The sequence below is a fragment of the Coptis chinensis genome, chromosome 2 (assembly GCF_015680905.1).
Source record: "Coptis chinensis isolate HL-2020 chromosome 2, ASM1568090v1, whole genome shotgun sequence".
Lineage (NCBI taxonomy): Eukaryota > Viridiplantae > Streptophyta > Magnoliopsida > Ranunculales > Ranunculaceae > Coptis > Coptis chinensis.
This window is the reverse complement of record NC_141457.1, coordinates 17,648,630-17,762,776: the sequence shown is the minus strand read 5'-3', so window position 1 is coordinate 17,762,776 and position 114,147 is coordinate 17,648,630. Positions and strand designations below refer to the sequence as shown.

At 36.5% G+C, this 114,147-nt stretch overlaps 1 protein-coding gene and 1 pseudogene across 1 annotated transcript; one reads left to right on the top strand and one right to left on the bottom strand.

Moving 5' to 3' along the window:
- Positions 1-49,506: 49,506 nt before the first annotated feature.
- LOC147515174 (uncharacterized) lies at positions 49,507-105,031 on the bottom strand (annotated as a pseudogene).
- A 123-nt stretch (positions 105,032-105,154) lies between these two features.
- Positions 105,155-106,378, top strand: LOC147515173 (uncharacterized). Its single transcript, XM_086592819.1, has one exon. The coding sequence runs from the start codon at positions 105,155-105,157 to the stop codon at positions 106,376-106,378; it is 1,224 nt and encodes a 407-aa protein (XP_086448945.1).
- The last annotated feature ends 7,769 nt before the right edge of the window (positions 106,379-114,147 follow it).

Sequence of the window (114,147 nt, the reverse complement as noted above, 5' to 3'; positions counted from 1 at the left end):
GTAAAAACGCCAAAATCGGTGCCGCCACTGGACACACCACTTGAATCCACTCTACGGGCCCAAAAGGCATGACGAGTCAGCATAGGCAGGTGGCAAGTGATGGTCACAATTTAGTGCCACCTTGCAATATGAGAAGACACGTACCAATTCAAAGCAGGTGGTTTGAATTGAATTTGGCTGAAGACAAAACATTAATAAGGAAAAGACAAAAGGCAAATTAAACCAGGTAAAGACAAAACTTTGTTATTCAAAGTTTTGAGCGTCTTAATTCAACAAAAGGGCGAAACCAATTTAAAGGCTTCACGAGGGTCTCCAGCCTATATATATGAGAGGGGGTCTTCAATATTCCTTCTTCAGCATTTTATGCTTTAGCTTCCGCTTATTAGTTAGTTAGCTTTAATTCCAGTACTTTACATTCCGTCATTTTCTCTTCAAGCAGCTTCAATACTGTAAGTCATTTCTTCTTAATAAAAGTCATTTCTTTCCAAGTTTAATTCCTATCCTGCATTTACTTATTTAATGTATACAACAAGTTTAATTATTCCTTCAATGACCATGAGTTAATCCCCTCCGTCAGGGGAAGGGTTATGCTGCTCGTGTGAGAATCTGGATTGACACTTTAATGTTCTAGAATCACTACTTAGGAATTAGGTGTAGATTATACATCCGGTCCCAAAATGATTGAGACTGTACAAATTTGGAGTGCTGATGCTCCAGAACAATCTCGAGAGAGACCCAAAATGTCTCGAGCGCGACTCTCTGGTTGCATACAGCTCTCTAATTTGTCCAGCTGATGTAGAATCGAACCAGGAGCTGAAATAATATTCCAGAGATGAAATATTACTTCAACTCCTTATACTAGTGCGATGTGACTCAGAGATGTGCGCGTTTCTCTAGGGATCGATACTCGACGTCGTCTCGAGTTTGTCTCTGAACTCGAGACGAATTAGAGCTGTAGTAATGTGGTAATATAAACTGTTGAAAAATGATTCTTGCATGAGTATGATTAACCTTCTCCCTGTTTCTCTATTTTTGTTTATTTACATCGAAATCATCGTTAGTAATTTACATTATTTGCATTACCGTTAATTTAATTAAACCAACTAAAAAACCTAAAATCCTACTCACCAAAAGTTGTAAATCCAGTTGTAACCCTTGACGAGCCCTAAGTTTTGGACGATCCCTTTCTTGACCTATCCTACCAAATCCACGTGAGTAAGGTAACTTGACTAAACGGACGACTATACGGACTTTGGATTTTGGACTTTGGTCTTCGGACTGTGGACCTCGGACTTAAGTATAAAACCAATAATGTGGATTTAACGTTTTATGAAATGGTGCCGCTGCACGTTGAAGGACTCTGGACATTTAACGTAATAACTGGAATACATCAAACATAAACCCCTTCCCCTACCCCCTCATCTTTTTGATTTCCATTTATTTTACGATACTAATGTATTACGTACCTGTTTGCCCCAACTTTTTCAACTAACAGATACCTGTGAACCAGATCTTGTTTATTTCTATTAGCACAGTCTAAGTATTATGTAGGAATTTAAAGTACTGAACTGATAAAAGAGTCTCGAACGAGAATAAATTAGTAGCGCGCGAGACTAACCTAGAGTATCAACACTCAGATTTTCAGGTACAGACCACTTTCCTTTTCAGTACTCTTTTAGACTTTCTAGTCCTGTTTATCCCCCATCCAGTAAGTTCACGAGCTCAGGAGTTAATTCGATCTTTGTACGAGGAATCGCGGGACGCCAGGTTTCAAATTCTTAAACTCCTCAAATGTAAATGTGGTTCGTCATTACATATTCACGTTAATACGATTAATATGATTCGAATATATTTGGATGTATGCGTAGTTTCAAATCACCTACTTAGAATAATTTTTTATGTGTATGTTACATCAATTCATGTACGCGGTATTCATTTGCATGAGTTCATTCTCGACATTCCCCTAGCTCACATATAGTTGCAGTTATCGATAGCTATAGATTATTGCATGCGTAGGACATAATTCTATTCACGTATAAGTAATATAGATTTGCATGTGTAGACTTCTTGTGTAAAACTAGCATGTGTTAATTGTATAATTAGTTTCTATTTTGGCATCTATTGATTTTAATTGCATATTTCATAATCACGTCTCCATAATACATTAATTACGTAAACTAAAAAAAAAAAAAAAAAAAACGTGACTGTTCCACTTCCTTCCCCGACCCTTCTCTCTTCCCCGACAACCAGCACCACTTGTGCTGCACCACTCCCCCATCGCCTCCACCAGCACCTACTACCACCGAAAAACTCATCTCCATCAATCCCATCAACCCAAAATTGGATTTTCAGAAAAAAAAAAAAAAACGTGACTGTTCCACTTCTCTTCCCTGACCCTTCTCTTTCCCGACCCTTCTCTCTTCCCCAACAGCCAGCACCACTCCCCCACCGCCTCCACCAGCACCCACTACCACCGGAAAACCCATCTCCATCAATCCCATCAACCCAAAAATAGATCTACAATCCACTACCCAGAAAACCCGACCTTCTGACGCTACAGCACCACTTGCGCTGCTACAACCGCCCACCACTATCTTTAAATACAATCCTCACATCGACCACTACCTCTCACCGCCTCCACCTACAACCCAGCTGCCTCCTCTTAGCTTATTCACCATCTCTCACCACCACCATTGCACACAATTGAACTGCCACAACCACCACCTGCCGCCACGAATCGCTACGTCCACCACCACCCTCTCCAGATAATTTGCTTATTCGCCATGCCTGGTTTCAATCCACCACCTCCTAAATAACGTCCTCCAGCCACCTTCTCCTCATCACCATCTCCTCATTCCCATCGCCTGTACCACCATCACAACCCAACCTCCACTACAAAATAGTTGTCACTACCAGCACCCTTACTACAACCCAATTTCTATTGCTTTCCCAATACCCAACCTCCATCACAACGGTGAACCCACCACTTCCTAGCCCGACTCTTTCTACCTTTTCAGCACTCTTGAAAGTATATATATTTTAATTCTCATCCTTACTATTATTATTATTCTTATTATTATTAATTGTTTAGGACCTTTGAATTTTGTGGTATGAGTTTTGGGATTTGTTGAACTGTCGACGGGATTTGGTTTTGCCGTTTTGGGGTTTGTTCTAAGGGAGTTGGGATTTGTTGATTTCGGGATTTGGGTTTTGTTCGACTGGATTTTTTGAGTTTTTGACGGGATTTGGCTATGAGAGGGAAGAAAAGTTTTGCCCTCTCGGTTGCTTCTTCTGGGTTTAGTGACCCAACACCTAAGAAGGGTGTTCACTGTCCTTTCCAGGGTCGTCATGGATGCACCAATGGAGTAAACAGTAATGGATTTACGGTTCCCTATATTTTCACGCATTTCGATAAACAACACATGGATTGTCAGTTGAGTATCGACAGGGTACGGGATGAACTTAAGGAGGATCGTGAACTTTTTTTGTCACTAGAGGATTCCTTAAAGTCATTAGACAAATGGATTTGTGGCATTTGTCTTTGCATCCACGCATTTGGTATACCATGTCGTCATCCAGATGATACCATACCACCACCTGTTTTGATGGAGAATGGGGAACCCGAATGTATCATTGTGGGTATACCACAACCACACCCTAAGCCCAACACTACAGATCTTACACCCACAACAGAGAGGGGTGACGATAATACCCCTAATCCGTTTGTTGTTGTGTCCTCTCTTGATGAGACGTTACTTGATAGGGCATTCAATATACCTTTTCGTACTGTGAAAAGTATACCACGTGCTTGTCGTTTGGCTTTCTCTGGTGCACTGAAATCTGCTCTTTGGGATATTTCGGTTGATCCTGGTTCAGTTATGCCTTGGGTTCGTCTCCTTCTTTCGCCCGCATTTGTACTCGCAAGTTTTTCAACCACAGAATCGTCAGGAATGTCGTTCTGGTACTAGAAAAAACCTTCAGCAGAAACAGGTTCTCCATGCTTTGACGACATGGAATGAGCCTGGTGGGATGTTTCGTCTCTTGTCTGTAATAGAGCCTCCTTCAATCCAGCCACCACAGAGATCTGTCCCCTCTCAGAATGTGCACCGATGCTTGTAGAAAGTTGCTGATGGACATTTTGCTGCAGCGGTAAAAGTGTTGTCATCATCAGGAGTTGCCTTTAATACTGCGGAGACTATATGTGCATTAGAGGAGAAGCACCCGATGCGACAACCACCTGTAAGACCATCTACTCCTTTTGCTGAGCCTCTTTTAGTGGTAGAGAGAGACACCCTAATGTCATGTATTAGGTCATTTCCGAAAGGTACTTCTTGTGGTCGTGATGGTCTTCGAGCTCAGCATTTGTTGGATGCCATGAGTGGTGCTGCAGCAGCTATATCGTCTGATCTGCTAGATGCATTGACCCCTGTGGTGAATCTTTGGTTACAGGGACGATGTCCACAGCCGTTAGCGGAATTCATTGCTAGTGCTCCGCTTACTCCACTTCTCAAGCCGGATAACAGTATTCGTCCTATAGCTGTGGGGATGGTTTGGCGTCGCTTGGTCTCCAAGATTACAGGATTTTCAGCATGGGGTTGGTGTTTTACGTGGAGCGTAGTTTATTTTGCACGCGTCAAACCGTATAGTTTATGCTAACGAGGGGACGGACTTCTCTTTCGATGCTACTTGTAGATTTTCAGAATGCTTTTAACATGGTTGATCGGACTACCATGTTAAGAGAGGTTCGTATCCATTGCTTGACTATTGCCCCTTGGGTCGAAAGTACTTGTATTGTCAACTGCGAGGTTATATTTAGGGGCGGCTACATATGGTGCAAGCATGGGGTCCAACAAAGGCGATCCTTTGGGTCCCCTTCTCTTTGCACTAGTGTTGCATCCCCGATTCTACGGATCGATCCCGCTTTGTCGGTTATTACTACAGGGCTTGGTACCTAGATGGCGGGACTCGATCGGAGATACGCAAGCAGTGGCGGCGACTTTGGGTATTATTCAGGAAGAAGGACCTTCTTACGGGTTGGTTCTTAATGTGGCTAAAACTGAGATATTTTGGCCATCACCGGATCCACGTCGCTTCACTCCTGGTCTCTTTCCTTCAGATTTGTCTCGGCCTCAGCAGGGGGTCAAGTTGCTTGGAGGTGCGGTCAGCACTGATTCATCCTTTGTCATGGGCCTTGCTCGCAAGCGTGTTGAAAAGGCTATGAGTTTGATGGACCGTTTAGCTATTTTGGAAGATCCACAGTGTGAGTTAGCGCTCTTACGAGCTTGTGCTGGGCTTTCTAAGTTGGTCTTTGCGATTCGTACTTGTCCACCAGCTCTTTTCAGAGAGGCAGCTAAGACTTTTGATCGGCATCTCCGCAGTGTTTTCCGTGGTATTGTGGTTTTCACTGGCGGCCGGCCCGGTGATTTTGCGGTGGCATCTATCGACACTCCCATTATGTCGGGTGGGTTAGGTATTTATTAGGCCATCGATGTCTCTACTTTTGCTTTTGTGGCCTCTCGTTGTCAGACTTCTGAGCTTCAGAACCACATTCTTAGGAGTTGTGGCACAGTGCCTGTGGATGAGATTCTTGATGTTGCTAGCAGTGCATTGAGTCTCTCTCTACCCGATTTTGATGTTAACTCTCTTGCTGTGAATGCTACCGTCCCCTCAAAACCACAAAAAGTTTTGGCGGAAGCGTTTTACGGTAAGATGGTTGCTGGTCTTGAGAGGGAGTTTGTGTTATCTACTCGTCAGAAAGCAGTTATTGGATGCTTGCAGTCAGAACATGCAAAGGATTTTCTACTGGCTATTCCGATGGAGGGACTTGGACAGATGTCGCCGGTGGAGTATCGTTCTATTCTTCGGTACCGTCTCATGATTCCTTTGTACTCTGATGGTGGTCTATGCCCTGTTTGCAAAAAGAGTAGACTAGATGCTTTCGGGGACCATGCAGCACATTGTAGGTATTTCCCAGGTTTCAAATACCGACATGATCATGTCAGAGATATTTTATGTGATGCATTTTGGAGGGCTGGGGTACAAGTGAAGAAGGAAGCTCCTGTAAATTTTCTCACTGATCCCAATGAGGGAAGATCGACACTTCGGCCTGCAGATGTATTGGTCTACAGTTGGTCTGAGGGAAGGCATGCGTGTGTTGATGTAACTGGAGCCTCTCCGTTGGTAGGGCTTGGGAATGGAGTCTTTGAGGTGGGAGAAGCAGCTAATAGAGCAGCGGCAGGGAAAATTGAGAAACACGAGGAGGCTTGTAGAGCTAACCAGCATTGTTTCATTCCTTTCAGTTTTGACACTTTTGGTTTCTTGGCCCAACAGTCTGTTGAGCTCCTTAAGAGATTGCAGAAAGTTATGGACTGCAATGTAATGACAGCTGGTTCCAACGAGTTTGTATTTAGGAGAATATGATTTGCCATCCGAAAAGGACTTTAGCGACTTGTTTGCACGCTTGTCCTAACTATTTGTAAAACTCGTTATCTTTATTAATAAAATTTCCACTTAAAAAAAAATAAAAAAAAATAAAAAAATCCTAATAATTTAAATTTCATCATAATCATCTTAATAATACCCCGCATAATACACCATCATAAATCATCATCCTATTCCATCAGTGCCTAGGAAACTTGAAAAATTGAGGTTGCCTAATTAAGGAACGTGCTAGCACGAACAACCTCCCTTAATTCTCTCAAGTGACCTGGCTGTTGGAATATTCACACGTTATCCTAGCTTACCTGCTCGAGTTAGTAATAGCTCAGGAAGACGTGCTTCACCTCCCTCTTTCCTTAATTCTAAAGCCTCCTGTCATAATTTGTTCCTTATGAGCCTAGAATTAAAACTTGTATTTGTATGAGACTACGGTCTGGTACTACTAAGGAATTAGAACTTACATATCCTCATTGGAAATACAATAAACAACTGCTTATGTTATCTCCTAGACATAGTTCCTCCTCCGTAAACCAACCTCGTCAAACATCTCCGTTGCCATTATCTCCCTTAATTATGGCCCAGGAAAATCCCACAGTCGAGAAACCCCTTTTAGATTTCTATATTGCCATACAGGAAGGACTTGCTTCTTGCATTAAACTCGATACGATTGTAGGTGATTTTCGCATTCCGCTAAACATTTTTGGTTTGTTACTTGTTTACCATGGTCTAGACCATGAAAAACCGTACAATCACCTTCGTCAGATGCAGCAAGTAGTCACCACTTTCCGCCATCCGACCGTTACTAATGAACAAGTTTTGCTTAGGTTGTTTCCCTTCACCTTAGCTGATAAAGCTTTAGCTTGGCTCGCAGGCGAAGCGCCGTAATCCCTTGACACATGGGCCAAGCTCGTACAAGCATTCATAATAAAGTTCTATACTCAAAAGAAAACTACAGAAATGCTTCAGAAGATTCAATTCTTTCGCCAGCACCCCCAGGAATCCTTTTCGGAAGCATGGAGCAGATTTACTGATCTATTTCTCGAATGTCCCCATCATCAACTTGACACCGCTGTCTTAGTCTGTTCATTCTTTAATGGTCTCTCTGACCATCAAAAGGAAACATTAGATGTCATGAATGGCGGTTGTTTCATGGACAAGGGCGTTACTGAAGCATACACTTTTCTCGAGAAATAGGTTTCACGAAGCACCCATTGGGGTAACACTGATTCTTCCAGATCTTCTAAAGACACTCCTACCAAAGTTACGTCTATGTTCGAGGTCAAACCCGATCAGGAATTAAAAACTCTGATCGAGTCCTTAAACAAAAAGGTCGATGCTCTTTCGGTTCAAGTAAATGATCAAAAACTCAAGTCAATCATGGCGGCCAACGCTTTCCCATGTCTTCTTTGCTTAAGTCCTGAGCACGTCGATTTTTATTGTCCTTTGGTATACGAGTGCCCTTCCCAACCTTCTGAAGAAACTTGTGCTTTCAACATCCCTAATGCACCTTGGTGACAACATCCGAATTTGGCTTGGGCACCTCCTGCCCAATAACAAGCTCCTCCGGGTGTCAACAATGCTCCTGTACGACCACCCGCGAACTACGATTCCTACCGTCAAGGAAATCCTCCACAATTGCAGCAAGGGCAAAGTAATTTTCCCAACAACGTAAATATATGGTACCAAAACAACCGCAACCTTGTTCCCGCTAATCAAAGATATGGCTACCAAAATCAACTCGTAAACAATAACCGTGAACTTGTTCCTAATGCTCCATTGGTACAATCCACTGTCGATAACATAGCTAAAACTTTTCTGACTTACATGAATCAACAAAATCAAATCTTAGCATCTATCAACAGTCTCTTCATCTGTTAGCACAGGATAAAAGTCAAAAGGGTGTGTTCCCTGGCCAAGCAGTTCTAAACTATAAGCCTACAAACACTGCCTTTGAACTCAACAATGCACCAGGATCTAGTAATCCCAGCTAGGGTGAGGTAAATGCCATCACCACTCTTCGTTCTGGGCAACCATTGACAATCACATACGTATGCTAGACGTCGAATCAACGAAAGCCACGGGTAACGTCCTTCCAACTCCTACCTCGCAACTTATAGCGGACGAAGTTGTTCCTTCCAAATCTACACCCATGTCCCTAGGGAAAGACGCCACTGATCCTTATGCGCGATTCCACCCAAAAGCTCCGTTCCCTGCCCGTTTGGCAAAGAACAAACTTGATGAACATTTCGATGAGATACGTGAAACCTTCAAAAATTTGACCATAAGCCTACCTTTTCTAGATGCCCTTAAGCATTTGCCCAAGCATGCCAAGTTTTTGAAGGACATGTGCACCACCAAACGACGTACGAATGTTCCTCAACAAGCATTTCTCACTGAGCAATTTCCCTCGATTACTACTACCAATGGTGTGGTAAAATACAAAGACCTTTGTCGACCAACTGTACCATACACGTTGGGCGACAAGTATACCGCTACCGTACTTTTAGACCTAGGAGCCAGTGTTAACCTACTTCCCTACTATTTATTTAAGCAGTTAGGTCTTCATGAATTAAAACCTACCAATATGACTCTACAACTCGCGGATTGCTCCATTAAGTACCCAAAGGGCATAGTAGAAAACGTCATAGTCAAGGTCCAAGACTTTTACTACCCCATTAATTTTGTCATTCTAGATACCGAAGTATCCTGTGACTCCATTCCTATCATTTTGGGACACCCATTTCTTGCAACTGCTAACGCTCTCATCAATTGTCGGGATGGTTCAATGACATTGTCTTTCGGGAACCTTTCTGTCGAAGTCAACGTGTTTAAATTAATGAAACAATTTCCCGATCCTATAATGGAGGGTGAGTGATAAGAGCCCAAAACTGTAGTTTTAACCCCTTAACAATAATACTTTTAGACCAATTATGCGAGTAATAAATAAGAGATAATACTAATTACGTGCTTTTATGTATTTCAGGCATTGAAGTAATTTATGTGCAGAAATGTGCCACTTTGGCGAGATCAAAGAGCAAGGGTTGGTTGCTAAGAAGTTCTATGATTAAAGGCCAAGATTCAATGAGAAAAAGCTTTTGTAAAGCCAGGTCAAAAGCTGAAAAGTCAAAGTCCACGCTGGCAGAAACATCACATAAAAGTCAGCAGAACTTCCAAAGACCGTATCTTTGGACTCAGGTCTCGGAATTAGGCCTACCTTATGTCAAAACGACCGGCTTGGAAAGAGTTTTCCAATGGTTCAAGCTTTGACCTAATCAGAGGAGCAAAAGTGGATGAAAAGTTTATTGACGTCAAAGCCAGCTGAAAAGGGCTCTGTGGACTGAAGGAATTGGGTTTTTGGCTCAATTTTCCAGCCCAAAACATGGCTCCTTAGCCCATGCACGAAAATGTGGATCTGGTCTTCTCCATTTAGACACACAAGACTTAGCTCTTAATCAATTAGGTTAGGTAGCAAGTAGCTATTAGAGAATAATCTAGATCTAGTTTTGAGAATCTATTAATTAGTTTATTAATTACTTTTTATTATCTTGTTTTAATTTAGTATTTGAATCAATTGTTATTTCTTCATTAGATTAATAAAGTTAATTAGTTCTTGATAGCCTAGTTTTATTTTCATTAAATCTTATAGTTCAATTCATAGATTTAGTTATTATCATTGTTAGTTTCAATCAATTATTGCATAATTAGATTTCCATTTGAATTGAAATAAGTAAATTTACAATCTTTTTATGATGTCTTGTTTAAATTCAATTGGAAATGATAGTTTAATGATTCTAGGCTAAACCTCCATTAGAGGGGATTAAAGAAGCCTTGATGAAAACTTGATTTCGATTAGCGTAGAATAATCGTAATTTCCATTCCATTCTAGAAAACAATTAGTTCACCATGAGAATGGATTTGATTGTTTCGCATGCTAGATGTTAGTTGGTAGAGATTACCATGAACAACTAGGGATTAGGAAGAACCAATTGTTATGCGGAAGCATTTCAATTCGGATTACGACGATTCTTCATTAGTAAATTAAGTTGAGTTAAGGTGGAATCAATCCCCCCTAATTTTTTTTATCTAGTATCAATTTAGTATTCCGTAGTCGTATAAATTCATATCTTGTTAGTATAATTTGCATCGTAGTATAAATTTCGTAAAACTCTCATTAACTTTGGATAGACCGATAGTCGTAGGAAACATTGAATGCTAAAGAACTAGGAGTGGAACGAATCTTTTACTCCAACTCTATTTCGATAGATTCGAGAGTAGAATAATCTTTGATAAAAAATAACATTCAAGTCTAGTTTTATTTTTACTTGCGTTTTATTTTTGTATCTTATTCGTAGGTAAAACTATTTAATTTTATGTTTTTCAGTGAGATTAGCTTGGTTGATAGTTTGGCATAGGATTATTTCACAAACTCTTTTCCCGAAGACGAGGTACACCAATTTCTTTCTTTTGATAATCCTGAGTTTGACGATGACTCGTACATTAAGGATGTCTACACATTATTAGAGTCAGTACCACTATTTGACCCTACTATTACGTTGCCATCTGATTCAGAAGAACTGGACTCGCTCTTTTCCATTGAAGAGACGGCCTTTCACGAATCCTTGATCCCCACTCCTTTAACTCCAGATTTAAAACATCTACCCTCTGATTTGAAATACATGCATCTCGATCCCGAGGGTAGTCACCCTATAACAATTTCTTCTCACTTGACTACCGACAAAGAAGCACGTTTGATTCGTGTCATTCGTGAACACCGCTCTGCTATCGGATAGCCCTTAGATGATATCAAAGGAATAGACCCTAGTGTATGCATGCATCGCATACATCTGGATGACGACTTAAAAGCATCGCGAGAACCGCAACGTCGCCTTAATCCCGCCATGAAAGAGGTGGTGAGAGAGGAAGTTTTACGTTTACTTGATGCGGGTATCATATACCATATCTCTGATAGTGACTGGGTTAGTCCTGTCCACGTTGTTCCTAAAAAGTCCGGCATTCAAGTTGTACAAAATGAAAATGGTGAATGCATCTCCACTCGCATTCCATTAAAATGCAGAATTTGCATTGACTATCGCAAACTTAATGCCAGAACACGTAAAGATCACTTCCCTCTCCCATTCATTAACCAGATGCTAGAACATTTAGCCGGTCATGCTTACTACTATTTTCTTGATGGATATTCCGGCTATTTCCAAATTGTCATCGATCCCGCTGATCAAGAAAAGACAACTTTCACATGCCCTTTTGGAACCTTTGCATACAGACGAATGCCTTTTGGTCTTTGCAATGCCCCAGGCACCTTCCAACGCTGCATGCTTCATATTTTCAGTGATATGGTGGAACGTTATATGAAATCCTTCATGGATGACTTTTCCATTTATGGAAATTCCTTTGACGACTGCCTATCCAACCTTTCTAAAGTGTTAATGCGTTGCGAAGAGAAAAATTTGGTACTTAATTGGGAGAAGTGCCATTTCATGGTTACCAAGGGACTTGTTCTAGGTCATATTGTTTCGAAAGACGGGATAGAGGTTGATAAAGCTAAAATTGTTAAAATTGCTTCGCTACCTTTCCCACGCACAGTTCGTGATATCCGTGCCTTTTTAGGACACGCTGGGTTTTACAGGAGATTCATTTAGGATTTTTCTAAAGTTACTCGACCCTTAACCAATCTCCTGCTTAAGGATGCGGTATTCGACTTTAATTAAAATTGCAAACAAGCTTTTGAAACTCTAAAAACCGCCCTGACTCTGCTCCTATCATTCAACCCCCTGATTGGTCTCAACCATTCGAACTGATGTGTGATGCTAGCGACTTTGCTATTGGCGCCGTACTAGGCCAATGACGTGATGACAAACCCATTGTCATTTACTACGCTAGTAAAACTCTTAATGATGCTTAACATAATTACACAACAATTGAGAAAGAGTTCCTAGTTGTTGTCTATGCTTTGGATAAGTTTCGCCCTTACCTAGTTGGATCATCCACCATCGTATATACTGACCATGCCGCACTTCGATACTTACTCGTGAAAAAGGACGCGAAACAACGATTGTTCCGTTGGATCCTTCTCTTGCAAGAATTCACCCTGGAAATCAAAGACAAGAAAGGAACCGAAAATGTCGTGGCCGACCATTTATCAAGGCTGGTTGGTGACATTGATAGTGATTCTGAAGCCATCTGTGATTCCTTCCCAGATGAATATTTGAACTCTATTTTCTCATCTCTATAGTACGCGGATATCGTTAACTACCTAGTTACTGAGGATGTCCCTTCCTTTTGGTCACGTCCTGATCGTAAAAAGTTCTTATCCACTGTAAAATATTATTTTTGGGATGACCCCTACCTCTTTAAGTATTATTCTGACCAACTCATTTGTCGCTGCATTCCCGAGTGGGAGCACACTGATGTATTATCTTTTTGCCATGAACAATCTTGCGGAGGTCATTTCAGCGGAAACAAAACTGCGGCCAAGGTGTTACAATGTGGTTTTTACTGGCCTACCCTTTTTTGTGATGCACACAAACATTGCATAACCTGCATTAGTTGTCAGCACCTAGGTCGAATTACAAAACGCAATATGATGCCCCTAAATCCTATCTTGATTGTGGAATTTTTTTTATGTTTGGGGCATTGATTTTATGGGACCCTTCATTATTTCTCAAGATTTTCTCTACATTCTAGTCGCTGTAGACAATGTGTCTAAATGGATTGAGGCACTCACATATCGCTCAAATGACCATAAGACTGTCGTGAAATTTGTAAAAGAAAACATTTTCTCTCGTTTTGGTGTCCCCAAAGCTATCATCAGTGATGGGGGTACAAATTTTTGTAATAAATTTTTTGGGTTTTTAATGAAGAAATATGGAGTTACTTATAAAGTTGCTACTCCATATCACCCACAAACGAGTGGCCAAGTGGAAGTCTCCAATAGAGAGATAAATTCCATTCTAGAGAAAAATCCATCAAGGAAGGACTGGTTTCTCCGCTTATCGGATGTCTTGTGGGCATACCGAATAGCATTTAAGACACCTATCGGGATGTCTCCTTACCACATTGTTTTTAGAAAGCCTTGTCATCTGCCAGTTGAACTTGAACATCGTGCCCTTTGGGCCATCAAAAGCCTCAATTACAATATCAATGAGGCAGGTGAGAAGCGAAAACTGCAATTAAATGAGCTTGAGGAGATTCGGAGTGATGCTTATGATCTCTCAAAATCCTACCAAGATAATATGAAAAGAGTGCACGACAAGCACATTTTGCGTAAGGATTTCAAAATTGGCCAAAAAGTTTTACGGTACAACTCCAGATTACACATTTTTCCTGGTAAATTGAAAGCACGATGGTCTGGTCCTTTCATCGTGTCAGCTGTGACCCATTATGGGGAAATCTCTTTGCTTAATCCACAAGATAATAGCGAATTTCAAGTCAATGGACAACGCCTCAAACATTACCACGAATTATGCTCCCCAGATGTTGAACAGACTCTTCTTCAGGATCTGGTCTACATAGACTAGATGTTTCATTTGGTATACTCAATCTTGTTTCTATAGAGGGTATGCCATTTTGGTAGCTAGGCCATCTTCTATTTTATGATCTCAAAAGTTCTTTGAAATGTGTGGTCGCAAGCGCCGGAACCTTAGTCCACGAAAACTCTATTTTAGAACTGAGTATAAATGTCTTCTGCAATATGAGCAAACGTGCCTGTCGGTAAATGATGGGTACCTAAAATTTCACCTCCTTTTTTCTCTTCCCTTTTCTACTCTCTACCTCGCGAACTTCAGCTAATAATTTGGTGTAAGTCTCACTCATCACGAATAGGGAATGGTCCTAGTACTTTTGCTCGTAAACGACGTGCACGAAGGATGGGGTGGTTTATGCATTTTCAAACACCCTTCTGTCCAGGTCTTGACTTCCTATCCGATACTTGCCAGTTTAAGGTATACTTTTGTCTAACACCAGCTGCGTAGGATAATCTTCATCACCGCGCCGTTTCTCCCACGGGTTGGGAATCGTCTTGAGAATCTGACGTTAAAAGACTCGCAAACGTCTTGAGAATCTGACATTAAAAGACTAAATTCGTCTTGAGGATCTGACGTTAAAAGACTCACCTTGTAGATATGTATATATTGTTGCCTTTTATAAAAAAATTCCACGTGCATTAAGTTGTGCACAGAGAGATTTGTGTTCAACCTCGGATGTTGCATACTTGGAACACCAATGGGCAATGGATTCCACCAGACCAACCCCTAGAATTGGTTACTTTGAGTTCCCTTTGGGGGTGTTTGAGGATAGTCGTATGTAATAAGGGCAATATTATTAGACCGTAGCGCGCACAGTCCAGGATGGTAGCATCCTGCCCCTAACCCTATAATACATAAAGGTAAAGCCATAGTCTGGCTGGATTGGGTTCACTCCAGAGCCGACATGACAGTTGCCTATGAATTTAGATGGTGACTCTTCTGGACATCCGGTGTTTTTCACATAAATCTCCCTTGTATATAAATAAATACTTTGTTTATAAATAAAATACCCTCCTTCTTTTCAAAAACTCTTGTGACCTTTCAGAATGACTCATATAATTGGATAGCATTTTTTGTGCCGATCATTTCAATAGCTCATTCATCCAATTCGGAGTCTGAACGAGTCGTGGGTGAATGTTTAGATTTTTTAGGCTTAAATTGGGCTTTAGGCTTGATTTGGGCTTGGGATCTTCCTCCTTTTCTGCTAGACATCCCCATTCAATACATGATAGAAAACAACTTTAATGACTATTCTTTGGAAAATTTTGCCGCCCGTTATGGTGATGGCCTTGCCCAGGTCATTGAACGTGCAGAAGTTGGCCGATGGCCAGACATCACTATTCCACTAGCTAGTATGACCATGAATGTTGGAACTGCCATGTTATTTATTCTTCTGAACATCATGGGGGATTGACATTTTTCCACTGCTTCAAAATCAGCTTGTAAGAAATTTCATGCACTGGCCCAGCAACATACCACCTTCGACATCACAGACCTAGTAATTGAGAACCTTAAGAGGGCTCGGTCCTTTCGATAACACTATATCACTTTGCCAGTTACAGCATGCAAGATAATGAGGACGTACTTCCCACAGTTTGCGACAACGTTTCAGGACTGGGTAAAGGTAGACTCTATGTGTCCAACAAACAAGATAATTCGTTCTTTGCAATTTCGGGTATGGCGTCGCCCTGCAAGGTATCTAAAGAAAGTTCGTTGCTTTCCTGATGATGATAAAATGATAGCTCACCTAGACACTTCAAGGAAAAAGAAGTGGAGTGAAGTCTGGAAAGCTATGATAGATTGGTGTGACGCAAAAGAATGGCATTTCTACAGAGACGAAGCAAGGATGGACCATCTCCCAGTTCGTAACTGGGGCAATGTGAGTTGATGTACATATTTGTTTTAATGTTTGATATGAAAAATAAATAACCTAACAGTGTGCTTTCACTTTTATGATGTATAATATATATAGCTTGTTACAATAAATTTCTGTGGAAGATGTCAACTATATTTTTGCTCAAAGCCTCTCAGGTATACTCTTTCTTCCTCTTAACACTTTGAGGACACATCGTTTGACTGTTTGGGGGTGGTGAGACCCTTTCTCAAAAATTAAGCATTCATAGTTGTATATAGCTTTATTTTATGCCTAAATAAACGTATTTAGTGACAAATTCTCGTTTCCTTTTCTGTGATGAAAAATATTTAGAAATCTCACCCTAGCATTTGAATTAGGACTTGTTCTTAGAAACTTGAGTTAATACGTATGCAATAGTTTTTACATCTTTTCATGAGCATTCATGCATTGACTATCATTAAGTGTACACAACAGTAAGTTTCTGAGACCCACGGTTAGACAGTTTAGTTTCCATATCTTGTAAGAATCTAAGCAAAAAGCTTCAAAATGTGTGATATGTGAGTAAAGACACAGAGGAGTAGTTTTTCCGGATAGAGAAGTTTACATGTCTACTTACTTGATCACTACCCAAATCCTAGGCAAGAATTTAGGACTTCTTTGGATCGATATAGCCAAAAATTCACACTTGTAGATATTTTTTATCGCTAGTCGCCCCATTGAACCTTTCATTAACCCTTTCTATTTCACCAATAATTTATTACCCATCTATTAACCACAAATAAATAAGCCTACCTAGATTATGAGTATGAGAAATAGGATGAAGTACGGAAAAATGAAGAGAAAAACTTGTCACAAATCAAAATCAGTTACCTGCTTCAGAAGAAAAGAAAAAGAAAAATAGAAATATGTTTCCAAAAATCAAAAAAATTATCAGAGTTAGAATTCCCCCAAAATCAAATCAAAAGGGAATACAAAAGCTTAAAAAAGCCAAGTAAGGAAACCCATGTTAGAAGCAAGAAAGAAAATAAGGATTTCTCTAGTATAAATATCTCGAAGACCTTATTATCTCATACTTATCATTTTTGAATTTTCCATTCTAATTTCTTCTACACTACCACCTAAGCTCCATAAAACCTAATAAAGACCTCTAGCTCAATTAGGAGTAGGATAGTGTGATAATAAGTAGTAGAGGTGAATTCTCGACCTCGGCTCCTCTGACTGTCATTGAGTAGGTGAGAAAACGTGTGCCCACTGCACACTGGAGTTAGCAAAACTTGAGTGGAAAAATAAGAGAAAAATTGTGTTTCGACACATACCTGTGAGAACCTACTTAAGGACGTTATCCAAAGGATCTAGAAACGGCCCTGCTCGTACATTTCATTGTAAAAGATCACTGCATGCATGCTCATATGTAGATGTTTTGATTATTGTATGTATATTAACTTGAATTTCGAAAGAATTAATTCTTGTTTCCCCTGCTAGTAAGATGTCTAGATATTTGAGATTAATTAAGAAAACAAGCCTTTGTTACTGAGTCGTTGTAGTATAAATGAAGTTTGTGAGTATCTTCTCTGAAAAACTCTCACGAGGCTATAACTCGTCCACTAGGGAATTCCTAGTAGTTCAAGGCCTTGTTGCATACGGTCAATGCAACCGTACTCTGCGAAATGTGACTTATCTTAGGACAACACAATTTTTGGCCACTTATCATTTTAATGTCTCTTCTTTGCTTGAGGACAAGCAAAGTGCTGTTTAGGGGTGGTGTGATAAGCACCTAAAACTGTAATATTAAACCCCGAGAGACATATCATTTTGGTCGATTATGTGTTTAATAATCATGTAATAATTATATTTTCATACTTTTACAGCTTTTCGCAGTTAACATGAATATAATGATAAAACATGCATCGAAGTATGGGAATACTGGAATATCTGAAGTCTTCCCACTCAGCCCAGTGAAGCCCAACAAAGCTTGACTAGAGCTGAAGTTTCCAAAGGAGCAAGACTAGTGTAGAACGGGTCCACATATAAAGAAGCAGTAAACTTCCGAAGCTCACATCTTATAAATCTGGATGCAGACGTTGGCTAGTGAACTACCAGAGCAACCAGGGCGACAAACTTTATGCAAAGACAGAAAGTTGTAAAAATGCCAAAATCGGTGCCGCCACTGGACAGACCACGTGGACCCACTCTGCTGGCCCAAAAGGCATGACGAGTCAGCATAGGTAGGTGGCAAATGATGGTCCCAATTTGGTGCCACCTTGTAATAGGAGAAGACACGTACCAATTCAAAATAGGTGGCTTGAATTGAATTTGGCTGAAGACAAAACATTAATAAGGAAAAGACAAAAGGCAAATTAAACCAGGTAAAGACAAAACTTTGTTATTCAAAGTTTTGAATGTCTCAATTCAACAAAAGGACGAAACCAATTTAAAGGCTTCACGAGGGCCTCCAGCCTATATATATGAGAGGGGGTCTTCAATATTCCTTCTTCAACATTTTATGCTTTAGCTTCTGCTTATTAGTTAGTTTTCTTTAATTCCAGTACTTTACATTCCGTCATTTTCTCTTCCAGCAGTTTCAATACTGTAAGTCATTTCTTCTTAATAAAAGTCATTTATTTCCAAGTTTAATTCCTGTCTTGCATTTACTTATTTAATGTATACAACAAGTTTAATTATTCCTTCAATGACCATGAGCTAATCCCCCCCCCCTCCCTCAGGAGGAGGGTTATGCTGCTCGTGTGAGAATCTGGATTAACACTTTAATCTTCTAGAATCACTGCTTAGGAATTAGGTGTAGATTATACATCCGGTCCCAAAATGACTGAGACTGTACAAATTTGGAGTGTTGATGCTCCAGAACAGTTTCGCGAGAGACCCAAAATATCTCGTGCGCGACTCTCTGGTGTCAGACAGCTCTCCAATTTGTCCAGCTGATGTAGAATCGAACCAGGAGCTGAAATGATATTCCAGAGATGAAATATTTGTTCAACTCCTTATGCTAGTGTGATGAGACTCAGAGATGTGTGCGTTTTGCTAAGGATCGATACTCGACGTCGTCTCGGGTTTGTCTATGAACTCGAGACGAAGTAAAGCTATAGTGATGTGGTAATATAAACTGTTGAAAAATGATTCTTGAATGAGTATGATTAACCCTCTCCCTGTTTCTCTATCTTTGTTTATTTACATCCAAATCACCGTTAGTAATTTACATTATTTGCATTACCGTTAATTTAATTAAACCAACTAAAAAACCTAAAATCCTACTCATCAAAAGTTGTAAATCCAGTTGTAACCCTTGTCGAGCCTAAGGTTTGGACAATCCCTTACTCGACCTATCATACTAAACCTACGTGAGTAAGGTAACTTGACTAAACGGACGACTATACGGACTTTGGACTTTGGACTTTGGTCTTTGGACTTCAGACTGTGGACCTCAGACTTAAGTATAAAACCAATAACGTGGATTTAACGTTTTATCAATCATCTAATTATTTTTCCCTCCTATTATTTAGAAAAGTCAAACTTATTGCATTCAAATCAATTGTCTATTTAAGACATAATTAATAATGTTTAATATTATCAAATAAACAATTTGGATATTAAATAATTATTAGGGTGTTATAGTGGGACGTCTCATAAATAAATAAGACGATAGTACTGCATGACGATGATGTGACTTGTTTTTGCCTTTGAACCTACTTCATGGGATCCCCAATCACATAGGTAAGGGTTGTCGACAGTGTCGCCCTATATATAGGCATAAGTCCCATCCCTTTCGACGTATAACCACTTGCCTCCAAATAAGTGGTGAGGTCAGGCATGTGGCCAAACTAAGTCCGACCTAACATAATCTCTAGCAGCTACTTGATTAAGTTATATCTCAAACTTATACGTATATTTTTCCCATTGCACATATTTCTTTATGTCTTAGCTATTGCAATGAGACAGTTGCAAAACATATACACATCAGGAGGCTATTTAGAGCCAATGGGAGATTTGCCAAGAGGTTGCTAACCCACTCGGCATCATCACATGCCTTTTCTAAGACGATTAGCTTGGATGGATATCCAAGACACTCAATTTTCACCAAAGGTAAACATATAAACACTACTGGATCCAGTTTATAACACATTACCCTTTCAACAATGATGGAAATTTGCTAAATATAAGTCCATAATTAATGGCTCCGCTATAGTACTTGGATAATCTGATAATATACATCCAATGTTCCTTATAAGGACAATGAATTATCAACTCAATATTCCATTAATTTTTGTTATGTATCAGAAAGGGAAGAAAAAATTTAGAAAATAAAGTAGAGACGCCTGTGAAGGCTTTACACCATTTGAGGGCGTGAAATCTCTTCTTATGATTGTTGTAAGAAAAGCCTTTACATACCTAAAAGGGAAGAAAAAATAACAAAACAAAAATTAGTATGCCTCTACCTTTTGTTATGTATCAGAAAGGGAAGAAAAAAATTCCTACTTTCATTTTCATTTTTGTTACTTCTCTTATTTAGTTTTGCCCGATTGCATTTAGTGGATGGTGGATGAAATACTAGAATCCATCCCATTAATTGTTATGAATCCTCTTTTTTGAGTCATCATCTTGCTCCTTCTTGATAAACTCCCTCTTGTATGTATGTATGTATGTATGTATGTATGTATGTATATATGTATGTATGTTTAAAGCACGCATATAAAAATACCACTCAGTAGCTTGTAATCTCCTATTCCCATTGTCTGTGATTAAACTTGAAAGTGTTCAATTGTCCTCTGTAGGTACTATGGGTGCGTTTGTTTACTCACTTAGTTAAGGAAACGAAAGGGAAGCTATAGAATGGTCACTTTGGAATATAATAGAAAAGAATGGAAGGAACGAAAACTAAATTTTGGTATTGTATGTTTGGTAACCGGGGAAAAGAAATGAAAACTAATGAATAGAATAAACCATGTTTGTTATGCAAATACTAAAGAAAGGAAAGGAAAATGGAAATGAAATGTGTTTATTGAAGTTTTTCCTTTTTCTCTTTCCTCTTTCCTATTCCTTTTCATGTTTGTTATTGAAAAACTAGAGAAAGGAAAGGAAAACAATCCTCTCAAATCTATGGGTTGACCCTTAAAATAAAAAAACCTTCCCATTCTATAGTTTTGTTTCCACATGGGAAAGGCCATTTTCCTTTCCATGGCAAACAAACACACCAAACTTATGGAAAATGTGGACCACATCATACTTTTCCTTTTCTTTCCATTACTTTTCGCTAAAACAAATGCAGCCTATATATCAGTGAATATGGTGGTTGTAGTACTTGCAATAGTAGTATTATCGGTGATGTAAAGTGGAAAAACAAGTTGAAAGATGGCTTTACTGGGAAAACGACTTTCAATTATTGAACCACAATATATGTGTACATGAACTTGTTGAATTTATCTCTGTTAGAGATAAAAAAAATACCAATCAATACTCATGAATAATAAGTTATCATATTAAAATTGGCCATGCGCTTTTCCAAAACAAAATAAACAACTTATTATGATTAGATGTTGCAAAACCTTCCACAACGACTATGGAAAAACATTAATGACTGAGTGGAGAAAAACAGGGATGGAGGAGAGAACATAAACTTGGAGGGGAAGTGGGAGAGATAGTTATTCCCGGATCATTTAATTTGGACATATTTTTTTTTAGTTAATTTTTCTAAAAAAGAAAATTTGGAGGAGATACACGTTGGCCACTAGGAGCACTGGTAGATTATACCAGCCAAAAGTGTTGGTGAACAAATTCGGACTCTTGGTTTTCGAGGAAATATGGATTGATTAAATGGAATAGTTAGAGAAGTTTTGTATGTAATATAGTTGTGTTTTTATGATAACTAGTGTGCCGTGACTAGTAGTCCCACGTACAAGGGGAGTTTAAAGTCTAGCCGATTAACATGTAAGTTTTAGGGTACATTCTACTCGCTGCCTACTTTATTTTGAGTTTGATGCTCTGAAATTTAAGAAGATTCGACAAATCTCAAATTTGCAACGTTTTGGGTTGGCTCTTAATATACCGATTTCTTTTTTAAAAACTTTCCATCTCTCTCTTTGGCAATGGGTATTACAAGCTTAGCATTGTGGATGTGAGGGAGTAGTATTCACATCAAATGAATACCAGGCACGTGTCCAGCACAAACATAGCTATCAACCAATCTCCATCAGTCACACCTCCAGATCGCTTGGTACGACCCACACCGTCAGATTGTATACCTACAAAGAGATCGTCCAATCAGTACGAACTGGTAGTGACCTCCATAAAGTCCATTCATGTGCATTCCACAATAGCTTGTAACGTATGTCTGAGCTGTTACATTCAAGATCGAGGCTTCAGTCGTGCATCTCATTAAGCCTCCATTACTTACCATCATGGCTAACTGGATGACCAAAATACCTAAACCTGACCTGACCTGGCTACGTCTGACTTGATTCAAAGGTACCCAAGAACTTGATACATAGGTAGTTTGCATCTATCACGAACTCAGTCAAAATCATACCAAAACACCGATCTCCTCCCAACAACCTAAGTCGTAAAGCTTATCCCAAATCAAACCTTTACATTGGCGCCATCTGTGGTCCGAATCTCTTGAGAAAAACCACTTTCTCCAAACAAGTTTCCCTCAAGCCCACGAAGCATGGAAAGCCTACAAGAACAGGTCAAAAATCTATTCAGCCAGATTGGAATGATGAACGATAGCATCACCCTTCTCCGGCAGGAAAACATTACGCTCAAGAATCAGGTTGCAACCTAGAACCCAAACGGTGTCACCATTGAGGATGTCATCGATGAAGTGAACCAGTAGATCAACGAGTTCTCCTAGAGAATCGATTAGAGTACTGTGAAGTGCGATGCCACTAAGATCATGCAAAAAATACTGAGGGCGTACCGAGCTTCCCCGTTCACAGTTGAGGTACTTAGTAAACCCTACCCTTAAGATTTCATCCAACCTAGGTTCTCAATATATGATGGTAGTATGTGTCCTGGTTAACATGTAGCTCGCTACATTCAAAGCCTCACACTCTATAGTGCCTAGGAGTGGGATCACCTGCAATGTCGCCTGTTCCCAACAAGCTTGAAAGACGGGGCCCTTGATTGGTTCTACACGCTAGAACTGAACTCGATAGAGAACTTTGAGAAACTCATAGACCAGTTTATGGGCCAGTACATTCACAATCACCACAAAAAGGCCGATCTCGACTCACTTTTCCAACTATCCCAAAAGAGTGATGAACCAATCCATTCCTTCTTAAGACGATCCAAGACAAAGCTATTATCTATGGAGAGCAGCCTCAAAGAATCATTCGCCACCTTGTTCTTCACCAACGCAATCTAAACGCACACATGGCTTTCCAGGTCGCTAATGAAAGAACGCCTTGAAAAACTGGAACACATGTACACACGGGTAGACAAATACATAAAGCTGCAGGAAGGGCTAAAGCGTGAAGGAGAAAAAGAAGAAGTCACAGTGATCTCAGATGCCGCTCCATCCTCTAAGAAGCAACCCAGACAGTAAGGACAGAAGTTTGACAACATAATGCACAACAAGCAAGAGTTCGCTGTGCTCACCCGATCTCCCAGTTACATACTGGAAAAGATAAAAAAAAAGCTTCCTATTTCAAACCTAAGGTAAATCAACAAAATGATACCCCATGCAAGCCATACTGCGCTTTTCATAAAGCCAAATGTCATGAGACCAACGAATGCTGGGGGGTGAAACACTATCTCCAAGACCTTGTTGAAGCTGGACACATCAAGCACTACACTGATATCGCAGATGGTGAACTTCGCCACAAGTTGATGGCTCACAAAGAGCAAAGTTGAAGCCCAACTTGCAGTAACACCCATCGAGGTTGTTTTTAGGCTCAAGGCCACACTAGGGAACGATTTCAACACGAACGCCGCCAACATTCATCTGACCGCGACAACAACCGAACCATGAACATGATCACCTTCTAGGATGATTATGTCACGTTGTCTAGGGTGAAAATGAGACTAGTAGGCGCTCTCCAGGAAGTCTATCAATTCTCCTCTCAAGCAGCCCCCATCGCACGCAAGACCGGCCGAAGTTCAGGGGACATAAAATTTACTGAGACCGACCTCAACAAGGTTTGCTTACCACATAATGATGCTATGGTCGTCCATGTTAAAATCAGTGACTGGACAGTCAAACGCATCCTGATAGATCCAGGTAGCTCATGCGACATCCTATTATACAAAAGCAATTAATGACGAGATCGAAAATCTAAAAAAATTTGGTTTCATTAGGAAGGTCGAATACCCCAAGTGGATTGCAAACATAGTTGTAGTCCCAAAAAAGAACATCACAGTTCTCATATGTGTAGACTTTACCAATCTTAATCAAGAAACTCCTAAAGATAGTTTCCCCCTGCCAAGAATTGACCGACTTGTCGACTAAACTAGTGGCCACGAACTCCTGTTATTCATGGATGCCTACAATGGTTATAACAAAATCCCATTAGCAGAAGAAGATCAAGAAAATATCTCATTTGTAACAGAACAAGGAATTTACTGTTACAACATCCTTCCATTCGGTTTGAAGAACGCTTGAGCGACCTACCAATGGTTAGTCACAGATATGTTCCAGGATATGTTAGGTGATACCATGGAGGTCTACATAGACGGCATAGTTGTTAAAAGCAAGAAAGCAACAGACCATCTAGATCACTTTGAGCAAGCGTTCTCCAGACTACGCCGAGCTCAGATGACATTGAACCCCAAGAAATGCCTTTTTAGAGCATCATTTGGGAAATTCTTGGGATATCAAGTCTCCCAACGTGGGATCGAAGTTAACCCAGATTAGATCCGAGCCTTCTTGGATATGCCTGACCCAAAAACAAAGAAGCAGATACAAAAGCTATTAGGAATGGTGGTAGCTCTAAACCGATTCATATCGAGAGCATCAGATAAATGTTGACCTTTCCTGCAAATTCTCAAAAAAGGCAAGTAGTTCTCATGGAACGAATAATGCCACCAAGCGTTCTCCACTCTTAAAGACTACCTATCAACCCCTCCCGTCCTGGCCAAACCAATAGATGGTGAAACACTGGGGCTGTACTTCGCGGTCTCAAATTTTGCCATCAGTTCAGTTCTATTCAAGGAAAAGAAGGGCATGGAGAGGCTAATCTATTTCATAAGTAAAACTCTTTTACCAGCTGAGAAAAACTACTCTCACCTAGAAAAAGCAGTACTATCATTATTATACTTAGCAAGAAAGTTCAGGCCATACTTCCAGGCACATCCAATCAAAGTTCTCACCGAACTCCCACTGAAGAAGCTCCTCTTGGAAGCCAACAAGACAACCTACATGACCATGTAGGCAGAAGAATTCGGTGAACATCACATTGAGTTCACCCTAATAACCTCTCAGAAAGGTCAGGTCGTTACAGATTTTCTTACAGACTTTCTTGTTGACGACCTAAACTGGGAACCATAGATCAATGCCCCATCCACTAATCCACAAGACACGTCAGTCTGGTCACTCTTTATGGATGGAACTAGCAATCCAAAAGGAAGTGGAGTCGGAATAGTCTTAGTGTCACTAGAGAGCACTATGGTTGAAAAATCAGTTCACATCGACTTCACAACCTGTAACAATGAAGCCAAGTATGAAGCCCTAATCATGGGGCTCCGTATGGCGTTACAACTCAACGTCTAAGAGATCAAGGTATTCAGCATCTCACAATTGGTAGTTCACCAAATCGACAAAGAGTACGCCACAAATGAAGGTAACCTCTCTAAATACCTTCAAATTGTGCATTAAATTCTCCCTTCTTTCGAGAAAGCCTCCATACACCATTTCCTGCGGGAAGAAAATCGTCATGCTGACAATTTAGCTTACCTCGCTACTAAAGTTGTATAGTGGTTGGTCTTCAAAAGATATTGAATGAGGTTCACCATAAATTGTTTAAAACTTGGATGAAAGGGATTTTTAGAATGATGGAAGGTAGACTTCTTTTGCTTTAGGACTTGTTTACTAGCTCTAGTTATATGAACATTAGAAAAAACTAGTTGATTGAAAGATTGATTGAAAGCACAAACATTGAAAGAAATACTTTGATTGAAATGAAAGCACAAACATTGAAAGAAATAACTTGATTGAATGAAGAACAAAAACTTGAAAGAAATAACTAGATTGAAAATGAAGAACAAAAACTTGAAGAAATAACTAGATTGAAAATGAAGAACAAAAAGTAAATGACTTGAATATAAAATGACTTGAAAATAAAATCCTACATGACACTAGAATAAGTCTAGGTGGCTTCTCTCATCCTACTTTTCAGTTCTTATACCCTTAATTTTATAAAAGACTGATTTGCCCCCTCCCATTATAATTGAGACACCTCACCAAGTTTGTTTTATGCTTTTGCTTTTTGCTTTTGCTTTTTGATTTCTTTTTCATCAAGATAGGTTTCAGAGAAAGCCTTCTTTTGTGTCAAGGACATATATTTTTGGTCTTTTGAGTTAAGGACTTGACTTTTAGCTTTCTGGTTTTGAGTATTTAACCTTTGACTTGAATTTGACTTTGACTTTTTTTAGCATTTTTTCATAGCAGCTTCGAGTCTTCTTAATAAGCATAAATAAGGCTCCTTTTGATGCTAAGACGCAACTTTTATGATAAGTGGTTTGAATTGCTTTGTAACCTGAAAAAAACAATAAAAGCTATGAGTTGTCTTTTCATTATGTGTAAGAAGGGTTGTAATGAAGTAATGTAAGGGTAATAAAATGCACATTTGGGAGCTGATCACCACCCTCAATTTGCATTTTGCTTGTCCTCAAGCAAAGATGAGAGAAAAACTAAGATCATAAATGAATGATTTATTATTAATTATACTAATCTCGTTTTGCAGAGTGCGAATGCATTGACCATATGCAACAAAGTCTTAAACGACTAGGAATTCCCTAGTGGATGACCTTTAAGCCTCGTGAGAGTTTTCCAGAGAATGTAATCACAAACTTCTTCTATCTAGTACAAAAGGTCTTGTCTTCTTATTTATTCTCAGAAGTTTATACATCTCATTAGCAGGGAATAAGGACAAGCTCCTTTGAACTTAAAATAACAAATGTACAGTAATTTAATCATCTAAAGATAAATGCACAAAACATGAGCAATAAAATGCAAAAGCAGAGCTGTTTCCGAGACTTTTGGAGAGCGTCCTTAAGGTGGGTTCTCATAGGGGTGTGTTGCAATCACAACTTTTTGATAGATTCACTCAAGTGCAGCGGGCACTTATATTCCTCATATACATGAATGGCATCCAAAGAAAACTGGGGTCAATTGATCACGCTTGCCATTTACTATCACACCAACCTATTCCTAATTGAGCTAGAGGTCTTTTATTAGGAGTTACAGAGCTAGGGTGATGGTTTAGAAAGAAAAAGGAAGGGAAAAACAAAAATCTGGTAAGTTGAGAAATTGGGTCTTCAAGATACTTGTAACTAGAGAAGAACCTCGTTTTGTTTTTTACTTCCGAATTGTGATTCATTCTTTAGCCCTTTAGCTTAATGACTCCATATGATTTTGAAATTTTGGGAGTTCTAACTTTTCTTTTGTTTCTTTTTACTTTTGTTTCTGATATCGTCTCCTTTTTTATTTTGAACTTTTGGGAGATTCAATTTTTGACTCCTTTGATTTTTTTGGAGTTTTGGTTTTTTTTATGGGCATTTCTTTTCTTTTCGAAGCAACTAACTGATCTGTTTTTGTACAATGTCTTCACTTCTCTTTTTCTGATATCCATCCAATTCTCAACTCGTCAGCTCGGTAAGCTTTTTATTATATGTTGTAACGGGTTAGGGATTTATGGTGAAGAATAAAAAGGCTTTTAGAAAATGGTAAATACTCAAGAGATTAGAGGAAAAACTATCTTTTTGGATTTTTAACGTTTATTTCGCTATATCGATCCAAAAAAGGCCTAAATTCTCTCTTAGGATATGGTATAGTGATCAAGCAAGTAGACGCGTGGTCTTTCTATCTAGACATCCTTTGTGTCATCACTCAATAATCATTCAGATGAGGCTTTTGGCTAGAGTCTCACAGGATATGGAACTTAATTGTTCTATCCTTGGTCTCAGAAACTCACTGCTATATTCAATCAAATGCTTATGCATGCCATTCATGAAAAGATGTAGAAATTATTGTACGTATATTAGTATAAGTTCAAAGAACAAATCCTTACTTTATTGCTATAATGAGACTTCTAAACCTTTTATTCATCATAGAAAAATGAAACAAGATTTTTTAATACTAAACAGAAAAATATTTTTGGTCTTTTTCAAATTTTTTTTTAGAAAGAAAGAAATATACTATTATATTTAATATAGAAAATACATAGTTTTTGCAAAATGTTACTATACTACCCCCAAATAGAATTATGCTTTGCCCTCAAAGTATGAAGAGATAATGAAAGAGATTACCATAGAAACATGAGCACAAACGGTGATATACCTGTATTATGTTCTTCATGATGAAAATACTCCACCCCCAAATAAGTTTGGGGCGTGGGTTGTTTGATATAGAACAAGAAATACATGATTTATTATACTAGGGATTTACGTAATTATTCTACTATGAATTTTTTTTTGGGTTTTTGTATTTATTTTTGAAAACATATGTAATGCAGAAGATCTAACAAGAATGTATGATTATTATTACAATAACAAGTGAAGAAATAAAAAGATGGGAAATGTAAGTATGTAAACAACTATCTATATGAAATGTGTGTGTGTGTGTATTTGTGTGGTTTTAGAGTAACTGTTTCTCTCAATGTCATTTTGGTTACTCTAGGACGTAAGATTTTCATTTTTATATCCTCAAGTTTTGAAAACTATGTAGAGATGTTATAAAGATACTTGTACTCAAAAGCAGTGATTGAAAACAAACCATAACATCTGATCTCAGGCAATTTTCGTTTCGGCTCTTTATTGAACCCAATCCAGTCAGATTGTGGCTTCAATTATATGTGTTAGGGGATTTACTACTCAAGATGTAATGGGAGGGTTTATCTGATTGGACACTAGTTGGTGGTGGAACTAGGTCTCTTTGGTGAATTTTGGTAGTTCTGGTTAAAATGGGATGAAACCAATGCTCCGTTCTGATTGTTGTAGGTACCTTATCTTTGTTGAATGTTTTGGTGGTTTAACGTGATTGGTGAACCCTAGACGTGGTTAGGTTTGTGAAATTTGGGTGTTGCCTCCATGGTGCATTTGATACATTGAAATCATAAACTTCTTCTGGTTGAGGTGATGATATGTTGGTGAGCAAGGGACAATTGGTATCTATGTGGTTTAAGATGAGATAGAAAGTGCATGGTGATATGGGCGACTCTTAGTAACATATAACTGATCCTCAAACCACCCTTAGAAGAATGGAGATTGCGTACTTCTTAGGGTTGGTCTATGTGGAATCCATTGCTCGTGTTTTTGGTTTTAGAAAATCACATCACTATTGATGTATCATGAATCTTTCATAATGAGAATGGAGAAAAACAATTATTTTGAAAAAGAAATGTAAAAGAAAGAAAAATAAAATAGTATAATTGCTTAATAGGGTCACACTTACTCAAACGACGAGAAAAAGTGTTTTACAAAGAAAATGTGAAATATACGTGTACTAAGGTTTCGGCACTTATAACCACACACTCTAAAAGGAGGGTTCGGTTACCTTAAGGATGCACTCTCATGGAATGCATCGAGAAAACATAACATGAATATTTTATAATAAGATATTCAAGACTATACATGCGGGGTAGTTTTAAGTCAGATTCCCCAAGACTATACATAAAATGGATGATATGTTGTTAACTATATATTGATAATCTAAACAATTGGAGATCTTTATACAAAACCATATGAAAGCATACACCCCCAAACAGAATGAAATGATGTATTTGGAGAGTAAGATGCAGAATGATAAGAGATTGCTTGTGTAACCCATCATTGAACTTATGCAATAACCTGTCATTTTTGAATTGTCCAAAAAAGTGAGAGGTTGGTAGTAGTTGTCCTTCATGAGGCTCAAATGATGGGGAATAGGACATACCAGGTTTCTCAACTATTACAATGATGGACTCTTGTGTTTGTATATTGGGCAAAGTCTATTTATTGGGATGGTTTAGAAAATTATGAATGATCTCAAAGGCAATTGGCTTAAGTGTGAATTTGAGGTTTCTTTGAAATGGTTTCGTGGTGCTGTCATAAAAAATTGGTAGATTTTTTATGAATGGAGGTCGGATTTCAAGATGTGTTAATTTGAGATGGTGATGGTTGGGTGGTGGTTCTTCACATGATCTTAAGGACTTAGAGAATTCTTCATCTAGTTTTGGCGTTTCCACAAGATTGTGGCTCATATCTGCAATACTAAGGATGTCACAAATTTGTTCTATTGATAAGTCTTTAACGACCAAACTAAATTGAAATCCACTTTCCACCATATATTTTATTCTCTCTTTTCCAAGCACTTTATTTTCTTTGTCCTCTCTGCCTAGATTTTCATAATTTTTCTCAATGCCATATTCCAAGTGTGTCGAGTCCATTACAAGCTCTTGAGTTTCTTCTGCCGTAGTTTTCTCATTTATGAGGGATGATGCATTAAGGCATGTGAGAAAAAACTGTGACTTCGGGCATATAGTCATTATCATAAGATTTAGAATTCTCACGATAGTAAGGTGGAGGTTGATGGATATTTAATTGGTCAGAAGTATTAGGATGGGCTTTAGCAATTGCTTTTGTTATAGTAACACCTTGTTTCTCTTGTTGGTTGGGTTCTGGACTGGTGGGAAGAATATTAGTCTCAGATGTGGCATCTTTTGAATCGGATTGGAGAAAACATAAGGTAGGTGCTATTTGCTGATTTAGTATTGTTTGCTTGGCCATTTCCTGGTAGAGTTGGTCTGTGATGGATGGTAGAGTGGAATACGAATTTGATATGGATGGTGATGTGAATGGTAATGGATTTTAGGTGAAACCGTACTCTGACTGACCATATGGATATATGAATGGTGGTTGACTATTTATGGTGGAATCCCATGAATTGTCGGCATGACTAGAAAACTCTTTAGTGTATTGGGTACTCGGGAAGTTTGAAAATTGAGGTTCGTAATCGTAAGGAATTCCCGTAGTAGACTCGAATTCGGTATATGAAGAACAATGAGATAACCAGTGATAAGGACTACTGCAAAAATAACAAGGTTCTGGGTTTGCATTGTAATTCCATGATGGTTGCGATACATATTGATAAGACATAAATGCTCAATCAATGATGATGCACAAATAATATAAATTCATTTTTTTGGATTTTTGAAATTATTTGTTGGTTTATAGATTACTATGCTCTGTTTAAATGAACAATTGGGCTCGAGACTAGGATGGATCTACTACACGACTGAAAAGAGTAAGCAATCACTTCACCAAGTGGTGTGCTACCAAGAATCTCACTCATGATGAATTTGGGGGAAGGGAGTGAGGTAGGTAGTTGGCCCACTTGAATTTGGTAACTGATTACTCTAAATCCTCGTGGCTATATTTTTGTCATTTTCTGGAGGAGCGTGACTACTTTAGGCTCTAGTTGATATATTTTAATTTATTTGTTTAGTCTAGGGCTTCAAGAATCAAGCAACGTCCGATTTATCTACATTAGGGAATGACTTCCCAATGGCTGTTATGTGGCTCGAGTTCATCCTTATACGTGAATGTAAATTGCAGTGCGGAAATTAAAATTCAAACAATCACGTAAGCATGCTTGAACACACAAGGTATCCTCTTACATGGGCTTGAAGGAGGTTTAGAATTTACCTCTCAAGCCGTGCTTGCACGTTGCTTGAGGAGAAGGCGACGTTGGTTAGCGCGTGATCTGAGAATCAGGTACAACCATTCAAGCATTCCTTGTTTTAGGTTACAAAAAAGGAAAAAAGGTCCACTTAAAAAGCCTACAATATGGGTTTTTAATAATTAAAAAACTTTTCCTTCAAGGGCACAAAACATAAAAGTAAACTAACACTAAGACTAATACTAATACAAATAGATTAACTAAATTATATAGATTACCTAGATTAACTAGAGCTAAACATAGTTATAATGTTGATTACCATGTTGATTCAAAGTGCGCGAGCGTATGATTAACGACTCGCCTCACACACTTGAAATTCCCAAGGCAATCAAAACTCTGACTCTTGGTAAGTTGCACAACTTCAAGCAAGTTATCCACTTACATCAATCTAAATAACTAATCAAAAAATCATTTTTTTCTATTTTTTTTTCTTTTTATCTCTATCTATAACAACAAATTCCACTGATTTATACTACTCTATTATAAAATCCGAGTTTCACAGTACAACTACACACTAAAAATGAATGAACTGTGAAAAAACGAGCTATCACTGTGTGGAAGTGGCTAGGTGGTCGTGCTCAGGGTGCTATCGCGCGCAGTCGCCCGGTCGATTCTGGCCAAGTTGCTCCGTCCTCCAGCTGGAGCATCAACTCCTCTTCAGCATGCGGATCTCGAACATGGATTTGCAAAACAGTAGATCAGTAATGAAAAATAATGAAATATATCAACGAAAATTAGAAAAACAAAAAATAAAAGGGTGAGAGTGATGCTTCCCTCCTTAGATGCTCAACCAAACATCCTTGTTCTTTTAATCCATGACAGCGGTGCCATTTGAAGTTGTAGTATAGTGGTAAGTATTCAAAAGATATTGAATGAGGTTCACCATAAATTGTTTAAAACTTGGATGAAAGGGAGTTTTAGAAGGATGGAAGGTAGACTTCTTTTGATTTAGGACTTGTTTACTAACTCTAGTTGTATGAACATTAGAAAAGACTAGTTGATTGAAAGATTGATTGAAAACACAAACATTGAAAGAAATACTTTGATTGTAATGAAAACACAAACATTAAAAGAAATAACTTGATTGAATGAAGAATAAAAACTTGAAATAAATAACTAGATTCAAAATGAAGAACAAAACTTGAAGAAATAACTAGATTGAAAATGAAGAACAAAAAGTAAATGACTTGAAAATAAAATCCTATATGACACTAGAATAAGTCTAGGTGCCTTCTCTCATCCTACTTTTGTGTTCTTATACCTCTACTTTTACAAAAGATTGATTTGCCTCTCCCATTACATTTGAGACACGTCACCAAGTTTGGTTTATGCTTTTGCTTTTTGATTTCTTCTTGATCAAGATAGGTTTTAGAGAAAGGCTTCTTTTGTGTCAAGGACATCTATCTTTGGTCTTCTGAGTTAATGACTTGACTTTCAGCTCTCTGGTTTTTAGTCCTTGACCTTTGACTTTGACTTTTTTAGCACTTTTTCATAGCAGCTTCGAGTCTTCATAATAAGTGTAAATAAGGCTCCTTTTGATGCTAAGACGCAGTTTTTATGATAAGTGGTCTGAATTGCTCTGTAACCTAAAAAAGGCAATAAAAGCTATGAGTTGTCTTTTCATTATGTGTAAGAAGGACTGTAATGCAGTAATGTAAGGGTAATAAAACACACATTTGGGAGCTGATAAGATACCCAAACACCGAACTCCAACCCTAGGCAATTACTTATCGAAGTAATTGATCGTCTTGCTTACCAAACATAGCACGTCCTAGAAATCAACGACCTATGCCCACTCTACAAAAGCCAGATCAACCAAACATGGATGCAACCTATCATAGGTTACATCTAGCAAGGAAAGACACCAGCAGATAGCAACAAGGCCAGACAAGTCTAATACCAAGTAGGTTGTTATTACCTGGTCAGCAACAAACTATTCAGAAAATCCGTTGGTGGACCTCATCTGAGATGCATAAGCCCTGAACAAGGTCAGATGTTTCTCGCAGAGATCCATGAGGGAGAATGCAAAAATCATGCATGAGGTCGCTCTTTGGCACACAAAGCAATATCACAAGGATACTTTTGGCCACGAATGCAGATCGATGCCAAGAAGTACATACTGAAATGCATTAAATGCCAAACATTTGGCCACAACATTATCCAGCCAGCTCGCGAACTAATCAACATCTCTAGCCTATGGCCATTTTATATGTGGGGACTAGATATCATGGGCCCATTCATTCCATAGAAAAGCACAGGCTTTCGGTTCATCCTGGCTGCAATTGATTACTTCACCAAATGGGTGGAAGCGATCCCCTTAGTGATATCAAAGAAGTCAATGTCAGAAACTTTATCTGGACAAACATAATCACCAGGTTTGTCCTACCTCGCACACTGGTAATGGACAATGGCTGTCAGATCAGAGGAAAGACAGTCTAGGAGTTCTTGGCAAAATGGAAGATCGTCCAAGCATTCTCCACCCCCGAATATGCTCAAAGCAATGGTCAAGTAGAAGCAAGCAACAAAACAATTTTGGAGAACCTAAAGAAAAAGCTTGAAAAGAGCAAAAACCAATGACCCATGCAATTGGAAAACATCTTATGGGCTTACAGAACAATAGCTCGCTCAAGCACAGGAGAGTCACCATTCTCGCTATGATATGGCACTGAGGCCGTCATTCCATCCGAGATGACCATTACAATGACTCGATCAGAGATCATTGGATCAGGACAGAACGATTCAGCCCAAGCTAGAGAAATCGATCTGCTCGAGGAACGTCACGACATAGCAACAATTCGAGTGGCCTCCTACCATTAGACTCTAAAAAGGTCATACAACAAGAGAGTGAATCCTCAAAGCTTTCAACCTAGTGAACTAGTCCTGAAAAAGACCAATGAGGACTTGAAATTGGCTCCAACATGGGAAGGTCCTTACATAGTTGAGTGAGTTGTTAGTAATGGAGCATATTGGATCAGAACTCAGGATGGCCAGACGCTATCGCGTCCTTAGAACACCTACTTGTTAAAAAATGTTTTATCAATAGATGTTCTTACTTACTTAAGTTCCCACTTTTATCATTATTACTATGCGTACTCTCCTTACTTTTCTCAATACACACCGGTCTCTAAAGTTCAAAAGCAGACGTCTAACTACCACGAATAGAGAATGCTCACATGAGCCCCAAGGCTTCCTAGAGCTACAACTCGCTCACTAGAGCAGCACGCTCACTTGAGCTACAACACTCATTAGAGTAAAATGCTCTCATGAGCTCTAAGGCTCTTTAGAGCTACAACTTTCTCACTAGTTGAGGACCTACACTTCTAGGATCAACTCAGTGCAGATCGCTCACTAGAGTAACACGCTCGCTTGAGCTACAAAACTCACCAGAGTAAAATGCTCACATTAGCTCTAAGGTTCTCTATAGCTACAACTTTTTCACTAGTTGAAGACCTACACTTCTAGAATCAACTCAGTGCAGATCGCTCACTAGAGCAACACACTCACTCAAAGCTACAACACTCACTGGAGTAAAACGCTCACATGAGCTCCAAGGCTCTCTAAAGCTATAACTTTCTCACTAGTTGAGGACCTACACTTCTAGGATCAACTCAGTGCAGACCGCTCACTAGAGCAACACGCTCACTCGAGCTATAACGCTCACTTGAGCTCAAATACTACATAGCTCCAATTCCTCTCACTGGTTGGGGACCTATACTTATAGGATCAACTTAGTACAGAACGCTCACTAGAGTAACCTACTCACAAGCACAACATGCTCACTCAAGCTTCAATGCTCCCTAGAGCGACTGTAGGAACTGTTATTTTAGAATGAATATTTCTACAAACCATGAAAACCACGCGCAGCGGAATTAATGGTTCTCACAATTTTGGATTGGAAAACATACCTGTAAATCCGGTTGAGATAACTCTGAGAATCCAATAGCTATGAAATCCGAAATCGACCTCTTGATCTTCTGTTGTATTCCTTTCAATAGATTGGATGTTGTGTGGGCAACGATCTACCAACCCCTTTTTTTCTCACAAAGCTAGAACCGATTTTGGATCTATCTTTTCTTGCCTCTCTTTTCAATCCAGATGAATAGTGAATTCGGCTAGGAGAGAAGGGTTTCTATTTATAGGTTACAACAGGGACCATGAAGAGAAATTAGGGTTGGGCCTCCTGATGGGCTTGGGCTTCCCATGTTCGCCCAAAACACACGGCCCAAGTCTGTCAACAAATGGCTTATTCCACTAAAGGCCATTATAGCACTACCACCCTAATCCCAAATTACGTGTTACGTTTATGGGCTCCATATTATATGCTCGTTGATCTCCCTGTGTTTAAGATATAGAATGCCCGTTGATTAAGTCAAGTTACTGACAACTACATTAATCAACTTCTTATATCCTTGAGTAGTACCACTCAACCTCACTGTCATGTCAGATCAAATCCACCTGCAGGGTTTACATGACAATCCTTATGAGCTCCTCAAAGGGACATGATCAGCCCGACTTCTTGCGGGACACAGATTCCTTCTATAATCAACATCACACCTTACATACAATGTCATTACCCAATCCATCGAGTTTGTTAATTCACAAATGAATCTCACTCATTGATGATTTAAAGCAATGTACAATGCACATAAGTGCCCGTTATTATATCTGGATTAAGAGGACAAGCATCCATAATAACAAAGGTGTTTGTTCTCTTATATAGTCAGTATAAAGAGAAACAACCTCACTTGGTCTTGTTCAATACACACAAAGTGTACTAGTGTAATCCTATAGTGAAGATAGACTAATACTAGATTATACTACAACCGTACCAATGGTTTGTCCAAATCCATCTAGGTTGTGAATGATTACTTATACTTTATAAGATACTGATGATATGATCTTTTGTGTGTTCATACCATATCATCTACAACATAAAGTATTAGACACATGCATATAACTAATAATATATATAATATGCATAACATTTGCCCATATGATTCTCATTCAAAATATAAAGAATTAGAGTTAATACAAAAGTAATGTTTTTTGTATATAACCCTATCAGCGACAACATCACACAAGTTGAGAACCTAAGATTCCAACTAGTACAAAACACTCACACAAGCTTCGAAACTCCCTAGAGCCACAGTCTTTTACAAATCTACGACCCACACTCTAAGTGCCAACTCAATCCAACTCGCTCACTAGAATAGAACATTCACACAAACTATAACGCTCCTTAGAGCTACAATAACCACAGTGAATAAAAGGAAAGGAACAGTATAAGACGAACATACATTTTATAAATGAAAATTGTGAACTGCCTAAACAAACTTAGGAAGCCAATTTATAAATTAACCGAGCTGTTAGGACATTCTAGAAAACCAACTCTGTTAAAATACAACCATAGTTCAAATCAAATAGTCTGGACCAACACAGGAAACCAGTTCTCTAAAAGGTACTGAACTGCCACATACATATGTGGAAACCAGCTCACAAATCAAAATAAACGAACTTTTTGGATAATCCCAGGAAACCAGCTCTAATGTATACTACTCAATGTATCAAGGAAAACAACCTCACAACACTCATATAGCAAAGATTACACAACATTGCCTAAAGTTTCAGTTTGAAGAGGTTCCAAATCTTCAGGGGCAATAACTTCAGCACCAGCATCAACAGGAAGAGTGGCAGCAGTCGGCTCCAGAATATCGTATGCGTTTTAGTTCACTCAAAAGGGACAATACTGGTAGACAGAGCATTACTTGCATCTCCAGGTACGTCAAACTTATTTGTACCTAGAGCCCCACTTTCATGCTCTTCCTTCAAATGAATTGAAGATACGTCTGTTCCAATTCGTCATAGTCTTTACATATGGCATCATATGCCTGTTGCGCTTATGGGCAACCGCCTTGCAAGTCTTGGTGTATTCAGTCACAGTAGTCATCTTCCCTTTAATCTCTGCAAGAGAGTTGCCCATTGCCAATGATAAGAGTAAACTTGACGTTACTCTAACTCACACTTATATCAAGTACCTTACTCTCGATTCATGTTAAAATTTAGTTCAAGTAAGGGAGTCATCCCATGCCTAAGAACCAAAGCACATGTTCACAACTTTGCTAGACTACTCAAGAGAGACCTTAAATGAGAGAAGGATTTAGTTGGAAATTTTACACTACACTTACTTTAATTTCACACACATATACAAATTTACAATTTAATTCTAAATTATGAGAAAAGATATTGGAGAGAAATATGTAGAGGATTAACTCCACTTATGCAAGGATAACTACCATTTTTAATCAATTCATTACAAAAACTATAATCATTCTTGGGTTCATAGACAAACCCAAGAATAAGACTAAGTTTGATCCCTAGTGGATTTATCTTATCTCTAAGACAATCTACTAGCATGAGGACTTGTTATGATACTCTTTCTCTAGAATACCCTAACAAGTCTTAGCTTGTTATCAACATCAACTATTTTGGAGTTATGTTGATAACAAGCTTGTGAAAAATTGAAGTAATGAAAGACTCAATTAATGGAGCTTCTCCTTATATGAGCATCATTAACCCACCACAAGGGAGGGTTTTAGCTCATGATCCTAGGAGAAATAAACTACAAAGAAAAAGAAGAATAAATAAGATAAGAAGAAGAAGTATAAGAAAAAGAGATTGTATTTTCTTAGAGAGAGTATGGAAAGGACACCATTAGAGACTTACAAGCTCTCAAAACTAAAAACTAAAAATAAAACATGAAATGAATAATTTTTCTTTGCTTTTTACATTTATCTCATGGAATAGAATGATTATCAAACATGAGTGCTCACTCCAATTCCCTTAAACAAATGGATAAGTGTTCCACTTTGTCTTCCTCTTGCCTTTTTCTCCATCATTCTTATTATCTCCACTCATCTTGTCTCCAATTAGTGCTCAAATGATGGAGCACCCACTAAGTGATGGACCCACGTGCTTTGACCTATGGTGGGTCCATGTGGGCCACGTTGACTTTTACAATTTCACATCTTCGTGTAGAGCTCGTGGCACTGATCCTTTTGATAGTTCTCATGCCGAATTCGGAACCCAGAATCAGGAGATATGATTTTCGAAAGTTCCACGACTTTTCTGCACCGTTGTCTTCATTTGAACTGAAAATGGTCGATGTTGAATCCACGGGCCAGGCTTTAGTTTGGCCTTTTTGAGCTTTAAATGGGCAAAGAGAGAAGGTTTCACGTTCAAACACTTTTTCATGCTAAAACACAAATTTGGCTACAAATTTATTGTCAACTGCCGAGACCTGCGAAATCACAAAAATATAATTAATATACATTTATTAAACATATAATCAACCAATATGTAGTGTCTTTACGGGGTTTATAATATAGTTTTGGGTGCTTATCAACCACCCCCAAACAACACTTTGTTTGTCCTCAAGCAAAGAAAAGACACTAAACAGATAAGTGGCCAAAATGTGTAGTCTAAGCTAATTCTCGTTTCACAGAGTGCGATTGCATTAACCATATGCAACAAGGAATTAAACCATTAGGAATTCCCTAGTGGACGAGTTATAGTCTCGTGAGAGTTTTCCACAGAAGATACTCACAAACTTTATTTCTATTCCAACGACTCAGTAACAAAGACTTGTTCCCTTAGTTAATCTCAGATATCTATACATCTCATTAGCGGGGAGCAAGAACTAATTCCATTGAAACTTAAGTTAATAAATTCACAATAATTACAACATCTACATATGATCATGCATGTAGTGAATTTTTACAATGAACTATACAAGCAGGGCTGTTTCTGGATCCTTTGGAGAGCATCCTTAAGTAGGTTCTCACAGGTATGTGTCGAAACACAAATGCTCCCATATATTTTTTTCACTCAAGTTTTTCTAACTCCAGTGTGCAGTGGGCACACATTTCCTCACATACTCAATGACATTCAGAAGAGTCGAGATCGATCTATCATAACTACTACTTAATATCATACTACCCTACTCTGGCGTAGGTGGTAGTGTAGAAGAAAATGGAATAGGAAATCAAAAATATGATAAGTATGAGAAAACAGGGTCATCAAAAATTTTAACACTACAAAAATCCTTTGTTTGCTGCTTCTAAAATATATTTTCCATGTTTAGCCTTTTTTGGCTTATTGACTCTTTTTTAATTGATTTTTAGGAGTTCTAACTATGACTTTTTTTTTTTTTTTACTTGGAAATTTATTTCTATTTTCCTTTCCTTTTCTTTTTGAAGAAAATAACCAATTCAGGCCAGTCTTTCTCTTTACTTTTCTTCATTCATCCTATTTCTCATACGCATCAAATAGGTGGGTTTATTTTATTTTAGGGTTTAATATATGGGTAAGGAATGTAGGTGAAAAATGAAAATGGCTAATGAGAGGTTCAATGGGGTGACAAACGTTAAAAGTTGTATAGGTATGTATTTATGACTATATCGATAAAAAAAAAGCCTAAATTCTTTACTAGCATTCGGATGGTGATCAAGTAAGTAGATGTGTGATTTCTCTATTCAGAATAACTACTCTTCTTTGTCATTACTCATAAATAACTCCTGTCGAGGCTTTTAGGCTAGATTCTCACTGGTTTTTGGAAATTAAGTAGTCTAACCATGAGTCCCATAAATTTACTACTAAGTACAGTCAATGATACTCATTGCATGAATATTCATGGAAAAATGTAAAAACTATTGCCTATGTATTAACCTAAGTTTCAAGGAACAAATTCTCATTCTAGTGCTAAGTTGAGATTTCTAGACAATTTGCATCACAGAAAAGGAAACAAGACTTTGTCACAAAATACACTTTCTTAGAAAGAAAATATAGATATATACAACCTAAAAGTGTCAAATTTTTGCAAAATGATTCTAACCGCCCCCAAACAGAAAGACATTTTGTCCCCAAAGTGTAAAAGAGAGAGAAAGAAGATACCTTATAAACTTGAGCAAAAATTCAGCTTAACACACTGTAACAAAATGTTATTCGAACAACGTAGATAACATATAAAAAGAAAATTGAAAATAGCACACTAATGCAAAGAAAACAAACAACATACGTATAAACAATCAAATAACACACAATGAGGAGGGAAGAACACGCCAAATATATATGTATCCAATCTAGGATCATCACGTGTGAAATGCCACTCTTTAGCATCACTCTAGTTAATAATGGCATGTCGTAGTTCGCTCCATTTTGTAGCTCCGAACCAGTCCAAGTGTCGCATCATTTTATTGTCGTTCGGGTAGCAAGAGCCGTTCTTCAGGTACCTTGAAACACGCTCATGCCAGACCCGAAACTGTAAAGAACGAATTATTTTATTTGCAGGACACATGGAATCTACTGTAACCCAGTCAGTAACACCGGTCGAAAATTGTGGGAAGAAAACCTTCATTAAATGCCTGGCAGTGACGGGTCAAAGTAAATAGCAGTGTCGAAAGTCCCGAGCTCATTTCAAATTTTGAACTACATAGTGTGTGATGTTAAAAAATGGATGTTGTTGAGCAAGTGCATTGAAGACCGTGCAAGAAGAATCATTGGCAGTAGAAAAATGTCAATCACCCATGATGTTTAGAAGGATAAATAACATTGCATTCCCTACATTCATCGTCATGCTCGCAAGGGAAATGTTTTGGTCAGGCCAGTGTCCAGGTGCAGCTTCGTTCTTCCTGCAGAGACCAGCACCATATGAGTAGCGAAAGATAGGCCAAAAGCAGGAATTGTAAGTGTTATGAGAGATGTAGGGCAGAGTGGCGGTAAGCTCGTGATAAAGGAGGTCTAAAGCCATAGCTATCAGAGGTTCAGGAAAAACATGGTGTGTATCGCCTAGTCGGACTGTGAAGCCATCAACGAAGAAACCATGCGCGCGGTTGAAAGCAGTTGTGTTTTCCATATGAGCGTAAAAGTATGTAGCCAAACTTGGAGAATAAGTTTGCTCGGGTTGAAGAACGAGGGAAGACTAACCAATATCGACAATGAAGTCACGAAAATGAAGTCCATAAGAGGGAGAGTCCATCATGGCTTAGAAAGATTGTTCTGGAATGATGTGTGGAGAAGCCATGCTGATAGAGGAGAGGCCAATCATAAGAGAAGGAGATGGAGAACAAGTATGGAACATAAATGGAGTGAAGAAAGATATGGAAGGTGAGGGTCTAAGAGGTGTGACTTATAGCAATTAAGCTCGACAGACTAGTATCAGTTTGATTAAAAGTAAAAAAGGTAGTTACCTTGGCTTAAGCACCGAATAGTCCACTCTTTAAAACACGCGATTATGTTCTCCACTTAAGAGTAAACATATATTATCCTTGACGCACATAGTAGCTAGAATAGGGAAAGCAAGAAAAATTGGAATCCAAGAATTGCATTAATGATGAAAGAAGATGGATGATAGCGATATCATACTCCCAATCAAAATTATAAACAAAGGGAGTAAAATGGGTTGTAGGAACGGAATATTATTATAAAATTAATATAATTAATTACAACCTAAAAAACACACCAAATTGATCTAGTACTTAAAAACACTCAAAATAACACACAAAAGTAAAAGACATGGTCCTAGAAAGAAAAAAGAAACAACCTCGGAACAAAGTCTAGTGGCGAGCACAATGAGAAGAGGGAGGCTCGTGTTGATGGGGAGGAAAAGGAGGAGGTGGAACTAAACTTGTCACAAGATGGAGTTCATCAACTTGTGTGAGGAAGTGTTGCTGAAGATTGCCCTAGTTCTCGAAAATCTTAGTCTGATTCTCCAAGTTGAAGGCATGATTTCCTAAAAACTGGGTGTGGGCTTGCATGAACTCGGTTTGCTCCTCATTGTGCACCGTCTGACATGCTTGTAGTTCTAGCAATTTCCCAATGAGGATGGTTTGATGGTTATGGAGGGCCCTCAGGCCTTGGTGAAGAAATCGAATACCTTCCATAAATTAACTATGATGGCAAGGGCATCCACAGCGAAGACATTTTGAGAAGAGAGAAAGTTGTTAGCTTGGTCATTGTCCTAGTGCATTGCAACAGATGGTGTCCAAAAACCATCCAGGCAGTTTGAGTGAATTGTTATATTGCCATCCATTTTAAGAGGGATCAAAGGATATTCCACATCGAAATCCTACCTCAACACGATTCGTGTGACTATGGTAGGTAAAGGGGCTGACCTACTTCTGGCATGTGAAATCGAATGCCAGAGATACCAAATTATGCAAAAAAACCGTTCTGTTTATTCTGTAGCACCCAGAGTAGGTGGAGAAGAGGTTTGGTTACTTCAGATGTTTTGGAGTTGCCAACGACATTGTGTGCCAACCAATGGACCAAAGCGAGTTGATTTTTTTGTAAGGACCTTTGACGAACAACATTAAGTTTGTCGTGGAATTCACCATACCGAACAGTTGCAAGCATTAGTTGTCTCACGGTATCAAAAGTGATTTCTTGAAGATGTACCTCAGGATCTATCATGGGAATTTGAACGACCTCAGAAATGAGTTCCCGAGTCAATCCATGCTGCCTTCCATTCCGTAGGAAAAGGAATTTACCATTATGGAAGTTGCTATGTTCGTAGAACATCATAACCAACTCACGGGAAAACGTGGTTTCTGAATGATGTAAAAGAGGTAACCAACCTCGACGTGTGATTTTAGTGTTGAAAAAGGGATGAAATAGGCCTTCATAAAAATTTCATTGAAAATCTTGCTCGGGCACTATTTCTGGCCTATTAGCCATGGAAAGTAGGAAAAGATAGAAGGATGGATATGATGGAGTGAAAGGGAGGTGGCTGCAAGGAAGAGTCATGCAATCAAGATATAAGTAGACGTGGATGAGAATGGGAATGATTGGTGAGATCCGGATTATGTGGGGAAGGTCAAAACTAAAAGCAAAGGATACATGTGCTTTTGTCAGAACACTCGTACGTGGCATGCACATGAAAGTGAGTAGTTTTCAAAGTGGGTCTTTTAATATCAGATTCCCAAGATAAGGAACAAGTTGTGCAACAATATTAGAAGATACAGAGGAAGGTGTCACAATGAAGTTAAACCAACACGTATGTTCTACATTGGATCTAAGAAAATATGTAGTTTAACATCAGATCCCTAATGAGGTAGAACATATGGAGGAAGGTTTCACAGGATAGTTAGACCAACACACATATTCTGAAAAGATATAGCAAACCCCGAAAGTGAAAGTTATGGAGAGCAAAAAAGGCAGCACACGCTACTGAAATAGTGGTGCGCACGACTTAAGTTGAGGAACATTGTAGATTTTTTTATGGGTTTTTGAGTTTTTTATTTTATGATTTTTAATGAGGTTATTTGATTTTTTTTGGTTAATGATTAGAGAAAAATACAACTAATACACACAAGAATATATACATTAATAATGCCTCAAAGTAATTCGTACCTCGTACAAATTATTAAGGAATTATTACGCACATCACACATATGTACAACAAGAGAAAAAGAAAGAAAATTACATGGATCTAGAGGTCATTAACTAGAACGTGACGCAAGAGTAACAACATGACACAAGTAAATAGTGTCAACATGAGGGTCATTTTTGCATCTTCAACATCTTGTTTATACATCCGCTCCAATGGATCCATGAAATCTAACTGGTAATGTGAATGGAGATGAGGAGGAAGAATTGATGGTGGAAAATCCAAATTTATAGGAGGGAAGAGAGAGACGTTGGGGTGTCCGTTATCAGATCAGTAGCTGATGGCCGTTGGGACGATCGTTAACGTTAATGTTAACTTTTTTTCTTTTATTTATTTATTTATTTTAAGTGGGAATTTTATTGATAATGATAATGAGTTTGACAAATGATTAGGAAAAACGTGCAACAAATGATAATAACTTCTTATTCTTTTTTTAAATTTTTTTCAGTTATTTACTTGTTATTTATTTTTTGTTTTTTTAAGGGTTGGTCGGAAAAGAATGTACAACGTGAAGGGGGTGAGTCTCGCTGAAGCAGGACTATTTTTTTTTTTACTGTACGTGGGAAGATGAACATGTTACCATCACTGTTACGACTATTGAACTCCTTTTCAATCGAGATGATCCTAGGCAACTTTCGTGTCGGCTCATAAATGAACCCAATCCAGCCATACAGTGGCTTCACCTTTATGTTTTGGGAGCCTAATGGTCAGGACAATACCATCCTGGTCCTTGCGAGGAGCGTGTTAGACTAATATTACCCTTATTACATATGGATATACCCTCAAACTGCCCCATCAAGGGTTGGTCTGGGTGGAATCTATCGCTCGTGTCCCTAGTAGGTAACATATGATGGCCTACATGAAATCTTTTTGTGTGCATCAATAGCGGAAAGGTGAATTGTAAAAGACACAAGTATATACATTTTGAGTCTTTTAACGTCAGATCCTCAAGACAAATCCCATCCTGTGGGATGAACGGCGCGGCAGCAAAGTTGATCCCGCTCCGCTGGTGTGAGGCAAGTGTACAACTTGTACTGGCTAGCATCTCTCAGCAGTTGAAGACTAGGGCAGGAAAGCGTTTGATAACGTGATAAAACTAAAAAGAAAAGTTTCTTACCCTATGAATAATGATTTATTCTAGGAATAAGAAAGCTAGTTGATTTACTCTAGTTGTTATCAAAGTTCTACTCTCAATTATTTTATAATAACGTGGAGTCAGAATTCGTTCCACTCCTAGTTGCTTAGATGTAATAATTTTTCTAAATTAAACAATCTTACAATATCAATGAGAGCATAGGTTTAATAAAACTAATACAGTAAAATTAACTAATTAAGATATGTTAACTTCTACTATGGCAATTTGATGAGAAAATGTGAATAAGAAGAAGAGATTAGGGGGATTTGATTCCATCTTGATTAATTCTTAATAGGCTAACATAGATTTGTTGTAATCCTAATCTTTGTGTTTTCACATAAAGGTTAGGTCTTTTTAATCCATAATTATTCATGACAATCTCTACCAACTAATAATTAGCATGTGAGGCAATTTAAACCCATTCTTATGGTGAATTAACTACCTTCTAGAGTGGAATATTTTACTATAACTATTCTACACTAACACATCAAGTCTTCATCAAAGCTTCAGTCAAACCCCTCCAATGGAGGTTTAGCTATAATTCATTAGACTATCATAATTAAAAGAATAAAAATAAGACAAAATGAAGAACTACTTTATTAAAGATAACTTGAATTGAATTAATGGTGGCTAGGCTAATAAAATAATAACAAGGGTTTAAAACTAAAGAAAACTAATGAGAGAAAGCTTAATTAACTAAGGGGTTCTTATTCTAAGTAATAGGGAGGAGAGTGCTAGAGTTTTGCCTTAGTCCTCTTTATATGGGAGTGGGCTAGGTTTATAATTTCGTACATGAGCTATGGAGCTATATTTTGGGCCATTAAATCAAGCCCAAAACCTAATTACTTTAGTCTAAAAAGGGTTTCTTTATTAGAAATTATTGCAACAGAATTTTCATCCACTTTTGCTCCTCTGATTGGCTCAGGTCATAGACCATTAGAAAGCACATTCCGAGCCGGTCGTTTTGACATATAGTAGGCCCAATTCTGAGGTTTGAGTCCAAAGATACAACTTGCTAAAGTTCTGTTGACTTTTATGCTCTATTTCTGCCTGTGTTGACTTTGACTTTTCAGCTTTGACTGGGCTTTAAAAAGGCTTTTTCTCCTTGAAACTTGGGCTTTAATCATAGAACTTTTTAACAACCAACCTTTGCTCATTTCTCTTGCAAAAGTGACATATTTCTTCACATAGTTGACTCCAATACTTGAAATACACAAAAATACGTAAACAGTACTAACTCTTATTTATTATACATATAATTGGTCTAAATGTAATATTATTAAGGGTTTAAAACTACAATTTTGAGCCACAGCCAATTGGTTTCTTCTCAGAGACGTCTGACGAACACAATGCGAGTTAGCATTGTACTGTCCTTCCAATACAGTCTCCATCATCAAGGGACCGATTCCACCAAACTGAGATTCCTGCTTTGTGATTACGATGGGTCTTTTGTCAATACCAGTAATCTCAGACAATACTGTTGTAGTTAATTCCCTCCGACTACCATTCACCTTCACAAAAATCCGACGACCATCAATCTCCCTCTTCTTGTAAAAATCACACACTAAATTAGTGTGATAAAAATCCTCCGTAGAATACCACAACCCTTCCCACTTCCTAATACGCATTTCGTGACCAAAAAAGGGTGAAAATTGTTGAAAAGTAAAAACTTGTTCCGGAAGAATCTTTGGGGTTTGAGGAGCCATTGAGTTTTGGAATTCGAAATTGGGGTGAATGTAAGGTAGGGGAGAGTGAATTAAACACTCAATCGAAATTTGGATAGGGGTTGTGTGGAGGTTAGGGCACGGGCGCACTCAAGTTTAGGTTGGAGACGAGGGTGTGCGCACTCAAGGTTTTCTGGGTTCAGGCTTGTTCGTGAGTTTTGGAGGCGGTGAGAAAAGAAAACAAAAACTCACATTTGGTTTTTAAAAGGGGGTCACGTGCGAGTCACGTGACCGCATAGGGTTAAATCGTTTGGGCCCAAGCCCAAAACAATACTGTAATGCCCATCCTATCCTATGCCTCGTAAAATTTTAAAACTAAATTTCCCGATTCGTTAACGATCCGATTTTGGCGAATGAACTATGAAAACGATCAGCAGAGAAAGTACAATCCAATGATCTATAAAAAAAAACTCAAATCTAACTATAGTTGACATATAAGAAGATGAAAATCGCCTTGAAACACGTGAATAACATAAGTTATGAAATCAAAAGAAATCTAAATTCATAGATAGTGTCAACCTGAATCAAAATACGACTAAACGATATAAACAACAAGATTAGGAAGTTGAGCATTTAAGAAAGGAAAGACCAAACACCACACCCCCAAACAAATTTTTGAAAATAGGGTTTAAAAAAATTGTTTAAAAGCGTGGGTCTTTTAAAGTCAAATTCCTGAGACTTGATAGATTATTGTTTATAGGATTTTTATATATATATATATATATATATATATATATATATATATATATATATATATATATATATATATATATATATATATATATATATATATATATATATATATTTTTTTTTTTGAATAAGGCTTAAAATAAAGGAAAACAATAAAGCAATAAAGACATAAATCACTCCATAGAGAAACACGACTCAAAAACCGAGAAAACATGCAGGAGTGGAAAACATGAATTATGTTAAACGTCGACTTAGGATCTGGTACTTATAGCCACACACTCCAAAGGGAGGGCCCGGTTACCTTAATGCACTTACCAATATATGGAAATGAAAGGAAGTACACCAAACATCAAAGGTCAGTCCTCATAGAAAGGGTCCTATAAAAGGACATCCTCCACATCTAGGGACATTAACTCGTGAAAATGTTTTAAACCTTGGCCATTAACTTGAAAGGTACTGTTGTCCTTGGAATTTACCAAGGTGATTGCCCCGTAAGGGGTGACTTCAGTAACCAAAAAAGGACTAGACCAATGGGTTTTTAATTTTCCTGGGAAAATATGCAAACGGGAGTTGTAAAGCAAAACCTTTTGACCAACCACATACTCATTATGCAAAATCTATTTATCATGAACACGTTTCATGTTAACTTTATAATCTTTTGCGAGATCACAAGAATCGCTAAGGATTTCTTCAAGCTCATTTAATTGTAATTTACGCTTGACACCTGCCTCATCAGTATTGAAGTTCAGGCTTTTTATAGCCCACATAGCATAGTGCTCCAATTCAACGGGCAACTGACAAGGCTTTCCAAATACAAGTATAAATGGAGACATTCCTATAGGAGTTTTAAAAGCTGTCCGATACGCCCAAGGCATCTGTTAGACGCTTAGACCAATCTTTCTGATCAGGATTAACTGTTGTTTCTAATATTTTTTTTAATTTCCCTATTAGAGACTTCTACTTGGCCACTAGTCTGTGGATAATAAAGAGTAGCCACCTTATGGGTAACTCCGTACTTCTTAACTAAAAAAGCAACAACTATATTGCAAAAATGTGTTCTGCCATCACTGATGATGGCTTTAGGGATGCCAAAATGACAGAAAATGTATTCCTTAACAAAAAACACAACTGTCTTATGGTCATTACTACGACAAGCCATGACCTCTATCCATTTAGAAACATAGTCCATGGCAACAAGAATATAAATAAAACCGTGGAATACCCCATATATCAAAATTTCTACTACCATAATAGGATTTAAAGGCATCATATTACGTTTAGTGATACGCCCAAGTTGTTGGCAACGAACACACATCTTGCAATGAACTTAGGCATCTTTAAAAAGGGAAGACCAATAAAAACCACATTGAAGAACTTTAGCTGCCATTTTCATACTATTAAAATGGCCACCACACTCTTTGTCATGGCAGAAAGATAAAACCTCATTATATTTCCACTGGGGAATACATCAACGAATAGTCTAATCTGCACAATACTTAAAAAGGTAGGGCTCATCCCAGTAGTATAGCTTAACTCTGGCAAAAACTTTCTTACATTCATTTCTTAACCAAACATCAGGAATAATATCAAAAGCTAAAATATTCGCAAAGTCGGCATAGCAAGGTGCAAAAAAAATAGAATAAAGATGTTCATCAGGAAAAAAATCAGGTATGGACTCGGAATCACTATCACCGTCATTTGTTAGTCTAGATAAGTGATCGTCAACTACATTTTTGACCCCTAGTTTATCTTTAATTTCTAGGATAAACTCTTGCAGGAGAAGAATCCATCGAATCAATCACAGTTTGACATCTTTTTTGTCGAGAAGGTACCTAAGAGCTGCATGGTCAGTGTAGACTAAGGTCTTTGAACAAACCAAATAAGGACGGAACTTATCTAAAGCATAAGCCACAGCTAAAAATTCCTTTTTCATAGTAGTGCAATTTCATTGAGCATCATTTAAAATCTTATTAGCATAATAAATAACAATGGACTTATCATCTAGTTTATATCCTAACACGGCACTAACAGCATAATCGCTAGCGTCACACATAAGCTCGAAAGGTTTAGACCAATCGGGAGGCTGTATAATCGGTGCAGATGTTAAAGCGGCTCTTAGAGTTTCAAAAGCCTGTTTGCAATTTAAAGATGGCATCTTTTAAAAGCAGATTAGTTAAAGGCCTAGCTAATTTTGAAAAATCCTTGATAAAACGTCTATAAATCCATGCATGGCCTAAAAAGGCTATAATGTCACGGATGGTCCGTGGTATAGGTAGAGTCGCTATTTTATCTAATTTGGCCTTATCTACTTCTATGCCGTCACTAGATACAATATGACCTAGCACTATTCCTCTTTTTATCATAAAATCACATTTTTCCCAATTTAAAGCCAAATTCTTTTCCTCACACCGTGTCAATACCTTGGAAAGGTTAGATAGGCATTCACTGAAAGAGTCTCCATATATAGAAAAATCATCCGTGAAAACTTCCATGAAGTGCTCCATCATGTCACTAAAGATATGAAGCATACAACACTGGAAGGTACCAAGAGCATTACAAAGGCCAAAAGGCATTCGTTTATAGGCATATGTTCCAAAAGAACATGTGAAGGTAGTCTTGTCTTGGTCGTCAGGATCGATAATGATTTGAAAATAGCCAGAGTAGCCATCTAAAAAACAATAATAAGTATGACCAGCTAGACGTTCGAGCATCTTATCTATAAAAGGTAAAGGAAAGTGATCTTTCTGTGTCATGGCGTTTAAGCATCTGTAGTCAATACAGATCTTCTATTTCATAGGAACTCAGGTGGAAACATATTCACCCGCAGCATTACGCATAATGGTAACCCCCCAATTTTTTAGGAACTACGTGAATAGGGCCTACCCATTCACTATTGGAGATGGTATATATGATACCCGCATCGAGTAACCGTAAGACCTCTTCCCTGACCACCTCTTTCATAGAAGGCTTCAAGCGACGCTGAAGTTTGCGTGAAGTCTTCGCATTATCCTCCAAATGTATGAGATGCGTGCATACACTAGGATAAATCCCCTTAATGTCGTCTAGGGACCAACCGATCGCGGAATGATGTTCCCTAATCACCCTAATCAAACGTGCCTCTTCATCAGCAGATAACTAAGAAGATATGATCACCGGATGACTACCATCCGGATCAAGCTGGATATATTTCAACTCAGCAGGAAGAGGTTTAAGCACAGGGGTGGGAGGAATGGGTAAAAAGGCTTTCGGAGGGTCCTCGTCTTGAGTAGTGAATACTTGTTTAGGTAAGAGCTCTTCAAACTCAGAAGATGGAGTTACAGAAGGATCTAAGATAGGAGTAGACTCGAAAAGGGCGTTGACTTCCTCTAAGTAGGAGTCATCGTCGAAGTCGAAACTTTCGAAGGAAAGGAATTGGTGCATCTGATTCTTTGGAAACGTGTTGTTGAAATAATCTTGAGCTAAGCTCTTGATCATGCTAACTTCTCCATCGATAGTCGCATCGGGTAACTGTTGCATCATTTTGAAAACATTTATCTCGACAGAAAGATGGCCAAAGGACATGGACATCAAACCATCGCAGCAGTTTATAAGTGCGTTGGATGTTGCCAAGAAAGGGCGTCCTAAGATGATAGGAACCAAGTCGTTAGTGACTTCTGTGTCTAAGATAACGAAGTTTGCTAGGTAGTAAAAATCTTGAACTTTAACCAGCACGTTTTCAACCACACCCTTAGGATACTTAATAGAACGATCAGCTAATTACAACATCATTTTAGTTGGTTGCATCTCTTATAGACCTAATTGTTTAAATAGATAATAAGGGAGTAATTTAACACTTGCCCCCATGTCTTATAGAGCAATTGTGGTGTGGGTATCCCCTAAGGTGCATTATACAGTTGGACGACTAGGGTTCTTGTACTAAACGATTCCATTATGTTCAGATAGAGTTGGAAACTATTTAGTTAAAAAGGTGTCTTTTGGAATGTTCGTTTTCCGCCTAGTAGTACACAACTCTTTCAGAAACTTAGCATGTTGTGGTAATTTTTTAATAGCTTCAAGAAAAAGTAGGTTTATCGTTAGATTTTTAATAACTTCCCTAATCTCACCAAAATTTATATCCTTGTTTAACATGGCTAGTCTCTGGGGAAACGGTGGTTTCTCTTTATATTTAGCATATAGATCAATAGGAGTTTTAACCTTGGCCGCTTCCCTCTTGGGTTGTGGTTTAACTGGTACGTCTACAGGAGTAGGATCTTCAATTTCTATATCGGTATCTAGTAATTTTTCATTTTCAACGACCACTGGTGGTGTATTAATGGGCGTAGTTACGACGTTATCAACCACTTTGCCAGAATGAAGAGTGGTGATGGCATTTAACTCACTTACGTTTAAGTTTTCATTACTAGTATTACTGGCCACTTCAAAGGCTGTGTTTGGCGTTTTAAGATTAGGTATAGCTTGACCTAGAAACACACCTTTTGGTTGGGCTTTCTCTGGGGTTAACTGTTGTATGGAATGATTAATAGATTGTAAAATCTGTTGGTTAGCTTGCATGTAACCGGTATTATTAATGAGTGGGTTGTGATAGTTATTATTAACCGGTATGATACCTCTATTTTTATTATTATAATTGTTGTAATTATTATAATTCTCTTGTCCTTGTCTTAGTGGAGCTTGGTTGTAATTGGTTGCTGGGTTGTAGTTGTTTGTTGGCCTAACATTTTGATTATTAAACCCCATAGGTGTAACTTGTTGATTATTTTTCCAACCGAAGTTAGGGTTTTGTATCCAAGGTGCTTTAGGTTTGCTATTAATAGAGCAAACATTATCTGGCTATGATAGTGGTTGTGATAGTTGTTCATAAACAAGAGGACAATAGGAGTCGGTATGCTCAAGGTTGTAACAGAAATTACATGGAAGAGAGTTGATGTTCATGACAGGAGTAGGCTTATGTTGAATAGAAATGGCTTCTACTTTTTTTGTGAGGGATTTGATTAGAGTTCTAAGCTCGAGATTAAATTTCACCTCAAACATATTGGCAACCTTAACTGTAGAAGAAGAATTAGCGGAGCAGGGGATGTCATTAACCCCCAAGTTATTATTACGCTTAGATTGATCTTCTAAAAACCTATAAGCCTCTGAGGCTCCTTTACTTAGGAAACTACCCCCAGTCATTATAGCAAGGACCTCTTTATGATAATGTAAAAGCCCTTTGGAAAAGGCACGATCAAGCTTGTCTTTCGCAAGGTTATGATGTGGACACTCGATGAGAAGATCAGTGAAACGATTCCAAGCCTCTGAAAAGGATTCATGAAGATTCTGGCGGAAGAAATGAATCTTTTGAAGCATTTCATTTGTCTTCAGTGGTGGGTAATAAAACTATTCCATGAACAATTGAACAAGTTTGGTCCATAAGTCCACATAATTAGGCATTTGGGTAGTTAACTAAGATGCCGCCTTATCAGCTAGGGTGAAAGGAAACACCCTTAGTTTAATTTGTTCCGAACCTACGGTAGGATGATAAAATGTGGTAAGAACTTGTTCTATCCTACGCATATGTTGATAAGGTTTCTAGTGGTCTAACCTAGGAAAAATTGGTAACAAATTAAATATATTCGGGGGAATTTGAAAATCCCCCACTGGGTCTGCAAGAACGATGCATGACTTAGGGCTATCGTTTAGGGCTTTGTAAAAGTCAGAGAGAGGAGTCTCTATTTCTTCAGCCATTGATGCATGTGTAATGTGTGATATTCTAGATAGGCATCTGCGTTGATGTTTACGATAGATAACGTTAGATGGTTTGCTCTAACTGGACCTTAATCTCATGCAAGGCTAAGGCCAATATGAATAAAAAACAACTAGCAACAGTCAAATAACAACCTGATATACTAGAATTAAACTCCTCTGATAGTAGAGACGAGGAGTGAAAGGAGTACCTGAATGCCTCCTTGATACGCGATCTCAGTGTATTGAAGAAGTTCAAAACACTGAATAGTAAAAATAACTTGAACAAAATGAGAGCCTGTGACTTACTTGTGAAAATCGAGCTTTTCTTCAGAGGGGTGCGGGCGCGGTCAAGGTACTGTTCGAAAAAAAAAAATTCCAGTAACAAAGGGGCGGGCGCGCTCAAATATATGGTACACAAAGGCGTGGGAGCACTCAAGGTACTATTCGAATTTTTTTTTTTGAAAAAACAACAACCACAACTAAAACCAAACAATCGGGTGGGTGGGTGAAATGAGATATTGGTAGAATTGCAAACACAAATGGAAACTAATCTAAACACAACTAAGATGGCAGCGACGCCATTTGATAAAAGTAAAAAGAAAAGTTTCTTACCCTATGAATAATGATTTATGCTAGGAATAAGAAAGCTAGTGGATTTACTCTAGTTGTTATCAAAGTTCTACTCTCGATTATCTTATAATAACGTGGAGTCAGAATTCGTTCCACTCCTAGTTGCTTAGAAGTAATAATTTCTCTAAATTAAACAATCCTACAATATCAATGAGACCAATGGTTTAATAAAACTAATATGGTGAAATTAACTAATTAAGATATGCTAACTAATACTATAGCAATTTGATGAGAAGATGTGAATAAGAAGAAAAGATTAGGGGGATTTGATTCCACCTTGATTAATTCTTAATAGGCTAGCATAGATTTGTTGTAATCCTAATCTTTGTGTTTTCACATAAAGGTTAGGTTTTTTTAATCCCTAATTATTCATGGCAATCTCTACCAACTAATAATTAGCATGTGAGACAATTTAAACCCATTCTCATTATGAATTAACTACCTTCTAAAGTGGAATATTTTACAACAACTATTCGACACTAACACATCAAGTCTTCATCAAAGCTTCAATCAAACCCCTCTAATGGAGGTTTAGCTATGATTTATTAGACTATCATAATTAAAAGAAGAAGAATAAGACAAAATGAATAACTACTTTATTAAAGATAATTTGAATTGAATTAATAGTGGTTAGGCTAATAAAACAATAACTAGGGTTTAAAACTAAAGAAAACTAATTATAGAGAGCTTCATTAACTAAGGGGTTATTATTCTAAGTAATAGGGAGGAGAGAGCTAGAGTTTTGCCTTAGTCCTCTTTTTATAGGAGAGGGATAGGTTTACAATTTCATGCATGGGCTATGGAGTTGTGTTTTGGGCCATTAAATCAAGCCTAAAACCTAATTACTTAAGTCTAAAAAGGGTTTATGTATTGGAAATTACTACAATAGACTTTTCATCCATTTTTACTCTTCTGATTGGGTCAAGGCATGAACCATTAGAAACCTCTTTCCGAGCCAGTCGTTTTTACATGTAGTAGGCCCAATTCTGAGGTTTGAATCCAAAGATAGGGCTTCCTGAATTTCTATTAACTTTTATGCTCTATTTCTGCCCGCATTGACTTTGACTTTTCAGCTTTGATTGGGCTTTAAATAGGCTTTTTCTCCTTGAAACTTGGGATTTAATGATATAACTTCTTAGCAACCAACCTTTGCTCCTCTCTCTTGCAAAAGTGACATATTTCTTCACATAGTTGACTCCAATACTTGAAATACACAAAAGCACGTAAACAGTACTAACTGTTATTTATTATATACATAATTGGTCTAAATGTAATATTATTAAGGGGTTAAAACTATAGTTTTAGGCTCTTATCATAACGCATACACCACCCCATTTTTCGCACACGTCGTTTACAACTGAGATTTGCACCTAATGATGAGTTGAATGTCGGTTAGAAGATAGTAAAGAAGGAAGGAGGGGAATTTTTGGGCACCCATCTTGTGCCAGAAATATGGCTTGTTCTATTATCAGAAGACATTTATACTCAGTTTTAAAATAGAGTTGTTGTGGACTAATGTGGACTAAGGCTCTAGCTCTTGCAACCACACACTCCAAGATAATAGTGAGGAAAGAAAATAAAGGAGGGCCTAGGTACCAGAATGGTGCACTCTCTTTAAATAAGAGTGGAATGGAGTACACCTAGTGAAATGTCTAGTCTTCATAAACAGGATCCTGAATAAGTGTCTTTTCTACAGTTGGATAGCGTAACTCGTGGAAATGTTTAAGGCGTTGACCATCGACTTGAAATTCGCTATCATCTCTTGGATTTAGCAAGGATATTGCCTTGTAAGGGGTGATAGCGGTGACAATGAAAGGACCAGACGATCGTGTTTTAAGTTTTCCAAGAAAAAGATGTAACCGTGAGTTATAAAGCAAGACCTTTTGACCAATTTGAAAATCTTTCCGTAATATATGCTTGTCATGCATTATTTTCATGTTTGCTTTATAGGTTTTTGAAAGATCATAAGCATCACTCCAAATTTTCTCAAGCTCATTTAATTGCAATTTGCACTTTTCGCCTGCCACGTTGATGTTATAATTGAGGTTTTTGATAGCCAATAATTGAGGTTTTTGATCCATATAAGACTCTTAAAAATTGTTTTGTATGCCCACAAGGCCTCAAAAAGTCTAAGAGACTAGTCTTTCCTAGATGGATTAACTATTTTCTCTAAAATGGATTTAATATCTCAATTAGAGACTTCCACTTCTCCACTAGTCTGAGGATGATATGGAGTGGCTACCTTGTGGGTAACTCCATTTTTTTTACCAAGGATTCAAAATTTTGATTGCAAAAATGTTTGCCCCCATCACTGATGATAGCTTTGGGGATGCCAAACCCTGAAAAAAAAAATTTCCTTTACAAAAAACACGACAGTCCTGTGATCATTTGTTCAACAAGCCATTGCCTCAATCCATTTAGACACGTAGTCAACAACTACCAGAATGTAGAGAAAACCATAAGAGATCGGAAAAGGACTCATGAAATCGATGCCCCAAACATCCAAAATTTTGATAATGAGAATGAGTTTAAGGGCATCATTTTTCGTTGAGTAATGCGGCCAAGCTGTTGGCATCGTACGCATGCTTTGTAATGGTCATGCGCATCACGAAAGAAAGAGGGCTAGTAAAAACAACACTGGAAAACTTTGGTTGCTGTTTTCTTACCACTGAATGACCACCACAAGATTGCTCATAGCAAAAAAAAAGAACCTCGTGATGTTCCCATTCGGGAATGCAACGACATATAAGTTTATCAACACAATATTTGAAAATGTAGGGGCCATCCCATAAGTAATATTTCACTGTGCACAAGAACTTTTTTCGAGCAATGTGTGGCCAAGAAGAAAGTTCTTCAGTCACCAGATAACTGACTATGTCAGCATACCAAGGAGAGGATAAGATGGAGTATAAATGCTCATCAGGAAAAGAATTTGAGATCGACTTGAAATTACTATCACAATCATGGTCTAGCTTTGAAAGATGGTCTGCTACCACATTGTCTAACCCTTTTTTATCTTTTATTTCTAAGGTAAATTCTTGCAGGAAGGATCCAACGAATCAATCTCTACTTAACATCCTTCTTCGCGAGAAGGTACCTAAAGGTTACATGTTATGTGTACACAATGGTTATAGAACCAACAAGATAAGGGCAAAAAATTTCAAGGGCATAGACTACGGCCAGAAATTCTTTTTCAGTGGGGGTGTAATTCCATTGTGCCTCATTTAAAGTCTTGTTGGCATAGTATAGGACAATGGGCTTATCTTCTCGTCTTTGGCCTAACACGACACCAACGGCAGAGTGACTAGCATCGCACATAAGCTCAAAAGGTTTCGACCAGTCAGGAGGTTGAATGATTGGTGCTGAGGTCAAAGCGGCCTTTAGCATGTCAAAGGGCGTCTTGCAATCAAAGTTGAAATCAAATATGGCATCTTAAGCAGTAAGTTGGTAAGAGGCGTAGCAATCTTTGAAAAATCCTGAATGAATCTCCTATAAAACCCGACGTGTCCTAAGAAGGCACAAATATCACGGACAGCCTGTGGAATGGGTAGAGTTTCTATTTTAACTACCTTGGCTGTATCTACCTCTATACTAGCTTTTGACATAATGTGACCTAAAACTATTCCTTTTTGGACCATGAAGTGACATTTTTTCCAATTCAGAACCAGATTCTTCTCTTGACAACACTTAAATACTTTGGAAAGATGAGAAAGACAGTTGTCAAAAGAATTTCCATATATAGAGAAATCGTCCATGAAAACTTCTATAAAAAGTTCAGCCATGTCACTGAAAATATGAAGCACACAACGCTGGAGGCTCCATATGCACTACAAAGACCGAATGGCATACGTTTATATGCAAATGTTTGGAAACGACAAGTGAAAATGGTTTTCTCTTGGTCTGTTGGATCGATCACAATTTGAAAGTAGTCGAAATATCCGTCAAGGAAACAATAATAAGAATTCCTGGCTAATCGTTCTAGCATCTGGTGAACGAATGGAAAAGGGAAGTGATCTTTACGAGTTACAACATTAGGTTTATGGTAATCGGTGCAAATTCTCCATTTGACGGGCATCCAAGTGGAGATGCATTCATTATTTTTATCACGCACAACTGTACTGCTTGACTTTTTCAGAACAACGTGAACAGGACTTACCCAAACACTATCCGAGATGGGGTAAATGATACCAGCATAAAGCAAGCGTAAAACTTCTTCCCGCACCACTTCCTTCATGGTGGGGTTTAGATGACGTTGAGGTTCACGTGATGTCTTTACTCATTCCTCGAGATGTATGCGATGAGTGCACACATGAAGTTGAGATAGTTGAGAGGAAGGTTTCAAAGAGTATTGAATAAGTTCACCATAGATTGTTTGGAAGATGGATTGGTGGGGGTTCTGAAGAATATAAGGTAGTATTCTTAGCTTTAGGACTTGTTTTTAAATGACTCAAACTTGTATTGAATGAACAACTCAAATGAAACAACTTGATTGATGTAAAGAAAAACTTTGATTGAAGATTGAAACATAAAATTAAAAAGAAACAACTTTGATTGAAGATTGAAACATAAACATGAAAAGAAACAATTTTGATTGAAGATTGAAACATCAACATGAGAAGAAAAAGATTGAATTGAAAAACAAAAAATAAAAACAAAACTTGAATGTAAATTACTTGAAAATGAATCCTACTCTACTCATACATAACACTAGAATAAGTCTAGGTGCATTCTCTCCTCCTACTTTTAGGTTCTTATACCCTTACTTTTACAAAATATTGATTTGCCTTCTCCCTCTACAATTAAGACACCTCACCATGTTGCTTTATGTTTTTCCTTTTTGCTTTTTCATATCTTCTTGATCAAGCTAGGTTTTGAGCAAGTATTCTTTGGCATCAAGGACATCCATCTCTAGTATTCTTAGTTAAGGACGTGACTTTCAGCTTACTGGTGTTGAGTCCTTGACCTTTGACCTTTGATTTTGACTTTGACTTTGACTTTTTCGGCACTTTTTCATAGCAGCTTTAAGTTTTCATAATAAGGGTTAATAAGGCTCTTTTTTGTGCTAATATGCATTTTTTATGATAAGTGGTCTGAAATGCTCTGTAACCTGAAAAGGGCAATAAAAGCTATGAGTTGTCTTTTTATTATGTGTAAGAAGGGTTGTAATGCAGTAATGTAAGGGTAATAAAATGCACATTTGGGAGCTGGTCACCACCCCCAAATAGCATTTTGCTTGTCCTCAAGCAAGGATGAGAGAAAAAACCAAGATCACAAATAAATGATTATATTATTTATTACACTAATCTCGTTTCGTAAAGTGCAATTACATTGACCATATGCAACAAGGCCTTAAACCTCTAGGAATTCCCTAATGGATGAGCTTAAGCCTCGTGAGAGTTTTCTAGTGAGGGTACTCACAAACCTCTTCTATCTAGTACAAATGGTCTTCCTCCTTATTTATTCTCAGAAGTCTATACATCTCATTATCGGGGAATAAAGACAAGCTTCTTTGAACTTAGAATAACATATGCACAGTCATTTAATCATCTAAAGATAAATGCGCAAACATGAGCAATGAAATGCAAAAGCAAAGTCGTTTCCGAAACTTTTGGAGAGCGTCCTTAAGGTGGGTTCTCACAGGAATGTGTTAAAACACAAACTCTCTAACATATTCACTCAAGTTTCATTCTATCAAATGTAGCAAGCATTTATATTCCTCACATACACGAATGACGTCCAAAGAAAACTGGGGTCGATTGATCACACTTGCCACTTACTATCACACCATCCTATTCCTAATAGAGCTAGAGGTCTTTTATTAGGAGTTACGGGGCTAGGGTAATGGTTTAGAAAGAAAAAGGAAAGGAAAAACAAAATCTGATAAGTTGAGAAATTTGGTCTTCAAGATACTTGTAACTAGAGAAGAACATCGTTTTGTTCTTTGCTTCCGAATTATGATTAATTTTTTAGCCCTTTGGCTTTGTGACTCCATTTGATTTTTGAAATTTTGGGAGTTCTAACCTTGCTTTTGTTTCTGATATCATCCTTTTTTTATTATGAACTTTTGGGAGATTCGATTTGAGACTCCTTTGATTTTTTTAAAGTTTTGATTTTTGATAGGTCTTTCTCTTCTTTTCTTTTCGAAGCAACTAACTGATATGTTTTTGTACAAGGTGACAAGATAAGAAAAGTAGATGTGAAAACTGTGTTTAAACATGCTAATTCATTCTAATCAATCTATATTAATACTCTCTAAAACAGTTGTTATATGGGAGTAATTGTTTTCGATCCACTCTTGCATGCACCTACTTGAAATGAATCTAGACTAAACAAACTATTCACTAATGACAGTAATCTTAGGCTATGAAAACAGTAAATTATAATACTAAAATAGTGATTAAAAGTGAGGAGAGAAGGATATAGAGAGGGGTAATCCACCATACGATTCGATTGGTTATTAGTTTAGTCATTTAATCGAATTCCTTGATCCCTAGTGAATACCAAGTCATTTCTGATCATGGCTTCACTAGCATGAGAGTTTAGCTCCACCACAAATCTCTTTGATGGTGGCTCTAAACTCTAGTTCAACTCTTATGATTTTTATCTCTAAAAAATCATAAGAATCAAACATGAAATGATATTTACAAAATAATAACTATTCTAATGACTTCATCCTCACGTGGCTTTATACCCCCTCTAATGGAGGTTTTAGCCTTGTGTCATTAGATGTTCTATAATAGAACAATAACATAAAGACATTAAAGTAAAAAGAAGAATTAAATTTAACTAAATCTTCTATTGAATAGTTTTAATGGCGGCTACACTACAAAACTTAACCCTAAACTACACTAACCTACTCTACACTAAAGAAAGGGGAGCTAGAAGAGGCGTGTTAAGTTTAGCTTTAACCATCTTTATATAGGAGAGGGTTAGGGTTGCATTTTCATGCATATGCCAAAAAGGGGGACTTTGAGACTCTAATGTGAGCCCAAAGTCCATTAGGTTAAGTCTAAAGAGGCCACAACTACTGGAACTTACTTCCATGCTCTTTTCGTCCACCTTTATATCTCTGATTGGGGCAAGGCTACGTCCATTCGAAAGCTGGTTCCGAGTCGGTTGTTTTGACATACATTATACCTAATTCCGAGGTCTGAGTCCAAAGATACACCCATTTCAAGTTCTAATGGCTTTTCAACCTTTTTCGGCCCGAATTGACTTTGACTGGACCTGAGAAGGCTTTTTCTTCTTGATTCTGGGGCTTTAAACTTAGAACTCTCTCAACAATCATCTTGACTCATTTTCCATGCAAAATGGCATCTTTAAGCACATAGTCAGCTTTGATAAGAGCCCAAAACTGTAGTTTTAATCCCTTAATAATATTACATTTTGACCAATTATGTGTATAATAAATAATAGTTAGTAATGTTTACGTGTTTTTGTGTATTTAAGGTATTGGAGTCAAATATATGAAGAAATATGTCACTTTTGCAAGAGAAAAGAGCAAAGGTTGGTTGCTAAGAAGTTCTATGATTAAAAGCCAAGTTTTAAGGAAAAAAGCCTTTTTAAAGCCCAATAAAAGCTGAAAAGTCAAAGTCAACGCGAGCATAAATAGAGCATAAAAGTCAACAGAACTTCCGCAGGTCGTATTTTTGGACTTAAACCTCGGAATTAGGCCTATTATATGTCAAAATGACCGTCCCGGAAAGAGCTTTCTAATGGTCTAATTCTTGACACAATCAGAGTAGTAAAAGTGGATGAAAAAGGTGTTAAAGTAAATTTATGCAAAGAAACTCTTGTTGGACTTAAGTAATTAGGTTTTGGGCTTAATTTAGTGGCCTAAAACACAGCTCCAAAGCCCATGCACGAAATTGTAAACCTAACCCTCTCCTATATTAAGAGGGTTAAGGCTAAACTAAACTTAGCTACTCCCCTCTTTAGTTTAGTTGTAAATTAGGGTTCTCTCTCTCTCTCTATCTCTCCCATTAGCTAGAATAATTTAGTTTCTCTTTAGTTTTAACCTAGTTTATGTTCTAAACTCTAGCCTCCATTAATAAAACCAAGTTATTGTTATTATCTTCATTCTATCTTATTATTCTTCTATTAATGATATTCTAATGAATCTTAGCTAAACCTCCATTAGAGGGGTTTGATAAAGCTTTGATGAAGACTTGATGTGTTAGTTAGAATTATTGCCTTTTCAAGAGTTTCAATCAAGAAGTTAGTTTATTCACCATGACAATGGGTTAAACTTCCTCTCATGCTAATTATTATTTGGTTAGAGATGCCATGAATAGTTAGGGATTAAATACTTAATCTTTATTGGTTAGGGTTGTAATAATCTACACTAGCATATTAGGAATTTATCTAGGTGAATATCAAATCTCCCTAATTCTTTCTCTATATTTTATTCAAGTCATATTCAATTACTTTAATTAAATTAGTATAAGTTAAATTCATATATTTAGTTTCATATTATAAATTCACATCTATAAATATTGCTCTCACCATTGTTTCCTTGTGTTTGATTAATTGGATTCTATTTAGTCTTGATAGATTAAGAGTGGAACGATTCCGTACACTATATATTGCATGAATATATATGTGAGAGTAGGAAATATATAATTGATAATGTAAGATCAAGTTAGAGAAATCTAGTAGAGTTTTTACGGTTTATCAAATGGCGTCACTGCCATCTTAAACTCATTCAGGACAAGAATTCAATTGGTTGAATCCAAAGGGCAATCCCCCGTTCTCTACCTACCCACCCTTTTAATTTTTCATTATTGTTTCTCATATTTTCATTACTATTCAAGCTTGAAATTCATTGTTATAAACTGAGAGCGCGCCCACCCTCCCTTTTGCCTTGCACAAAGTGCGCCCACTCTCCCTTAAGATTGCGGACTCACAGTGAAGAATACTGCGGTAAAGTGTGTTTCTGCAATTTTGCAACCTTTAATTTCTAGAACAACAGTCGAAACGAAGGGTGACTTACTAGACGTCTTAGCAAACTACTGTAAAAATTTTAAATTTTTTAGAGCGCGCCCGCGCCCCTCTGATGATAGCTCGATTTTAACACAGGTTAGTTATATACTCTCTTTTTGTTCAAATTATTTTATATTCAGTGTTCCGAATTCTTCAATAAACTGAGATTGCGCATCAAAGACGCTATTCATATGCATAGCAAGAAGGCATTCAGGTACTCCTTCTTCCACTCCTCGCCTTTTCTGTCTTAGGAGTTTAATTCTAGTATAATCAGGCTTGTTTATCATAAACATCAACGCACATGCCTATCTAGAAATTTATAGTTAGAGTTTTGTTTGCATATTAATTGTCCTAGAATATTTTTTTAAAACCAATATGGCATATCAATATGGAGACCAACAATCATGTGGTTATTATACAAACCCTTCACCATGTTCATGTTGTGGTAGTCCTTACTATTGGGTTTCTCAAATCCCATCATACAAAGAGTTTGGACCTACTATAGGATATAATAATAATTATGAGCCTCAATTTTCAAATTTTCATAGTAACCAATACAATCAAGAGTTTTCTAGTCATCCAAACTATACATGGAGTCAACTAGTGTCGTCTACTTCTAGTTCCGTGATGAGTGTGTACAACAAACCAAACACTTTTCTGTGCACAATTTGTTTAGATCTAGACCACACCGTCCATTCATGTCCCATATTTATTCAGCCTCAACCTAATCCAGCACTGTACGAAATCAACCAGAGTCACTCAAATGCCAATAACTATGACTATCAAACACAATACCAACCAAACCCACACCACCAAGCTTCCCTTCCGCTAACGATATTTGACAAAATAATGGCCCAAAACAAAATAATCCTTTAGGACCTAGAATGGACAAGATTAATGCTAACCTCACCTAACACAGAACTTTCAACCTTGCCAGAGATTGACACACAAGTAGAACAACCTATTCCCATAACCACACCATTCGACCTAGTTAAGACCTACCCTAAATTTCATGAACCATTACCTTCCCATGACCTTCCCATTAACCATTATATTAACTCCACACACTACCTGGATAAGGAAATTCTTGAAGACTACTCTTTAGGACTTGTTTTGGATGACCACTCAAATTTGAGAGATGCCTCCGAGGAACCTCCCACAGATCCATCTAAAGATGATTATAATGATGACACATTAGAAGATATTTATAAAGATGTGACGGAGGAAGAATTTGATAACTATTGACATTCTCTTAATATGGACCCTCCTATTGCCCATGTCCAGGCCTTTGTGTTTGCTAACCGCACTTGGCTGGATGATTCCTCGACACATTTGAATGATGCCATTGATGATACTTATGGTGTTTTAGAGGAAGAAGGTGAGGAAATAGAGATTAACAATTCTAATCTAAGGCATGAACAAGTTAATGTGCAAGAAGAAAAGGAAGTAACATCTTTAGAGTGATATGAATCTTAATTTAGTTTGGCAGCTGAGGATCCACCAACTGATTAACCACCAACTGACCACCATCTACCTGAGTTACCACCTCCTAAAATCCAACCATCTACCACAACAAAGCCATCCATTCACCCACCATTTCAGAGGAACCTCGAATTTGCACTTGAGCCAATTGCCTCAGAGACCCTCTATAATTTTAAATCTCATGGTGAAGAGTTTTTGCATAGCACACAATCCCAAGAGTACACCATTCTTGTAGTTGAGAGCTAAGCTTTAACAGAGTGTAGTGAGAAACCTAGTTTGTCTTATTTTTCCTCATCTTAGCCTCATAAAAGATATCAGGATCCATACTTCATTCCTTTCTCACCTAAAATATCACTAATTCATCTTTTGGGTCATTCTAACTCTTTAAAACAGCTACAACATGATGGTTTGCATATGTTCTTTGATGGGTTGCGTAAGTTTTCTTTCATTCTTCTACGTGATTGTTTCCAATTATACAACTTTATTCTGTTTGGGGGTGCATTTAATATCATGTGTTTATGGCTAGACCCCCAACTCTTTCGACTATTAGTTTATAGTTGACCACGCATCATTCATTTTTGTGCCACCCCAGTTTCTTGCTTGTTTGGGGGTGTACACAGTCTAGGAGAATCTAACTTAAAACGACCTCACATTAAGTCTAGGGGAATCTGAGTTTAAATGACCCATATAATTTTTTGTAAAATACCACCTTAATGGAGTATAGGCCAAAAAAACATTTCAAACATAAAAAAAGTTTTCAAATTTTGTTTGGGGGTGGCATATTTTGGTATATAATTTCAAATCTTTTTGCCACCCTATGTCTGTCATGTTTACTCCAGTCGAATTTGTGTTAGTTAGTACATAACAGTTTAATTGTGCTTCATGTTATCATATTATCTTTACAATATTTCTGTTACAGGTACCGCCAATTTTTGCCACGCTTTTATGGTAAATTCTTTTTTTATCTTTTTATACTTTGAGGAGAAAGAGTTCGATTGTTTAGGGGTGGGATAAAAACATTTGCAAAAATTAGACACTTTTGGAATGTAAATTACGCACTTTTCTTTATAAAATATTAAAAATCATAAATATTGTTTATACTAGGCACTTATTGATAATGGTATTGTTCCCTTCTCCATGATGATATTAGTCTAGAAATCTCACATAGTACTTGAATTGGGATTTAATTTTTGAAAATTAGATTACTATGTAGGTAATAGTCATTGCATCTTTTCATGAATATCATGCATGAGCATCTATGATTGTACTTGGTAGTAAGTTTCTGAAATCTAGGCTAGAATACTTATTTTACAAATCCTGTGAGAATATAGCCTAAAAGCCTTATATGAGTGAAATATTTGAGTAATGACACAAGGGAGAAGTAAATTCCAAATAGAGAAATCACACGTCTACTTGCTTGATCACTATATCATATCCTAAGCGAAAATTTAGGCCTTTTTTTTTATCGATATAGCTAGAAATTCAAACCTATATGAAATTATTTTCCGCTAGTCACCCCTCTGAGCCTTTCTTTAGCTTTTCCATAAACCACAAATCCTTTACCATTTTATAAGAAACAAAACAAAATAAAAATCAGCCTACCCATTTTTGAATAAGTCTGAGAATAAAGATTAAATGAAGAAAAGAAAAGAGAAAGACCTGTGGAAAACCAAGAATTTGTTAGTTGCTTCAAATAATAAAAGAAAAGAAAGTTTTCATCCAAAGAAAAGAAAAAATAAATAAATAAATAAAATAAAAAGTTAGAACTCCAAAAACATAATCAAAGGAGTCAAAAGCCAAAAGAAAAAGAAAAAAATGGCTAAGGATGGAAACAAAGTGTAGAAGCAAAGTAAGAATAAGGTTTTCTCTAGTTATATATTTTGAAAACTCTATTATCTTAGATTTATCCTTTTGAATATCCATTTCCTTCAATCTTAAACAATCACCTAATCCCCGTAACACCTAATAAAGACATCTAGCTCAATTAAAAATAGGTTAGTGTGATTGTAAGTGGCAGATGTATTTGATCGACTTCGGCTTCCTTGTACGTCATTGAGATTGTAAGGTAAAGTATACCCACTGCTCACTGGAGTGAGCGAAACTTGAGTGGAAAAATCATAGTGTTTTTGTTTTGACATATTTTATTCAAGTCATATTCAATTGCTTTAATTAAATTAGTATAAGTTAAATTCATATATTTAGTTTCATAGTATAAATTCACATCTATAAATATTGCTCTCACCATTGTATCCTTGTGTTTGATTAGTTGAATTCGTTTAAGTCTAGAGAGTTATGAGTGGAACGATTCCGTACCCTATATATTATATGAATATATATGTGAGAGTTAGAAATAAATAATTGATAACGTAAGAATAGGTTAGAGAAGTCTAATTGTGTTTTTATGGTTATCAAGCTTCAAGACCTGAAATACACAAAAACACATAAACAGTACTAACTCTTATCTATTATAAACATAATTTGCCTAAATATAATACTATTAAGGGTTCAAAACTACAGTTTTTGGTGCTTATCATACCCCAAACAACATTTTGCTTTTCCTAAAGCAAAAATGAGAAATAAAAACAGATAAGTGGATAAAAATGTGGTCCTAACTAATCTCGTTTCGCAAAGTGTGATTGCATTGACCATATGCAATAAGGCCTTAAACCACTAGGAATTCCCTAGTGGATAAGTTATAGCCTCATGAGAATTTTCCAGAGAAGATACTCACAAACTTCATTTATCTAAGAAATAAAAGTAATGTCCCCTAATTTTATCTTAGAATCTATACATCTCACTAGCATTTAAACAAGGATCATCAATCTAACTTCTAAATTAATACATGCATAATAATCAAATCATCTTAAGATAAACAACTATACAGTGAACTATGTTATGAAATGCAATGGCAGGTCTTTTTCTGAAACTTTTGGGTAGCATGCCTAAGTAGGTTTGTACAAGGAATGTGTCAAGACACATAACACTCTGATTTCTTCACTCAAGTTTGCTAACACCAGTGTGTAGTGGGCACATGTTTTCTCACAATCTCAATGACAATCCAAGAAAGCCGAGGTCGATCAAACACATCTACCATTTACTATCACACCAACCTATTTCTAATTGAGTTAGAGGTCTTTATTAGGTGATAAGAGGCGTAAGTGTTGGTTAAAGAAGGAAGGAAATGGATAATCAAAAAGACAAGTCTGAGATAATAGGGTCTTCAAAATATGTAGCTAGAGAAAACCTTATTCTTACTTTGCTTCTACACTTTATTTCCATCCTCAACTTTTTTGTTTTGGCTTTTGACTCCTTGGATTCTGTTTTTTGGAGTTATAACTTTTTATTTTATTTCTATTTTATTTTTCTTTTCTTTGGATAGAGACTTTCTTTTCTTTCCTTTTTCTATTTCTTTCTTTTGAAGCAACTAACTAATTTTTGTTTACACAGGTTTTCTTTTCTCTTTTCTTCACTTATCCTACTTCTTAGACTTATCTAAACAGGTAGGCTGATTTTATTTTTTATTTTATTTTATTGGGTAAAGGATTTGTGGTTTGTGAAAAGGATAATGAAAAGGCTCAGTGGGGCGACTAGCGGAAAATATACTTAAGTTATAATTTCTGGCTAAATCGTTCCAAAGAGGGCCTAAATTCTCGCTTAGGATATAGTATGGTGATCAAACAAGTGGATGTGTGATTTCTCTACTCAGATTTACTTCTCCCTTGTGTCATTACTCATATATTTCACTCTTATTAGGCTTTAGGCTAGATGCTTACAGGATATATATTAAGTACTCTAACTTAGGTCTCAGAAAAATACTACAAAATACAATCATAGATGCTCATGCAAGATGTTCATGAAAAGATGCAATGACTATTACCTACATATTAATCTAAGCTTCAAAAATTAAATTCTAATTCAAGTATTAAGTGAGATTTCTAAACTAATATCATCATGGAGAAGTGAACAATACAATTCACACTGAGTGCATAGTATAAACTATTTTTATGATTTTTTTACTTTTCTTATTTTTATACGACAATTAATACGTAATATAAAACATAATATGTGCTTAAACATTTATAACGTATTTCTATACCACCCCCAAACAGAATCATATTTTGTCCACAAAATATGGAATAAAAATAAATGATAGAGAGTACTATAGAAACGTGCTTGTAAATGGGAGCACCTGAAACAGAAGGTTAATCTATACTAATATAAAGAAATAAAAATATACGCAACTCCTATATGAGTTCCTCCCGTTATGGGGATAACATGAAATAATAAATAAGGCTTGGGACATAAGCGAACTCTAACATAAATAAAATAATACCATGCCATAAGTTCACAAACCAAGCATGCGCATTTTGTGGCTCCTATACGATTAGCTTCTGAAATTCCGCGAAATAGTGCAATTTTATGAAATTAAGGTATCTATTGAACATACAATGTGCTAAAATTAAATATACCACCCCCAAACAATTTGGGAGAAGGGGGTTCATGAAATAATTCAATAGCACAATTAAATTACGTAACTAACTAACGTAGAATTCAATAACATAATTTAATATACTCGAATGGAGTAAACATGAAAGGCAAAAGGGTGGCAAAAAGTTTTGAAATGAAAGACCAAAATACGCCACCCCCAAACAAATTTGAAAACTCTTTGTAAGTTTGAAAATTTGTGTGGCCTACACTACAGAAAGGTGGTATGTTACAAAAAATTATATATGGGTCTTTTAAACTCAGATTCTCTAGGTTTAAGTCAGATTCCCCAGACTGTGTGTTAAAATATAAACTAACTTTTCTATCCAATGAATAATTATTTATGCTAGGAATAAAAAAGCTAGAATTTCATTCTTTTGATCAAAGTTTCTACTCTCAATTATCATGCAATAAGGGGAGTAAAGATTTGTTCCATTCCTAGTTGCTTAGACGTAATAATTATCCATAACTTTAACAATTCTACAATATCAATGAGAGTAATAATTTAATTATACTAATATGGTGAAAATAACTAATTAAGGTATTCTAAATTATACTATGGTAATTTAATGAAAAGATGTGAATGAGAAGAAGAGTAGTAGGGAGATTTGATTCCACCTTGATAAATACTTAATATGCTAGTGTAGATTTGTTGTAATCCTAATCTTTATGTTTTCACATAAAGGTTAGGTCTTTTTAATCCCTAATTATTCATGGCATCTCTACCAACTAATAATTAGCATGTGAGGCAATTTAAACCCATTCTCATGTTGAATTAACTACCTTCTAGAGTGGAATATCTTACTACAACTTATTCTATACTAACATATCAAGTCTTTATCAAAGCTTTAATAAAACCCCTCTAATGGAGGTTTAGCTATGATTCATTAGACTATCATGATTAAAAGAATAAGAATAAAACATAATGAAGAACTACTTTATTAAAGATAACTTGAATTAAATTAATGGTGGCTAGGCTAATAAAACAATAACTAGGGTTTAAAACTAAAGAAGAAAACTAATTATCAAATTTGAGAGAGATAATTAACTAAAGGGTAAGCAGAGTTAGAGTTTTTCCTTAGTCCTCTTTATATAAGAGAGGGCTAGGTTTACAATTTCAAGCATGGGCTTTGGAGCTATGTTTTGGGTAACTAAATCAAGCCCAAACCTAATTATTTAAGTCTAAAAAGGGTTTCTCTGCTGGAAATTACTGCAACAGCCTTTTCGTCCACTTTTACTCCTCTAATTGGATCAAGGCCTAGACCATTAAAAAGCCTTTTTCGAGTCAATCGTTTTAAAAATAGTAGGCCCAATTCCAAGGTCTGAGTCCAAAGATACGACCTACAAAAGTTCTGTTGACTTTTATGTTCTATTTCTGCCCGCGTTAACTTTGACTTTTCAGCTTTTACTGGGCTTTAAAACGACTTTTTATCCTTGAAACTTGGGCTTTAATCATAGAACTTCTTAGCGACCAACCTTTGCTCCTTTCTCTTACAAAAGTGACATATTTCTTCACATATTTGACTATAATACTTGAAATACACAAAAGCACATAAACAGTACTAACTCTTATGTATTATAAGCATAATTGGTCTAAATATAATATTATTAAGGGGTTAAAACTACAGATTTCGGCTCTTATCAAACCACCCCTAAAAAACATTTTGCTTGTCCTCAAGCAAATAAGAGAAATTAAAATAAGTGACTAAAAATGGAGTTCTCACTAATCTCATTTCGCCAAGTGTGATTGCATTAACCATATGCAATAAGGCCTTAAACCACTAGGAATTCCCTAGTGGACGAGTTATAGCCTCGTGAGAGTTTTCCAGAGAAGGTACTCACAAACTTCATCTATACTACAATGACTAAGAAATAAAAATTATTGTTTCCTTATTTATTCTCAGATATCTATACATCTCACTAGCAATAAAGACATAATAATCAATTAGAAACCTAAGCTAATACGTGCATAATAATCAATTATCTATGGATAAACATATATATAATGAGCTATGCTATGAAATGCAATAACAGGTCTGTTTATGAAACTTTGGAATAGCGTCCTTAAGTAGGTCCTCACAAATATGTCAAGACAAAAACACTCTGATTTTTTCACTCAAGTTTTGCTCACTCCAGTACGCAGTGGGCACACTTTACCTTACAAACTCAATGACATACAAGGAAGCCGAAGTCAATCAAACACATCTGCTACTTAATATCACACTAACCTATTCCTAATTGTGTTAGAGGTCTTTATTAGGTGTTACGGGGATTAGGTAATGGTTTAAGAATGAAGAAAATAGATATTCAAAAGGATAAGTATGAGATAATAGAATCTTCAAAATATGTAACTAGAGAAAACCTTGTTCTTACTTTGCTTCTACACTCGGTTTCCATCCTTAGCCTTTTTTTTTCTTTTTCTTTGGCTTTTTACTCCTTTGATTATGTTTTTAGAGTTCTAACTTTTATTTTTTTATTTTATTTTTTGGATGGAAACTTTCTTTTCTTTTCTTGTTTGAAGCAACTAACAAATTCTTGGTTTTCCACAGGTCTTTCTCTTTTCTTTTCTTTATTTCATCTCTATTCTCAGACTCATTCAAAAGTGGGTAGGCTGATTTATTTTTATTTTGTTTTTGTAAAAATGTAAAGGATTTATGGTTTATGAAAAGGCTATAGAAAGGCTCAGAAGGGTGACTAGCAAAAAATAATTTCATATAGGTTTGAATTTCTGGCTATATCGATCCAAAAAAAGCCTAAATTCTCGCTTAGAATATGGTGTAGTGATCAAACAAGTGGACGTGTGATTTCTCTATTCAGAATTTACTTCTCTCTTATGTCATTACTCATATATTTCACTAATATAAGGCTTTTAGGCTATATTGTCACAGGATTTGTAGAATAAGTACTCTAGCTTAGATTTCAGAAACTTACTGCCAATACAAACATAGATGCTCATGCAATATATTTATGAAAAGATGCAATGACTATTACCTACATATTAACCTAAATTTCTAAAAACTATTCTAATTTAAGAACTAACGTGAAACTTCTAAGCTACTATCATCACAGAAAAAGAAACAATACAAATATTCCTAAGTACATAGTATAAATACTTATTATTTTTTTTTTTTTTTTGCTAGAAGCAAGTGCATTTTATGCATATATATATCCTAATAGGTGCCTTAAATTATGCGTGCTTCTATGCTACCCCCAAACAAAAACATATTTTGTCTTCAAAGTATAGAAATAAGAAGGATAGGAAATGCCATGGAAACGCGTAAAAATTGTAAAACACCTGCAAAACAAGTTTAGAACATACTAATATAGGTAAAGAAAAATAGACATAACTCTATATGAGTTTCACCCGTTATGGGAATAACAAAAAATTAAATTGCTTGGGACATAAGCAGACACTAGCAAAAAAATAAAACTTACCTCATATCCATCATTTAAGCGTTGTCATCTTCTTCTATAAAGAAGTGAGGTTCCTTTACGTTCAGCCAAGCCATGATAATTTGCCAGGCCTCACGCCATTTATCATCAACCCGTGCTAACATGTTAAGCTTTACTCGGTCTGATGGGGTGTAAGGGGCAACCCAATGAGGTTGTAGCCTCCACCCCAGCCAAGTAATAGCACGAAAATATCGTATAATGCAATTTGTGGGTCGTATAATGTCAACCCTAACCCAATCCGTATTGCGGAATGCGAAATTAGGAAAGAAACATACCATGATGCGGCAAACCAAGACTGACATAAGAAGGTACTTATGCTTTATACTATGGGCTAGTGCCAAACTGGACACTAAGCTCTGGGGAATGTCATATAGCATACGTCCCTCAGCTAAAGCAAGAAAGACGTCACCAGCGGCATTATTTACAGAAGAAAACCGCCATTCCCCTAAGATATTCAGCATGATAAAGAACATGATAGTACCTACGTTAAGGGACATATTACCAAAGGCTACGTTATCTTGTCCTTGGTCCTCTACATGAAAAATCCCCGCCCCATAAGTCTCTTAGAAATACTCATAGTTATAGAGGTATATATTATCAGTCATATAGCCCCATGAGTTTCGAGACACAGGCATAGCCATCCTAACCTCAAAGGCTACAAAAATCTTGCTTAAATCCATTGTTTTACCATCAATGTCGACAAAGAACACTTGTTCCCCATCTGGCCGATAAAAGAACTTACAATGATCGTAGAAATAAGTAGTAACTTCAGGAGAATAAGTGTCATCAGCACTTACCAGTAGAGTCTGCCATCGTGACTGCACAATCCTGTCATGGAACCAGTATCCATAGGTGTCACTCTCGAGCAATTCTTCAAAAGACTGCTCCAGTATGATTTGAAGAGATTTCATAGCAACCAAATACACTACTAAACTCCTCGAAGTGAGTGTGGAAAATCCCAGAAAATAGAACTGGAGGTGTGTTAAGGTCAGGGCATGGGCGCGCTCAGCATAGCCTATGGAAGGGGCACGGGCGATCTCAATTCTAACTCTACGTTCTAGGTCCTTGGACGTAGGCGTGCTCTGTTATAAGGCAACAGAGAGGTTGTGTGCACTCCGAGTGTTGTATGTGGAATTAAGTGAGAGGTGAATTTGAGAGATGTTGGGTAAAGTTTAGAGCATCCCATGTATTTATATAACCCAAGTTTATTAATCTAAGGTCCTCAAGGTTCCCTAATTGATACGGAAAAATATGGTATAAAAAAAATCTTCTAAAACCAAAATAGAAACAGAGCAATCATCCAAATTTCTAATCCTTGAGATTGCACAAACCAAGAGTAGCTAATTCTAGCTACTCCATACTAGCAACATGCTCACACAAACCATATTCTCAAAACCTTGCAATATTAAATTTCAAATACTGGTGGATAGGGTAAAATACAATGCTAAACAAATAATACCACCCCCAAACAAGTCGAGAAGGTAGAATTCATGAAAAATAGATAGCATGCTTGGACAAAAATTAAACTAACTTGAAATTTAAATAACAACCAAATACATAATCCAATATTAACTACTTAAACAAAACAACTGGAATTCAAATTCTACTAAAAAAACGGGAAATTTCCTAAAACAACAATATTACAATCAATGAACTAGACACGAGATGAGGATAGCCCAGAGTCATCCGTCCTACATCAACGACGCTCATGCCTTCTAGAGTCCGTAGAAGAAGAACCGTCATGAGGTGGAAGGTGTCGTAAAACTTCTACTTGAAATGTACGTTATTGCTCCATAAAGACATCCATGGCTTCCCAACGCTCCGTATGAGTACGAGCTAGAGTCTCCATGTTAGCTTGGAGATCCTCGTGACTATTACCGAGCAACTCAATATTAGACTGAAGCTTATCTTGGTTACGGAGAATGGTACCTTGCCTAGTCTGGATAGCCTCACAAAGGTCACTAAGAGAACGTTAGCTTGTACGAATCGTCTCATACTCGTTATGCAGAGTTCGCAAGCCACGATAAAGTAATGAGACGCGGTCTATATCTGTAGTAGCTCTTTCCAAAGCATCTGCATCAAAACATGTCGTGTCGTCCTCATCTTCCTTATCCGATACCATCTCAACACCCTAACCTCAGGCAAATGCCAATCCCTTTGAATACATTCCCGATAAATACGTGCATTTTCATGCAACTTCAAATTAATATTACCAGTCTTCATAACACATCCCCAGTACAACATAACCTTCGTAATCAATGTAGGGAAGGCTGCAGTCAATTTACCAATTGCCCTAATCTCATTTAACAAAAATTTAAGGATGCAAAACCCATACCTCCTGTTCTGAAAGGTCTAGAGAATGTGCAGACAACTCAAATTGATGTCACTGGCTTTCGTGGTGGCAATAACATTCCTACCAACCCACTGAGCTACAGCCAGCTGGTTTCGTCTTAGAAACGTCTGATGAACACAATGCGAGCTAGCATTGTATTGTCCTTCCAATACAATCTCTGTCATCAAAGTACCGATTCCACCAAACTGAGATTCCTGCATTGTGACTATGATTGGTCTTTGGTTAATGCCAGTAATCTCAGACAACACAGCTGTAGTCAATTCCTTTCGACTACCATCCACCTTCACAAAAATCCGATAACCATCAATCTCCCTCTTCTTGTAAAAATCACTTACCAAATCAGTGTGATAAAAATCATCTGTACAATACTACAACCCTTCCCACTTCCTAATACACATTTTGTTACTTAAAAAGGGTCAAAATTGTTGAGAAGTAAAAACTTATTCCAGAAGAATCTTTGGGGTTTGAGGAGCCATTGAGTTTTGGATTTTGAAATTGGTGTGAATGCAAGGTGGAGGATAGTGAGCAAAGCACTCGATCAAAATTTCATTAGGTGTTTGTGTGGAGGAGGTTAGCTGGGCCAAGTTTAAATTTGGAGGCGAGCGCGGCGGCTCAAGGTTTTCTGGGTTCATGCTTGTTCTAGAGTTTTGGAGGGGGAGAGAAAAGAAACCAAAACTCGTATTTGGTTTTTAAAAGGGTGTCACATGACCGCGTAGGGTTTAATTGGTTTGGGCCCAAGCCCAAAACAAATCCTGTAATGCCCATACTGTCTTATTCCTCGTAAAATTTTAAAACTAAAATTCCCGATTCGTTAACGGCCCGATTTTTGTGAATGAACTATGAAAATGATCAGCAGAGAAGGTACAATCCAATGATCTATAAAAAAAAAACTCAAATCTAACCGTGGTTGACATATAAGAAGATGGAAAATGCCTCAAAATGTGTGAATGGCATAAGTTATGTGATCCAAAGAAATCTAAATTCATAGATAGTGTCAACCCAAATCAAAATATGACTAAACGGCATAAACAAGAATCTGAAGTTGAGCGATCAAGAATGGAAAGACCAAACGCCCTCCCCCCAAACAAAATTTTGAAAATAGGGTTTAGAAAATTTGTTTTAAAACGTGAGTCTTTTAAATTCAGATTCCCGAGACTTGCTAGATTACTGTTTATAGGGTTTTAATATTTTAATATTTTTTATGAATAAGGTTTAATATAATGGAAAACAATAAAACAATAAAGACATAAATCACTCCATAGAGGAACATGACTCAAAAACTGAGAAAACATGTAAGAGTGGAAAGCGTGAATTACGTTAAACGTGGACTTAGGATCCTTTACTTACAGCCACACACTCCAAAGGGAGGGCCCGATTATCTTAATAGTGCACTTACCAATATATGGAAATAAAAAGAAGTACACCAAACATCAAAGGTCAGTCCTCATAGACAAGGTCCTGTAAAAGGACATCCTCCACATCTGAGGACATTATCTCATGAAAATGTTTTAAGCATTGGCCATTAACTTGAAAGGTATTGTTGTCTTTGGGATTTACCAAGGTGATTGCCCCGTAAGGGGTGACTTCAGTAACCAGAAAAGGACCAGACCAACGGGTTTTTAATTTTCCTGGAAAAATATGCAAACGGGCCAGGAGTTGTAAAGCAAAACCTTTTGACCAACCACAAACTCTTTACGCAAAATTTGTTTATCATGAACACGTTTCATATTAGCTTTATAATCCTTCGTGAGATCATAAGAATCACTATGGATTTCTTCAAGATCATTTAATTGCAATTTGTGCTTGACACATGCCTCATCAATATTAAAGTTCAAGCTTTTTATAGCCCACATAGCACGATACTCCAATTCAACGAGCAAGTGACAAGGTTTTCCAAACACAAGTCTAAAGGAAGACATTCCTGTAAGAGTTTTAAAAGTTGTCCGATACGCCCATAAGACATCTGTTAGACGTTTAGACCAATCTTTTCGATTAGGATTGACTATTGTTTCTAATATTTCTTTTAATTTCCCTATTAGAGACTTCTACTTGGCCACTAGTTTGTGGATGATAAAGAGTAGACACCTTATGGGTAACTTCGTACTTCTTAACTAAATAAGCAACAACTCTATTGCAAAAATGTGTTCTGCCATCACTGATGATGGCTCTAGGGATGCCAAAATGGCAGAAAATGTATTCCTTAACAAAAAAACATAACTGTCTTATGGTCATTATTACGGCAAGCCATGGCCTCTATCTATTTGGAAATGTATAGTCCACGGCAACAAGATTATAAATAAAATCGTGGGAAACAGGAAAGGGACCCATGAAATCAATGCCCCATACATCAAAATTTCCTACTACCATAATAGGATTTAAATGCATCATATTATGTTTAGTGATATGCCCAAGTTGTTGGCAACGAACACACATCTTGTAGTGAACTAAGGCTTTGAAAAGGATAGGCCAATAAAAACCATATTGAAGAACTTTAGTTGCCGTTTTCATACCACTAAAATAGCCACCACACTTTTTGTCATGGCATAAAGATAAAACCTCTTTAAATTCCCAATGGGGAATACAACGATGAATAATCTGATCTGCACAATACTTAAAAAGGTAGGGCTCATCCCAGTATTATAGCTTAACTCTGACAAAAAAAAATTTACGTTCATTTCTTGACCAAACATCTAGAATAATATCAGAAGCTAAAAAATTCACAATGTCAGTATACCAAGGTGCAGAAAAAAAATAGAATAAATATGCTCATCAGGAAAAGAATCAGGTATGGACTCAGAATCACTATCACTGTAATTGGTTAGTTTAGATAAGTGATCTGCAACTATATTTTTGTTTATCCTTAATTTCTAAGGTAAATTCTTGCAGGAGAAGAATCCATCGGATCAATCTCTGTTTAGCATCCTTCTTGGCGATAAGGTACCTAAGAGCTGCATGGTTAGTGTAGACTAAGGTCTTTGAACCAACCAAATAAGGAAGGAACTTATCTAAAGCATAAACCACAACTAAAAATTCTTTTTCCATAGTAGTATAATTTCTTTGAGCATCATTTAAAGTCTTACTAGCATAATAAGTAACAGAGGACTTATCATCTAATTTCTGGCCTAACACAGCACCAACAACATAATAGTTTCATGAAAAGGTAGGTTTATCGTTAGATTTTTAAAAACTTCCCTAATCTTGCCAAAATTTGTATCCTTGTTTAACATGGCTAGTCTTTGGGGAAACGGTGGTTTCTCTCTATATTTAGCGTATGGATCAATAGAAATTTTAACCTTTGTCGCTTTCCTCTTGGGTTGTGGTTTAACTGGTACCTCTACAGGAGTAGGAACTTTAGTTTCTGTATCGATATCTAATAATTTTTCATTTTCAATAACCACTAGTGGTGTATTAATGGGCATAGTTACGGCGTTATCAACTACTTTGCCAGAACGCAGAATGGTGATGGCATTTAACTCACCTACGTTTAGATTTTCATTACTAGTATTACCAGTTACTTCAAAGGCTGTGTTTGGCGTTTTAAGATTAGATATAGCTTGACCTAGAAACACACCTTTTGGTTGGGCTTTCTCTTGGTTTAAATGTTGTATAGAATCATTAATGGATTGTAAAATCTATTGGTTAGCTTACATGTAGGCTTTGAAACGATCCGGTTGTGAAGGTGTAGTGGCCACAAGTGGTGTGACTGGAACTATTTCACGTTGATTATTAACGGGTGGGTTATGATAGCTATTATTAACCGGTATGATACCTCTATTGTTATTATTATAATTATTGTAATTATTATAATTCCCTTGTCCTTGTACTTGTCTTGGTGGAGCTTGGTTGTAATTATTTGCTGGCCTAATATTTTGATTATTAAACCCCGGAGGTGTAACTTGTTGATTATTTTGCCAACCGAAGTTGGTGGTTTTGTCTCCAATGTGCGTTAGGTTGGCTATTAACGGAGAAAACATTATCCGACTATGATGGTGGTTGTGATAGTTGTTCATAGACAAGAGGACAATAGAAGTCAGTATGCTTAAGGCTGTAACAGAAATTACATGGAAGAGAGTTGATGTTCATGACAGGAGTAAGCTTATGTTGAATAGAAATGACTTCTACCTTTTTTGTGAGAGATTCGATTAGAGTTCTAAGTTCGGGATCAGTTTTATCCTTAAACATACTGGCAGCCTTGGTTGTGGAAGAAGAATTAGCGGAGCGGGGGATGTCATTACCCCCCTCCCCAGTTATTATTACGCTTAGATTGATCTTCTAAAAACCTATAAGCCTTTGAGGCTCCTTTATTAAGGAAACTACCCCCAGTCATTATATCAAGAACCTCTTTATAATGATGTAAAATCCCTTTGAAAAAGGCACAAACAAGCCTGTCTTTCACAAGGTTATGATGTGAACATTCAATGAGAAGATCAGTGAAACGATTCCAGGCCTCTGAAAAGGATTCATGAGGATTCTGGCAGAAGAAATGAATCTTTTGAAGCATTTCATCGGTCTTCAGCGGTGGGTAAAACTGTTCTATGAACAATTGAACAAGTTTGACCCATGAGTCCACAGAATTAGGTGTTTGGGCAGTTAACCATCGGCTAAGGTGAAAGGAAACACCCTTAGTTTAATTTGTTCTGAACCTATGGTAGGATGATGAAATGTGGTAAGATCTTGTTCTATCCTACGCATATGCTGATAAGGTTTCTCGTGGTCTAACCCATAAAAAACCGATAACAAATTAAATATATTCGGGGGAATTCGAAAATCCCCCACTAGGTCTGCAAGAACGATGCAAGACTTAGGGCTATCGTTTAGGGCTTTGTAAAAATCAGAGAGAGGATTCTCTGTTTCTTTAGCCATTGTTGCAGGTGTAGTGTGTGATATTCTAGATAGGCGTGTGCGTTGATGTTTACGATAGATAACGTTAGATGGTTTACTCTTACCGGATCTTAATCTCATGCAAGGTTAAGGACAATATAATAATAATAAAAAATAAAAAAAAAACCCCCCAGTAGCAGCAGTCAAACAACAACCTGATATACTAGAATTAAAACTCCTCTAACAAAAGAGACGAGGAGTGAAAGAAGGAGTACCTGAATGCCTCCTTGCTATGCGTATGAATAACAGCTTTGATAAGTGATCTCAGTGTATTGAAGAAGTTCGGAACACTGAATAATAAAAATAACTTGAACAAAACGAGAGCTTGTGACTAAACTGTGAATCGGGTTTTTTTTAGAAGGGGCTCGGGCGCGCTCAAGGTATTGTTTCGAAAAAAAATTCCAAGAGCAAAAATCTCATTTTTGCTGAAAAAAATAAACACAATGATAACACAAACAATCAAGTGGGTGGGTGAAGTGGGATTTGATAAAATTGAAAACATGAATGGAAACTAATCTAAACACAACTAAGATGTGAATGAGAAGAAGAGTATTAGGGAGATTTGATTCCACCTTGATAAATACTTAATATGCTAGTGTAGATTTGTTGTAATCCTAATCTTTATGTTTTCACGTAAAGGTTATCTTTTTAATCCCTAATTATTCATTGCATCTCTACCAACTAATAATTAGCATGTGAGGCAATTTAAACCCATTCTCATGGTGAATTAACTACCTTTTAGAGTGGAATATCTAACTACAACTTATTCTACACTAACACATCAAGTCTTCATCAAAGCTTTAATCAAACCCCTCTAATGGAGATTTAGCTATGATTCATTAGACTATCATGATTAAAAGAATAAGACTAAGACATAATGAAGAACTACTTTATTAAAGATAACTTGAAATGAATTAATGGTGGCTAGGCTAATAAAACAATAACTAGGGTTTAAAACTAAAGAAGAAAACTAATTATCAAATTTGAGAGAGCTAATTAACTAAAGGGAGAGCAGAGTTAGAGTTTTGCCTTAGTTCTCTTTATATAGGAAAGGGCTAGGTTTATAATTTCATGCATGGGCTTTGGAGCTATGTTTTGGGCCACTAAATCAAGCCCAAAACCTAATTACTTAAGTCCAAAAAGGGGTTCTCTGTTAGAAATTATTTCAACAACCGTTTCATCCATTTTTACTCCTTTGATTGGATAAAGACCTAGACCATTAAAAATCTCTTTCCAAGCCGGTCGTTTTAACATATAGTAGGTCCAATTCCGAGGTCTTAATCCAAAGATACGGCCTACGGAAGTTCTATTGGGTTTTATGCTCTATTTCTGCCCGCGTTGACTTTGACTTTTCAGCTTTGACTGAGCTTTAAAATGGTTTTTTCTCCTTGAAACTTGGGCTTTAATCATAGAACTTCTTAGCAACCAACCTTTGCCCCTTTCTCTTGCAAAAGTGACATATTTCTTCACATATTTGACTACAATACCTAAAATACACAAAAGCACGTAAACAGTACTAACTCTTATTTATAATAAGCATAATTGGTCTAAATGTAATATTATTAAGGGGTAAAAACTACAATTTTGGGCTCTAATCACTGTGTGCACCCCCAAACAAAGAAGAAACTGGGGTGGCACAAGATGGATGATGCATGGTCAACTATAAACTAATAGTCAAAAGAGTTTGGGGTCTAGCCATAAAAAATATGATACTAATTGCACCCCTAAACAGAATGAAGCGATATAATTGGAAGTAATCATGTAGAATATTCAATGAAAACTTATGCAACCTATTGATAAGCACCCAAAACTGTATTATAAAACCCCATAGAGACATAACATTTCGATTAATTATGTGCTTAATAATCATGAAATAATCGTATTTTCGAGTTTGCGCAACCAACGTAAATATAATGATAAAGTCAGTATTTAAGCACGGAATAGTGAGTATACATAAAGCTTTCCAATTAAGCCCATGTGAAGCAAACAAAGCCGGACTAAAGCCCAAAAACTCAAACAAGACAAAATCAAGTCAGAAGCGGAATTACGTGCACAGAAGCATCAAACTTCCGAAGCTCATATCTCTTGAACCAGGACTCCGAATTTGGCAAGTGAGCTGCTCAGACGATCAGTGCGATGAACTCTACGCAAAGGTGGGAAGTTGGAAAAATGCCAAAAGACCAGCCTGCCACTGGACCCAGCATGTGGGCCCATAAGATTTGATGAGTCATCTTGTCCCAAGTCAAGCTCACAAGTCAAACAAATAATTGGCACCACATGACACCTTGCATCTCATTAATTAGCAATACTTGACTTTAGATTCTTATAATAGTGAGGATTTTGTCTTGATTTAGTTTAGATAGGATGCAATTTAATATGGGAGGTGGCATCACGTGGGATGGAAGGGAGAAAGCTCTCATATGTATTGAAGGGGGACTGATTTTAACATTAACTCCCTTGACTCCTTTTCATTCCTTGTCTTTCATTTTTATCTTATGCTTGTTTAATGTTAAGTTCTTGTAATAGTTTTAATGGTGGTAACATTTGTGTTCTTCTAAGAAAAATCAACATTTCCTTAAGATTAAATCAAGTTTCTTCTATTCTTCTTTTTCTTTAACTTTTATAATAACATAGAACATATTATATGATCATTGTAATCCTATGATCATGAGCTAAAACCTTCCTTTGTGGAGGGTTAAAAATGATCATGTGAGGAACAACTTTTGTTCTTGATTTTCTAGTTAGTTGTTTAGGACAATAAGCTAGACTTTATATCCTACCCCAAAATGGTAGTTGGTGTAGAGTCTAGTTAGGAATTGAGGCTATTTCTTAGAGATAAGTCATTGTTTTTGTTTCTCATGCTAGCAATATGATCTTAGAGATGAGTTATATTGTTAGAGATCAAAACTCTAATCTTTATTAAGATTTGTCTATGAATTCTAAGAAATATTAAAGATGCAACAAACTAGATTCAAGCAATAGAGGTTTGTCTTCACATGAGTGGATTTAACTCTCCACACCTTTCTATCTATCCAATTCTCTTTTTAGTGGTGCATGTTTACGTAACCTTAATTTAGAAATCTAAAAGTAAGCTAAATAGTTTTAGTATAACTCAATCATCAAAAATCCTTCTTAGTAGTTTTTCTTGAACAATATCTAATTGTAATGCTATCCTAGACTTTAGGTTGGAATGAATCCCTACTCTAACTAAAAAATCGAAAAACAATAAGTAAAGAAGTTGAGTAGTACCAAAACAGATAAAGAAACTTAAATTATTTACCCCGCAAAAGTGCTATCATCAAATGGCGTCACTGCCATCCTAAAGACCAAAGGACCTTCCATTACAAGCTGGAATTGCTCCAAGGGGAAACCCCCCAATCTCCTACCCTTCTTTTATTTCATTTTCTTTTGTTTTTTCTTCGTTTTTTGAATTTTCCCGTGTTTCGCTACTGATCCATCTCCTGTTTTTTTGTTGCACTTACAGGTTCAAAAGACTAGGACCTAGAAACTAGTCTACAACATAATCTAAGACTCCTATAAAAATTTTAATTGATTGTGCACGTTTTGTATCGCGTGCGCAAGTTGAAGATCGCATGCGCTAGTGCTACCTCGCGTGCGCTGGTGATTTGTCTCTGTTTTTTATCATTTTTAAACACAAGCACCTCCTGTTTTATCTCATTCCAGTACTAGGCCTAATTCTCGTAAAAGCAACTTCAAATATCTTCTAGAGTTCAGGACGTTCACAAGTTGAAACAATGGTTTCCTTTATTTGGTAGAATTGTAGGACGCTTGCAGGTTCCAAATTTTTATTATACTTTTGCATGATTCACATGTATCTAGTTATTATGTCGTAGGTAATGGACTATTATTTGCGTATTAGGTTAGAAATATATATGAATCATGTGAATATGTTTGTTAATATATATATACGGTTGAGTGATTATGAATTGCATCTTAATATATATATACATGCCCGTGATTATGTTTTGCATGGTTATATATATATAGTGGTTGTTGTTGCATGTTTAGTATCTATCTACTTATGAGTATACTATCTTGTTTAATAAGTTGATTTTGTCATAAAATAGGTGAACATTCCAACGAGGGTTAAAATCTGAGTTAAGTAAGTTGTTTCTAAACCCTGCAGGGTGAAACTACTCTCTATATGACATTCACAATCTCACTGAGTATTAACGAAATCGACTTATTATCCAAAACACGACTAGTATATTAGTCTATATATAATACGTTGTCTGCTTAGTTTTTACTTATATATTATGTCTTTGCATATCATTATATATACGCGTATGTATATTATCTTTGTATGCTACCATATCTAGATACGTATGAATAGTTACAATTTGCCTATTAGTGTAGATATATGAATACGTAATATATATATTTGTCTATTAGCCTCCATATACGTATTACTGATGTGTATTTGCCTATTCATATAGAAATACTTATAGATGATACATCTTTGCATATTAGTATTTATATACGTCTAAGTAGAATATCTTCACACACTACAATCTTTAGCTACATCTGAGTATCTTATCTATGTTTGATTAGACTTTATATGCCTATTTAGTAATTTTAAATAATTAATATATATATATATATATATATATATATATATATATATATAAGGACTTTGCATAAATTTTAACAATAATATTAATATTTTGCGGCTTTATCCTATGCATAAATTTTGAAGATTATATATAAATAAATAAATAAACGGTTGAATTCTATTTCCACAGGACTCAACCCCCTACAAAAAAAAAGTTTGAATGTGCACTTGCTATATCGGATGGCATTTTTAATGCCGATCATTTTGGCAGCTCATTCGTTTCATTTGGAGTTGAAACGAATCGAGATTTCACGTTTGAAGTTTTCAAACCAGTTTTGGACATAATGAGAAATTATTTATGTTATTAAATTATTGTCTTCCTACTATAAATATATTAGTTTGTTCATTTATGCATTGGGCCTAGTCTTTAAGTCCAACGGACTAATTCGAATATTAAGTCCATCGAACTTATCCAAACAAGGCTCAACGGTCAGATACCCCACTAGGCCCAACGGCTTAATTAGGCACGATAATCCACAAACGGTCAAATTTTCACCTATAAAATCTGACACTCCTAATCAAACTTCACTCATCCCATTCTCTCACTCTCCACAACTTAATCTTCACAAACTCTCATCTTCTTCAACATAATGGATCCGATCAAGAAATTCAAAAATCAGCAACGTGATGCTGCATTCAAAGTCTTCCTGATAACAGTATTTATCGTTGTGATACTGTTAATCATGCATAACATCCTCTATAATATCTAGATCTATGTAACCTATATCTCTCTTTCCCTTTGTCACTTTGTATATTAGTGTGGTGTGTTAAATAATTCTTAAACATTTGTATGGTTTACATATTAAATGGAGAAGTCCCCTATTTAATATTTGTGTGTATTAGTTGTATTTTTACCTTATCATAAACATAAAAAAATCATAAAAAATATAAAAAATAAACAAAATCAAGAACTTACAAAAATAAGTCAATCTCGACTCATTGTGTTCATAGAAAGTCGTGCACGCTACACGGTAGGCCTAACACATGTCGTGCACGTAGCTCGATTATTCTATCCATCTGTCATTATTGAGGTTTGCTACATTAATTCAAAATTTACGTGTAGGTATATCTATATTGTGGCTACTTCACCTACATATGTTCTATCTTTTTACATACCTCAGTAACAGTCTTAGGGACGTTATTTTCAATACCCTATTTGACAACTCAAGATAGAAAATATGTGTTGGTCTAACTGCCATGTGAAACCTTCCTATATATTTTTTAACATTGTGAACCCCTCAGTAATTGTCTTGGGAATCTGACATGAAAAGACCTACTATGGATACCCATAGTTGTTGTTACATAATTATGTGTAACAACAACACATGTTTCACTTCTGTTTTCCACATATTAATTCTGGATCTAACTACACTTGCCATCCTGATTTGTATAGGCTCATATATTGGCTATAAATCTCTTCTTTTTATCCATCTTCATTTCACGCATTCTTCACTATTCTTCCTTCACTCATACTTTCAAATGGATCAACCAAGAAAAATAGTGCCTGAGAAAAATTATTTGAATTTTTTTGATGAAAGCCTGTTTTCTCCATATTTTAACACAGAAATTGTACGTCAAGGATGGATGCCTCTTCTACATCATTCGGAAGCTGCTTATTCCAGAGAATTGGTTTTGATGTTCTACCAATTTAGTGAACATGAACATGGTAAATTCTATTTCCATGCCCATGGACAACAATTTTTATTGACTAGGGAAATTATCTCCAACATACTTCAAATTCCAATGAATAACCCAAAGTTCCATATTCAAGAGTCACCATTTGATACCGTCAAACAAATACTACATGCCACAATATCTCATGGCAAAATTGGAAATAGACATCACGTTGTTCTTCAATGCTCCTTGAAACAGAATCAATGAGCTGTGTTCCACTGGTTAAGACACAATGTGGCAGGTACATCACAATCATTTGAAGTGACAAAACCTCAACTCCACCTACTTTGGATTATGCAGAATCAAAGGGATGACTTTTGCATAATTCAATATCTCTGGAACTCGATCACCAGGCATAAAAAATGGTTAGCACATTTGCCTACTCTAGTCACAAAAATTATGTTGCTTTAGTTGTTTATCCAGAAATACCTCTTCAAAGAGCGGGCCTTACTGTAATTCACATAGAATGCACCGCTGGTTTTTGGACTCCAGATACTCTGACAAATAAACAACAAGACCAAAGCTCATACTCTGAACATTTCTTTGATGAAAATGCCATGCAGAACATTTTAATCCTATGGAAGGCATTCATTTTCTTCACCAAGGTATGCGGGAACTACACGCACGCCAAGAAATCATCATCAAAAGTCTTCTGGAATTCCAAGAATGTCAAGCAATGCACGACATTGAACAGGAGGAAATCTTGGAAAATCACTCCCAGTCCTTGGAAAATCATGCTCTCCTAATGGAGAATCAAACTACGCTTTTTGCTAACCAGGGGGCCATTCAGCTTCAGCTCAGCCAACAAATTGATGAACTAAACAATCTTATGCACAATCTGCATTCCCATAACTACCATCATCGTCATCCTGGTCCATGATCTTCTTCTAAATAAAAATAAAAATAAAATAAATAAATAAATTATTAATTAAGTTTTTCATCGTGTACTCTAATAATAAAAAATTTGTTGTTATCTTTGTGTCTTATTTTGTAAGCAATGTTTAACGAGTACACCTACTAGGATTGTCATAATTCAAGTTGTTATTAATAGACAATAATCAAATTTTAACCTGTTATTTTAAATTTGATTACAGTAGGGGTCTATCTTCTTCCATACTCTTTCATCCATCCAATCAGACTTTATTGAACATTTTTCTTCATATATATCCTTATCCATCATGCGTGGGAGACATACTTGATTTCCTTCTGGTAGGACCCTCACGTTGCTTTACGCAACGTGGCTACTTCATTTTGGATGTTTCCTCACACTGATTGATAGTCTGCCATGATTCTCTACCTTATCCATCTCTCTGCTCCTACTGAATTTTCTTCATCAAGCATGGATGCAGTTAAAATCAGTCCTGAGAAATCCTTCCAGGCTATGATGGATTCCAATGCTTATGGCCTCATTTTCGTGATTACATCACTAACATCGGGTGGTCTTCCCTTGTTCTTCGACCTGACCAAACTTATTCTCCAAGTTTGGCTACATACTTTTATGCCAATATGAGAGGCATACCAGCATTCAACCATGCACACGGCTTCTTCTTAGACGGGTTCACAATCCAAGTTGGTGGCACACAACATATCTTTTCTGAACCAACATTTGCTCTAACTTTGGGTCTTCCCTATCACGAGCCGACAGCAACATGGCCATACATTATCTAGAACTCTACCCATTCCTTTTCATGGCCTGCTTTTTGTGCAACATACGGTGATGGTCTTGCAATTAAAGAAGAAGGAGCTACACCTAGCAGATGGCCAGACATCACCATTCCCTTAGCAAGCATGACCATGAACGTGGGGAATGCGATGTTGTTTATCCTTCTAAACATCATGGGAGATTGGCATTTTTCTACTACTAATGATGCTGCCTGTGTAGTATTCAATGCGCTTGCTCAAGGTCATACATTCTTTGGTATCTTAAATTATGTTATCTCTAATATGAAAAGAGCTCGCACTATTAGGCATCAGTATCTACTTTTACCTGTAACCACTTGCCGAACTATGAGGACGCATTTCCCACAGTTTTCAGCTACTTTTCCTGACTGGGTTAAAGTAGATTCTATGTGCTCAGCGAACAGAATAATTCGTTCATTAAGGTTTTGGCAATTGCGGCATCCTTCACGATACCTGAGGCATGTTCATTGTTACACGAACGATGACAAAATGTTGGCACATTTGAACAAATCCGGAGAACAAAAATAGAGCACCATTTGGCAAACCATTATCTTTTGGCACAATGCTAAGGAAATGCATTTCACTCGAGATGATGCCAGAACATCAGGACCTACTGGATGGTAAATTTAAGTAGGTCATTGTGTATATACATCTAACTGTATATAGTTGTGTTTAGTGTGCTATTGTTTTTCTTTGTTTATTTCTGTATAATATATTATGTTATAATAACTTTCTATTCCAGCAATCCAGTCCTAATTTTGCTCACAGTTCTCAGGTAATTTCTTTATTTATCTATTGATACTTTGAGGACTAAGCATCATTCAGTTTGGAGATGCTTTAAACCTGTAGCAAAAATTATGCAATTTGTAGGCTATATATAGTTTATAGTTTCTTGTTAGTGAATATATTTAGTGACAAAGTCTTGTTTCCTTTTCGATGAAGAAAATCGTCTAGAAATCTCATATTATCATTCGAATTAGGATTTGTTTTTAAGAAACTTAAGATAATACGTACGCAATAGTTTTTACATCTTTTCATGAGTATTCATGTACTGAGTATCATCGATTGTACATAGCAGTAAGTTTCTGGAATCCACGGTTAGTCTACTTAAATTATCAATCATACAAGAATCTAACCAGAAAGCCTCGATATGTGTGATATGTGAGTAATGACACAGAGGAGTAGTTTTTCTGAATAGAGAAAATCACGCGTCTACTTACTTGATCACCATCCGAACCTTGGGCGGGAATTTAGGCCGTCTTTGGATCGATATAGCCAAAAATTCATACCTATTACAAATTTTACCGCTAGTCACTCCACAGAACCTTTCATCAACCCTTTCACTTTCACCAAAAATTCCTTACCCATCCATTAACCCGCAATAAAATAAACCTACCTACATGATGAGTATGAGAAATAGGATGAAATGTAGAAAAATAAAGAGAAAGACTTGAACACCTTATTCTCTCATACTTGTCATTTTTTATTTTCCATTTCCATTTTCTTTTACACCATCACCTAAGCCCCACAATACCTAATAAAGACCTTTAGCTCAATTAGGAGTAGGATAGTGTGATAATAAGTAGTAGATGTGATTGATCGACCTCGGCTTCTTTGTTTGTCATTAAGATGTGAGGAAACGTGTGCCACTGCATACTGGAGTTAGCAAAACCTGAGTTGAAAAATTAAGAGTAAATTTGTATTTTGACACATACCTGTGAGAACCTATTTAGGGATGCTCTCCAAGGGATCCAGAAACGGCCCTGCTTGTACAGTTCAATGTAAGGTTCACTGTATGCATGTTTATATGTAGATGATTTAATTATTGTATGCATATTAACTTGAGCTTTAAAGGAATTAATCCTCGTTTCCCCCACTAGAGAGATGTATAGATATCTGAAATAAATTTAGGAAACAAGCTTTTGTTACTAAATCATTGTAGTATAGATGAAGTTTGTGAGTATCTTCTTTGAAAAACTCTCACGAGGCTATAACTCGTCCACTAGGGATTTCCTAGTGGTTTAAGGCCTTGTTGCATACGGTCAATGCAACCGTACTCTGGAAAATGAGAATTAGCTTAGGACTGCACGTTTTTGGCCACTTATCTGTATATATGTCTCTTCTTTGCTTGATGATAAGCAAAGTGTTATTTGGGGGTGGTGTGATAAGCACCCAAAATTGTATTATAAAACCCCGTAAAGGCGTAACATTTCGGTTAATTATGTACTTAATAATCATGAAATAATCTTATTTTCATGCTTTTGCAGGTTTGCGCAACCAACGTAAAAATGATGATAAAGCCAGTATTTAAGCACAAAATAGTGAGTATACGTAAAGCTTTATAATTAAGCCCAACAAAGCCAGACTAAAGCCCAAAGACTCAAATAGGACAGAATCAAGTCAGAAATGGGATTACGTGCACAGAAGCATCAAACTTTCGTAGCTCATATCTCTTGAACTAGGACTCCAAATTCGGCAAGTGAGCTGCTCAAACAATCAGTGCGACGAACGCTACATAAAGGCGGGAAGTTGGAAAAATGCCAAAAGACCAGCCCGCCACTGGACATAGCACGACGACCCATTTTGCAGGCCCAGAAGATTGGATGAGTCATCATGTCCCAAGTCAAACAAATAATTGGCACAACATGACACCTTGTATCTTATTAATTAGCATAACTTGACTTTGGATTCTTGTAATAGTGATTATTTTGTCTTGATTTAGTTTAGATAGGATGGAATTTAATATGGGAGGTGGCTTCATGTGGGATGGAAGGGAGAAAGCTCTCATATGTATTGAAGGGGGACTGATTTTAGCATTAACTCCCTTGACTCCTTTTCATTCCTTGTCTTTCATTTTTATCTTATGCTTGTTTAATGTTAAGTTCTTGTAATAGTTTTAATGGTGGTAACACTTGTGTTCTTCTAAGAAAAATCAACATTTCCTTAAGATTAAATCAAGTTTCTTCTATTCTTCTTTTTCTTTAACTTTTATAATAACATAGAACATATAATATAATCATTGTAATCCCATGATCATGAGCTAAAACGTTATTTTGTGGAGGGTTAAAAATGATCATGTAAGGAACAACTTTTGTTCTTGATTTTCTAGTTAGTTGTTTAGGACAGTAAGCTAGACTTTATATCCTACCCCAAAATGGTAGTTGGTGTAGAGTCTAGTTAGGAATTGAGGTTCTTTCTTAGAGATAAGTCATTGCTTTTGTTTCTCATGCTAGCAATATGATCTTAGGGATGATTTATATTGTTAGAGATCAAAACTCTAATCTTTATTAAGATTTGTCTATGAATTGTAAGAAAGATTAAAGATGCAATAAACTAGATTCAAGCAATAGAGGTTTGTCTTCACATGAGTGGATTTAACTCTCCACACCTTTCTATCTATCCAATTCTCTTTTTGGTGGTGCATGTTTACGTAACCTTAATTTAGAAATCTAAAAGTAAGCTAAGTAGTTTTAGTATAACTCAATCATCAAAAATCATTCTCACTAGTTTTCCTAGAACAAACTCTAGTTGTAATGCCATCTTTTTCTTAAGTTGGAACGAACCCTTACTTTAACAATACACATGATAGAACGTGAGTAAGGAACTTGAGTTAGTACCAAAACAGATAAAGAAACTACAATTCTTTACACCGCAAAGTGCTATCATCATGCCTGGGTTCTGAAATCGAGATGGGCGAGGGCTACTGCTGCGCTCACCTACTATAGGATATCGCATGCCTGGAGGGAAGCCAACTTCAGCGCGGATGCGGTGGCAAAGCATGGAGCCACTTTAGACTAGGATGATTTTGTATGGAGCGTGGATAGACCTCCTTTTGTCACTAGTTTGGAAAACTAGGACCAGTTATACTTTAGATTTTCTTAGAGTGTAGCAAGATGCCCTTTTGTTCTTTATATAGTAAGAAACTCTAATATGTAACCTTTTATTTATCTTTATAATATATTCATATTTTCTTGCAAAAAAAAGTGCTATCATCACCCATCAAAGAACATATGCAAACCATCATGTTGTAGCTATTTTAACAAGTTAGAATGACCCAAAAGATGAACTAGTGATACTTTAAATGAGGAAAGGAATGAAGTATGGATCATGATGTCTTTTATGAGGCTCAGATGATAAAAAAAATAAGACAAACTCGGTTTCTCACAACAATCGGTCAAAGCTTGGCTCTCAACTACAGGAATGGTGTACTCATGGGATTGTGTGCTAGGCAAAAACTCTTCACCGTGAGGGTTGAAAAAATTATAGAGGATCTCTGAGGCAAAAGGCTCAAGTGGAAATTGAGGTTCCTTTGAAATGGTGGATGAATGGATGGGTTAGTTATGGTAGATGGTTGGATTTCAGGAGGTTGTAACTCAGGTGGATGGTCATTAGTTGGTAGTGGATCCTCACACACTCTTGAGAACTCTACTTCTAGCTTGGCTTAATCCACAAGGTTGTGGTCATTTGCTTCATCCTTAAGAAAGTCATCTATAGCTTCCATTGTTACATTTTCAGCGGCCAAACGAAATTGAGATTCACGTTGTGCTAAAGAAGTTACTTCTGTTAATTCTTGCACATTAACTTGTTCGTGCCTTAGATTAGAATTGTTGATTTCTATTTCCTCACTCTCGTCCTCTAAAACAATATTAGGTTCCTTAATGGCATAGTTCGAATTTATTTAGTAGTCATCCAAAACAAGTCCTAAAGAGTCATCTTCAAGAATTTCCTCATCCAGGTAGGGTGTGGAGTCAATACAATGGTTAATAGGAGGGTCATGGGAAGGTAATGGTTCATTAAATTTAGGGTAGGTCTCAACTAGGTCGAATGGTTTGGTTATGGGAATAGGTTGTTCTACTGGTGTGTCGATCTCTAGCAAGGTTGAAAGTTCTATGTTAGGTGAGGGAATCATGGAAATCATATGTGCTATGTTTTTAAGCATAGTTTGGGAGTTGGCATTTTGTTCCCTAAACATTTTTTTTGAGTCGGCCATTTGTTCCCTAAATATTTGTGTTGAGTTAGTCATTTGTTCCCTAAATGTTGTTGTTAAGTCGGTTACTAGTTGGGAAATTTGGTCTGGGAAGGTAATTGTTATAGTGGGGTGTTGGGTGTGTTGTTCATCTTAGATCATTTGTTAAGAGGAAAGGGTTTGATGGTTGGAAAATCTCTTTCTAAACTTTCTAATCTTTCTTTAACTTGTTCTTGATGTTTCAATGGTGGAAATCACTAGTTCTTGTCTTGAATGGTTAAAACATAAATAAAAGTATTGATATAATAAAGAAAACATGTATGGAAATGGTTTAGTTGGGATAGGTTGCTCACAAAGTTATACTCAATTGAACATGTCAAATGAGTATGACTAGTGTTTTGGGGTTTTGATGCAAAAAATTAGAAAAAGTAATGAGGTAGAAGACAAAGTTGAAAACTTTGTATTGAAAACAATAAGAACTTGATTCATCAACTAAAGCTTGAAAAACATGAAAATTAAAAACAAGTAAATAACAAATTAAACTATTAATTAAAACATATTAACCTACTCCAAATGACTAAAGATTAATTCTAGGGTATGAAAATAAAGTTACAAACCAAATGGTTTGGACCCTAAAAATATTGGATACATATCTCTCTCCAGCTCTTTGGCTTATATACTATACCAATTACATATTACAACTTTGCCCTCATTCTTTAGAAATAAGACACCTCATTAGGGTTTTGGTATCTTCTTGAACAAGCTTGCTAATGATGCTAAATTTTGAGTTTAGGACATAATATTTGGTCTTGTAGGTTAAGGACATAATCTTCTATCTTTTGGTTTTGAGTCCCTAACCATTGACTGTTGATTTTTGACTTTGACTTTTTAGCATTTTTTCTCCAAAGCTGGAATCTTCCTAAGTAGCGTCGATAGCACTCATTTTTGTGCTAAAATGCATGTATTAGGAGTATATATCCTAAATGGCCTGTATATAAGTTGTACGTTCATTAAGCACAAGAAGGGCATATTTGAAGCATTGTAAAGGTAATAAAACGCATATTTGGAGACTGATCAACTACCCCCAAACAACATTTTGCTTGTCCTCAAGCAAATTAAGATGAGAGAGAAAAAACTAAGATCACAAATGTGTGATTTATTATACTAGTCTCGTTTCGCGGAGTGCGATTGCATTGACCATATGCAACAAGTCCTAAAATCACTAGGAATTCTATAGTGGACAAGCTTAAGCCTCGTGAGAGTTTTCCATAGAAGGTACTCACAAACTTCCTCTATCTAGTACAAAGGGTCTTGTTTCCTTGTTTATTATCAGAAGTTTATACATCTCATTAGCGGGGAATAAAGAAAAGCTCATTTGAACTCAGAATAAAATATACACAGTAATTTAATCATCTAAAGATAAACATGCAAAACATGAGCAGTGAAATGCAAAAGCAAAGTCGTTTCCAAAACTTTTGGAGAGCGTCCTTAAGGTGGGTTCTCACAGGGGTGTGTTACAATCATAACTCTCTGATAGATTCACTCAAGTTTCATTTTCTCAAGTGCAGAGGGCACTTATATTCCTCACATACACGAATGACATCCAAAGAAACCAAGGTTGATTGGTCACAATATCCACTTACTACCACACTATCCTATTCCTAGTTGAGCTAGAAGTCTTTTATTTATGAATTACGGGGCTAAGGTAGTGGTTTAGAAATAAAAAAGGAAGGGAAAAGCAAACTCTGATAAGTTGAGAAATTGGGTCTTAAGGATATTTGTAACTAGAGAAGAACCTTGTTTTGTTTTTTTTTGCTTCGGAAATTGTGATTCATTTTTTTAGCCCCTTGGCTTTGTGACTCCATATAATTTTGATTTTTGGGAGTTCTAACTTTTCTTTTTCTTCTTTTGAAATCGACTTCTTTTGATTTTGACATTTTAGGAGATTTCAATTTTTGAATATTTTTTTTTTCGAAGCTTTTAACTATTCTATTTTTGTACAAGGCCTTCTCTTCTCTTCTAGCTGTTCTTCCAATTCTCAACTCGTTAGCTGGGATATTTTTTATTGTGTTTAGTAACGGTTAAGGGATTGATGGCGAAGAAATAAAAAGGTTTTTAGAAATTGGTGAAGGCTCAAATGGGGTAACTAGAGAAAAACTATCTTTTGGGGTTTTTAATGTTTAATTCGCTATATCGATCCAAAAATGGCCTAAATTCTCTCCTAGAATATGGCGTGGTGATCGAGCAAGTGGACGTGTTATCTTTCTATCCGGACATCTTTTGTGTCATCACTTAATAATCATTCAAATGAGGTTTTTGTCTAAATTCTCACAGGATATGGAACTTAATTGTTCTAACCTCAGCTTCGAAAACTTACTGCTATATACAATCAATGATGCTGATGCATGTCATTCATGAAAAGATGCAGAAGCTATTGTATGTATATTAGTCTGAGTTCGAAGAACGAATCTTTACTCTATTGTTATAATGAGACTTCTAAACCATTTGTTCATCATAGAAAAAGGAAAACAAGACTTTCAGTACTAAACAAAAAAATATTTTTGGTCTTTTCAAAAAAAAATTATAGAAAGAAAGAAATATAGAAATATAATTAATATATCTAATATAATAAATGCCTAGTTTTTGCAGAATGTTACTATACCACCCCCAAACAGAAATATGATTTGTCCTCAAAGTATCAAGAATTAAGGAAAGAATTATCATAGGAATATAAGCAAAAATGGCAGTAACATGTACTCTGTTCTTTGTAATGAGAATACCACCCCAAACAAGTTTGGAGTGTGGGTTGATAGTTATAGAACGAGAAATATATGGTTTATTGTACTTGGGATTTACGTAATTATCCTACTATGAAATAGTTAACATGCATGCAGAATTATACTTAGAAGTTCAGAAATAAGAAGATAGGAAATGTAAGTATGTAAAAAACTATCTATATGAAATGTGTGTGTGTGTGTGTGTGTAGAATAATTGTTTTTCTCAAAATTAAAAGTATATCTAACCATATAAAGGTTTTGACAAGAAGATAAAATTATACGTTGATCTGGTGTCATTTTGGTTACTCCGGGGCCTATAATTTTCATTTTTATATCCTCAGGTTTTGAAAGCTATTTAGAGATGATATAAAGATACTCATACTCAAAAACAATGATTCTTTAACTATAAATTTTGAAAACAACCATAACCGGTGATCTTAGGCAATTTTCGTGTCACCTCTTTATTGAACCCAATCCAGTCAGACTGTGGCTTCATTTATGTGTGTGTTGGGTGATTTACTGTGCACGATGTAATAGAAGGGTTTAGTTGATTGAACACTAGTGGGTAGTGCAACTAGGTCTCTTTGGTAGATTTTGGTAGTTCTGGTTAAAATGGGATGGAACCAATGCTCTATTCTGATTGTTGTAGGCACCTTCTCCTTATCTGAATGTATTTGGTGGTTTGATGTGCTTGGTGAACGAACCCTGGAGGTGGTTGGGTTTGTGGATTAGTAGTTCATGTATAATTTTGGTGGATTAATTCTTCTGTTAGAAGTGATGATATGTTGTTGAGTAAGGGACAATTGGTATCTTTGTTGTTTAAGCTGAGACAGAAAGTGCATGGTGATATGGGCGACCCTTAGTAACATATAACTGATCCTCAAACCGCCCTTAGAAGAATGGAGATTGTGTACTTCTAAGGGTTGGTTTATGTGGAATCCATTGCCCGTTTTTTTTTTTTTTTTTGTTTTATAAAATCACATAACTTTTGGTGTATCAAGAATCTTTCATTATGAGAACGGAGAAAAACAACTATTTTTAAAAAGAAATGTAAAAAAAAGAAATGGAAAATAATATAATCGCTTCATAGAGTAACACTACTCAAACTATAAGAAAAAAGTGCTTGATATAATAGAATGCGCGAGACTATATGTGGACTAAGGTTCCAACGCTTACAACCACACACTCCAAGAGGAGGGGCCTGGTTACCTTAAGGATGCACTCCCATGGAATGCATCGATAAAACATAATATGAATCTTTTATAGTCAGATATTCAAGACTATAGTTGAGGTCATTGTAAGTCAGATTTCCCAAGACTATCCATAAGATGGATGATATGCTGTTAACTATATACTAATAGTCTAAACAGTTGGGGATCTTTATAGAAAAATATATGAAAACATTTACCCCCAAACATAATGAAATGATGCATGCGAAGTGTAAGATGTAGAATGATAAGAGAAAGCTTATGTAACGCATCATGGAATTTATGCATTAACCTGTCATGTTTGAATTGTCCAAGGGAGTGTGAGTGTATTAGTAGTTGTTCTTCATGAGTCTTAGATGATGCGACATATGGCAAACTGGGTTTTTCAACCACTTGAATAAAGGGATCATCATATGCTCTGAAGAACTCATCTTCCACCTTAGATTATATTTCCTTTTTTTTTGGCACTTCAATCAATGCGGGGCTCTTCTCAATTGGAATGATAGTCTCGGGAGTTTGTATGTTGGGAAAAGTCTCTTTACTGGGAAGGTTTAGAAAATTATGAAGGATTTAAAAGGCAATTGGCTCAAGTGCGAGCTTAAGGTTTCTTTGAAATGGCTTAGTGGTGCAGTCCTCAGAATTTGGTGGCTTTTTTATGAATGGAGGTTGGCTTTCGAGACTTATTAACTTAGGGGAATGATGGTCAGGGTGGTGGTTCTTCATATGATCTCGAGGACTCAGGAAACTCTTCATCTAGCTTTGGCGTTTCCACAAATTTGTGGTTCATATTGGCAATATTAAGAATGTTACAAATTTGTTTCATCGATAAGTCTTTAACGGCCAAACTAAAATTAGATCCACTTTCCACTATAGATTTAATATCCTCTTCTTCATCCACTTGATTTTCTTTGTCCTCTTTGTCATTGTCCAAGTGTGTCAAGTCATTTTCCAACACATGTTCTAGATTTTCTTCTGCCAAAGTGTTCTCATCCATGGGTGTACTAAGACAAATGGGAGAAACTGTAACTTTAGGCATGTAATCATCATAAGAACTAGAATTCACATGATAGTCAAGTGGATGGTGATGGGTTTTAATTGGTCATAAATATCAAGATGGGCTTTACCAATTTGTTTTGTTATAACAACACCTTGTTTCTCTTGTTGGTTGGTTTTTGGACTGGTGGGAAAAACATTAGTCTCAGACGTGGTATTGATTGAAATGGATTGGAGAGAACAAAAGGTTTTTGCTATTTGTTGTATTTGAATTGTTTTCTCTGTCATTGCTTGGCAAAGTTAGTCTGTGATAGATAGTGGGGTAGGATATGAATTAGATATGGATGATGATGTGAATGGTAATGGGCTTTGGGTGAAACTACACTCTGACTGACCATATAGATACATGAATGGTGGCTGACTATCTGTGATGGAACTTCATGAATTGTTTGCATGATTAGAAAACTTTGGGGTGTATTTGGTACTATGAAAATTTGAAAATTAAGGTTCGTAATCGTAAGAATATTTCATAGGAGGCTCGAACTCGATATATGATGTGCATTGAGACGCCCAATGATACGAACTACCACAACAAGAACAAGGTTCTGGGTTTGCATTGTAATTTCATGACAGTTGTTCTACATATTGATAAGCCATGTATGATCAAACAAGAATGATGCACGATCTGCAGAAATTCATTTGTAATCTTGAAGTTTTTGAAATGTTTGCATGCAATGTCTGTAAATTAGATACTATGCCCTATTCGAATCGAACAGTGGGCACAAATCTAGGAATTTGGCTCTACATGTGTCAAGGGAGAAGATTGCTACTTCACCAGATGGTGTGCCACCGAGAATCTCACTCACGGTGAATCTGAGGGAGGGGAGTGAGTAAGGTGGTTGGTCCACTGGAATCAGGTAGCTCTCTACTCTCTTTGTTTATGCTAAATGTTTGTCTTGATAGACATGACTAGATTGGCTCTACTTGATTGATTTTATCTTTTTATTTTGGTCTATATAACAAACAGTTCACGCAACGTCCATTCTAAAGTGGGGCTTAATCCCACTTTTTGTTCTTTTAGGGCTCGGGATTAATTAGCCTTAGCGTTAATGTAAGGACGAGACTGAAATATAAATCACACAATCATGCACGCATGCTTAATAACATACAAGTATCCTCTTACACTTTGTAGCAAGGAGGTTTAGAAATTACCGCCCAAGGTGTGCAGACACGACCCTTGGGGTGAAGGCAATGTGGTGGGGTTGACGCAGTGTTTGGTGTCTTACTTGTCAACCCATCATTCAAGCGTTTCCTTACAGTTACAAGTTTAATCTATCTAAGACCCACAAGTCGGATCGAAATATGGTAAAGCCAATAAGATATAATTGGTTACCTTCGTGGGCCTAAAACAAAGTTGCCTTCGTTGGCTTAAAACTATGAAAGCATTAAACATGAAAAGTAACTATGTTTAGCTAATTAACTATTCACTAATGATTAATAAAACAAAATATGTAAAAGCCTAGAAAGTGTCCGTCAAAGATTGGAACTTTAACCCCCAAGTTGGGTTGAGATGCACGAGCGTGATATTACACTACTTGCCTAGCACATCCAACCGGTCCAAGTTGGTTGAATTCCCAACTCTTGGCAAATAAATAACTTAAACCAAAAGACTAAACTTTCAAACTTAAACTATTTTGTATTTATCCTAATTAATTTTTTTTTTATGTTAACTTGACTATATGATATTATCCTAACTAACATGCATAAACAACAATTAATAGAAAATAAACCTTAAACATGCTTCTAAATTAATCTTAATGTTTAACTTTATTGATGGATTACTGATAATAATGGATTGTGATACGATTTTTGATGCACAGTATAATTATGAGATGTTTGAACAGTAAATTATGATGGAAAACAGTAGATAAAACTTATCAAAATCATGTAATAAAGAGGAGAGTAGTCGTGTTCGCCAAACTCTAGTTGTACACTACTTGGATACAAATCTAGATTGCAAATATGATTCACTAATGATAGTCAAAGCAGTAGATATGAGGTGAAAACAGTGAATTTAAATGATGAATAAAGGTATTAGAAGGGGTTTAATCCGCCACGCGATTCGATTGACTATTAGTTAGTATTGAATCGTTTGTATTGATCCTTAGTGAAGACCAAGTCCTCTCGGATCGAGGTTTCACTAGCATGAGAATGTAGCCCCACCACAAATCTCTTTGGTAGTGGCTCTATACTCTAGTTCTCCATTATGAGCTCTATCAAAAGTTACTCATAACGAAGAACTTGAAGTTCTTTTATGCAAAACAATAAAGGGTGAACTAGTATTACCCCACTAGATGGGAAATTAGGGTCTCCCCCCTAAATACACACAAAAAAAATTCGGTCAACCCACTTTGACTTTTTTTTTGTGTGTATTTAGGGGGGAGACCCTAATTTCTCATCTAGTGGGGGGGAAATCCTAATTGGCTCATCTAGTGGGGGGGTAATACTAGTTAACCCAACAATAAATACTAATGGTGAATCATCCTCACATGGCTTCATAAACCTCCTCTAATAGAGGTTTAACCTAGTGTCATTGTAATCATTATACTAAAGCAATAATAAGGAGACATTATAAAGTAAAGAAGAATTGAATAAACAAGCTTTTATTGAAAGGTTTATAATGGTGGCTGCAAACTAATTAAATTATTCTAACCCTAAAGAAATTAAAACTAATTAAAACTAAACTAAACTAATTATTAACTAAAGAGGGGAAGGAGAGAAAGTGTTTAACCTTAACCCTCTTTATATAAGAGAGAGTTAGGGTTACATTTTCGTGCATGAGCCAAAAAAGGGAACTTTGGGCCTCTAAAGTGAGCCCAAAGTCCATTAGGTCAAGTCTAAAAGGGCTAATTCTACTATAAATTACTTAAGTGTCTTTTTCATCTATTTTTACAGCTCTGATTTGGATAAGACTAAGTTTATTGGAAAGCTGATTCCGAGCCGGTCGTTTTGACATAAAGTGGGCCCAATTCCGAGGCCCGGGTCTAAAGATACGGCGTATTGAAGTTCTATTGATGTTTCTGTCCTTTTTCTATCCGGATTGACTTTGACTTCCCAGCTTTGACTGGCCTTGAAAAAAGCTTTTCTCTATGATTCTTCGGCTTTAAATGTATAACTTCCTTGGTAATCATCTTGACTAGTTTTCCATGCAAAAGTGGTGTCTTTAGTCACCTAATCAATTTCAAGTCCTGAAATGGCGCAAAAACACGTAAACAATACTAACTCTTATTTATTATAAACATAATTGGCCTAAGTATAGTACTATTAATAGGTTTAAACTACACTTTTGGGTGCTTATCACACAACCCCCAAACAGGATTTTGTTTGTCCGCAAGCAAAAATGAGAAAAAAAAACAAATAAGTTGCCAAAAATGTGGGCCTAACTAATCTCATTTCGCAGAGTGCGATTGTATTGACCATATGCAATAAGGCCTTAAACCACTAGGAATTCTCTAGCGAACGAGTTATAGCCTCGTGAAAGTTTTCCAGATAAGGTACTCACAAACTTCATTTATACTACAATGACTAAGATATAAAAATAAAATTTCCTAATTAATCTCAGATATTTATATATCTCAATAACAATATAATAAAAACAATGCTTTTGAAACCTAAGCTAATACACGCATAATAATCAAATCATCTAAAGATACACATGCATGCTATGAACTATGTTATGAAATACAATGGCAGGTCTATTTCTGAAACTTTTGGGAATACCGTCCTTAAGTAGGTCCTCACAATTTGTCAAGATAAAAATACTCTGATTTTTTTCACTCAAGTTAGCTCACTCTAGTGTGGAGTGGGCACACGTTTCCTCACAATCTCAATGAAGTCCAAAGGAGCCGAGGTTGATCAATCACATCTACTACTTACTATCACACCAAATTAATCATAATTGAGCTAGAGGCCTTTATTAGGTGATACGGGGTTGAGGTGATGGTTTAAAAAGAAATGGAATGGATATTCAAATAGACAAGTCTGAGATAATGGGGTCTTCAATTACATGTAACTAGAGAAAACATTGTTCTTACTTTGCTTCTACACTTGGTTTCTATCATTAGCCTTTTTATTTTGGCTTTTTGACTCCTTTTATTCTATTTTTAGAGTTTTTGTTTTATTTCTATTTCTATTTTTTATTTTTTATTTTTTATTTTTTTCTTTTATTTTCTTTTCTTTGGATGGAAACTTCTTTTTTTTTTTTTCTTTTATGAAGTAACTAACTAATTTTGGTTTTCCACAAGTCTCTCTTTATTCTCTTTACTCATACTATTCTCAAAGTCATTCAAAGATGGGTAGGCTTATTTTTATTTTTATTGGTTTAAAGATGGGTAAAGGATTTGTGGTTGCGAAAAGGCTAATTGAAATGCTCAGAGGTGCGACTAGCGGATAATTATTTATAGGTATGAATTTTTAGTTATATCAATCCAAAGAGGGCCTAAATTCTCGCTTAGGATATAGTCACTACAACAAAGGGGCCCTTTTGTAACGCACCCTTTTGCCACGCCAAAAATTTTTTGCTAAAACACATATATTGCAACGCCATCTAGCGTTGCTACATGTTTCTCGTTCCATGAGAGCCCACTTTACTTGTATTCACATATTGCGATGCCTAGACCGTGGCAACTGCTTGTTTTTATGATATTTTAGAAACAATAATAAATATTTTTTTGAGGGATTTTAACATTGGCAACGTAGATGGTGCTACTACTGTACATGGAATTATTTGCAACGTTGTATTCATTGCAATAAGTTTTTATCGATTTAATATTTAACTTTCTCAATATTTGGTATACATTTGTTGCGGTGAGGTTGGCATCACAATTGGGCTTTTTCACAGCCTAAATTTTTTCGCGGGCTTCTTTTTTGCTTTGGCTCTAACAAAATAACAAAATAGAAACGATATATTTAGCAAAAAAAAAAAAAAAAAAAAAAAAAAAACCCTAAAAGCACTTCTTCTCTCCAACCGCTCCCTCTTACTTTTTTCAATATAAAAATTGTTATAGCTAGGTAGCTTCAATCTCCCACCCTTAAATTAAGGTTAGTCTTCTTCCACCAAAATAGATAATTTAGATAAGCTTTTCGGATTTCTCACGATCTCTTTTTTTCTCATATTGCATATTAAAGTTCCAAGCTTTGAATTCGGTTTTAGGTTGCGGATTGGGGTTTTGATTGTAAGGTAATCGCCTACCACATAATAGTGTTGATTTTGAGTTTGGGTTTGTTGAAATTTGTGTTTTTTTTTCGATAAAAAATTCTGTGATTATTGTAGTAATGGTTTCTCTCGTGTTTGAATGATTTATGGACATGGATTTCAACTTTACTAATTAATCTTTTGTTTGACATCAGTTTAGACTTGGAACTTTGTTTGTTTATATTTTAGTCTACGAGTGCTCTACTTCTGAGAACTAATCTTCTTTATGTATGTTCGCATGCAAGTTTGTGTAGGTGAATACAGGTACATGACCACCTTGCTATCTCTTTTATCGGTATATTATAACTTTCTTTTGTGGTTGCATATTCTCTTTTGCTATGCTTCTTGTCAAGGATGTCTTTGTAGATTTTAGCGGCTGGAATTTGGCTTAATTTGTTTTTGATTTGCATACGACTATTTATTTCTTGCATTGCATCAAGTGTGTTTTTTTAAGTTGTATTCATGAAGGGTATGATAATCTTCATTTCAAAACATATTTTTTTCTTTTGTGGATTGAATTCATATATTTGGCCTTTCGAAATTGGGTGCTTTTGGCTTGAATGGTTGTTGCTAAGATACTACCATTTTTTTTTATGGCATTGGTGTTGTTGGGTTGAACTATTGTTACGTAATTTTTTCTTATAAGAATCATTTTATAGGAAAATTTTATGTTTATAAGATGAAAATCCGCTAAATATATAAGGAGCACTTGTCTAACTTTTTCCACCCTCTTAAGCCCCTTAAAAATGCAATTGTGGATGACTCAATTATGTCTAATATATTTTCTAGCTCGCTCTATCATTTCATTCAAACAAGAATTTGTATGGTTTTTTTGTGGTTGTATGTGCTTCAATTGCTTAATTGTATATCAAGTAATATTGGGATGTGAAAATTTGTTAGATTACTACCGATATGTTCTTCAAAAGAGGTTCAACAGATTTTGTTAAAAGGCTGATTTCATACATGGTAATGGGTGATTTAGTAGTGACCCTGATGTCTACAATCTCTAACATTGTGCTTCTTAATTCAATGTTAAGTGTGCTCTCTCTTCAGAAAAAGGTTGCGAATTGATAGGAATGGTTGGGGTGTTTAGTATTAGCTCTTCCCAAAAAATTTGTGTCATATCTTTGATTCTTTACTAAGTGTTGGTAGAATATTTTAACTTTGATGTTTGATTAAATACTCTTAAAATTGAAACATCTTTTGATAGCCTGATCTTGAACCAAGTTGCATATTTCAAATGCTTAAGCACATCATTAACAATGGAAAACACAAATGAACTTTAATATATGTGTTCTCTTTGTAGTTACAGTCTACATGACCTGGTTTACTTTTATTTTAATTTCGTAACATGGATCTTAAAGTTGGTTCAACATCCTATAAGGCCCTACACATGAGTAGGTACTCAAACATTTAAACTATTGTACATTACCTTATATATGACCAGGTAGTCTCCAACCACGAAAAGTTATGTGATCCCCTTGCTTCTTCAAAACTTGCTTTAGTTGTGGTTTTAGTAGGTTGTTTATTTGTTTTCTTCATAGTTTACTTCTCTTGCTAGCACTATAAAAGCATTGATATTATATATAGAATGTTATTAGTGTTTGAAGCTTCACGATACATTCACATGCTATATAGATAAGTACAAATTCTGTTTTTGGTGTGGTGATAATTATTAATACAAATTCAACATATAGGTAATTATTCAGCATATATATATAGATAAGTAACTGAACTTAAATTTACGCTAACTAGAGACCCTAGCTAAACTTGAACAATAGATATTCTACACCATACATACTAGGACACTTGGCAACGAAATAACCAATATGAAATATTTTTGTTTTAGTAGTGTAAGGATTTTTAGACAAGTAATATTGGAAACATTGGATTAGTTTGTGGGAGAACTAAGTTTTTTGGTTGATTAGAAGTCATAAACATTTCTTTCATTTAGTTTTATAGAAGTACATTGTCTCTTGTTCACATTGATTATAGTTTGCCCTGTCTAACGTAAATACACGTTGATCCTCATTTTAATCTAGTAGTGTTGTTCTATTCTACCATGTGACATGTACGAGTATTTTTTTTTTCTTGGTGAGATATGTTTCCTTGGCCATATTTATTAAAGGTGCAACATACTTGATTCATGTTTTCATTCTTTGATTAATAGAAATGGATAAGAGTTAGATGCAATCACCGAATAGGTTTAGGCCTGACTATAAAAAATGAATTAGATATTTTGTTGAGATTGCTCGTGGTCATACAGATAGAATGGGAAGGAGTAGATGTCCATGCAAACAATGCAAAAATAGGAATTACAAGCACATCGACGAGGTAAAAGACGATCTAGACCTTTACGACATGGACAACAATTACACCCGTTGGGTTTTTCATGGAGAAGACTATGAGAAACAAAGTGACGATGATGACGATGATGTTGGTGAAGGGGTACAGTTTGATGGACTGGATGACATGTTTGAAGATTTGCAGGCTCCAATACACATTGATAATCTGGTGCCTAATGTGGAACATAGGGAATTAGGAGGTAATAATGTATCAAATGTGACAGAAGGTGAACGTGGCTTTAGTAACTATGTAGGAAATATAGATCCATTTGATGAACTTTTGAGTGAAGCACATCAACCTTTGTATCCAGGCTATAAATCTTCAAAGTTAGATTGTCTCGTGAAGTTGCTTCATTCGAAGATAATCAATCGCTGGAGTAACAAATCATTCACTATGATTCTCCAGTTGATTAAAGCAATATTGCCTGAAGGTGAGACACTCCCAAAGTCCCATTACAAGGCGAAGGCATTAATGTGTAACTTGGGACTTGGTTATATCTCAATCAATGCATGCAAGTATAATTGTGTGTTGTTTTGGAAAGAAAATGAAAATCTTCAAAATTGTCCAAAATGTGGTGAGCTGAGGTATCAAGTCTTCGAAGGCAAGACTAAAAATATACCACAAAAGGTGTTGCGTTACTTTTCACTTAAACCAAGGCTCAAGAGGCTATTCATGTCGAGGGTTAATGCTGCAAATATGAGATGGCATAAAGAAAAACTTGAGCATGAGGAGAACGTACTCAGACACCCAATAGATTCTAAAGCTTGGGGCGATTTTGACAAGGAACATGAGTGGTTTGCCAATGATCCTCACAATGTTCGCCTTGGTCTTGCAGGAGGTGGATTTAACCCGTTTGGCAATATGAGTAGCCAATATAGCATGTGGCCGATACTAGTTATGTCGTATAATTTACCACCGTGGAAGTGTATGAAAGAACCATTCACCTTCATGTGTCTACTGATCCTAGGGCCTACATCACCTGGAAATGATATCGATGTCTATTTGCAACCTTTGATTGATGAACTAAAAGAGTTATGGAATGATGGGGTGGAGACGTATGATGCAGTAGCAAAGGAAACATTTCGGTTGCATGCTGCAGTGTTATGGACTATAAATGATTTTCCAGTACTAGGTAATTTATCTGGTTAGAGCACGAAGGGGAAACTGGCTTGCCCTAATTGTAACAAGGATACAGTTTCCATGTATTTAAAGAATAGCCAAAAGTTGTGTTATATGGCCAATCGTCATTTTCTGCAGCCAAGGCATCCTTGGAAAACTCATGGCAAACACTTATTTGATGGAAATAAGGAGAACAGGTTGCCACCTACAGAGTTGTCTAGGGATGAATTGTTATCATAGGTGAACTATGTAGAACCTCTTCAGAAATTTGGAAAGCCACTGGTTAAAAAGAAGAGAAAGCGTACTGAGATGGAGTTGAATTGGACAAAGAAAAGCATATTTTTTTAGTTACCGTATTAGGACACTCTTAAGCTACGACACAACTTGGATGTTATGCATCTTGAGAAGAACATCTATGACAATGTAGTGGGGACATTGTTAGATATAGATAGCAAAACAAAAGATTCAGTAAAAGCTCGATTAGATTTGGCTGCATTGGGTATAAGAAAAGAGTTGCATCTAATCCCAAGAGGTGATAAGTTTGTAATGCTACCAGCATGCTACACATTGTCATCTTCAGAGAAAAAATCTTTTTGCGAGTGGATGAAGTCAGTGAAGTTTCCCGATGGCTATGCATCTAACATTTCTAGATGTGCAAATGCTAAAGATGGTAAGATAACATGAATAAAAATTCATGACTGTCATGTGCTCTTGCAACAACTTCTCCCAACTGAAATACGTGGTTTTGTGCCCAATGATGTAGCCATTGCATTGGTTGAGTTGGGAATGTTCTTTAAAGAGTTATGTTGTAGGACTTTAAAATTGGAAGTATTAGAGAAAATGGAAAAAGACATTGCAGTGATACTTTGTAAGCTCGAACAAATATTTCCTCCTACATTCTTTGATGTAATGGTCCATTTGGCTATCCACTTGCCATGTGAGGCGATACTTGGAGGACCAGTGTAGTATAGGTGGATGTATCCTATTGAAAGGTGAGGCTGACGGTTTGTAATTTATTTAATTTGAAATTATCATGTTCAAGTTTTTATTTACTATATATATATTACATGTGTGTGTGATATGTAAACAGGTATCTACACACGCTAAAACAATATGTTTGAAATAAAGCTCGCCCCGAAGGTTCAATTGCTGAAGCATATGTAGACATCGAATGTCTCACATTTTGCTCCATGTATCTTCAAGGAGTTGAAACTCGGTTCAATCGTGAAAAACGAAACTATGATGGTGGTAATGAGAATCAATAGGTTAGATTTTGTGTTTTCACACAGAATGTTCGGCCTTTGGGAGCCTATACAGGTTCCATTCTTGATCCAAAAGACTATGCCAAGGCTCATTACTATGTGTTGAATAACTCTGAAGAAATTTCAACATATTTAGAGTAAGTTTTATTGCATTTAGCTTACCGATTCTTTTTTTATCATCATCAACTACTCTGAGGTTTATATATATTTGATATGCATGCAGTCAACACATGACAAAGCTTGAAATGCAAAGCTCACACAACTTACATGAAAGACAAGAAATGTTGTTTCCTAGTTGGTTTCAAAAACATGTAAGAGCTCTTAATGATAATTTTTTATACAATAGTTATGAACTTGGATAATATGCTAATTATGTTTTCCTAATTTGGTGTACTAATTTTATGAATAGATGCAAGTATTGCGCAATGAGAAGTCCTCTGAAGTGATAGATGAATTATATTCATTGGCATGTGGGCCTGATAAACATGTGAAATGGTATAGCGGATGCATTGTTAATGGGATTAGGTTTCACACCAAGGATCGAGAAAAAAATCTCCGAACCCTCCGAACCCAAAATAGTGGGGCAAGGAGAAGAGATTGACTTTTATGGTGTGTTAACTAATGTTTTTGAGGTTAGTTATCTATTTGGGAATTGAGTTTATCTTTTCAAATGTGATTAGTATGATGTTGGTAATAGAAGGATGGGGATTCAAACGGATGGTCACTTTACTAGTATTAATGGCTCCAAGACATGGTATAAAGATGACCAGTTTGTCTTAGCCACACAAGCATGTCCAGTCTTTTATGTCGATGATACCAAATTAGGTGTTGGTTGGAAAGTTGTGCAAAAGGCAAAGCCTCGAAACGTGTTTGATGTTCCAAAGAAAGAAGAAGCAGGTAGTGATGTAGCATATCAACAGGAGGAGCAAGTTGGGGTGAATATCGACAATGTCCAACTTGATCAAACTCATGGAGCAAGCAGCAATGGGGTTCAAAATGCACCATTCACACCCATACGTCTAGATAGGGAGGATTTGGACCCAAACAAAGTTGATGCTAATGTGGTCATGGCCGCTATGGAAAGTCATCAAACCGATGACAATTTCATTATTGACAAGGAAGATGATGAAATAGATGACACATTAATGGAGTATTGTTCTGAAGAGGAGCATGTCGTATCCAGTGATGATGATATAGACATTGACTGAATGTTAATGAAAAACTTCATTATCCATTTTGTATGTGGGTAATCTATATCTATATATATATGTCATGCATTCACATTAAGTGTTAAAGCATATTCTAGCTAGGACAGGTTGTTTGGATTGCATTACATTAAGTGATAGTTTTGTTGTTGGATCTATTTCGTGCTAAGTCAGGTACATGCTTATATATTAAGAATTGAAACTCTCCATTTTAATGCTATATTAATCTTTTTATATATGACTTTTAATGTGCTTTATTATTGTATTTAGATTATGTGCCATTTGATATCAATTGTTTTTTATCAAATTTAAGTTTTGTGTGTATAGTTATGATGCCAGGTGTAACTCGATGAGTGAGGGCACACCGGCACAACCAATGTCAGTGGTTAGCGAAGTGAACACATCAAATATTGGTAATAAGATTATATTTTGATTTGTTTAATGCATTGGATAGTTCAATAATAAAAGACTAGGCATCTTTTTCTTTCTTTTTTTTTCTTCTTTTTCTGAATGTTTTTGTTAACAACTCCAACTAAGAATAAAAGAGGCTATGAATAAGAAAATCATTGATTACAAAGCTACTACTGGTCAAAAACCTAGGATAGAGATCCACAAAGATCATGCAAGACCTATGGGAAGGTGGAGTACTCAATTCGTGAGGGAAATTGGAGTAGTAGCGCGACAACATGGACCTCTTACTGGCAATGATTGGGATAAAGTGGAAGAGGACCATTACGTGATCGCATTAAGGTAATAAAGTTTTTATTCTAGTTGCATGGCATACCATAATGATTCCTTGTAACTTTGTAATGCATTTCTTGTAGGAAAAGTTTGATGTGGATATGCAACTTCCACATGTGAAGTACGTTGTGTACAAGATATTAGGGGAGCGCTTAAGAGGATATAGGTGTCTGCTTCACTTGCACTATACACGCTTTGGAAATGATGCAGTGGCACGATGAAATCCTTATAGTGGCGTGACGCAGGATAAATAGGATGCTTGTTGTGATTGGTTTCGAAGGGAAGATTTCAAGGTATGATAGTTTACTTATTGGACCACTTTGCCTCAATTTCCTATGATACATTGTTGATTTGACACTACCACTTACTCTATTTTTTTAGACTAGTGAAATTTTGAATTTACTTGGTCTCCTTTAAATGGTTATTGTTGTTATGATTGGTTTCATGTGTTTTGAGGAAATTAAGGAAATCTAGAAGAGGATATAATTATATTTTTGAGGCTGAAGTGGTAGTTTGGCTATGTTCCAAGGAAAGGATTGTTCTAATTTTTTTTTATTAAGGCTAAGACCTCCTGACTTGAGATTAGGCAATAATGCAGCTCTTTGCATCTATCCCATCTTAGTTTAAAGTTGAGTCCAATGAGCCACTGATTATATGATTCGAATACAACTTGTGATATAATATTCATTTTACTTTAGAATCGGCAAAAGCTATTAACAAACCATTGTGGTGGTTCAAAGTCATTTTTACATTTCTTCAAGGAATCAGTACTATTTTTTATTTACATAATTTTTGTTCCTTTGGACTTGTGGACTATTATTTAAAATAAATTATGCGTTTTCAAATATTTTTAACGCGACTCTGAAACCCAACAAACTGTGGGAAAGATTGAATTCTACCGTCGAACCCACTTTAGTAGTAAAGGATGGACTAGTCCTGTAGCTCAAGAAAATTATGTAAGTTAAATGACTCTTACTTGCTTTTACCATTGCACTTTAATTTCATATATTTATCCGTAGTTTAAACTTATATAACCGGATGCGACAACTTAAAGTTGAGTCTGAAGCAAAAGGTGGTGTGCCAAAGACTGAGGATGAAATTTTTAGTACAGTATTGGGTGTAAGATTTGGATATTATAAAGGCCTTGGGCATGGTGTCATGCCACCATCAGCTAGAAGGATAAGATCCATTCACTTAGAGGAGGAAGTGCAAAGGAGCAGTACTGAAGAGGAAGTACAAAGGAGGAGGGCTGAGGAAGCTTAAAAATGTAATGACGAGCTCACCGCTGAAATAGTATCCCAAAGAACAAAATTGGAAGAGGTTTTGGCCGTTCAAGCTAGGATGGAGGCTTGGATGCTACAGTTCAGTGGAGGTTCTCAATGGTACGTAGTTTGAGAACTTTAGCAAGTAAGAAATATTGGTATCTTATCTTCTGTTAATGATCTATTGGTTTTTTTTTTTCTTTTTTCACACAATTAGGGATATATGATTAATATAATAAAGAATGTAACATCGAGGGACGTAAGAATTTTCCTGCCAGTGAATGGCTAGTATAGCTGCTAACGAGTCACATTCTAGTTCAAAATCTATTAGCTTTTGGCTATTTTTGTCTTCTTATTTAATATGTAACTTCATGAATGTGATCGAGTTATAACTTCGATAAGTTCTTTCTAAGCTTTTGGCCATGGGCACCAATTTACGCATATAGGAAGTGCATAGTTTCACATGCATTGCCAACTTGAGTGTATATTAGGTTTATTAATGTTTCTAATAAATTTACTTAAGTGATTTTTTTTTTTTAATTTGTTGTGCCAGATTGGTCGATTGGTCGCCAGAAGTAGTAGAATCAAGAAGAAGCTCCGAGTGGATGCTGCTCAAATTAGCATGTTATAGACATTATTTGTAGAATTTTAGTTTTGAATAATTCATCTAAATTTAGTTGAACGTTGTTAAGATTATGTGAGACAATGTTTTTTTGCAAAAAATTGTTATGTGAATTTTTTAAGATCTTTTGTATTGAATGATTTAGTAATGAAATTCATTTTGTTATGATTTGTAATGAATTGTTATAGGGTTACTGTGTTCTATAAAAATTGTTTTGGGCAGGATTATGTAAATGGAAATGTACAGGTATATGTATGAATTGCACCATTTACAATGCTAAATGCATCCCAAATAAAGCGTGTGCTTTTCTGGAGTTTATATCATTCGCAACAATTTTGGTGTAGCTAAAAGCTTTGATTCTACAGTAACGTAGACACCTTTCGCCACGCTTGGTGTGTGGCTAAATTTATGGACGTCTTTTGCCACGCCAAATGTTCAGCTAAATATTTAAACTTCCTGCACTGTATAGCCAAATATTTAAACTTTCCGCAATGGAAATAGTGTAGCAAAAGGTTGCCTTTTGCAACGCCTAGTTATGCAGCTAAAGGTATCACTTTTGCAACGCCATCCTAGTTGTTACAAGCTCTCTTTTGCGATGCCAAGTGTTGCAAATAGTTTGAAAAAAATTTGCAATTAATTTAATTTTCATAAATGAAGTAGCAACGGAACTAGTGTATTAGCAGCACCCACAGGTGTCGCAACTAACTTGGAACATTTGCCACGCCACCTTTAGTGTTGCATTTGAGTATTTGAGACGCACTTTTTAGCAACGCCTTTGCAACGCCATCTGGTGCGTTGCGACAGATCTTTTGCCATGCTCAAAGGCACCTTTAGCAATTAGGTATGGCATTGCTAAAAACATGTTCTATTATAGTGGGTATGGTGATCAAGCAAGTAGATGTGTGATTTCTCTACTCATATTATATGTCTCATTTGTGTTATCACTCAGATACTCACTCATATGAGGCTTTTAGGTTAGATTCTCACAGGATATGTAAAATTAAGTAGTCTAACCTAGGTCTCAGAAAAATACTGCCAAGTACACTCATACATGCTCATGCAAGATGTTAATGAAAAGATGCAATGACTATTACCTACGTATTAACCTAAGTTTCTAAGAACTACGCTTAATTTTATTGCTACTTGAGATTTCTAGACTAATATCATCATGGAAAAGGAAATAATACCATTATCCTAAGTGCATAGTATAAACTATTTTTATGTTTTTTCTATTTTTTATACGACAAATAATACTTGATATACAATCTAATATGTGCTTAAACATTTACATCGTGTTTCTATACGACCCCCCCAAATAGAATCATGCTTTGTCCCCAAAGTATGGAATAAAAATAAAGGATAAAGAGTACCATTGAAACGTGCTTGGAAATGGGAGCACCTATAAAAGAAAGTTAAATGTTACAAATATATAAAGAATTAAAATGCTGACACAACTCCTATATGAGTTCCATCCGTTATGAAGATAACAGGAAATAAAAAGTCGCTTGGGACATTGACCTTGCCTCTTTTTGTGTATGTAGTGGTGCATGGTCGTTGAGCAAAACAGAAGCGTATCAAAACCAAATTATCCCTCAATAAGTAAAGGATGAGTAGGGTATCGTTCCACTTTTAAATGTATGTTATGTGAAGGACAGGACTGGAAAGGGGGTTTAAGGGATTAAAAACTATGATTGTAGAGACTTTATATTCTAATGCTAAACTAAACTAAATTAACTAAAATATTGAGAATTTATAAGAGAGGGAATTCAAGCGATTATAATCCACCAATACTTTTAATCTATGACATTCTGCTTCATGGTTGTTCTTACAAGTAGACTACAATTAGGCAATCGAGCGAGTGCCGATGCCCTCTTGGACGAAGCATCGTTAACAATTAACTCTACTTAAGGTTGTTCCTATGTTTATGCTATTAATATCTTCTTTCCTTTTATGTAAGCTCGGGAAGCCATTCAATGTATTACCAAGTGCAACATCAAGGAGTACTTCCTAATAGGGCGGCCATTCAATGAATTACCACTTAAGGCAAACACAAAGAATACTTCCCCTAGGCAGCCACTCCCTGAGCTACCCCTTCTAAGGCAACACAAAGAATACTTCCCTAACTCTAAAGAATTATACTACTAAAAGAAAAGTAAAGAACACTAGCATGATACTAATATTGCAAAACATAAACCCTATTCTATACTTCCATCCCCTGGTGTGGGCAATGGAACTAATAACTAAAAACATAAAGAACTAACCTGATTGAAGAACACCATGAACCAGAAGAATCATTAAACCTTAAGCACTGGCTTCATCTCCTCCCTTGAAGGAGAAGATTAGCCTTCCATAAAGAAGGAAGAATACAAAGAACAAGAAGAAGAAGAGTCGAAGAACATAAGACTAGAAAGACTAATTTATTAAGACTCAGCTAGTTAAAACCGATCTTTTATTATTAATCTCTCTCTGCCTCAAGTTCTGGAGACAAGAATATAAGTGAATTGGCAATTTACATGAGGCACTTAGGTCTTCTATTTATAGAGGTTACAATGAGCTCTAGAAGCATTCCAAACCGTCATTTGTTTCCTAATACAAATAGACTTCTTTCAAAGTCCAACTTCGTCTCCAAAACTGAGAAGGAATTGGCTACAGTGTCGATTCATGCGTCTGAATGCACTATTCATGCATCTCAGATGCAATCAATGCG

What these genes read in the sequence shown, in the direction of transcription:
- LOC147515173 (XM_086592819.1), top strand. Translation starts at nt 105,155, where the DNA reads ATGGGAAGGAGTAGATGTCCATGCAAACAATGCAAAAATAGGAATTAC.